Source organism: Panthera tigris, chromosome C1, assembly GCF_018350195.1.
Source record: "Panthera tigris isolate Pti1 chromosome C1, P.tigris_Pti1_mat1.1, whole genome shotgun sequence".
Classification (NCBI taxonomy): Eukaryota; Metazoa; Chordata; class Mammalia; order Carnivora; family Felidae; genus Panthera; species Panthera tigris.
This window is the reverse complement of record NC_056667.1, coordinates 13,327,308-13,468,422: the sequence shown is the minus strand read 5'-3', so window position 1 is coordinate 13,468,422 and position 141,115 is coordinate 13,327,308. Positions and strand designations below refer to the sequence as shown.

At 55.7% G+C, this 141,115-nt stretch overlaps 1 protein-coding gene across 4 annotated transcripts; it reads right to left on the bottom strand.

Moving 5' to 3' along the window:
* Positions 1 to 22,380: 22,380 nt before the first annotated feature.
* PAX7 (paired box 7) lies at positions 22,381 to 123,056 on the bottom strand. 4 transcript variants are annotated; one of them, XM_042996646.1, is made up of 11 exons: positions 122,972 to 123,056; positions 120,119 to 120,354; positions 119,401 to 119,530; positions 118,331 to 118,459; positions 71,158 to 71,357; positions 65,154 to 65,319; positions 63,572 to 63,784; positions 54,035 to 54,050; positions 44,109 to 44,123; positions 35,417 to 35,682; positions 22,381 to 26,343 (listed from the first exon to the last, which is right to left on the bottom strand). In XM_042996646.1, the coding sequence occupies exons 1-11, from the start codon at positions 123,054 to 123,056 to the stop codon at positions 26,228 to 26,230; spliced, it is 1,572 nt and encodes a 523-aa protein (XP_042852580.1). In that variant the 3' UTR covers positions 22,381 to 26,227. The 4 variants fall into 4 exon arrangements, with proteins under 4 accessions (XP_042852580.1, XP_042852583.1, XP_042852581.1 ...); XM_042996649.1 differs by lacking the exons at positions 44,109 to 44,123; positions 54,035 to 54,050 and adding an exon at positions 116,751 to 116,756 and having other exon boundaries at positions 35,417 to 35,663; positions 63,588 to 63,784; positions 119,401 to 119,527; XM_042996647.1 differs by lacking the exons at positions 44,109 to 44,123; positions 54,035 to 54,050 and having other exon boundaries at positions 35,417 to 35,663; positions 63,588 to 63,784; positions 118,331 to 118,465.
* Between the last annotated feature and the right edge of the window lie 18,059 nt (positions 123,057 to 141,115).

Here is a 141,115-nt window from a genome sequence, read left to right as displayed (position 1 = left end):
CCACGAACCACGAGATCATGACCTGAGCCCGAGTTGGATGCTTAACCGACTGAGCCCCCCAGGCGCCCCACATTACATACGACTTCTAAGAGGATCATTTTGCCCCCACTACCAGGATGACCAAATGCGCTCATTGCATTAAATTGCAACGGCTATGAAGGTAGGGGACAGGCTGATCTGCGTGCCTGCAGGAAGTTTCACGGGGCCCACTTGCGCTCCCAGGGGCAAGGAGGCCACCGGGGTCTGAGCACCTTTCTGCCCATGACTCAGAACCAGACAGCGGGAACGGATGAACCGAACACTCGTGGTCCTCGAATGTTGGAGCGAGGCAGTGCCCAAGCGTTAGGATAATGTCGTAATCAAGAGTGACGATGTCATACCGTTACGATGTTAAAATGATTCGGTGCTGGAATGTGTGGCTATTATAATAATAGAATGTGATACCAGAAGAACTTTGGCTTTGGGAGGGCAATTAAAGAGGATGTGGTCTTGTGCTGAATTGGCAGGCGTGCAAGGCCACAGGAACAAAAACGTAGTAGAACATTCCTGGGGGTTGGGGATGGTGGTTTTCGATAGGATTCTAAGAGGGAAGATTCAGAGCCGAGCTGGCACCATTTTTATAAATCTATAAATATGTTACAGATATGTAAATAGGTATATATTATGTAATTATGGTTTTTATAGGATAGCATGCACTTGGGAGCAGAATGTAAATTTAGGACGCATTTTGGAGAGAAGACGACAAAAGTCTGACAGTTTCAACGAATGTTGGTTTGGGGTGGGCCATTTGGGGTCATTTGCCCACCCCGAGAGCCCCTGGGCATCGGCTCTCACAGGCCCCTTTGTCCTTCCTTGGGAGCCTCGTGGAAACATGTGCAGACTTCTGATTTCAGATAAGTCCCTTCATTCGATAGGTGAAGATGCTCAGGCCGGGGACAGCAAGTGATCTAACCAAGCCACGTGGGGGGCGTTGCGGAACCATGAGTGGGATCAGACCTCCTGACTATGCCTTCCCCATCCCCTCTCCCACTAGAATCCATCAGTGAGTTCTGTTTGGGAGTAAAGCTAATTGTGTGCACATCATACTCAACCCATTAGCCATTGACACGCCTTTGGTTCCAAGGTTCTAGCTTATTTATGTCTTTTCACTGAGAAAATAAATAGTTGGGGGCAACCGAGTGGCTCAGTCGGTTGAGCATCTGACTTCAGCTCAGGCCATGATCTCACGGTTCCTGAGTTCAAGCCCCGACTCAGGCTCCCTGCTGTTAGCACGGAGCCCACTTTGGATCCTCTGTCGCCTCCTTCTCTCTGTTCCTCCCCTGCCCACTCTCTCCCCAAAATAAATAAACATTAAAAAAGAAAAGAAAAGAAATACTTAGGAAAAGGTGGTCCTCTGGTCTGCCTTGGACACTTAGCACAGTTTTTAAGGGCCAAGAAGCTTGGGTTCAAATCCCAGCTGTGTGATCTTGGGCCAATGACATAACTTCTCTGTGACTGGGTTCTTCCATTTGTTAAGGGGGGTTAATAGTAACCTCGTTATATTGTTGTGGAGATTACATGAGATAAAGACCCTTAGCACAATGCCTGTAACTGAGTAGGTGCTCAGCAACATGTTTACAAGAGTACTTACTCTGTAGCAATAAACTCTCCTTCCTGCCTCCACTCCACTCTCTCCCTGGTTCCTCACGCACGAATCTTTCAATACCCTGGGGTCTATGCCAGGCACAAAACTTGACTCACCCCCAAGTACCAACAATTTTCTTTTTTCCTTCTTTTTTTTTTTTTTAACGTTTATTCATTTATTTTTGAAAAAGAGAGAGAGAGAGGGGGAAAAAAGAAACCCAAGCAGGCTCCATACTGTCAGCACAGAGCCTGATGTGGGCTCAAACTCACAAACTTTGAGATCAGGACCTGAGCCAAAATCACAAGCCAGGCATTGGGGCACCTGGGTGGCTCAGTCAGTTAAGCGTCCGACTTTGGCTCAGGTCCTGATCTCACGGTTTGTGGGTTCGAGACCCACGTCAGGGTCTGTGCTGATGGCTCAGAGCCTGGAGCCTGCTTTGGATTCTGTGTCTCCTTCTCTCTCTGCCCCTCCGCCAACTTGTGCTCTGTCTCTCTCTGTCTCTCAAAAATAAACGTAGAAAAAAAATTTTTTTAATTAAAAAAAAAAAAGAGTCAGACGCTTAACCAACTGAGCCACCCAGGCCCCCCGCAACGATTTCCTAAGTGGTAGACATTTTGGAGCTTGGATTTTCTTGATGAACTAGAAAGATTTTTTTTTTTTAATATCTCAAAATCCCTTAGTAAGTTGGAGCCACAGCACAAGAGGGGGAAGTTCATAGCTGCTGAAGGCCTGCCCTGTGCTCTCAAAGTTAACTCTCACGGCTTCCATGAAGAAGCATCCGTATTTCCATCTTCCAGATGAGAAATGAAGGCAGAGTCCAATCAGATTGGCCAAGGTCAGAGAACAAAAAGGGCGGAGATGAGATTCTGCAACACCAAATGGTTGATCTTAAAACCCATTCTCTTTCCACCAATGCATCCTGTTTTGCTTTCTGAGCTGAAGAATGACCCAGTCTTCACCTGGCCCTGCGGTCAGGAAGGGGGTGGGAGGGTAGCGCATAGGGTAGGAGTGGTTCAAGTCCACAAAGGCCTGTGAAGCACCTTCCGCTGGGTCTGGAATTGCTATGATGATGCCTTGCGTTGGTCTGGAATATCTGGTCACTTCCTCTGTAGAATGTTGAGATTCTCCCTGGTGAGGGAGGTCCTCCGCTCAAGGCAGCAGCAAGATGGGACTGAGCCAAAGCAGGTGGGAATGCTTCAACCCAAAAGCCCACGGGCAAAGTATAAAGCAAGGGGCTCTGCACTCTGCTTCTTATCATATATTTTCTCCTTAGGCTTGGGAACATCTCAGAAAGAGAGTTGGGAGGGTGATCCTGCCGAACGGAACAGGGACCTCTCAGCTAACCCAGGCCGGGCTGAGGGAGAGAAGTGGGACCACACAACAGAGTGGAACCAAGTCCCAAGGGTGGCAGTTGGGGACGGCGTGGGGTAGGGGCCGGGAGAGGTGACTTCTCTCCCGCCCAGGAAGCTCAGAATCAAGACCAAGAACCAAGAGGGAGGTCAAAGCTGCTTTTAGGTGGTCTGGATGTAGATTTAATGGCTCAAGAGGTCCACCCAAAGCTCAGAGCAAAGGGACGGGTCATTCATGGTGGCGGGCTTACAGACCCAGGGAAGAGACGGATTAGTCTAGAAATGACCTTCATCAAAGTCACCCAGCTCGGGCAGTGGGCAGAGAGCCCCGCCCCGGGAGCTGAGACCCGCTGGCCGCCTCCCCAGTCCACTCCTGCCGAACCTCAAAGTTTCTTATCCAGCCCACGGGGCCGGAGCGGGCCCCAGGCAACGCCTGCTCATCCTTCCATCTCCAGCCATAAAGAGACAACAGAATGGAAAAATAATTAAAAAATAAGAGTGGAGGTGGGGGGGGGCGCGTGTTGGTAGGGGGAGAGCTGGGGGCTGGGGAAGCGATTTCCAGAGAAGAGACGGGTGGAGGGTTGGAGTGGCTGCCGTTGAGATAACCAACAGATGTGATTCTTCAGATAAGCGTAGCAATTTAGATAAATCTCGGGCTTTGGAGCTGGTCGCCTGCGTCCCTCTCCTCCGTCTGCCTTTTTTCAATTTTATCTCTGAGCCAAGGGAGGGGGTGGGGGAGGGCAGGGAGCTCCTAGGGGTGAGGAGATGGGAGGAGGGGAGGGCAGGGAGGGGGGCCAACTTCATCTTCGGAGACTTTGGCTTTTCTTTTTAATGTGTTTTTCCCAGAAGGTGGGAAATGCCAACACACACTCGGAGACCTAGAAGGCGGCCTATGTTTTTTAAAAAGCGGCGGACAAAAATCAAAATATTTGAAAATGTATTTCATGGTAATTATGTCATATTTCATGGGCTGGTGCCACTACTGAAAGAGAGGCTGAATGCCTTAATTTGTATAGAAATTGTAATCATTTGTTCATTTCAAGGTGAAAATTGCATTTTTTAATTTAAATTGTATCCTGCATGATAGTCTATTATCTAGTAAAATTGTCTCCATGTCTGAATGCCTTATATGCAGCTGCAATGCTTGTTACAAATCCACTTATATTCATAAAAGCAGGTGGACATCTCAGGAAATGGAAGCCGTTGTGTGTGCGTGCGTGTGCGTGCGTGTGGATGCGGTGACCCCCTCTTACTCCCGCCTGCCGCCCCCCGCCTCTGACTCTCATGTCAGCGTTCCAGACGTACTTAACAAATGATAATTAGTTGGAAGAAATGAGGAAGCTGTACAGTGTGGAAGAGGAAGCCCCGGACTGGGTCCGGGGTCCGGGGTCCTGGGTCCGGGGTTCTGGGTCTGGGGTCCGGGGTCCTGGGTCCGGGGTCCGGGGTCCTGGGTCCTGGGTCCGGGGTTCTGGGTCCAGGGTCCGAGGTCCGGGGTCCGGGGTCCTGGGTCCTGGGTCCGGGGTCCGGGGTCCAGGGTCCTGGGTCCGGGGTTCTGGGTCTGGGGTCCGGGGTCCTGGGTCCGGGGTCCGGGGTCCTGGGTCCTGGGTCCAGGGTTCTGGGTCCAGGGTCCGGGGTCCGGGGTCCGGGGTCCTGGGTCCTGGGTCCGGGGTCCGGGGTCCAGGGTCCTGGGTCCTGGGTCTGGGGTTCTGGGTCTGGGGTCTGGGGTCCGGGGTCCTGGGTCCTGGGTCCTGGGTCCGGGGTCTGGGGTCCGGGCAGGGCCGTGCCTCCCCCTTGCTGGGTGTCCTTTCGTGGACAGCTCGCCGCCTCCATCGCTACTGCTCGACTCTGAATCCTGGTTCTGCCCCTGCCTAGCTGTGGGACCTTACACAGATCCCTAAACTGCTCTGGGACTTGATTTCTTCATCTTTAAAATGGGGTAGCGACACAATCCACTTCTGGTTATCGTCAGCAAGCCACGGCCGGCGGGCCAAATCCACCTGCCACTATCTAAACAGTCTGCCGGCTGAGAGTGCCTTTTACGTTTTTTAATGGTTGAAATATAAATCAAAAGAAATTGTATGAGGGGCGCCTGGGAGGCTCCGTCGGTTGAGCGGCCGACTTTGGCTCAGGTCGTGACCTCGCGGTTTGTGGGTTCGAGCCCCGCGTCGGGCTCTGTGCTGACAGCTCGGAGCCTGGATCCTGTTTCGGATTCTGTGTCTCCCTCTCTCTGACCGTCCCGCGTTCATGCTCTGTCTCTCTCTGTCTCTCAAAAAATGAATAAACGTTAAAGAAAAAAGAAATTATATGAAATCACATGAAATTCAAATTTCAGTGTTTACAAATAAAGTTTTAGTGGAAGAGACAAGCTCATGTCTGTATACGTGTCTGCTCTCACACCACATCAGAGCTGAGTAGTTGTGGCAGAGACCCTATGGCCCGCAAAGCAAAAAATGTGTCTTTATAGACAAAGTTTGCCCATTCTCGAAACAACGTAAGCGCTTAGCCCAGTGTCTGGCGTGCCATAGACCTTCATCCTCTTTAGCAGTCGCTGCAGGCGGGGGCACTTCGGGACATTGGAGCATCCAGAAGAAAAGCATCCAAGGAGGGTTTGTGCGGCAACAGCTACCACCTGCCCAGCTTATACCTGTTATGTGCTGGTCACACATACAGAGTTTCTCCTTACGGCAAAAACTAGAAATGGCGACCTTGCTTTCGCAGAGGAATTTCATCCAGAGTTTTCTCAAAACCTCGATGACTTTTTAAAATTTTTATTTTTTTAACGTTTATTAATTTTTGAGAGAGACAGAGCGTGAGCAGGGGAGGGGCAGAGAGAGGGGGAGACCCAGAATCCGAAGCGGGCTCCAGGTTCTGAGCTGTCAGCACAGAGCCCGACGCGGGGCTCGAACTCACGGACCGCGAGATCGTGACCTGAGCCGAGTCAGACACTTAACCGACTGAGCCACCCAGGTGCCCCTCTATGGCTTTTCTTAAACCCTGGGGTGTCAGAAGGGGTTCTGGACCAACAGTTAGATACTCTATCCATCCACCTACTCTCGGGCTTAGTTTCTTCCCTGTAAAATGGGTCCCTTCCAGCGAAAGGGCCAGCTCTAAGCGACTCACGCCAGATGTAAAGGCCTAGCGTGTTCTTGGCTTATGGTAGCTGCCTGGATGATTCGTTTCTTCCTCTCCTTTCACTGGGGTAGATTCCATAGTCCCTGCAGGACCCTGTTCAGGAGCACTGACTACACATGTTTTAGTCCGTCCATCCATCCATCCATCCATCTCTCTCGCTCTCAATTGCAGGCTCCCTAGGGCAAAGGAAAAAGGAAATCTGCCTTTAAACACAAGCTGGGTGTCATTTGGTGAGTGACTTCATCTCTGAGCCTCGTTTCCCCAGTCAGAAAGTAGTTGCCCTCTCCGTCACAGGGTTATGGGGGAGTGTTCAGAGAGGGTGTCAGTCAAAATGCCTCGGAAGCCATAGAGAGCCATGCAGTTGTTAATGATTTACCTTCCCCAGGAATCAGGTCGGGGATGACTTGCCCAAGGCCACACTGGAGAAGAAGGAACCCAGTTGAGTTGAAGGCCAGTGCTTGGTGTTACAGATCGTTTATGTCCTGCCCAGCACCCCCCCCCCCAGTTCTTATGTTGAAGCCCTAACCCCACTGTGATGGTATTTGGAGATGGAGACTTTGGGAGGTAATCGGGGTTAGATGGGGTTGTTAAGGGTGGGTCCCTCGTGATGGGATTAGTGCCCTTATAAGAAGTGAAAAGACACGCCAAGTCCTCTGGCTCTCTCCATGCACACACTCCAGGGAAAGGCCACGTGAGCACAGAGCAGGAAATAGCCATCATCTGCAAGCCAGGCCAAGGTGTTTGCACCAGAACCCCAGCGGGCTGGCACCCCGATCTCGGCCTTCCAGCCTCCAGGACTGGGAGACAGAATCATTTATGCTTTAAGGTAAAATCTGTTACAGAGCCCAAGCCGACTAAGATGCCCAGGTTCTTAGCCACCCGTCTATTCCCTCCCTGGATGTATTTTATGAAGGGAAGAGAATGCCAGCCTCGTGGTACCCCGGAGGAATCTGGGGTAGGAGACAGTCAGGAATGAGGCTCTGGGGCCTCAGTTTCCCCACTGGTTGTCAATACTAGTTGTGCGACAGAATCAACCGGGGAGCTAAAATAATGTGACAATAAACATGCCTGATGCCCTTCTCAGATGTTCTCCTCTACGGTTCTGGGAGGGGTCTGGACCTCAGTGTGTTTAGTCCCGTGAGCCTGAGGCCATCCCAGCCCTGCCTGTGAGCCCAAGGGTAGCGGACGGGAAGGGTTCACATGGCGTGTCCGCCCCTGCCTCATCCCCAGCCAGAATTCCTGCAGGGCTCCCAAAGTTCTACGTCAGCTCCGGAGAGAGTCTGAGAACATGGGGCTCATTCAGCCGGAATGGATCCTGGGGCTGGGGAGCTGGAACCCCCGGGGCCCCGAGTTTACAGGTCTTCCCTAGGAGCATTTGCACTGTTCCAGAACAGTCTGCAGGTGGGGAACTTTCCTGGCAACCTTCCAGGCACGGTTCAGCCTTCATAGTGACATTTACCACTTTCCGTGGACCTACTATGTTCTAGACGCTTGCTTCTGTCCCCTCACTGTCCCACCAGCCCCCACACCACCACCCCCAGTCGCTCCCTCTTCCTGGCTTCCAGTGCTTGCCCAAGGCCACACTGGAGAAGAAGGAACCCAGTTGAGTTGAAGGCTGGTGCTTGTTCCCTCCTGACTTCCGGTGCCATGTTCCCTGCTTTCCTCTCGTCCCCTCCACTCCTTTGCATGTTCCTTCACTGGGTTCCCTTTAAACTCTGAAGCCCGGAGTGCCCGCGTGGCCCAGTCCTGGCTTGCTTTTTTTCTTCTGTCTCTACCTCACTTGCTCCCTAAGTGGTCCTCTCCTCCATGCTCCTCGGTCTCCAGGCGGTGCAGTCTCCACACGGGGCCCCGAGGCAGTTCTCAGCTCCCACATGGCTGAACACACCTGCAGAACCCCTGCCCTGCCCTTGACTGGCTCCCCCCCCAGCCTCCCCATCTCCTACCCCAAATGAATGACTGATTGGCTGCCTGAATGAGCAAACGGATGAATGAATATCCTGAGAAGAACCTGGGCCGAGCACTGAGAGGCATGAACACAAGCCACGGGTTCCTTCTGGAACTTTGGACAGTTCCCCCTGTCCTCTCTGGGCCTCGCTCTCAATATTTGTTGCAATAAATTCTGCGAAGTGGGGTCTGTTACACCCATTTCATAGATGGAAAAGAGGGGTCTTGGAGGGGTTCAGTCCCACGCCACGGTCACCCGCTGGTAACTAAGAGGGGTAGGATTGGAACATGGGTCCCTGTGGTTCCAAAGCCCACACGCCTCCCGCTGTGCCTCTGCTGATTGTGTCCATCATCGCCCCCCCGCCCCCGGCAGACTCCTCCCCTTGTCTCCAGGTTGGGGCCAGAGCCACGTCCTGCTGCTGCTGGCCCTGCATTCTGCCTGGGCAGGGGAGCCCCTCACTGGGCACAACCGTGCATCCCCCAGGACCTGGCCACTCCCAGGCCTGCTGCACAGGCGTGGAGAGGACACTTCATAAACCACATCCAGCTGTCTTCTGGAAAGACCAGCTCAACTGCGACTCTGGTGAAGGTGAGGAAAGTTCTGCTAACTTGGCGAGTCTGGAAGCAGCGGAGGCTGGCCGAGGCCTCTGTGCAACGGAGCTGAGCCCTCCTGATTATTTTCCAACCCAGAGTCTCTCGACCTCGGCACTGTTGACATTTCGGGTCAGATACCTCTTCGTCGGGGGCGGCCCTGTGCACTGTAGGAGTTTAGCAGCATCCCTGGCCCCTACTCACTAGGTGCCCGGAGCCAGCCACTCATCCAGTTGTGACAACCACAGCGATCGCCAGCCTGCCAAACCTCCTGGGGCACCAAACCTCCCCTGGTAGGGAAACACCACTCTAATCTTAGACGTAGCCTGGCCCGTCTCTGTGCCGGCTTGCAGGATAGTACCCGTTATCCTGGCTGGTACTTTGCCACGCGGCAGGCATCTCACGCTGAGTGACTCATATCGAGCCCCTGCTCAGTGCCAGGCGTGAAACACCAACACAGACGAACTCACTTACCCCTCACGGCAGCCCTCTGGGGTAAATGCTAATATGATCCCATTTTACAGATGAAGAGCCGTAGGCACAGAGACACTGGCCGAGTCACCGACCGAGCTCTGATCCTGCAGACGGCGGGGGCCCACAACCACGTTCTCGCTCCATCCTGGCGTCCTGGCGACTCACGGTGTTTCTGTCGCTCAAATTCCAGAGGAGAAAACCACAGGTCGTGTGGCTGCGCCCCACGAGCTCACCTGGCGCCCCACAGCCATGGCATTTGGCTGAGTCGGAGCTTGGCCCCCAACCTTATGGTAAAGCCCACTGTCTTCCCACGGCTCCTGGCTGCCTTCTAGACTCCTAAACATGTTTCCAGCTTGACAGGCGCTGGGAGATCGTTCATTTATTCAACAGATACTTATTTGTTCCTTTTTAAAAAAGCTTATTTATTTATTTCGAGAGAGGGAGAAAGAGCGCGAGCATGACGGAGGGAGGGGGAGAGAGAGAGTGGGAGAGAGAGAATCCCAAGAAGGCTCTCTGCTGTCCGCACAGAGTCCAACGCGGGGCTTGAACCCACGAACCGTGAGATCGTGACCTGAGCTGAAATCAAGAGTCGGACACTCACTGGACTGAGCCAGCCAGACGCCCCTCAACGTGTATTGACATTGACTCCACACCAGGCCCGGTGGCTAAGAATGTGGGTTCTTCCTTATCCTTTAGAGACACGTGCTGAAATTGCTAAGGATGAAATGATGTGGATCTGGAATTTTCTCCAAAGTAGCCCAGGATGTGCTGGGGAGGTTGCCGAGGGTATGGATGAAATGAGCTGGGCGGGGAGCTGATGATTACTGCAGTGGGGGATGGCCGTGTCTTGTGATCTGCTCTCATGGAATTTTCCATCATATAATGCCTTTGGCAGTGTGGACGCTGATTCCTTCTTTGGGTTCAAATCCCAGTCTCACTACCTATGGGATAATCTTGGGTAATTCTTTTTGCCTCTCAAGACCTCGGTTTCCTCACCTGTGAAGCGAGGGGACAATAATTTGGGGCTTGCAGGGTCTTGGTGAGGATTTTAAATGAGGTAACACAGGGGTGCCCGGGTGGCTCAGTTGGTTAAGCATCTGACTCTTGATTTCGGCTCAGGTCATGATCTCACAGTTCATGGGATCGAGCCCTGAGTTGGGCTCCATGCTGACAGCATGGAACCTGCTTGGGGTTCTCTCTCTCCCTCTCTCTCTCTTCCCCTCCCCAGATCACGCTCTAAATAAATAAACATTAAAAAAAACCCAAACCCACGAGGTAACACAGAGCCTGCCTGCCAGCTTCTGCCTTGAGCAGGGACCTAGTCAATAGCAGGGATCCCTGGGAGCCCCCCACTCACTGTCTTCAAGGGGACAGTGGAGAGCCAGTCCCATCACAGAGCTCATCCTAGTGGTGTCCTTGTCCCCCCGCCAGCCTGGGTCACCAGGGAAGCCCCAAGCTCTGTGATGGCCCTGGAAGGACCGTACCCCTAGAGTTACCCAGAGAGTGAGGCAAAGACAAAGCTCCTAATCCCCTTGAAGAACGCTGACTCTGTGTAAGTCCGTCTCCTTTGGTCCCAGCACGAGGAAGCCTCATCTGGAATTCTTGGTGGGCCCAGGTGTCACCCTCGCATCCATCCAGGCCTCTGCCTTGCTTCCTCTGTCCTCCCTGGGGGCTGGCCTCCTTCCCTTGACAGCTCTCTGGGCTGCCTGGATTATCCCTGTGTTCCCAGACTCTCTGGAGTTGGCATGGAGCACCGGGGGCTGGGGCACGGGCAGGCACACCACGTGAATTGCTCCCCTCGGGGCCCGCCTGCCTCCCCTGCGGCCGGCCCATGCTTGTGGCGCTGCTGCTTGGGAAACGAGGCCCTCACCCAGCAAGTATTCCATGAATTGCCTTACGTTTCCCAGAAGGCCTTGCACTAGTAAGTTGGAGCCCTGTGGCCAATTCCGTGCGAGAAAATGACAGTGCAACCTCTGGTTTTTTTAAGTGTCTTTTTTTTTAAGTGTTTATTTATTTATTTTGAGAGATGTGGGGAGAGGCAGAGAGAGAGGAGCGAGAGAATCCAGAGCAGCCTCTTGCTGTCAGCGTGGAGTCGATGTGGGGCTCAAACCCACCAACTGTGAGATCGTGACCTGAGCCGAAATCAAGAGTTGGACGCTTAACCGACTGAACCACTCAGGCGCCCCTATTTTTTAATTTTAGAAAACTTTTTATTTATTTAAAAAAGCTTATTTATTTATTTGTGAGAGAGAGGGAGCAAGGGAGGGGATAAGAGAGAGGAGAGAGAGAATCCCAAGCAGGCTCTGCACTGTCAGCGCAGAGCCTGATGCGGGGCTCGATCTCGTGAAATCCAAGATTATGACCTGAGCCGAAATCAAGAGTGGGATGCTTAACCAATGGAGTCACCCAGGTGCCCCGGAAATGACCTTGTGACTTCTGAGCCCAGGCAGCTAAGACCAGTGTGCCCCAGCCACCTTTCTCTTCCCCAGCCATGCATTCCAAATCGTGTAGGAGCACAAAGGAGAAACCAAACCTTTACTGTGCCAGCCCACCGAGATTCGGGGTTTGTCTGTCTCTGCAGTGGAGCCAAACCTCACCTGACTAACACAACAGGGCCTTTAAAAGGGTCAGCGTCAGGGGCACCTGGGTGGGTCAGTCTGTTGAGCGTCCAACTTCAGCTCAGGTCACGATCTCACAGTTCGTGGTTTCAAGCCCAACATCGGGCCCTGTGCTGACAGCTCAGAGACTGGAGCCTGATTCCGATTCTGTGTCTTCCTCTCTCTCTCTGCCCTTCCCCCTGCTTGCAGCCTGCCTCTCTCTCTCTCTCTCTCTCTCTCTCTCTTTCAAAAATAAATAAATATTAAAAAAAATTTAAAGGGGTCAGCCCCACCTCCAGAGACTAAAAGTGAGCCACGTGGACAACTGGACATGTCTCCCCAATAAAATCTGTGCACACCGAGGTTCAGATGAGCTTCTCTGGCTAGTGATATTCTGTGTGCATTGGCACACCTCGTTGCCAACAGGAGTTATCGCTGGCTTTGACGCCACAGGGCCAGGAGCTCTGTGTTTGGAGCCTCCCAAGATTCTGCCATACATGTCTTCCCGGGGTGGATTTCCTTCTGCCTCTTTGTGCTGCCCTAAACCATTGCCCTGGGTATGACAGCTTTCAGTGAGCTCTGTGAGTCCTTCTAGCAAAGCAACAGACCTGAGGGTAGTCTTGGGGACTGCCCCTCCCCCCACCCCGACGTCACACTGCCTTTGCCTTCTTCTGTCATCAAAGAACTATACCCAAATGTGGCACCAGGCAAATGGACCTGTGTACCCCGGAGATGTGATTCACGGGCCAGTCTGTCTTCTGGGGACACAATCACAGATGAGGAAAGTGGTGATGGAGGTCACCCCTCGGGAGCACGGTGTCATCCACCAGGGCCTGATGCCCTCACCGATGTCCCGCCCGTTATGGGAGTGGAGACAGAGGCGACATCTGATGGAATGGTACAGAGCGCACAGAGGTGATGCTCAAATATAGTCACATGGAGGAAGTTCGGCGCCACCTGAACACGAGAAGGAGCAGAAGCAAATCTACAGCACCAAGATTTTTATGGAAATTCATCACGCGCACAGAGGTATTTTTCAGGAATCTGAGGATGTACATTCAACATAGAGGATGCTAATAGATAAAGATGATACACAAAGTAAGACCATGACAATTGCATTTTATTAGAGGTTACAGAGCTGCGGGAGGGCATCAGAGATTATAAAATTACTCCAGAACTGGGGCCCCCTTGTCTTGTCTCTTTTGGGAGGCCTTTGCCTCGTGCTGTCCCCTTTTCTGGCCTTCACTTGGAGACAGTTTACCTGCCAGCATTGATTTTGATGAACTTCCTTTTGTTTCTTGTGCCTCATGTCTCCCACCTGCCTTCAGTACCCCACAAGCCCAGGCGGATGGGCAGATAGATCTTGACGCCTCCTTCCAGAGAGCCCAGGAGTCTCAGCCCTCATTGCAGCTTACAATCACTTGGGATGCTTAAAAGATTACCCACACCCTCTGCGCCATGATGCTGGTTCAGTCAGCCGGGGTGGGGTCTGGCGTTGGCCTTTTAAGTGGCCCCGGATTGTGCCCATGGATGGGAACCACTGGGGCGGATGTCCCTCGTGCAAGCTTCCCTCTGTCCGAGCCTGCTCACGTGCCACTGACATCATCCGCCTGACTCTCCCCGACTCAGTTCTTTCTAAAATACCTCGAACAGGACTTGGCACATACTGGCCTCTCAAGAGAATGTTTCTTTGAGATGAAGTGGCTTCAAACTGTTCAAACAGATGAGTCACTCACGTCTTATTCTGTTGAGCCTGGTGCTGCAATCATAGGATGTTTTTTAGCTGCTCCTCGGTTCAGCCCCTAATTCCTACCTAGATCCTAGAACTCTCACAGAGGAAAACATGGTCTTTTTTTTAATTTTTAAAGTTTTAAACAGCTGGGATCACCCCTTCCCAGTGGGCTCACTGCTTTGGAGCCCATGGGTTTGAGGCAGGAAGCTCAGCAACTAAGGACAGGCTCTGGGGTCATTTGGGCCTGGGCTTGGTGCTAATCTACTATTCCCCTGGCATGAGATCCAGAGCAGGATACCAACTGCTTGTCATAAAATGGGCTGACTTGAGAGTGGAGAGAGATTGTATATGCAGAATGCTTAGTGCACTGCCTGGCACCCATAAGATGTATCATTAATAGAAAACTATTCTTAGCATTTGCTTTGGGTGATGTTAGACACCTCTAAGCATTAAGGCCACCTGCAGAACCAGGGGCCCAAGAAGTCACAGAAGCTTGGGGCCAGTAGGCAGAGAGTTTATGGGTAACTCCAAGAGCCAGTGGTCATATGGAGCCCATTTACCTGCCGGTGGGACAGATCCAAAACCTTGTCTTTCTGGCCACAGGATCAGGGGGAAAGGTTCCTGTGAGCCAGAGAGTGTTGGAAATCTCTGGGATTTTAAAAATTGCTTTTTTAACCTCTGCCCTGCCCCCCGAGACCAACCACTACGGTGGAGCTGCACTGAGATGATGGCACTGGTGGTCACCGGGCATCTAGGAACCAGAGAAAAAACCTGTCCATCTGGATAGAAGAAGGGACCCCATGCTTTGAAGAGTGTGGAAGAAGTTCCACAGTTGTTTTTTTTTTTTTTTAAATATTTATTTCCTATGTCTTCTCCCTGAAGGCGGGTCCAGTCACATGCATCTGTGACAGTCTGAGAACCTAAACACTAATACAACCTTGTCTTTCTGGCCAGAAGGACCAGAAGCAGGGGCTCCTGGGAGCTAGGGAATATAGGGGAAATCTCCAAGAGGAAAGAGAGGGAGAAGAGGAATCCCTAATTCTTTCTTTGAATGGACACAAGTACTTATCTTCAGCCTGCGAGGCACAGAACACACATTAAAACACAGAATAAGACGTAGCAAAGGTTTTGAGGGCTGAAAGATACTCTAAACCACTGCCCGAGTCCCAGACCAACACTTAAGTGGCAGATGAGTGCCACAGACCCAAACACCAGAGCAAAGTCTTTGAAAACTGAACTAAAGTTGAAATTCTTGTTCCCGAAGGCAAGACAGACCTTGAGATCTGAACTCAAATGGGTTGATTGTCTGCTAAATTTAAACAACAGCAGAATAAACAAAACCCCCATTCTCCAAAGGATTTTAACAGGATCCAGAGTCTAACAACATGATGTTTTAAAAGCCCCAAGTTACTTGGTGTATCGAGAACCAGCAAACTCAACCAATTCTCAAGGGAAAAAGCGATCAATAGATGCTAACCCTGAAATGACCCCTGTATTGGAATTACTAAAGATTTTAATGTGGCTTTTAGAACTAGACTCCATGAGGTAGGTTGAACAGCCTTGAAATAAATGGAATTATAGACATTCACGACAGTGAAATAGAAACTACAAAAAAGAACTAAATGAACATTTTATAAGTGAAGCATACAGTATCGGAAAAATTATAAACATCATGGGTGTGTTTAATAGCAAGATGGGGATAACAGAGAAAATAGTCATTGAATTTGAGAACAGAGCAATAAAAATTATTCAATTTGAAGAACAGAGGAAAAAAAAGATTGAAAACACATGAACAGAGCTTCAGAGACTGTGGGACAATAATAAAAGATCTAACATTTCTATCATTGAAATCCCTGAATAAGGGGAGTAAGAGATAGATACAAGAAAAAAACATTAAATAAAAAATGATGGCTGAAGATGTCCCACATGTAAGTGAAGAAAACCATAAATGAACAGATTCAAGAGGTCAGTGAGTCCCAAAGAGGATAAGCTCAAAGAAAACTATGCCTAAACGTAATCTAATCAAACTTCTGCAAATAAAAGATAAAGAAAAGGCTTTAAAGCAGTCAGATCGAAACTACATGTACACAAAAGAGAGCAACAGTTCAAGTAACTGTGGACGTTTCATCAGCAACCTTTGGGGCCAGAAGACACCGAAAACGTCTCTTGTGGAAGAAAATAAACCATAGACTCAGAATTCCATACCTAGCAAAAAAAAAAAAAAAATCCTTTGGAAGGCTAAGAGAATTCTTAACCAGCAGACATCTCTAAAAGAAAGGGTAAACGAAGTTCTGGCTGAAGGTATCAGCTCTGAACTGATACCAGAGGCAACTTGGGAACTTCAGGAATAGACAAAAGGCAACAGAAGTGAGAGATATCTGGGAAAATATAATAGACGATTTTTCTCCCCTTAAGATCTTTAAAATATATGATTGTTCAAAGGAAAAAATATAATATTATTTGGGAGTGTTCAATGTATGTACATGTATACATATGTCAGCTATAATATCAAGGTTTTTAAGCCTTCTATATTTTATTTGAAAGTGTAAAATATTAACTTAAGTAGAAAGGTAGGTATATAATAATCTCTAGACCAATCACAGAAAAATAATATAAAAATATATGCCAAAAGGCCAACAGATAAACTAAAATGAAATAGATTAAAACAATCCAAAAGAAGGCAACAAGAAAGAAAAGAGAAATTTAAAAAGGAGGTTACAAAGAAATAATGATACAGTAGACCTAAATCCAATTACATCAATCATTATATTAAATGTAAAAGGTCTAAACATAGATCTTAAGGACAGAGATTGTCAGACTCTCACAATGCCATCTATAAGAAACATGATTCAGCATCTATATAATCATACTCTGAAAATTCTCCAGGATGTTTATTGCCCAGTTATTTTCCATTTAATATTTATCAAAAGTTCCATTGGGAAAAAAGTCATGTGAAGTGTGATTTTTTTTTTGATAGGCTTACTCTTCCTCTTTAGATATTCCAAAAATGATCCTTGGATCAAGTGCAGTCATCAGGGAACCTAGTATCTAGATCATATCCTGTTCTTATCTCTCCCCACCTCCCACCAGGGTTATTTTTACTGAATTACTAACAACCTGTATTGAAGAACTTTATAAGAATTATCTCTTGCAGCACATCTTTATATATTTCAGGAGTTTATTCTTGAGTTTGTATATATTACATCATATGGTCCTATTCAGGAAGACACCAGGGAGAACCATCCTTTAGCAAGTTTCTTATTTTCTCATTGACATAAGTACTCGGTAACTCATTGGTTTTCTTATTTTCCATTGGCTGCTAGGAAACTCCAGGCATCTCTCTATAATGTTAATAAGGATTCTTACAACAAAAGACCTAGGGCACCTAGGTGGCTATGTCAGTTAAGTGTCCAACTCTTGATTTAGGCTTTGGTCATGATCTCATGATTCATGGGATTGAGCCCTGCATAGGGCTTTGTGCTGATAGCATGGAGCCTGCTTGAGATTCTCTCTCTCCCTCTCTCTCTCTCAAAACAAATAAACTTAAAAAAATTAAAAAAAAAATAGCTCCCACTCCCCCAAATTATTCCCTGCTTAAAAAAATCCAATAGTCACATAAGTTTGTGAAACAGGGCTAAAGAAAGTGACATTGGTTTCTTTATTATGTGATCTCATGCAATCTTCACAATTGCCTTGGAGGTTGGTACTATCATTATGCCAGTTTTATAGATGATGAGAAAACTGGGTCCTCAGAGACTACTTGCCCAAGGTTAGCTAGTAGTGGTGTTAGGATTGGAACATAGGCTGTTTGACTTCAATATGCTCTCTTAAGACCATAGACAAGTCATAAAATACTTGGCACCAAGGACGTGTGCATCCCTATGACATGGGCAGCTAATGGGCTGGCCTTAATGGCTAGCTTCACAAGCAGATGGAGTTCTGTAGGGTCAGGTGGGTGTGATCCAGCTCAAAGAATCAAGGAATCCTGCTACCCATACCACAATGCTTACCTAAGCCCATCTGCCTGGGAGTGGTCCTGTTCATGTCAGTTTTACTGAAAGCTCCTCCTGTAACCCACAAACCTCACAGTGGTACCTGCTCTTCACCCTGACTTCTGGTTCCCACTTTCCTCTCTTAGAAGCCTACTCTCTATGGATCAATTTGACAGGGCTAGGGAAGGGGGTTTCATGGACTTCAAATATACCATGGAGGTAAATGCTTATTGGTCAGCTGTGTACTGATGGGCATGGAGGGAGGTAGAACCAGATGGAGGTTTGTTTGTTTTTTGCTAAATTTCCTGAGTAATGTATCCTAATTCTTAAACTCCCCTGTAACAGACATCCAAAATTTTTCCATGCTTCAAGGTGGGTGGAATGGACTTCCTTATACCTTGATCTTGGGCTTGACCATGAGACTTGCCTTGGCCAATGGGATGTTAGTGGATCTGACAAGACAAGAAACTTGAAATGGGGCTTGAAATGGAAAATGCCCTTTGAACACTGGTGATCTGTACTCATGGTCCTGTAGCTGCCTTCTTCATAGACCCCCCCCCACCCCCCGGAATAAATATCATCAGACCTAGAGACTGAAGTCTTCCTGCCCATCTGTATTAGTTTTCTATTGCTGCATAACCATTTACTACAAACTTGGTGGCTTAACACAACCCCCCTCCCTTTATTATCTCACAGTTTCTGTAGGTCAAGAGTCTGGACACAGCATAACTGAGCCTTCTGCTCAGGATTTCATCAGGCTGAAATCAAGGTGTCAGCAAGGGCTGTGATCTCATCAGAAGGCTCAACTGTGGAAGAATCTATTCCCAAACCCATTTAGAGTGTTGGTAGAATTCAGTTCCTTGGGTAGGACTGAAGTCTCCACTTTTTTGCTGGCTGTTGCATAGATTATTCTCAGCTCCCGAAGGGTGCCCTAATCTCCTAGCAATAGCCTTCTCATGACATAGCAGCTGACTTCTTAAAAACCACAGGAGAACCTCACTCCAGTCTGCTGTGATGGAGCCTTGTGTAATGTAATGTAATCACAAGAGTGACTGTATTCCCACCTTTGCCAGACAGTGTAACCATGTTGAGGTTGTGACCATCCCACCATATTCACAGACCCCTCCCACACTCAAGAACATGTATACCAGGTGGCCTGGTATACCAGGTATACATCTTGGGGCCATCCTACAGGTGGTCTGCCTACCATACTTTAACCCAAGCCTAGATTAGCCAAACCAGAGAAACCATGGGTGACCTACAAACCTGGTTAAGTGAGAATTCATATTTGTTGTAAGCCAGAGCTTTCATGTGGCTTATTATGCAGCATTACTCTGGCAACAACTGACTGATACACTCCAAAACGCATTGTCCTCCTAGTTCACGCAATGTCCTATCTGCACTTAGGGAGCAGCCTGCTATGATGGACAGGACACTGGGACGAGTCATGGGTTTGAATCTCTACTCCTCCACCTTGTGGTTGGGGGCCTGGAACCAGCTGCCTCACTTCTCTGGGTCCATTTCCTCATCTGTATACGAGGGCCTGCAATGCTTGCCATATGCAGATGTTGGGAGCGTTAACTAAAACAATGGATGGGGATCACCTGGCACATAGTAGGAAGCATACATGCTAGGGTCTATTCTGTCTAAAGCTCATATTTCTATCCAACATGCTCTTGTCTTCCAAGAATGAATGTGGTACGAATTCTGGGAGAGGTCACTGCAGTACTGATATCTGTGGACTATCTGATGGTATCTCCTCATCAGATGATGGCAGTGACCTATAGGGCTCTCTGCCCCTGAGCCAGACTGTGGAAGACAGCCATGCTTGGTCTCTATGGGGTAGAGACCATCGGCATCCACCCTCAGACAAGGCCCCTCCTCCACGTCTCTGGCGCTCCAATATTGGAACGTGACACTGAAGTCTTCTTTTTTAAAAAAAAAATTTTTTTTAACGTTTATTTATTTTTGAGACAGAGACAGACAGAGCATGAACAGGGGAGGGGCAGAGAGAGAGGGAGACACAGAATCGGAAGCAGGCTCCAGGCTCCGAGCCGTCAGCCCAGAGCCCGACGCGGGGCTCGAACTCGCGGACCGCGAGATCGCGACCTGAGCTGAAGTCGGATGCTTAACCGACTGAGCCACCCAGGCGCCCCAAGGAAGTCTTCTTTTGAAGATCTCAGTCCCTATCAGTAACTAGCCGTGTGAGAGCGGGCAAGTGACTCTAACTTTCTGACTCTTGGCTTCCTTTCCTATATATTGATGGTGAAATTACCACCTCACAATGTTGTTATGCGCATAAGACAAAAAGTGCACGCATGGGCACATTGCAGGAGCCTCGTAGTGTTGCCTTTCCCTCAGAGAAGAGACCATCTTTGTGGTTCTTTTAGTGTCACTCCCTGCCCAGCCTCACCTCCCACGGCAGGGCCCACCATGGCAGGGAGCATAGAGCAGGTCCTTAAAGAGATGCTTGCTTTCACATCAGTTTTTCTCACTTGGTCCTCATGAAATTCCCTTGCATAGGTGGGTGTGGCAGCCCCAAGTGCTGTTCCCGATAGCCCAGCCTCCCATCTCCCAGGCACAAGATGGATTATGTTTCCTTTGAAGGTCAGTGTGGCCATATGAATTGCTTTGGCCAATGGAACCTGAGCAGAAATGTCCCACACCAGCCACTTCAGGTGGATGCTTTAAGAACCAGTGTACAATTTACATCTCTCTTTCCTTCTGGTACCAGCGGCCAGCAGTGCTCAAGATGATGCCCATTCTCTATCAAGATGACCATGGTGGGCCGCAGTCACAAATATGAGCAAGAAAAACATTAAACCTTTCGTGTTTTAAGCCAGGAGATTTGAAGTTGTTGGTTATTGTTTTCCAGCCTGATATAATGGGACAGACTTTATTCTCATTTGAAGGATTGGGGGAAGTGGCTTTTCTACAGTCACACAGAGGGTACCTGGGACCAAATACAAGGCTTGACATGAGGGAGCATTTTGATTCTTTCCAGGGGAGAGAGCAGAGGTGCCTGGAGCCCTGAACGTACCCTCCCTGGTGCCTCTGAGAAGTGAGTCCCTGATCCTTGCAACAGGTATTTACATCATTAGAGCCAGGAGAATGAATTCTCTGCTCAGAGAAAGTCAGTGGCAATCTGGGGAAGGGAAGGAGTGGGGTTCTAGAAACTGTGCTCTCAGGAGGACCAGGTATTCATAGACTCAACTCCACAACAGATGAAATTATACAGAAGCCTCATCTCTCTGTCCTGTGTGTCCCTCCCCATCTCGGGGCTCTTGTGTCTTCTTTCCTTCACTAGTAAATTTTACTCCAGGAAAGATTGTGAAACTTATTCATATGAGATGTGCATGAGCAATGAAACCAGAAAAAGAGGCTACTATGTTACAAAGCATTATGGTGGCAAAAGCTGACTGATACACTCTTCCATCCAATAGCCATTCTTCCTTTTTCCTTTAGACAGAAACCTGGTTTCATTCTGGGCAGTAGTGTGCCTGGGCAGAAGATTAAATTTCTCAGCTTTCCTTGGTCTGTAAACAAAGATTGTTGGATGGGACTCTTAGGAAAGCTCCCTTAGAGGGGGTCAGAGAGCTCTCTGAGGGCCCCCAAGGGCAGATCTGTGTCTGGGAGCAGCTTGGCCTCACTCAGCACCCAGCACTGAGTGTTGCTTTCTCGGCACTGGTAGCGGACAGCTCTGAGCCATCGGGGCACTCTCTGGGCCACCTTCCAGAAGAGCTACTGGCTCAGTTTATTGTCAGAGTAACCTAGAAGATTCTTAGGGACTATCTAGGCTGCTTTTTAAAGAATATATAGAAATAGGGTCTGAGAAGGGAAGAAAATTATCTCAGGACCCACATAGAGTCACATGCGAAGCTAAGAGCAGAACTTGACCAGTTCTTCATTCTCCCCCATGTCTTCCTGACTTACTGAACACTAAGCGGGGGAGGGAAGATCCAATCTCCTGTAGTCCTAACCTGGAACACTTGGCTGGGTTAGATGGGCTCAGGTCCATAAAACACCTTACCGATCCTCCATATACAATATCTCCCAGCAACCCCTTCATTTCGCCCCCCTCCTGTGCAGATCATCCCAGTAAACCCATACACTGGAATGACACAGGTAACCCAATTTAGAGCCAGGGGAACATATGTGGAGTAGAAGCTGCTGTTCCTTGCCCAGATCCCTTTCACTGAGCCAGTGCCCCTGTACCCTAACGGACGTGTTGTCGCTGCTATGGGTGCATCCTTGCACCTTTCTCTGGAGAACTGCCCCCAGCCCACAGGACGCACTTGGGCCAGAGTTGTTTGGGTACATTAGCCTTTACCCACATATCCACATACCCACATTCCCCAAGAACAGCCAGCAGCCAATGAATGACAGTTTAGCACAAGAGGCCAGTCTTCTAGTCTCAAGATGAGACTAGCTCTGTGCTACTCGTGCTCGAGAGTCCCTGGCACTGTCAGGTTGAAACTAGACTCCGGTTAAAAGCTCCATCTGCTTAGCTCCCTCCCTGTCCTGTGTTGCTTCCTTCACTCGTTTATGCATTTCTCTTGAGGGCTCCCCCTCCATAAATCCACCTGCCCATGAATCCCTATATCAGGTTCTGCTCCTTAAGGAAACATGGAAGCTTCTGAGCTCTCTCCTACCTTCCAAATTCTATGTCCTAGGAAAGGGACACTGAGGGCTCTAAGCTTAGCAGCAGGAAGTCTGTCCTGGTGAAGAGAACTGAAATTTCATCAGAGAGATGCTGAAACAACAGCATTCCATTGGTCAAATACTGATTAAGCATCCACTACCTGTCTAACAGCTGCTTGGCATTGAGGGGCCCGGTGGCCCTATTCTGACCCTCTAAATTAGGTCAAAGAGCTTCTCAGTCACCCCTCGGTCCCTTTTAGGGCAGCTGCCTAATGACAGTCAATTAAGGACACAGAACCTTGGAAATGCTTTAATTTCTTTTAATGTATAACAGTTACGCCTGAGTTACAGAGGAAGCGCTCACAAGCAGGTAGTTAAAGCAAATGCCAGTTTCTCTTTCTAATCTACTACTCCATATAGCTGAATAAATTATGGTGCGATTATATTTAAACACACACCCTTGCACCCACAAGCCCACTCACACGCCCCACTCACACTCTCATGCACACATACTCACTTCCACATGGAGGCATATGGCTGTGAGTCAAACACGAAAGCAACCGAGTTGCAATTACTAGGAAGAAGGAATGATCTAGAGTGCTATGTGGATACGTCCCAGGTGGGGGATTGGCCGTGTTAGAGCTGACAGAAAGAGTCCCCAGTACACAGCTGCCTCTGAGCATTTCAAGATGGCGGCCGGAGTACCCCCATTTTGGTCTCGGTTCGGTGCCTTTGCAGGAGAGAGCGGACAACCTCAAGAAGCATCTAGTAGTGAAGGGAACATCGGGAGCTGGGCGAGAACATCAACCTGAGAGAGGCCCCAGAGAATGTCTTTTTCGGGCAATCATGGAATTTCACCAAGTTCCAGGATCCAAATCTCAGCATGCTTCACCAGCCCCATCTGAAACAACGTTGGATCTCCGTGGAGTCGGGGCCAAGTCTCGGACCTGCTCTGCTCTCAAGCCATAGTCAGATTGGAAATCTGACCTTCTCATTTGTCTTCTGGGCAAACCCCCCTCTTCATCCTTCTTTCCTTCTGTCTCATTCCTCTATCTCTCTTCTTCATGTTCTTCTGGCAAAAGAATGGCAAAGGTAAATCAAGTAAAAAACAAGAGTATGAAGCATAGCTTGGTTCTTACACATCACTTCTTTCTTTTTTCATAGCAAGAGAGAAACAGCAAATGAAAAAAACAAAGCAATAAAAATGAAAGAACCCAACAGAGCCTGGAATGTGTAATTTGAAACACACAATATGCAAATATATCCCTACAGATGGTCTCTGCCCACTAGCACAACACACACTGTGGGGGTTTTCTTTCCTTTTTTAGTATATATATATATATATTTATATAAAAGTCGACTTCCTATAAACGAACAGCACATCACCACATTTCCAACTAATGTACAATGCGCTCAGAAGAGGGACCTCCCCCCCCATAGGTAGGACCAACAGCTACTTGTGGTAAGTTGGAGGAAACATCTCTTATTTGGCTATGGATTCTATTTACAGGAATGGATGGGGATTGCTTCTGGGCTGACCTGGCCACGGGGATTCAGGCCTTCTTTCTTAGGCTGTGGTCAACCCTCAAGAGTTTGAAGCCTTGTACCTCTTGTCCCACATCATCTCTCCGGTGAGGTTGTAAGCTGCCAGCCCAAGATGGAGTTTTATGGACTGAGTTGGCTAGACACATTAATACACAGGATTTTAGGGAAATTTTGCCAGGTGGTGGTGGGGCTCCAGGGAGAATAAGTCCCATTTTCTACCAAGATGGTGGCTTGGGAGAACTCCAGAGAAATTGGACATAAAGAGAAATCACTTGGTTTATTCCCATTTCATCACGGTGGGGGGGGGGGGAGATTTGAGATTGGTCCTAGCATGGGAATGTCACCTCCTGGGAGTGAGGCTGGGTGGTTTTGATGTCACCTGCCTGAGAGCTCTGCTTCTGGGTATGTAAGGGGACTCAAGATGATTTCTGAGCCAGGCCTCCAAGGGGGAGGACTGACCATTCAAGGAATGTGGATGAAGACTGTGGTTGACCTTAAGAGCTGCTTCCTGGCTGTGATGGTTACAAACACGGGGACTGGGTCACCAAGGGACAACACAGTCTTCCTTTCTGTCCAGAGCTTGAAGAACCAAAAGTCTCCCGCAGTAGATGCCCCAGTTGAAAACTGGGCTGATCTCCATGGGCCACACATGTCCAGGTATCTGCTGCTACCAAAGAGTCTGTTTGTCTCCGTGTATCCATAGGTTCCTCTAAACCAGAGATACGAGCCACCCTGGCCGTGGTCCAGGACAGGCTTGATGTTACCAAGTCTAAAGACGAGAAAACAGGTGAGCATTTGTCACAGAAGCGGCATCCACGCAGGAAAGTGTCCTAGCATCTTGCCAGCCCAGTTCCCCAGGAGGGAGGTACTCGGGTTCAGTGAATCCCAAAGCAGCAGCCCTTCCCTCCGGGAATGTCTTGTTGGCTGAGAGCAAGCGGCATGGGTTGAGCAAAGAGGTGGCCTCATGTGCCCAGCTGTCACAAGTGCCTCTAACCTAGCAGCACTTGATAAAGGTGATCCAAGTATAGATGATAACAATGGTGACGGTGGAGACGAATATAATTTTGATAAATAGGTGAAGGTAGTAAAAAGTTCCAAGGGAGGCAAAGTGAGGGGCTTGAACCATTCTCCAAAGATTTCAACTTTTAAAGAGAAGGGATATGAAGAAGCCACTGGCGTGGCCAAGGAAGGCGCCTTTCCCCTAGTCTCTGGAACCTTGGGCATCCCCCACCTGTCTAGGAGCGGTGGCCTGAACACTGGCCACATCTGCCCCCACCTAGTTGTGCTGGATGAGTAGACAGGGCCCTCTCGACCTAGAGTGGATCAACACTGAAAGGTGCCACTGTCAGTGGGCCAATGACATGCCCCCTCCACTGTCCCCCCCCCCGCCCCCCGCCACCAAATGTTAAGGGGAGTCTGTGGTTTTTCCTGTGGACAAGCAGTCCCTGCTGGTCCCATAACCCTCCTCCAGAGCTCCAAGGGAAGCCCTCTGCTCCCCAGCAGCTTAAAGGGCAGATGAAGGTGCCCTTACCAGAGGGTCAGGCATGGAGGGGACAGGCTCAGGTCTCCAAGGGAGGCTCTGTGAGAAATTGCAGCTCCAGGGGTCGTGGGCTTGAAGGCACAGCACTAAAGCCTCTGGCAACAAAGGGCTGCTGTCCACAAGCATAGGAACCCCAGCTAAGCAACGCCCTTCTGAGCCTGCCCTCTGCCCTCTGCCTCTCGACACACGACTTGCTCCCTTCCCCCTCCCGCCTGATTCAGAGAATGGGAAACTGAAGAGCCCGTGGGCTCCCTAGGCCCTGCACGGGGTGAGAAAGGCTGGAACCCGGACTTCCGTCTAGGAGCCTGCTGCCTTGGGGTGCCTGGGTTGGGTCTTTGGCTGCTGGCCGCCCACTGCTGATGAGCCCCTCTCCCTGGGTAAGCCTCTGCCTGGTCCTTCTGGAGCCCCTACCTGGGCTAGATTCCCACCCCCTACACCCAGCAGAGGTGTGTGGGGAGGGTCCTGAAGTCCTCAGAATTCCTGGGTGATTCCCCTGGGAAGACCCCAGGACTAGGGTCCCCTCTCTGCTGGCGTCCCAGCATCCAGAGGAGGAATGGGCTGTGGCTCGGGCCCTGGGCCAGAGATCCACCTGGGAGGAGAGGGCTGGCTCCCAGCACTTCCAGCTGGGAGGGACCCTGTGAGCTCCACCCCCACCTCTGGCCGGGGTACTCACTGGAGTCGGGTCCAAAGGGCTCCAGCACCTCATCCCAGATACCATCCTCCTTTGGGTGCCCAGGTTGCTCTATTCAGGGTGAGCTTCCACCTCTGTGCCTGAGATAGCACAGAGGCCACGACAGGATTTGACTGGGGGAATGGTTGCAGGCTGACAGAAACCCTCCTGGAGAGAGAGTGGAGGGGCAGACTCCAAGGGGGTTGCTCTGGGTTCCTAAACATAGGTGAATGGTAGACTGGCTGCACATCTCCAGAGGGCTGGCTATGAGAAGGGAATGGGCTCCTTTCCTGGCCTCCTGAGACCCCAGGGTAATGAAAGGGCTGAGGCTGGGAGGCTCAGGGATCAGTAAGGATTGGGCTGGGACTTGGTCTGGGGCAAGTCGCCCCAGGGTCCCTAGTAGGCCTGGCCAGTTTCCACAGGCAGGAGTCCCAGCACAGCAGAATGTTCCCCAAGCTTCATGCGACGCTGTGTGGAGAGGCTCACGTTTTTGGCCAGGTAATCAACAGCAGCTGGAAAAAAAAAGAGAAGCTCCTAGAAATTAAGGTCCTTTTGCCTATTCTTCCATCTGCCCCATATCCATCATCCATCCATCCATCCATCCACACTTCTGTCCATCTATCCACCTGTTCTTCCAACCAACCATCCATCCATCCATCCATCCATCCAACCACACTTCTGTCCATCTATCCACCTGTTCTTCCATCCATCCATCCATCCATCCATCCATCCATCATCCATCCTTCCATCCATCCACCCATCCACCCTTCTGTCCATCTATCCACCTGTTCTTCCATCCATCCATCCATCTATCCATCCATCCATCCATCCATCCATCCATCCACCCTTCTGTCCATCTATCCACCTGTTCTTCCATCCATCCATCCATCCATCCATCCATCCATCCTTCTATCATCCACCCATCTACCCTTCTGTCCATCTATCCACCTGTTTTTCCATCCATCCTTCCATCCATCCATCCACCCACCCTTCTGTCCATCTATCCACCTGTTCTTCCATCCATCCATCCATCCATCCATCCATCCATCCACCCATCCATCCATCTGTCCACCCTTCTGTCCATCTATACACCTGCTCATCCATCCATCCATCCATCCATCCATCCATCCATCCATCCATCCTTCTGTCCATCTATCCACCTGTTCTTCCATCCATCCATCTATCCATCCATCCATCCATCCATCCATCCTTCTATCATCCACCCATCTACCCTTCTGTCCATCTATCCACCTGTTTTTCCATCCATCCTTCCATCCATCCATCCATCCATCCATCCATCCATCCATTCATCCATTCACCCATCCATCCATCTGTCCACCCTTCTGTCCATCTATCCACCTGTTCTTCCATCCATCCATCATCCATCCATCCATCCAACCATCCATCCATCTGTCCACCTTTCTGTCCATTTATCCACCTTTTCATCCATCCATCCATCCATCCATCCATCCATCCATCCATCCATCCTTCTGTCCATCTATCCACCTGTTCTTCCATCCATCCATCCATCCATCCATCCATCCATCCATCCATTCAGCCTTCTGTCCATCTATCCACCTGTCCATCCATCCATCCATCCATCCATCCATCCATCCATCCATCTGTTCAGCCTTCTGTCCATCTATCCATCTATCCACCTGTCCATCCATCCATCCATCCATCCATCCATCCATCCATCCATTCTTCCATCTATCCTTCCATCCATCCACCCATCCACCCTTCTGTCCATCTATCCACCTGTTTTTCCATCCATCCATCCATCCATCCATCCATCCATCCATCCATTCTTCCATCAATCCTTCCATCATCCACCCATCCACCCTTCTGTCCATCTATCCACCTGTTTTTCCATCCATCCATCCATCCTTCCATCCATCCATCCATCCATCCACCCACCCTTCTGTCCATCTATCCACCTGTTCTTCCATCCATCCATCCATCCATCCATCCATCCACCCATCCATCCATCTGTCCACCCTTCTGTCCATCTATACACCTGCTCATCCATCCATCCATCCATCCATCCATCCATCCATCCATCCTTCTGTCCATCTATCCACCTGTTCTTCCATCCATCCATCCATCCATCCATCCATCCATCCATCCATCCTTCTACCCATCCATCCATCTCTTCATGAAGCTCATTCTCTTACCTCCTCTCTAACCATTAAGCAAATATTTACTTAACACTTTTATTTGCCCAGTTCTCTCACAGGTTCTGTAGGAAAGTACAAAAGATTCCACATTGTTGAGAGAAGAATTAGTTCCCTTTCCAATACACCTGTACATATGCCTGCTATGGGGGATGTCCGGTGAATCCCACGGAGCCTGGGTAGTAATGAGGAAAAGATCCTTCTTTTTTCTCTGGAGCCTGAGCCCAGCTCATGGGTGAGACACAGCAACATCCCTTACATCCCTTACTCAAAGTTGAGCCAAGAGATCCATGCAGAACAAGAAGCCAGAACCTTGATATGCTGGCATCTGAGACCTTTAGCCTTGAAGTTCTAGCCACCCAGAGGGATGAGTGTCAGAGGGGGTGTGCTTGTGTGTGTGTGTGAACAGCGGAAACAACGATCTCTGCATATTAACAGGCACTAACATGAATGTTCACCCATGAACAATGCTCACGCATGTACATGTGGACAGATGTGGATGAGCTGTATGTACCTGTGTGAGTAGAGCAGGGGGAATGCCCACGCATGCCCAGGTAACCGTGTCCAGGTGAGTTGCACCTAAGCCAGGTACACGTGTCAGTGTACGTGTGTGCACAGGCGTGACTGCTAGGTCTGTGTGTGCACGCGTTCTGTCTCGACGCTGCTGTGTCCGCCTGAGGCTACAGCAGAGATCAGCTCTGACCAAATGATGTGACTGGCATGGGACCGAGGCCTCTTGAGGCACAGAGATGCTACCTCCCAACCTGGAATCCATGGCCGAGGCCAAGGCGAGAGGAAATGTAACGACTACTGCCCTGGACTCACGAGGCCTGACCCGATACTCTCCTTGTCACCTGCCCGCTGAGGGGCCCTATAGTGCTCCACATGCCTCCCCAAAGTCGAGGGTCCCTGCCTACGGCAGGTGGGTAGAGCCAGGTGTGGGCACAGCCAGAGACAAGGCCCAGGGAGGTGAGTTGGAAAGTATCAATAACTGAGACCATATTCTTTAGGGGTTCAAATCCTGCACCTGCCAACTTTTAGTGTGTGATCTGGGGCGTACCAACCATCTCACCTATACAAGCCTCAGTTTCCTTGTCTGTAAAGATGGGGATAACGACAGCGCCTTGGTGGAAGAATTGTGGGGAGAAAGTGAGAAAATGCATACAAAGAGGTTAGCACTGTGCCTGGTACATGGTGAGCTCAGAGGCCTTGGGCTCTCACAGGACTGGGATTTAGGGAGCAGGTGTGACCTTTGATAGAGGCAAGAAGGAAAGGAACAGTGAATGGGGCAATCTGGAGTCCCAACTATCTCCGGTGCATGTGGCTTTGGGCAAATCATGTTGCCTCTCCAGGCCTGTCTCGCGGTCTGTAAAATGGGGGGAGCAGATCCCAGCCTCCTCAAGGGCTGTTATGAAGATCAATTGAGATGATGTGCTTTGAGATGCTGGGCACAGAAGGCTCAGGGACTGTACCGATTCCTAAAGGATATGCAAATGTCCTGGGGTTTCTGGAGTGTCTGGGCTCTGTGTTCCTTAGCTTCCAGGCTCTAGGGCCTGAACTGAGGCCCTGGGTGCTGTCCCTGACATCACTCAGCCTCCAGGCTCCCAGCTGGTAACACAGAAGGGGTGGTAGCCTGTCTTACCCCTCACTCCACGGTGGGGGCGAGGGGCAGGTGGAAGAAACTTCAATCTCTGGATCTCTGGCCTCAGGGGCAGCCTGCAACTCAGGCATCTCGTCTCTGCTCCTTGGAGCAAGTCTTATCTGGGCCCCAGGGCCTGACTGACCTTGAGGAAGCTCGTCTGTAGAGCCACAGCAGGAAGAGGGGGAGGAGCTACAGGAAGAGAGGGAGGAGCTACCCACCGACCGAGCTCATTCTCTGCCCACCGTGCTCTATGCCCCTCACGCATGCGCGATCTCGCTTAATGCTCACCACTGCCAGGCTGCTAGTTCCGCTGTCCCATTTTACAGGCGGTGGAGCCAAGGCCCTGCCCTAAGAGACTGTGTAACTGAGAAGGTCACATGGCCCTCAGGCTGTGGACCCAGGTGGTCTGTTGCCAGCTCTGAGCCACCCCCACGCGCTTCGCCCGCAGCGTCCTGGGTGTGTGCGCTTTAGAGGGTACGGAGCACTCGACACCCCAAATCCTGCGTGGGCCCCAGTTTCGACTCCAGGAAGTGTGGGTGGCTTCCCAGGGCACACGGCCGAGTCAGGCGACCTCTCCTGACTCACCGAACGCCTCTGCCTGTTCCCCCTTATTCCACCTGATGTCACACTCTGTGCCAGCCGGTGCGGCTGTCCCCGGGGGGTGGGGTGGGAAGGCCCGGCTCTGGAGAACAGTCAGAACAACAATGCTCGATCCCTCACATACGGAACGCTTACCACGGGGCGAGGCGGACACGGTGTCCTTTAATTTCTCACCAGCCCCATGGTTTAGGCACAGCTGTTCCCATTTTACAAAGGTGGAGACTGAGGCACAGAAAGATTGCTGACTCACGGTCAGGCACGGCATGTGAGACGGAGGAACCCGAATTTGTCCTGCTTGTGCCTCTGGTCACTCTGTGTCCTCCTTTTTCGCCTCTCCTGGCTGCCAGCCAGGGTTCAGCCCACAGGACTTTCCCCAGGCCCTGCCAAGGTGGGCGATTTGACCCCAAGAAGCCCAACTTTACTCATGACCAGCCAACTTCAAGGGCACCCTCCGTGCGCAGAGCCCGCCTCTCCCTGGGGTCGAGCGAGGGGCCGGCGAGGGCAGGGCTGTGACATTTCTCATTACAGCCTCTGTCAGCGGCCCTCCCTGTCCCTCTGTCTCTCCGCGTCCCCTCTCCTCTGCCTTGTGCCCGCGCCTGGGCTCTAAACGTCTCAAATTAGATTAATCGGGAGTTGGCAGGAGATGCCAACCAGTAAACAAATCTCAGCCGTCAGCGCCTCGTCAGCCCGCGGCCCCAGAGGAGGACCCTTCTAGACACAAATTCTTATTAGACTTGTCAGATCTATTAAAATTCTTTTCACACTTCTGCGTCCTATCAGCCCCATCATTAGTACGGCCCTGGCCTCTGGGAACACCAGGGCCATATTAATCTGCCGTGTGCCCCGTCCCTGCCCCCTGCCCCCACCCCCTCCAGGGACAGGAGAGACAGACAGATGGACAGATAATGGCTGGGAACGAGAAAAAGTGTGGAGGTGTCCCTGGGAAGACAAGAGGCCCAGGGAGAGGAGTGGACTCTCTGGCTGAAGAGTTTAGCCACGTGCACCCTCCACGCACACCTACACCTGCAAGGGAGGCTCTCTGAGGTCAGGGCCGTAGGTGTGGCGGTGTTCGCATCGATGCCGGATCTCAGGCAAATACCCTCTCTGGGATCCATTTCCTCGCCTGTCTGCACGCCATACAAAGCAGCCGTGAGTGCCAGACCCCATAGTAGATGCTCACTAAAGGGTTATCTATCCTTCCTTTACACGCGTCTATTTTGCGTAATTATACCTCGAAGCCAGGCACATATAAAGTCACGAACGTGAATCTACACAAAGGCGGGTCGAGGGGTGGTGTCACTACTGATAACACAAGTTTGCAGTCTGGCCAAAAGAGAACCGGGTTGGAAGTTCAGGGGACCTGGAGTTCGCCATTCACCTACTGTGTGACCTTGGGAAAGTCCTTGGCTCTTGCGTCTATAGCCTGAGGACACATAACACCTACTCTGGGTAGGGTTTTGAACACGGCAGGAAATGAATACGCGATCTGCCCAGTGCCTGGTGGGCTAAACTCCTGCATGGGACAGATGTGAGCAGGTGACAGGTGGACCTGGGCATACACAGGGGCTGTTTGGGACGTGCACACTCTTGCACGTGGACTGGGAGCCCCGCCATAGGCGTATTCAGTCACCCGTAAACACGGGGCAGGCGGTCAGTGGGAACACGACGGGTCCCTGTCCCTGACTGTCCCAGAATGTCAAAGGTGAGGAAGACGGCACAATGGAAAAACGTTGGGGGTCTAATCCCTGGACTCCCATTTCCCGGATGGCAAAACTGAGTCTCAGAGAGGCAGGGTGACTTGGTGGCAGACTTAGTGATGGTGGGGCCAACACTCCCTCAGGCCCCTCCCAGCCCAGACCTGGAATCTTGGTGGGGTGGGGTGGGGTCTGCCCTGGGATTCCCTCTGGGTAGGGTTGGAAAATACGGCTCGGGAGGATCTGGGGTTGGGAGGGGAGGGGGGCAGGGGCTGGAGCTAGATGGGGCGAGTGGGGAGAGTGGAGGGGAGGGGAAATCGCTCTGGCCGGCCTCTTCCCTTCTCGCCTCCTGGGCCCTTTCCCTTTTGATCCCCCCTCCCCGGTGGCCCCCATGCTGACTCTGGGGTTAATTTTATTTCCGACTTGGGCAGGCCCCCTGCAGCAGGGCACGGGGCTCCGGGGGTGACTAACGCCTGCCCCAGGCCGGGGCTGCTGCCTCCGCGGAGCGGCTCTAAACTCTTTATCAAGAGCATGTGTGTCCGCTCTGCCTGGGAACGCGGGCCGGGGCCGGGGCTCGCCTCGGGCCCCTCTGGAAACACTCGCACGCATGTGCGCGCCCCGCTCTTCGCCGTCCCTGCGCACGGGTTCCACCCCCTCTCGCACTCCCTCCTCGTGCACACAAACCCACACGGGCGCAGCTGCACACGCAGGCCACACGCGTACCCGCCCGGATGCACAGGGACACACAGCCACACCTTAGCGTGCACGCACCCGTGTTTACACACTGCACACACAGCGTACATGTCCGTGCTCCAAATATATACACACCCATGGACACATTCAAGCCTCCGTGCACGTCTGGATGCACACGCGTTGCACGCACGGATAACCACACACCCCTGCACACTCTCGCACATGTCTATACACGTGCACACCTGTTTGGTGCACATGCCATGAGGTGACACAGCATCACATGTGCAAATACACAGACAGACATGTGGACGCTCGGTCACATGGACACACCTGAATGTGCACTGAAACCCATGTGTGCGTCTTACGGACACACATACCTACGTGACCAAATGTGTGCACCTGTGCACTCACACGCAAAGTCACATGCACACCGAGCGGACACAATATGCTCACTGAAAGTCAGATATGCGAGGGGCGCCTGGTGGCTCGGTTGGTTGGGCGTCCGACTTCAGCTCAGGTCACGATCTCACGGTCCGTGAGTTCGAGCCCCGCGTCGGGCTCTGTGCTGACAGCTCAGAGCCTGGAGCCTGCTTCAGATTCTGTGTCTCCTTCTCTCTCTGCCCCTCCCCTGCTCATGCTCTGTCTCTCTCACTCTCAAAAATGAATAAATGTTAAAAAAAATTTTTTTTAAAGAAAAATAAACATTAAACAATTTTTATTTAAAAAGCAGGGGGGGGCGCCTGGGTGGCGCAGTCGGTTAAGCGTCCGACTTCAGCCAGGTCACGATCTCACGGTCCGTGAGTTCGAGCCCCGCGTCAGGCTCTGGGCTGATGGCTCGGAGCCTGGAGCCTGTTTCCGATTCTGTGTCTCCCTCTCTCTCTGCCCCTCCCCCGTTCATGCTCTGTCTCTCTCTGTCTCAAAAATAAATAAAAAACGTTGAAAAAAAAAAAAGCAGGGGGGCGCCTGGGTGCTTAGTCGGTTAAGCACCTGGCTTCTGCTCAGGTCATGATCTCACAGCTCGTGAGTTCGAGCCCCACATCGGGCTCTGTGCTGACAGCTTGGAGCCTGGAGCCTGCTTTGGATTCTGTGTCTCCTTCTCTATCTGCCCTGCCCCGACTTGCTCTCTTTCTCTCTCTCTCTATCTCAAAAAATAAACATTAAAAGTTGAGCCATCGGGGCGCCTCAGTGGCTCAGTGGGCTGAGAGTCCAACTTCAACTTAGGTCATGATCTCACAGTTCGTGGGTTCGAGCCCCGCGTCGGGCTCCGTGCTGACCGCTCAGAGCCTGGAGCCTGTTTCGGATTCTGTGTCTCCCTCTCTCTCTGACCCTCCCCCGTTCATGCTCTGTCTCTCTCTGTCTCAAAAATAAACATTAAAAAAAATTTAAAAAAAATTCAGATATGCGAATAGTCACGTATACATACACTCACACATTCACACACACAAACGCACATCTACACACAAAAAGATGCCTGCACGAACACACGTATGCTGAAATACATGATACACACACGCACACATCACACGTATCTATGAGGCGTGTTTTCACGCTCACACGCATACATACATGCACATACACATATCGAACACACACGTACGTGGGGCAGGGGCCCTGAACACAGCCAGGAGGTGGAGACGGGCACAGCTGGCCCTCATTTAGCTGTGGAGGCCAAGGCCGTGTGGGGAGGAAGCAGAGGTCAGTGAGGCCGGGCGGGGGTGCCCTCGGGCTGGGACCTCAGCCTCTCACCACACGCCCTTCTGATTAGTTTGACACCAGCAGGTGAGGCCTTGGCCGGGAGGGGGGCAGGAGGGGAGCCCGGTGACCTCGGCTCTCTGTCCTCTCCGCTTGCCCTGCCACTGCCCCATCTGGCAGCTGGGGGCGGCGACCGGGCCTGCCTTCTGCAGCCTTCGGTCCGAAGGTCTGGTGCCCACCGCCTCCGGGCAAGATGCCGGCGGGGGGGACGGTGGCTGGGGCGGGCATGTGAGACCAGCTCCGAGTAGGGGGGCAGTCGGGGCTGAGGACGGGGTGGGGGGTACAGGAGACAGATCAAAATACAGCTGTCCCCCCTACCCAGGGGGCAGAAAGGGGCAGGGTCTCTAGCATCACACCAGCTTCGTGTGGCCATCGAGCCCCTGAAATGTGGCCACAGGCAACTGAGGGACCGAATTTTCCACCGTAATTTAATTTGATCTAACGTAAACGTTAAAACTGCAATGTGATTTAGCCTCGTGGTTGGGAAACTTTATAGCATACTTGGAACAATCTGCTTCTCCGTTGTGATTTTATGAAATTTAAAGACAGACCAAACAGTTTTCCAATGAAAACTTGGTGTCTGAATTCACACGGGCTGGATTTCAAAGACGCAGCGTGAAGAAAAAGAACGTGAAACATCCCATTCATAACTCTGTACGGCTTATGTGGCAAAATGGTCATCACTTCAGATGTGCTGGGTCAGACAAAATATGCCGAGAGGAACAGCCGCGCTCGTTTCTTCTGACGTTTTAATCTGCGGCTACTGGGAAATTTTAAACGCCACGTGTGGCTCCTATTAACGTTTCTACGGGGGGACACTGCTCGAAGGCCACGAAAGTCGCGTGAGTGCAGGGGCCTGGCTCAGCGTCACCTGAGGACAACGGTCCATCCCGTCCGGACCTCAATTTCCTCGCCCGTGGAATGGGCGCCCCCACCCCAACACCACCTTGCAGCTCTCTGCAAATAAACAGAACGGCCTCGGAGCGGGGCAGGGAGGGGGAAGAGGAGGTCTAGGGCGCCGGGCACTCACTCTGGCCGTACTGGCCGTACTGGTAGCCAGCCACGGGGTCCACGCTGTAGCCGGTGGTGCTGTAGGTGGGCGGGCAGTAGGACTGGGAGGTGGGCAGGCTGTCTCCCGGCTTGATAGAGTCGGCCCGCTGGCTGCAGCTGGCCGAGATGGAGGTGGCCGAGTCCAGACCGCCGTGCAGCGGGGAGATGGAGAAGTCGGCCTGCGGCTGCGGTGGCACGGCGCTGGGGTTGCTCAGAATGCTCATCACCTGCAGGGAGAGACCATCAGTGCGGCCCGAGCAGCAGGCGTGGCGGGTGGGGGGGTTGCTCGGAGGACGGACCCCGCAGACGCGTGTGTCTGTGTGGGGGGGGGGGGCGGGGGGGGGGGACGATGCCAGGCGGGCCCCAGACAGGCCTTTGCTCCCTTAAGATCCCCGCAAGGCACCAAGATCTTCAGTTTACTCGGTCTGCTTGCCCTTGTGGGTAAGACGGTTGGTGATTTCTCCTGGTTAGGTTCTGACCTACGGGATCTCCCCTGGCTGAGAGCTCCAGGCAGCTGGGCAGGGCTTCGTTTGCCTCTGGGATATCCCCATGGCCTGGCTCTAAGGGACACCTTGTGCCTGTCCGATGAATGAATGAATGAATGAACGAACGAACGAATGAACGAACGAATGAATGAACGAACTAGCTATGTCTCTCCCATCCGACGGGGGCTTCCCTCGGACGGGAAAGTGCGCATCCCATCAGATGGGGATGCCCCCATCTTCTGACACAAAGGTTAGAGAAGGACTCTGGGTCTGTCCGGCTTCCCCATGGCAGGCCTGCTATGCTCCTGACTTGGAGACCCTTGGAGATCCTACGACACCAACACCCATGGCCAATGCTTCCAGATAGCGTCGCAGGCAACCTTCTTTGATTCTGGTAGCTCTCAGCTGTCTGTGACCATCCCCCCTTCCCTGCTTGGCCCATACAGCAAACGGGAAGTCACCATCGGTGCTGGCAACCCAGACAGGCAGGGGTGAGGCTCATCTCTGTAAACTCAGCTTAAAGAACTTGGTGCTGGCTCCCTGGTGTGTCCACTTACTCATTCAACAAACATGCATGGATGGTGACTGCGGCCCCAGGATTTCAGAGGAGGAAGAGCCATGGTCCCTGTCCTCGGCAGGAGAGTGTCTGGGGCTGGTGGGGGGAGGCAGCTGAGAGCACAGCATCTCTGCTATGACGTGGTGAGGGGCATGACAGAGGCAGCTCTCAGGGGGCTCTGGGAGCCCAGGGGAGGGGACTCAGCCAGTGTGGTAGTCCAGGAAAGCTTCTGGGGGAGGTGACAGTGGCTGTCCGGCTCTCCAGGAGAGAAGAGTGGGGAAAGGCAGGGCAGACAGCTGGGTGGGGGCATGGGGGCACGGGTGTCCCGCTCAGTCCAGGGAGACGATGGCAAGGCAGGTCCTTGTGAGCTGACCTGCAGGGCCCAGGCCCCTGGTGGTGACACCCCTTATAGGAATGAGGCCGCCGGGCCAGGAGGGGAGCCTTGCTGGTGGAGGGTGGCAGGGGGGATAAGGTGGGGTCTGTGTGCAGAGGGCTTTGCACCCGCCCAGCACTCCAGAATCAGGACCCCGGCTCCCCTAAGCCTCGTCTTCCCTTTCTCCTTCTTTTCCTTCCTCCTGGCATGAACTCAGGTGACCCTCCCAATCCAGAGCCCTGCAGAGATGTGTAAGGCGAGCTATGAGGCCCCTTCCCCAGACGAAGTAACCGAGGCCTTCAAAAGCCTGTGGCTTCTTCAGACCTCATGGCAACTCTTTGGAGAGCAGCTCGGAGTCCAGAGGCCAGAACCCACCCGCCCGACAGGGTCAGGACTGTCAAGGATGAGAGTGGGCGTCTGACCTCTTCAGAGATAGGTCCTCACCCCAGGGGCTGGCAGCCTCTGGTGGGGGCGAGTGGGGCTGGGGTCCCAGGGGCTAGGGCATGAGCACAGCCTCTCCGTGACCCTTCCCTCCATGCTCCCAACACAATCCCCTCACCCTGGGCTCACTCTCCTCAGTCTTTTCGCTGCCCACCCCCTGAGCCCGAGTCAAGGGCACTGGGCCTCGGGGGCGGGTCTTGGCCTTCTCCGCAGCCGGCAGGGCTCAGATGGGACTTAATGGTTCATCAGCCCCATCGACCTGGCGAACACACGGGGACGGGAGCGGGAGAAGGGGGGAGTCTAGGCGGGTGCCCGTGGACTCTCCCAAACTCACCCTCTTTCAGGGGAGGGTCCACATAGGGTACAGGGGTGATGGCAAGAGGGACCCCGTGAAGGGGGTGGTGTGTGAGGACAGCTGACACCATTGGACCGTGTTTGTTGCTTTCTGACTGTGGAGACAGGTTCTCCAGGGTCAAGGAGGTTGTGGATCGCAGGGCATCTGGGACCCGCCAGGGAATTAGGAGACCCGATTCTCTTCAGGTTGCCTATCAGGTTCCCACTCGAGACCTTACCTTCCATCTAAGAAAATTAGGAAACTCGCCACCCATCCCATCGCCCCCATATAAACATTAGCCTCGCTATCCCTTCCAAGGAGGCCTGGACTCCGAGAATAGACTCAGGGGCTCAGGGAAAACACACAGGCCTCGTTTCCCTTCCTTCAGGAGGATAATTGTAGGGGGCGGGGAGACTCTCGGGAGGGTTTGTCAGCTCTGGTGAGACCCCGGTTTAATCCTCCCCTCCCGCACACCACCAAGATGCCAAGCTCACAAGAGACAATGGACTGGGGGAGGGGAGGGCTGGGCGAGGGGAGGAATGGGGGAGGGGAGGGAAAGGGGGAGGGGTTAGGAAGAGGACAGGCATGTTTTGGGATGGGCCGGGAGCCACGCACACAGACAGTACTCATCCTGCAAGACAGAGACCGGCAGAGAACTACCACGAGTCTGACCACAGCACTCAAGAATTATCAGTGGCTCCCCATTACCTCCCAGATAAACAGGACAAAGTCTTCTTGTGATCAGACCGCTGCCTGCCTGTCCCAGCTTCTCCCCCTCTTCCTGCCTGACACGTCATATCCCCGATACACCAAATAATCCGGTGTCTCCCAAAGACATCCGCCGTTCATTCATTTATTCATTCAGCAAACATCACAGAGTGCTACCAGGTGCCAGGCCGCAAAGAGGGCTGGGCTGTGAGCTCTTTGAGGACAGGATAGAACCATGGCTCATCTACCTTTGCAGCCCCAGCACCTACATTGTGCCTGCTACATACTAGAAAAACCCTGTTGAATTCATGGATATCACTTAACAAATACTTAGTGAGCCAGACACTGAGCTGGGACCCGAGCATCAGCGACTCAATGCCCTCCTGGGGCCACCAGTCTAATGAAGGAGACAGACAACAAATTATATAAACTCCTGATACCGAGAAGTGCTATAGAGGAAAAATAAAGGGGGGATGTGGAATAGGCAGGCAAGACCTCCCCAAAGAGGTGATATCCAGCAAGACCTAAAAGGGCCAGCCATGGGAGGGTATAGCAGAAGAGCCTTCCGGGCAGACCAGTCAGCAAGTGCAAAGGCCCTGAGGTGGGAACACACCCAGCAGGTTTAAGAAAGAGCAAGGAGGTCAATGCTGAGTGAAATCCCGAGAGTTGCAAGGCCTCCTGGGGCCTCTGTCAGAAAGGGCTTGCGTGGTGCCCAGTGGCTTGGGAGGCCTTGGACCCTGGGCCATTAACAGACAGCTCAGAATCAGCTCAGGCCCAGGGAGATTTTCCCGTAATGGGATTTGTTCAATGGGATTTGCCCTGGAACATCAAATCAAATCCACATCTGGGATAGGTGTGAATAGGGATGTGCTTACTCTCTCCCAGAGTCCTTGGCGGCCCCTCTCCATTTCCTCTAACCCCCTGACTCTAGGCATGGCAGTTTCCAAGCTATTATCTCCCCTATTTTGCGGATGGGGAAACTGAGGCACAGAGAGGCGAAATCACAGAGATCACACAGCCAGTAAGTGGCAGCGCTGTGATTTGAACCCGGGTCTCCCTGCCCTCTAGCTGTGTTCCTTCCCAACAGGCTGTGCTGGAGACCGTGGGGGAGGAGAGGCCCCTGGCGACCCTGACGAGCGGGTCCTGTGGACCCAAGTGGCCCTCCATGCCCCCCAGTTGGCCCGGGGACCCCTGGGAGCAGAAGCAGGGCCCGCAGAAGCAGGAAGCGTTTGCCCAGGGTTAGGGGCCCAGCTGAGAGGTCTGGGGCCTGCAAACTTTTGAACTTGAGGAAGTCCCAGTCTGATGCGGTAATCCACCCCCCTCAAGAATGCTAAGGCCTCTCCCCCGGTGGGTTTTACTTTTTTCCCGGTGACCTTGCTTTCGCTAATGTATTACTTCTTGGTACGTTACCGTTACTAACTCAAAATCAATACCGACCTCCACATCTGTAAGGTTTTATCTGAAGGCAAAGCTCCGGGCTGTCCGTCAGGCTGAGTGACAGCCATCCCTTCCTCTGCCCCCACCCGCCGTGGCCCCCGCCCGCCCCCAGCCCCTTCCTCTCCCTCAGCTCTAAATCAGTCCCAGCCTCCACCAGACTAAATCAATAAGGGGCAGCCTCAGCCCCCTTCCGCCCGCTGGGGAGAGGCTGGCTCGCCGGTTTGGGGGTGGGGGCTGCGGGAGCCCCGCGCCAGCCCTCCTTCCACATCCTCCGCTCGCCACCCCCCCCACCCCCCCACCCCCCGGGATGCGGTGGCGCGCTCCGGTCCTTTAAAAGAAGGGGATGGGAAAAATGTAATTAATTCCCTCCGCTCCTGAGCTGGCCCCAGGGCCTGGGACCGAGGAGGCAGAGCGGTGGGATCTGCACCCTCTGTGATAACCGAGCGCGCTTCGGGAGCGAGGCTGCAATTAGAAAGGGATCGCCATCACTCGGGCTCCGTGGCAGGGTGCGGGGTGGGCGGAGGGGGCCGCGGAGGGACACACGGGGGGGGGGGCGGGATCAAGCCTGGAGAGGTCAAGGCAGTGGGACCCGGAGATGGGACCGGGGCTGGAAGGAGGCCAAGGACCACCTGGACCCGTGGGCGGGTCAGGGAGCCCCACCCTGGCACTGACAGAGGGGACCCCGAGCCCCCGGAGGGACAGCCGTTTCACACACACACACACACACACACACACACACACACACACCCCACTCGGCCATCCAGGGCTCCCAGGAGCTTCCCTGCAGCACCGGGGACCAGAATATCTGCACTAACATTCATGCTCAGCCCGGGGTGAGCTGTGACCCTGGGCAGTTTCTTTAGCCTTCTATGTCTCAGTTTTCTCATCTGTATAATGGGAACGGCAATAACTGTAGCTACCGATAGGGTCCCTTTAAGAATTAAACGGTCCATGCACGCTGAATGCTTAAGACAGTGCCAGGCACACGGTCTGTTCTCCGCGCGCACGCTAGCTGCCCCACCCCTTCCACCTGGATCAGAAGGGACTGAGCTTGAAAGCCACCCTTAAGGAAGGACTCAGGGAGCTCCTCCCTGTGTCTTTTTCACCCCCTCCTCCCCATGGGGCCTGGCACACAGTGGGCGCTTTCTGAGTGGAGAATCTCTGCTCCCCCCCCGCCCCCACCCCACAGAAGCTGGGGCCTGCACCCTGACAAGGGAGCCGGGTGTGAGTCAGCGGGCCAAGGCACACCTTCACGAGGACATCCCACCTGAGTCCAGGGAGGCGAGGCGGCCCCCAAAGCCTCTGTCTGGATCACCCAATAGCTTCCGGGACACTTGCCCCCACGCCCGCTTACAGGGAAGCCCACGTAAATACATACAAACCCGGGAGACTGCCACGTGTTCACAGGTGGGGAAACTGAGGCCCAAAGGGGACAGTGACTTCCACTCCAGGAGAGTGGCACCACAAACTGATGGGAGTATAGCCCATCCCTGGGCTTACGGCCGCTCCCGCCTACCCTCAGCCTTGGGTTTGGCTCCAAAAGGACCGGCTGGTGGGGCCCACTGAACCCTTTTATCTCCCACGACAGCCCTGGTCCCCCGTCTCACTAATTCATTCTCCCGACTCCCAGAAGAGGTGAGGGGGGCACGTTTTGGGGGGAGGGCTGCCGACTGCCCACTGTCAGGAGAGAAGGCAAGGGTATGGAACACAATGCTTGAACTTTGTGACATCTGTCTCTGGGGACTGAGGGACTACCGGGGGCAGCCCCGCTCATGACTTGCCCTGGTCCCTAAGGGTCTGGGGCCTGGAGTCCCTCACCGGGTCCAGATGGAGCTCCTGGGGGCATGCCCGGCTGAGGGTCAAGGCTGCTCCACTGGGGTCTGTCTGCTCAGCTCTGTGTCTCCGCCTTGGTCGCCCACTGGAATCAGCGGGGGAGTCTCGTGAAATGCTGGTCCCAGGATCTCACACCCCCGCAGGCTCCCAGGAGTCGGTCTGAGGCTCTGGGCATCAGGAGGGTTTAAAGCCCGCTCCCCCGGTGACTCTAACGTGCGGCCAAGTTGGCAAACCGCGGCGCCCAAGTCACTGCCGTTGTTCTACCCGCGCGTAATAACCGGCGCCAATCCGCACCCACGCGGATGGACACGTGGGCACGCACGCAAAACACGCCGACGCGCGTGCTGACTGCACGCGGCGTTATGCAGACAGGCCAACGCGAACACGCACAGAATGATACGCACGGAAAAGTGCACATACGCACGCGGCCAGGCCGCGCGCCGTCACACGCTTCGCGGATGCACACGCAGGCAGACACGCGTACACAGTCACGGACACCGCAGTCTCACAACCCCACGGTCGCCGGCTCCCGACGGATACGCAGACACACTTCACGCAAACACCCCCCCCCCCGCCCCCCGCCCCCCGCCCCCCGCCCGTCCCACTGCCTGTCCCCCAGCTGCACACTGGGATTACCGCAAGCGAGAAATCACCCACCCAGGCAGCCGAGCACCCCCCGCTCCCCCTCTCTCCTGCTCGCGTCTTGCTAAGAGGATCGGGGCCCCCTCCCCTCTCCCTGCCCCCTGTGGACAGCGGTAATGGGCTTCGGGTGCTGACTTTGAGGTTCCAAACAAGATTTCCTGCACGTCTCCCTGTCCCTGCCCCCCCCACCCCCTCCTTCGCCATCCATCTCTCTGCTCACGGGCCTCACCCTCCACATCTCAACCAGGAGAGCCGGTGCTCAGCCTGGCCGGCAAGGTCCCCTCCCTCCTCCGCCCCCCCCCCCCCCCCCAGCCCCCAGCCCCTCTCCGATCCTTTTCTAAGCCCGGCTGCTTGCCCAGCACAACCCCAGACGGTTTCCACAGCATTTCCCTTCAAGCCTCACACCTCTTCTACAAAGCAGTCACCCCACTTTCCAGATGAGGCACAGGCTTAGGGGCTCACCCAGAGTCACCTGGCGAATGAGTGGCAATCCTCTACCCCCGACTCCTAGTCCAATACGCTTGTCCTGCCCCTGACTGTGGTCTTCGTGTACCATATACGGCCCTGGGTCATTCTCAGGTTGATGTGTGCGGGCGTGCGTAATGTGTGGGTGCAGGTGGGAGGACCACACGTGGGAATACTGCATGTGTGTGCACGTTCGTGAGTCTGCATGCACGTGCCAGTGTGGCTTATGTGTGGGTCCGTGTCCCGTCTGCCCCTCTAGCTGACCTCCCCAAGGGCACACCCTGGGGCCGGGGGGCCATCTGGTCACTGACTGCTCTCTCTGACCGGAGGGGGATTCGCCATCCCCAGACTCCTTCGGATTTTCTCTCCCTTCCACGTCCAACACAGCAGACCTCAAAAGACTCAGGGGGGCAGGCTCTGTCCGGTTGGGGAGGAAGGCAGGCAGGATAATTTCTGCAGAGAACGGCTTCAGCCTAGATGGGGAAGAAGACTCGGGAAGGCTAAGCCGCAATGAGGCCTTGGGCTCGGGCCTCACCCAGAGGACGCTTTCAGCCTTTCTGTGGCCCTGCCTTCTGCCCTGGGCACAGCCTGACCCTGACCCTGGATTTGGCCAGGAGCTGCTGGGGGCAGGCTTGCTGTCCTATTCCCAGTGCCTGGCACATAGCAGGTGTCCAACAAATATTAGTTGAGTGAATGAATGAATGAATGAATGAATGAATGAATTTATCTGTTATCCCCAGCACAGGGCCTGGCATAGGGGAGGGTGAATGAAAAGAATAAACGGAGGGGTCTGTGGCATACTCACACCAGCCCCTCAACTCAACAGAGCCCCCTCCCCACCCCGGGGGTCCTTGGAGGCCTAGCTAAAGACGGCCCGGGGGAGTGGGGGAGCTGGACAGAATGACTCCCCACTGGTTGTCTAAGAAGTCAAAGATATTCTCTCTCTCTCACAAACACACACACACACACACACACACACACACACGCGCGCACACACCCATTTCCAATGTTTGCTCCGTGAGATGCCAGGCTCCAAAATCCAGAAACATCTAGAAATATCTGGAAGCACCGGAGGGGGGCTGGCCTTGGCGTCCCCTCCCTGGGTGGTTCCCGGGTTCGATGGTGTCCAGGCCAGGACAAGCCCCAGGACTCCCGGCCCCCGTGAGGGGCTGGAGCTAGCGGGGTGCGGTGGGATTCAGGGACCATCTCTGATGGCGCGATAATGGCAGAGGGGGATTAGAGCGAGCGATCTGAGCGGCGGCTGGGTTGGAGAAGGAAGGGGCCGATCGCCGGGAAAGATATGACTATTTAAAGATAATGATTGCATAAATTTAATTAGCACACTTTCACGCGGCAAATGGCCGTTTTGTAATTAATGTATCTGGCCTTACTAAGCATGAAAGATCCCATCTCCTCCCCCTCCCCTCCCGCTCCCCCTCCTCTGCGGCCCTAATGAAAGACAGAGAGCAAGTGACAGAAACAGTTTGTCAGTGGCTCCAGGTGTCAGGGGCCTAATTGGCTGAGCTGAGGGGAGGGAAGGGGTGGGAGGGCTGAGAGGGGGGCGGAGGGGGGCCTCCTGGACTTTGGGCCCAGGTTGGGAGAACAGGAGGGTGGGGAGGCCTAGGCTCTCAGCCTCCCTGGCGTGGGGGGTGCTCCCCCTCGGTAATTGCCGGAGACGAGGACGCAGAATGGCAGTGACAGGGAGTGAGTGGGGGCAGGGAGGCCTCGTTAGTACCTGGGCAGACAAGCTGGCTCATATCACAATGCGTTAAGGGCTCACAGCCATGATAGCTCAGGCCCGCTTCCCCTCTCTAAGCAGCCGAGTCCCTCAAGCAGGCAGAATGCGTGAAGGAATGACTGGGCCTCAGTTTCCTTTCCTAGAAAATGGCCCTCGGTTATGGAGAGTCTCAAAAGGAAAAGTGATCAAAGGTGTCATTATTAAGCACCTACTGTGCATGCCAAGGACCTACTATGGGCAGGCAGCACTGCCCTTCACGCCTTAGAACGGCGGTCCGAAGGGTGGGTGCTTTAGTCTCCCCGAGATCGGAACGCATTTTACCGTCATCCATGACGCCTGGCTGCGGCTGCGGCTGCGGCCAGATAGCATCAAAGTCGGGCAGCAGTGGTGACAGAGCCGTGTGTGGTGCTTTTGTTGACCTCTTCCGGTAAGGTCAAGGGTGGGCCAGCATCAAACCGTCTTAGATTCGAGGAAATATGGGTATTGGCTGTTCCACGTTACAGGTCGGGAAACTGAGGCTCGGGGAAGCTAAGTGATTTGCCCCAGTCTACACAGTAAGCGGGGGCTGGGATCTGAACTCAGAAGGTCTAATCCCAGAGACGATTCTCCCTCCAGCATTTACCTAAGGGACCCACTGCAGGGCCAGCTCAGCACCTTTCCTGCCCCCAGGGTGCCATGCCCTGCCATCCCGGGTAAGACGCTTGACTGACTCCAGAGAGGAAAGCCTCTTTGTTAGGTGGGGACAGCTGTCCCGCAAAGGACAGCGATGTCCTGTGAAGTCAGAGCGGCCTGGTTTTCCCGTAGGATAATCAGGTAGCAGAAGCGAGAGGGTGGGCAACAGCGATGCCCAACCTTTGCGCCCTGGCCGCCTTGGGGCGTGTGCACACCCGCCTCTCCGACAGTGCCCGTCCATCGTCTTCACCAGCTGCCCTCTGCCGGCCCCTGCCCCGGCCCCTGCCCGGTTTTCTCCGAGGGAGGCGGGGCAGGGAGGCCTGGAGCCAGCCTAGGCCCGGTGGAGCAGGGCCCAGCCAGCCCTCTCCTGGACCAAATTCAATTTCAAAGCTTAATGAGTTTGCACAGGAGCCGGGTGAGCTCGCTGACGCTACTCCTTGCCGGCTGGGTGGTTCCCGGCCGGGCCACCGAGCGCTCAGCGGCCCGAGCAGGGAGAGCCCTGGGCTCCATCGAGAGCGGCGGGGGCACCGAGCGAGTGAAAAATGTCAGAGCAAATTGCTCTTGACAGCGTTAATATCTGCACCTCATAGCAATAATTACATGTAAATAAATAGCAAAATCACACTCAGCTGGAGGCAGCTTGGGGAGGACGGACGCTGCTAAGGACCAGCTGGGGACCCAAATGCTTCGCTCCATCCTTTTCTTTCCTTCTTAGAGTCTCTGCTCCCCCCTCGCCCTCAACCAGATTCTTCTTGCTGCACAGGACAGGGACCTCGAGCTTCCGGCCGCTCATGGTAAACGTGGGAGGGAAGACGAAAACATTTGGGTACCCCCCCCCCCCCCGCTCTCATCCAGCTGTGGGGCAACAGCTGGAACGAGCATCCGCCCGCCTCTGTCTCCTCCCTCCCTGAGCGTAATATTCCACCTGCGGGTCTTAGAAACCCACATCTCGGCCCTGCCCTCCATCCTGGGCACCCTCCCGGCTGCCTCCTGGCCTTGACCTCCGTCCGCACGGCCACCCCCTGATCCAGGTGGCCGGGCCAGCATCCTCTCAGTCACCCAGGCTCCGGGCAGCCCGGTCATCTTCACCTCTCCCCCCCCGATTGGGTCCCAACACCCACAGTGCCGTGCAACATCACGTGCTGGGGCAGAGTCGCCGGCCGAACGTGGCGCAACTTCCCGGGGAGCCAACCTGACACAAGGCTCCTCGATTGTGTTACCGTGAGCGACAAATACGGCTGCACCGTGCCCAAGAATACAAAATGTGCGTGCGTGTTTGTGGGGAAAAGTTTGAGAGGCCCAGTGTGCAACCAGAGTCCCCTCTTGCTACATGTTCGGGGGGCCCATGGGTTTGCTTTTGTTTTCTGTCTGCAAGAGGGAGGACCATGTCCTGCCCACGTCTGGATTCACAGGACTTAGGCAAAAGGCCTCTGGGGGTGTTTGAGGGAGGAAGAGAGGAAAAGGCAGCGGAAGGTTAGAAGGAGAGAGGAGGAAGGAAGGGGAAGGTGTAGGGAAGGAGGAGGCGGGGAGAAGGCAGCTGCTGTCCAGGCAGGCGAGAGTCTTCAAATGGGCCCAGGTGTCCTGAAGTGGCTGGATTGAATCCAAGGCTCCGTTCATTCCCCTCTGCCCAGAGGGACCCAGGGGCCCTGTCTTCCGGGGACCCAGCCTCCCTCCCACTTCCTGTCTGCACGGTGCAGAGTTCCCACGAGTCGGGGCTCCGCTGCCCCAGGAGGAGTGTGGAGGGCCCTCTAGCTACTTCGCTGCCCGGCCTGCCTTGCCTGCACAGGGCAGGGAACGCAGACTCCATTCTTCGCGAAACAAATATCTTCTCCAGAGCAGCCCCCGCGTCCCACACCGTCTTATTTAGTTCACCGACTAATCCACTTATCGAGGATAAAGCGCCTGTGAATCCCCATTTGATAAAGGCAGTCACAAAATTAGCAAAAATGTGCCCACGGCTCCCGCGTACCAAACAAACAAGAGGCTGGGGACGGCTGCGGAGAGATGTTGTCTCTCTCTAGTCCCCGGGGCCCCCGAGAGATTCGGGAAGAGATACAGCAGCTCTCTCACTGGCGCTGAGGGCCGGGAAGGCGATGCCGGGGGTTATTCGGGGAAGGGGGTTGGGCAAGGTGGGGAAAGGAGCCGGAAAGGAGTCCCTGCCTCATCCCACACGGCACGCACCCCAACGCCAGCCCGGGTCCCTGGCTCCCGTCACGACCCAGCTCCACAGCCCTGTGCCTGTGACACCTCCACGCGTTCATCCACGACATTCAGCATCCTTCAGTGCTTGCTCCGTGCCAGGCAGCGTTCCAAGCAAACTCGTCTGCTGCTCATGACAACCCTGTGAACTAGCCACCGCTGTCATCCACGGGTTATAGGAACAGAGAGGTCGAGTCACTTGCTGAAGATCTCACAGCCGGTAGTCACTGCCCCCAACTGGAGGGTTATTATCGACAACTCTCCCGTTCAACCCTGGCCGATTCAAACTCCACCTGCGTCTCCAACCACGGTCCCCAGCCCTGACAGCAGTCCCCCAGCCCCCTGCTCTACCCCCCACTACTCGCGGCCCCTCCTCTGCCACCGCACAGAGCCTTCAGGTTGCCGAAGCCTGTACGCCCCCTCCACAATCTCACGACTGTCAAGTTCACACCTTCCGGTGCTCCTGTCAGAGCCAAAGTTATTCTCCTGTGCCCCACCTCCACCATTAGGGGCTGTGGTATCAGGGCTGGGGGGCGTCCTCCTTGCAGAGCCCAGAGGTCTCCCTATTTTACCCCAAAGGGCTCCGGGCACCTGGCCGACACCTTGTCCTGATCATGGCGGCAGGGCTATTAATGCCATCACACAGATGGGAAGACACAGACTGGAATAAAAACTCAGCCAGAGTCAACCGGCTCATCCGGAGGGTGGTTCTGAGGAAGAGGGAGGGACCAGGAGGGGATTCTGGAAGGCTCGGTCCCTGTGCTGCCCACACGGCCACCAGCTTGGCTTGGGAAGGAGGGGCTGGTCTCAGGCCTCGGGGGTGGGGACATTAATCACAGGGAGCACCTGTCAGGGTGGCATCTGGAACTAAAGGGAAACACTCGTCAGAAGGGCAGCACTTCTCACCCCGGGCTCCCGGGTCTCTGAGACTAACCACTGCCCCTCCAGGAGGCCATGGCTGGGAGCAGGGCATCTGGGGTTCAGGCCCGGGCAGCCCCCTTGGCTTGGGAAAAGGCCCTCCACGGACACCTGGACCGTAGGTGGGAGGAAGGAGCAGGGAGTAGCAGAGGGAAGGAACCAAGGGCAGGAGCCGGGGGAGGGGTGGGACTGGGATTCACGGCTGGCCGCAGAGCCCCTGCCCTCTCCAGCTTTGGGGCCGCCCTCCTGTCTCAGCCCCCTGTCCCCGCCTCATTTCTATAAGTTCACGTCCCTGAGTCCCCAGCACGCCTTGATCCCTGCTGGCCTCCTGTGTTTGCCCTTTGTCTTCCCCTTCCTGTCCCCGTCCCTGCCTGTGCACCCCTCTCTGTCTCACTGTCTCTCGTTCCTTCCTTCTCTCTCTTCCTGTTTCTATCCCTCCGAGTGCTTTGCCCCCCAGACTCTCCTTCTCTCCCCCTGTCTCTCTCCCTCTCTCCCCCTGCCCCTGCTGCTTCCTCTCCCTGACCTTCTCTCCGCCGGCATCTTAACACCCTGTTTCTCTCTACGGTCTGTCCGTCTGTCCGGGCACTTCCCCGCCTTTCTGCCCATCACTCCTGCATACCTCCAGCAGGAGGCGCCTCTGGAATCACTCTGGACCTTCTCGCACCAGAGCTGAGCCCGCCAGGCCGGGTGCCAGGCTCACGCCCTGGTCCAGCTGGGGGCCACCATAGCATGGGACCGCAGGACCGGGGTAACCCTCAGCCTACCTCCCCTGCTCCCCCTCTGGGCCTTCCCTCCAAGGCCCCTTCCGTTCTCCGCCCTCTGCCTTCAAGGGTGGTCCACCGAGTCACTGCAGGGAGCTTCGGGGGCATCTGAAAACTGGGAGGTCAGAAAGGACCCCTCACCCAGTGCTTCTCAGACTCTCCCGAACACGTGAATCCCCTGGGAACTTCAAGTGCAGACCAGACCCGGAGCCGCCAAGGTCCAGGCCAGCCTCTGTCTGATCTGGCAGCCCAGCACGGAGGAGAGTTGAATCTCTGCCAGCGGGCAGACCTGGGTTTTGGATTCCGACACTGTCCCTTGCCGCTGACCTTGAGCTTTGCCTCTGAGTCTGCAAAAGGGGCATGACGATCCTAGGCCCTCAGGACGTGGCGACGATCAGATCGTGAACAGGGCAAAAGTGCCTCATGGACCCCCACGTTCTAAACAAATCAAGGAGGTCACTGCCATTATTATGGACAGTATCGGTGCTCAAGGAACAACTCTGCTCCTTTTCCTTTACTCCTGTTCCTTCGGGGGCTGAAGCAGGGCAGGACCCCAGCTGGGACAGCTGCTTCCTCCTCACGGGGGCAACATGGAATCAGCTGCGGTTGAGGTCAGCACCCAGGGGGCTCGGGGAAGAACATGGGGAGCTGGGGGGTGGGGGGGGTGCATTCTCTGTGGTGGGGAAAGGAAGGCAGGCCCCGTGGGAGGCTCAGGAACTTCTACCCTGGGCATCACCTCCCAGGTTCAGGCTGGGTGTGCCCTTTGTGTAAGACACCTGACAGGGCCCCCACAGGACCTTAATCCTGCAGGGGGGGAGAGGGGAGGCAAGAGACCAGCAGGGTGCCAGGGACAGGGGCAGGGGTGGGGCTTCCTCATACATTCCATCCGGGGCCCCCTCTTCTGCTGGATGCTTGACAAGATTCCCAGGGGCTTTGCTGGCAAAGCGGGGACTGCCCACACCACTGCGGGCAGAGGCAGAGATGAAGGTAAAGGCCGCTGCCATACCCACTCGTGCCCTCGGCAAAGCCCTGCTAATCCCGGAGTCCTTCTCGGCGGTGGAAAGCATGCAGGGCCATTGTGGGTGTCTTTCTTAGCAAAAGGAGGCAATGGGTTAAATGAACTATTCCTAGGATGAACTATTTCTGGCTTGGACATTGCTGGAAAAGGGATCTCAGTTCAATTCAAACAGACCCTCCTCTGAGGCCTCCCCTGAGGTCACTTCCTAAAGAAAGCGGAGGTCAAGGTGCTCATGTGAGGCTGACAAGGTGAAAGCTTGCTAATCCAGCGCTTTGATAATCCCAGGTCGCCTCACACGGGCGTCTTCTTTAAAATATGGATTCTCCTGGTCCCGATGCAGACCTAGGGGACCGGCCAGTCAGGGTGGAGCCTGGGATTTAGATCTTTAATAGGCATTCCAGATCATTCTGATGCATAGGTTTGGGAGCCACAGTCTCTCCTGAAGCCTCCACACTGCAAAGAACCCACTCTCCAACAGTCCTGACAAAACCAGATTCTGCTTGCATGCCCCACCCCCCCCCCCCCCCCCCCCCGCCGAAACAAGATGCTTAGTGCTTTACAAGGCCACCCCTTCCCTGTACAGACGGCCTGGACGTGGACAGCCCTTCCCCTTCACGTCCTGAGCTGAATTCTGCCGCCTCCCCGTGACTGCCACACCCTGCCTCCAATGGGACCACCCTGGCGGTCTCTGTGCCCCCGACAGACAGCTCTGAGGTTTCTGGGGGGATTGCGAAGGTGTCCTTTTGACCTTACTTTATAATATCTGACCTCCCGAACCCCCAAATCGCAGTATTGCTTGCCAAGGGAGATGGTTACCACGTACAGTGGGACTTCCCAGTGGTCAGTCCAGCCCAGCCAGGCCAGCCCCAGGGAAGGTGTTTCCTTCCTCATAGGAGGATTCTGGGGGTCACGGGTACCCCCCTGCCCCCATCCCTCCCCTTGTCTGGGATATCGCCTCTTCTCTGGAGGCTTTTGGCTCCTGGTTTGCTTGCTTGTCTCTGACGGAACTAACTGGAAGGAAGGTCCTCGAAGGCAGGTGCACGGGGCTGGGCAGAGAATGAATGTTCACGGTGTCCAGCTGTGCCCACGGCAGTTTACTGGCTCCCTACTGTGTGCTAGGCTTTGCAGCGGAGTCATGGGCCACTAGGGCAACCTAGCCCTTGCTTTAGGGGGAGACAGCGGTATCCAGAAAGTTAGAATTCAGAGCCCCAACTGCTACCCTGGGAGGCAGTGTGCCCACCCAGACTGGACGGTTGGTCTGGGAAGGCTTCTCGGAGGAAGTGGCCTCTGAGCTGACACCAGGGAGATGAATGGGGCTTGGCTAAGTGAAGAGAGGGAGGACGCCAATGTTTCAGGCTCAGGGATGGGCATGTGCATTGGTGGAGGGGGAGGGGATGAAGGGGAGTGGGGGTGGAGCCCTGACACTGCCCCGGAAGTGAGTTCCCGCCGGCTTCCCAGCCTGGCCGGATGGCTCGCCCTGGTCCCATCCGCCCCGCCACCAGGCCACCACCTTGCGTGCACCGGCTGGGCTGGCAGGGCGGGCAGGGCGGGCAGCGTGTTCCGGGGGCCGCCGGGCTCGCGCTGCTCCCCGATCCCGGGCCCGGGCAGCAGGAATTAAGCAGGCCGCCGAGCCCGAGCGCGTCCTTATCTCGGGGAGACAGTTGTTGGGAATCACTTTGACTGAGTGGTTTTGTCTCCCCGCATTTTCCACTGTCAGGCGGCCTCGGGCCATGGATCAAAGGCGCGCGGAGGAGCGCAGGGAGGGGCGGGAGTGGGGATCCGGTCCCCTCCCCCCCACGCCACCCCCGCCCCCGCCCCGACCCAGCTCTCCCACCCCCCACCCAGAACCGCGCCCAGCCCCCGCCCTGAGAGTGGGCAGATTGCGAGGGGGGGGGGACGGAGGGGGGCGGGGGGCTGGAGAAATCGGTAAATGAGAGAAGGAGTGGAGAAGAATGAGAGATTAGGGGAAAGAGAGTGGGGAGGAGGGCTGGGTTTGTGGAGAGAAGGAGGGAGGAGAGAAGGAGGGAGGGCGGAAAGGGGTCTGAGAGCAGATTGGGTGCAAATGGGGTGAGGGACAAGGGGCGGGGAGAACTGGGGCACTTGGAGGGGAGGGCGTGGGTTAAGGAGAGAAGCGGGAAGCAGAGGAGGGTGCGGGGAAGAAATCACAGCTGGGACCCAGAGAAAGTTCTGGGCTGAGGGACAGGACATGGAGGCAAGGCAGGCCGGAGGAGAAGGAAGGTGGGGGGCATGCCTGGCTGGGCTGGGGGGTGCCAGAGAGTCTGTCCTCCCTCTGAAGAAAGTGCTGGCCTTCATCACTCTGGAGGAAACAGGTGCCGGGTGGAAGTGACTGGCCAAGGCCACACGGGAGCGGGGGAGGCCCTCAGGCCTGACCTTCCAGAACAACGGCCCTGGAGACACGGGGAGGAAGGTCCTCTGCCTGTTTCCTCCCCATCAGCTGTTATCCTGCAGCGGCACTCCCTGGGGTGGCTCAGAACACCTGTCCCCACTCCCAAAGGTGTTGCAGAAACGTTCACAGCTGGGGAGAGGGCCAGGAGAGAGGAGGGGCTGGAGAGAGGACAGCCCCGGGGCTGAGGCGGGGGCAGGGCAGACACCTAGACCAGGAGGCGGGAAGGAGCAGGGGAACTCAGGGACCCTGGGGAAAATTAATTCTGCAACAGGAGGTCTGGGGCCTGGCCCTGCCCCCAACTCACGTGTGGCCTTGGAGCCCCTGTCTGCAAACAGCTCCCCTGAAGTGTGCCGGAGGCCAACATGCCTCGCGTATCTCAACACGCTTGTTCCTCAGCTTACTCTAGGAGACGGAACCTATTGCTAGCCCCACTTTACGGAGGGGTAAACTGAGGCAGAGAAGAACCTCTCTGGAATCGCACAGGCAGGACGTGACAGTACTGGTGATTGGAACCAGGCGCAGGGACCCCGGAGCCCACATCTTGGTACCCCTTGCTCTGTTGCCCCTGAGGGCACTGGGAGTAGCCGAGATCAGAGTCACGTGTGGGGCCCCCCACATCCTACCAGCAAGTGGGCCACAGACCATTCTCGCGACAGATGCTGGGTGAGAGCATGGGCTCTGGGAGCAGGCAGGCTGCTCAAGTCCAGGGCCGGCCACTTGTTAGCGATTTATCTCAGGCCAATTATGTACACTGCTCGGTTCCTCTGTCCCCCCATTTGCGAGACAGAAATAATTGAGGTCCTCCCCTTCCAAAGGGGATCGTGTGAAGATTAAATGAGATCATCCATGTGATGGGCTTAGCACAGCATCTGGCCTGTGATAAGTGCTCAAAAAAAGAGAACGTTATTCTTAGGTAATATCTGCCTAGTAATACAAGTACTTTTAACACACTGATACGATGTGATAAACGCACAGGGAAAGCACAACTAACCCACCAGGAGGGGGTGAGCGAAGGCTTCCCGGAAGGCGGCCAAGTCCTAAGGAGTAAGCAGGAGTGGTTTTGAGATGGGGACAGGGTGGCGGAGAAGGAGTCCCAGCAGAGAGAGTAGCAGGCACAACACCTTGGAGGCAGGGAAGAGCGTGACTCTTTGGGGTCCCTCAAAGTCACCCTCCCTCTCCTACCCGGGGTGCCACCGGCCTCCCAGGTCCTGTGGCTGGCCATCCCGGCGGCCTCCCTCCCGCGGGGGACCCCAGGGACCAGCCTGTGCCGCTCCGAGTCTGCCCGCCGTATTAATTGCTAATCTCCCTCATTTTCTTCCCCTCTATCTGCCGGGACGGTCTCATTCCAAGCCCCCGTACTAATCAGAAAGAAGGACAAATCCGCTATTTGCATTCTTTCCCACCAAACCAGGCAGCTCTGGAAGGCTAAACCCCTGGCCTGCTGGGAAGCCCAGAAGGCCCAGGCTGGGGCCCACGAGCCTGAGGAGGGGGGTGGGGGGGGCAGGCTGGAGAGGAGGGCCAGTCCCTGCCCACAGATCTAGAGGCTGTGACTCATGTGCTTGTACAAAGAACCCACAGAAATCTCAGACTCTGAGCAGGAAGGTGCCTTACGAACAGACTGATTCATCTCTTTCATTGCACAGATAGGGAAACTGAGGCCCAGGGGGAGGCATCTACCAAGGTCACACAGAGGGTGAGAAGCGGAGCGGAGAGGGAGCTCAGATGTCCTGCCTTTCCAGTCGGTGACCAGGCATGGCCTGGGCTAAGCCAGACCTCCAGTCCCAAAAAGGAAATGGCCAGAGAAAGGACATCACTCATTCAATTTCTAATCAGGGCAAGGAGAAGCAGAGACCGGAAGACTGTCACTTATTAAGCGCTTGCTATATGCCCAGCCTGGTACTACGTGTTTCACATGAACAAAGTCTCATTATTTGTCATAATTCTGCACGACGAGTAGTATCGGTCCCGTCTTCCAGCTGAGGAAACTGAGGCTCAGAGAGCTCATGTGACTGGCCTGTGACCACACAGCAAGTAAGTAGAGAACCCAGTATCCGAACTCCCGTCCGTATGATCATTCCACTTGTCCCTGATGTATCTGCATTAGACACCGTTTTAGTATTCGCTTGATGATTTGCTGCTGTCCTGTGTGCACCAACCTCCTAGCCCTTCCCTGATTGTCCCCTGAGCAAACCCCACCTCCCCGCTGAGACTCCTCCAGGGAGCCTTCCGTGACCATCCCCTTCCTTCCCCAGACCCCTCTGCCCTTCCTATCCTCGCCGGCCGGAAATCCCACTAAATTGTCCACGACACTTTTGGTGGGGAGGCGGCCCCTGAAATATGGGAGGTTAGAGAGGGACAGCCAAGTACATTTCTTTTTCGAGTCTCCCTAGACGCTGTGTGAATAACAGAAGTTAGGTAAATGGAGGGCATTGTAGGTAATGACATTCAAATACAGACTGAACGATCGGCTGCCTCCAACACCTGTTGGGAACAGAGCGTCGCTGCAAACGCAGGGGGCTCACCACCCGTGGCTGATGGCCTACTGCGTGCCAGACGCCGGGTTCCGTGTGGTACCAACACGAGTCATCAGGCCCTGGGTACTGCCTGTGGTCCCACTGAGGAGCGCGGGGGTGCATGGAGCATCCGGGCCCCCCTCCCCACCTTACTCTGCCCCATGGGAAGCTCCCGCCCACACCTCTTCAAGGTGTGCCGTCCAGATTCCTGCACACGATTTGGTGGTGGGCAAAAAAAGTCCCAGAGCGGCCCACGTCTCTTGTCCAGACTCAGGGATGTGGACTTAAGATGCTATCTTCCCAGAATCCTACCTAGTCCTCTAAGAAAGGAGAACGGGTCAGCGTCACCCTCCTACTTCTCTCTCTCGAAGATAAAAAAAAGAGCCTAAAGTCACCCAGAAGCAATAAACCGCACCCCCCCCCCACCCTAGTTCCTGTACACAGGCATGACCTGCCTCTCTCAACAGCAATCTGGAAAGTTCCTGATGCCAGTCTTGCCTTCCCACATGCCCGGCCCAGCCCTGGCCCCTCCACCCAGGAAAAGGGGGTGAGAAAGGCAGAGAAATAAACAAGGGTCTGTGTTCACAGGAGGCGGGGCTCTGTCCAGGCCTCTCCCTGTGGGCTGGAGCTGAGCCCTTGACTGACGGGAGCAGGTGGTTTTGTTTGGCCCTTCCAGGGGGGAAATAGCTCAGCTTTTCCCACTGAGGTAGGTTCACTGTGGACAAAGGCAAAGCTGGATGTGAGGCGGGATCTTGGCAGCGTGCGTCCCTCCAGGGGATGGCGGGGCTCGCAGATGCCCGGGGCCCCGTGGCCGATTCTCTGAGCCTGGTAGCTCGTCCCTGCCCCAGGGCTGGGCTGGCCAGGAGTCAGGGGGAGAGGGCACTTGGGGCGTGGGGTTGCCTGATGAACTGAGAAGACAGTACCCGCGGCCCCCCGCCTGGTACGCCTGACGGAGGCGGGCAGACGTGGCTTGTGGCAGAGGGTCTCTGGGAGCTGGGCTGTCCTGGGTATGGAGGAAGCCAGCCGGGGAGGCCAGATGCTGCCACATGGCCTTTGGCTTCGGGGCCGAGAAAATCTGGCCACAGACTGTGGCCCTTCCCACCAGCTGACCCCTGACCCCCCCCATCATCGTTGGTCACGGTGAGAAATGGGTACGTGGGTGGGTGGGGTGACTCAGCTCTTCCCTAACCCTGGGGAAAACCACTCAGGATCAGAGCCGTGTCCTTCCAACCTGAGCCGGTCACTTGTTCTGTCCTTGCTCATCCTTTTCCAAGGCCCGAGCGGAGCGGGGAGAGCATCCTGTGTGTTCAGCAGAAAAGGGTGCTTCCCGCACCCGGCATTCTTTCCCCCCCAGGACTGGGCTCAGGGGAACACACACACCATGTGGTCCTGGACTGGAGCCCAACTCGGGCATTTTCCAACCAATGGAAGGGAGGGTAGGCGAGAGGGGAGGGAGGGGAAGGGGGTAAGGCAGAGCAGGAGGCCAGGGCGTGGATGCAGGGCAGAGGGAGGCAGAGAAGTAAAGAATGGATTAGAATTTATTAAGCACCTATTATGTGCCAGGCACTTTCCTCGAATTCTCGCTTTATCCTCACAGCGCCCCCGGAGAGGCAGAGATTATCACTTCCCGTTTTCAGATGAGAAAAAATGAAGCCCAGAGAGGTTAAGCAAGCTGCCCCAGGGCCACACAGCAGCTCAGTAAATGGCAGAACCAGAACTCCAGCCCCGAGCTGTTTCTCTAGCCCCTGAGCTTCCTCCTACTCGGGGGTGGGGTGGGGTGCGGGGGCTTGTGGCAGAGACCCCTGGGAGAGCGAAAGCCTGGAGGAGATCCTGAGAAGGCAAAGGGAAGGAAGCCGGAGGCAGAAGAGGCGCCCAGAAAGGAGAAGAAGGAAGGGCTGGGCGGGGCACAGAGGAGCGCGCTCACTCGGCTGGGGGCTGGGGTTAAAGCCCCCGTGTTCCTACAACCCACTAAGCCGGAGAAATGAATTCTGATCCCTCCAAAACCCAACCTTGGAAAATGTGCGAGAGAAGGGTCTCCTTTCAGGGGAGCAAGAAATCCTCCGCACTCCTCCCGATGCCCCGGTAATGCCAGGATGTCCCCAATCTGCTTTGAGGAATGGAGAGATTAAGAATAATAAAAAAATTGCAATAAAATACGTGTGAAGGAGGGGGTAATTGTGGACAAACGCAGCATTCAAATTCATTTTTCAGCTCTTTTACACACCATTTCAATCTTATTTTCTGCTTGTTAATGAGATCTTGTTGCCTGGGCTAGGCAAAACCTTCCAATATCAGGACGTAATTGCACATAATTTTCTCTCCTACCAGTGATTTGCATCAGTTTTTAAAAAATTCTGGGCTATTTAACACCCCGCCATCCCCCTCCCCGTCTTCCTGCCTACAAATCTCCCACTCCCTCCTCCTTCCTCGTCCCTGGTCCAGCAAGACTCATTTTAAATGCTTATTATAAACGCAGTGTCGCCAATAAAGAGAAAAAAAAAAACACAAGGAGGAAGTGAGAGGAGAAAGCAGCACACGGAGTTTCCAGGGCTCGTCGCACGAGGGGCACAGCGGACTGATCCTGCTGAGGGGCACCGCGAGGCACGGCTCGTGGGTCAGGCAGATCGGTGTCAGTGTCCCATCTCGGCCGCTCAGCTGCTCTGTGGCCTTCAGCAAGTCACTTAACCTCTCTGAGCGTGTTTCCCCAAGTAGAGCGTTTCTGCGACGCTTGAATGACTTCACAGAGCCCACACGCTTCCGTGGGATCTGGCCCTCGGCAGGTATTCAGCGGATGGAGTGCCTTTCCTTGCTGGGTTGGGTCCCCTGAGGCCCTCAAGTGATGCCAGGAGCGAAGTCTGCTGTGGCAAATCACTCAGGAGACCCCTTTTCATCAAGAAATTAAATAAAAGCCTTGAGATTTATTCCTGCCGATTTTAGGAGGAAGGGGACGCTTCGCATTGGATGATTTGGACCCTGAGCCTGACTATGCCCCGTGGCTGCAAACTTCAGCTTCACCAGATGGACCACAGGACGGACCTTGGGGGTGGGGCTGGGGTGGGGGCGGGGGGCAGCCAGAGACCACAGAATAGCACAGAGGGCTCTGGAGGCAGACCGTTCCAATCCCAGCTCTGCCACTTTCCAGAACCTATCGCAGAGCCTGGCACATGGCAGGCACACGGATGGATGGAGAGGTAGTTGACCCTGGACAAGTCAGTTTCCTCATCTGTGAAACGAAGGTCACAAGATAATGGCCAGGGTTCGGTGAGTGAAAGCAGCCGAAGCATTTGGCCCCGTCCGTGCCGGCCCTCCGGAAGCATCCACCCCACCTTGGCCGTCACAGGTGATTCTTAACGGGCCAAAGAGGGAAAGGAAAAGAGAACATCAAGGAGCCCAAAAGGACAAAAAGGCTTGTTTTACTGTGACTGCGGCCGTGTGATGAACCGCACACTCAGAGAATATTTTTCATTAGCTCAGTTGGGGGAAATCGTAAATATGTAAATCCCTTTTACAGGTTCCTTCCTGTTAAGCTCCAGCGAGGAGCAAAGGACACAATGAATGTGGGACATTACGAAGGAGCAAAACGAGCCACGGTGGCAAAAAAGAAACACCCCCTTCCTGTGAAGCTGTGGCAGGAGCCCTCCGCTGGGGGTCTGGGGCTCTGGGGGCTGGCCCTGCTGCTAAGCTAACTACGGTTTGGGGCAATTTTCTCCCCTGTCTGGGCTTTCCAGAAGTTTCCACTTCCAGCTCTGCTAGAATCTGCACTGAAAAAGTTTGGGGGAGAAGGAAGCTCAGGCCCAGGGCGCCCCACCCCCACCCCAGGGACACGCCCACAAGGGCCCTAAAGAAGCTGCCAGCACCAGATGCCCTGCCCGGAGCCTTTGGCCAGACGGGACTGTGTTCCTGATTCTTGGCTCAGGACTTCAGACTGCTCAGTGGCCATGAGCGACTTTCTGAGCCTGTCTCCCCTCACACCGGGAGCTCCCGGGGACAGCGCTGGCTTCTGCCATCACACCAGGGCATCTAAGGACGGGGGTTTTCCTCTTCTGTCTGACTGTGGGCTCCTCAGGATGGGCGAAGTTCTTCCTCGGCCAGACCAGGAGCCTCTCAAGGCAGTGGCTGCGTCTCCCCCATCAGACTGGGGAATTCTTAAGGGCAAGCATCCTATAAGGGCAGGCATCCTAAGGGACCTACATATAGGTGTCCCCTTTATCTCCCTGCCCACTACCCCTGCCTCCCAGCGTGCCCTGTGTGCGACTCCTAGCCACGGCGGGCATCAGATTACTCACTGTAATTCATAACCACGAAAGGTTCCTCTTGTCCTAAGCTGTCCTGAGTTGTTTTCTAAGAGCTGTGTCCAAGGACCTCAGCCTGGGCTAAAGGGGCGAGAGCGGGCTGGGAGGGAGGGTCTGCAACAAGTCCCCAACAAGCCATCAGGGACGAGATCGCACGGGCAGTACACTGACCCTTGAAGAGCACAGGTTTGAACGGCGTGGGTCCAGTTATACATGGAGGTTTTCAATAAATATAGCACAGCACTGCAAATGTATTTTCTCTTCCATAGGCTTTTCTTCATAACGTTTCCTTTCCTCTAGCTTGCTTTATTGTAAGGACACAGCGTCAAAGAAACAGAACGTATAAAATAAGCAGTTAATGGACTGCGTATGTTCTCAGTAAGGCTTTGGATCAACAGGAAGTAGGCTGTTAGTAACATTTTAGGGGGAGTCAAAAGTTATATGTGAGTTTTCAATCGTGGGGTGGGGGGGGCTCAGCACCCCTAATCCTCACATGGTCGAAGGGTCAAACTGTATTTGTTCTCCTGGTACCTCTTCACGGGGACCCCGTGCACAAAGCTGGGGGTATCTTACCGAGTGCTGAGCCCCCGATCTTGCAAAGCTGAGCTTTGCACATGGCTGAGGCGCTGGGCTCATAATTGTCTAAACCTCTCAGGAGGCCTCTGCCCGTGTGACTCAACTCTGCCCACTGGCCCCTAACCTGAGGTCCTGGCCTCAGTTTTCTCATCCATGACATGGGCTAAATGAGCTTTCCCCTCTGCGGAGCTAAAGGGGACAGGATTTTTTTTTTTTACTGCCAGCCAATCTCCAAAAAAATAAAAGAGAGAGAGAGAGAGAGAGAGAGAGAGAGAGAGAGAGGGCATCTCTGAGGCAGAGGGCAGTGTTAGTTATGTTCTCAGGCTCTAGAGATGAGGGCTGAAGCCTGGCTTTGCTACCAAGTATTTACCATATAAAAAACTCTCAGGACAGAGTCTGAGTCACAGGGGCTGGCAAGTTAAGCTGCCCTTGTCAACAGCGTATCAGATACACCGCATGGCCTGCCGTTCTATTATGTATTGTCTGTCTGTCCTGTTACACTGTCACCTCCGCACGGTGACATCCTTGACGCTCACTGATTCATCCGCAGTGCCTAGAACGGTGCCTGGCACGTAGTAGGCCCTCTGTAAGTATCTGTTAGCCTGAGAGCCAGCTGCATAGATGGATTTCCCAGGGGATTTCGGCTAGGCAGTCTCTCCGTGGAGTCTCTGAGCCTTGACAAGCCCCCCTTCCCGGGATGGCTCGGAGACAAGGACCCGGCTCAGGCCCCGGGAGGGGGCACTTCTCCAGCCAGCAGCAAACTGACCAGTGCAAGGAGCAGGTGCTCCGCAGAGCCCCAACTTCACCCCCACCCCCACAACACAATAATCGCCTTGGGCTTTTGTGAGAACAAAGGCCAAGGCTACTGGGGGGGGCGTGGTAAGGACCTGCAGTCTCGGGTGAGGGGTGACGTCCCCAGCCCAGACAGACCCCATCCCATCCCTCTCACCCAGGGGAGCTCCGGAGAACCTCCCTGCCGGTGGGGAGGCAGGGCCTGGGAAGCGGGTCTGTCCTGGTGGGGCGTGTACCCCCCCCACCCCTCCCAAGACCACGGAGGTGTGTGGTTGGCCTGCCCAGAGGGCGGAGGGAGCTTACGGGGAGTCACAAATACCAGCAGCTTTGGTACAGACCCAGACACCCGCCCTGGCTGTCCCCTTCCGCAGGACGTGTTCGAAGCTTAACCCCGGCAGCTCACACGGACAGAAGCGCACCCAGACTGCCCTCCCACCCACCCTGCGCACGGCCCCCTCTCCCCTGCCAGCAGCTGTTCACCTCCTGGTCCCCTCTGCCCCTGTCAGACCCTCCATCTGTCTTCACACCTTTGGTGGGAACCTCTGGGCAAGTCTCTGGAGTCAGCCCAATCCATCACATCCTGACAGCCTCTCCGCCTGAGGAGTGGAGGAAAGCCTCCCGAGGGTCTCTGGGAGGAGAGGTGAGCGTCCAGCTCGGGCAGGGAGAAGGGTGGGCTACTGGCTGCTTACAGTAATGGCTGGGTTTTTTTTCTCATCTTCGCTCCCTCCCCGAGGCTGGTCTCTGGGCCCAAACGGTGCATGAAACATCCTTGCTCTGTATCCCTCTCATCGCTGAATCGTGCTCCAGAAGCCAAGCGCCCCCTATTTGCTTGTCTCTCGTCTGCCCTGTGACAAAACTGCCACTTTGGGGAGAAACTTCAGCCCCGTGGGCCGCAAGGAGCAGTGGTCAGCCCCGGACTCCGGGCCCTGGCCCGGCCAACGCCTCCCGGGCCCTGTTGAGATGAATCGAGAAGACTGGCCTGCATAATCTCAACATCCCTCTTCAGATTTCCAAGCCAGGCTCCTCCAGACTGTTTCATACCGCGAGGCCAGGCCTGGACCACATCCTCAGACCTCGGGTCTCTGCAGCCACGGCCGCCCAGCCAGCTCTGGGATCCTGTCTGCCTCTTGACTCTGGAAGGTCAGCTCAGCCGCTTCGTCCTCCGCACTAATGGCATGGAAGTCATGGCCTTGAGCGCCAAAGAGGCCCACGAGCTTCCACCGGGAAAGCATTCTGGTCTGCGGGCTGCATCGCCCCGGCCCCTAATGTGGGCCCCAAGAGGGCCTCGGGCATCACTGTTAGGAGCTCTGCATTCAGCGGCTCGCTCAACTCTGCCCCGGACTGGGGAAGACTTGGTGCACGTCAGCTCATCCCATCCTCAACAACCCTACCAGACAGAGGCTTAGTACCATCCCCATTTCACGGATGGGGAAAATCGAGGCACAGAGAGGGGAAGGGATCTTACCCATAAGTAAATGAGGAGACTAAAATGCACTTAGCTCTCCACCACACTCACTTAATGAAGGCACACGGCGACGGACCCAAAACCATGCAGAAAATTAAAACCTCGGGAAGGTTTTAGACCAGGGGTTGGCAATTTTTTTTTTTTCCCTATAAGGGCCACGTAGCAAATATTTTTCACTTTGTGGGCCACGTGATCTGTTTTGAAACTTCTCAGCTCTGGCGTTACAGCCCCAAAGCAGCCAGACATCTGTAAAGAAGCGGGCGTGGCTATGTTCCAATAAAGCTTTATTGACAACAGCAGGAAGCTAGATGGATGTGGCCTGGGGGCTGTAGTGGACCTTCCCTTTGGCCCCCTTTTTTCTTCAAGTAACAGGGTTCTCATACTGATTGTATCGTCCTGGCAATTGTGGGGGGCGGGGGGTTGACACGAGGACTAACGTTTATTCGGCCCCTATGTTGCGCCAGCCTCTGCGCTAAGGTTTCGGCCAGTTAGCAAGCTGAGCACAAACACCCTTCTTAGGAGGTTAGCAGCACCCGGTTTAATCACTTTTTAGTTCAACGCGGGCTAAAGCGGGGCTCAGAGATGCTAACTTCCCCGACGCCCTGAGCCGCGGAGCTGGGGTGTAACCCTCTTCCTGCCTTCACCCTCCCTACCGAACCAGAGCCGTTCAGGAAAGCTTGCGTCACACTCAGAAGGTGGGAGGCAGGGCAAAACCAGCCTTGGATTTCCGCCTTTCCTCCGTGGATATTTGAGAACCCGCTGTGGCTACAGAAGGGAGCCCATCAGCTCCTCAAAGCCACCAGGACTGCCAGCATCCCCGCGTCCTGCTCCCCAAACCACCAGCCAGCACCATCAGCCTCAGCGATGCCTTGTGCACTGGATGGCAGGGTGGCCCCAACGACTTCCAACAGCCCCGGCAACGAGTGACGCAGCCAGCAACCGATCACACACGAGGGAACGAGCTCCAAGACCCAATGGGAGCAGAGCCCCCAGTCTAGAACCCCAGCCGCGTTTCTCTCTACCAACAGGAGGCGGTCCTGCCTCTCATTCGGTGGTCACGCCTGGGGAAAGGCAAGAGATGGGTGGAGCACAGGATGGAATCCAGGAAGGACTCCTGGTTCGAGAACCAAGCCCCAAAACCACAGTCAGCATCCCACAGGAAACGGTACAAGGCTTCTGCCAACACGCTGCCTGAAAATGCCTGACTTCCGTGAACCGAACAGCCATGAGGTGGGCGGGGGGCCGGACTCACAAGCTCTGGGGGGCCAGGAACAGCTTTTTGTTTCTGGTGGCCAGGAGCAGGGAAACCCATTCTCCGTACCTGCCCGCAGGGTCACCCGGGCCTGCGGCTCGGAGATAAAGCCCAGGCAAAGGATCCCAGGGTCCTGACCAGCAAGGGTGGCGGGGGCATCCCGGCTTCCCACTTTAACTCTCTCTCTCTCTCTCTCTCTCTCTCTCTCTCTCTCTCTCTCTCGGTGCCCCGGAGCCCGCGGCTTCCCAGGGACCAGACTGGTGAGGCCACCTACCTGGGGAGACAGGCCGTTGCTGACGGGGTTCATGTGGTTGGAGGACGCCGCCGGGTTCATGAAGCTGTCTGAGTAGCTGGAGAAGCTGTGGCGGGCTCCGTAGGCAGAACCGGTGTCGGCGGCCGCGGCGGCCAGCCCCCCCTGGTGCATGGTGGACGGCGGGAGGGGCTGGGGCCGGTGCACGGTGCTGCCCCCGTCTGCAGAGAGACCCAGGAGAGGGCCTGAGCCAGTGGCCCCGGCCCAGATGGCGGGCATCCCAGGGCAGGGAAAGAACCGTCCGCGTGGAAGGCGAGCCACGAGCCTCTTCCTCCTCGTCGCCATCCAGCGGACGGAGGGGACCTCCCCTCGCTACTCAGGATGGGACCAGCTGGCTTCTGGACAGGACGCCGGGGACTAGCCAAGGCTCGACTGACAGCTAACCGACGTTCCAGACAACCTCCAGGCATCTGCACCGGCCACACCGCACAGCGTTTGGCACACGGTGCTCAAAGTCTTCTAGACTGAAAGTCAGACCTCACTGGGGACTCTCTTAATCTACCCAGGCCTGCCCCGACAGCATTTGGGGGGCACCGACCACCGGCCAGGTGCTTCTGCAAATACTGTCTAAGGGTGTGAAGCGGGCACAGGATTCCCATTTTACAGATGAGGAAACCGAGGCTCGGAGGGGCCGGGCACTTGTGCAAGGCGAAAAGGCCACTGAGTGATGGGGCCAGGGTCCGAGCTGCCATTTCTCTTCCTGGCTGCTGGGCTGCTGTTCTGCTCTGTCAGGGCCCCTCCACGCAGCCTTCCGGGGGATGAGACCATCATCGTCAATTTCTCATCAAGAATTATAGGGAGGGGAGAAAAAGAATCATAGGGAGGATCCCCTGCCTCTCTCCTCAGTTTCCAGAACTCCAGCCTGCCGGCCCTTTAAGAGGGAGCCCCAGGGGCATCATGAGTCAGATGTCAGGTAGTGGGGCTTCCAATGTGTGCCCCGGGGCGGGGGGGGGGGGGGGGGGAGAGAGGAGGGGGAAGACAGGATGGAGGGAGGGGTCCAGGGAGGGATAGTAGCCTTGTCTGTCACTTCTGCGTTTTAATAAGACCGCAGCAGATGCATGTGACTTCACAGTTTGAGAAGCTCCGTTCTAAATGTGTGCGGGAAGGCTACCTGTTAACCCTCACCTGGATGCTCTGTGGCCTGTTGGCAAAACCAAGAAGTTCAAAGGCAGGAACTCACTGTTCCCGTGGTAATCGTCTGTCCACGTGCAAACAAATGGCCATTAAAAAGAAAATGGCCCTTGGGGGCGGCTGGGTGGCTCGGTCGGCTGAGCATCCGACTTCGGCTCAGGTCATGATCTCACGGTCCGTGAGTTCGAGCCCCGCGTCGGGCTCTGTGCTGACAGCTCGGGGAGCCCGCTTCAGATCCTGCGTCCCCCTCCCTCCCTGTCCCTCCCCTGCTTGTGCTTGTTCTCGACGATAAATAAACGTTAGAGAAATAAATAGCCCTTATTGTTCCTTCTAAGTTAAGGAAGGGAGGAATGGGGGGCAGGGCGCGGCTGAGGTGCCAGGACAATCTCGTGCGCTCACCTTGGGAGATGGTGGTGGTGGGGTAGGTGGAGTCCGGCAGCTGGTAGGGGGGCAGCGTGGGCATGCCGGTGGGCGGGAAGCCCCCTGGCAGAAGGTGGTTGAACGCTGCCAGCTGGTTGGCTCCTGCCTGCTTCCGCCAACGGGCGCGGCGATTACTGAACCAGACCTGGGCGGGTGGAGAGCAGAGAGCGGGGATCCCTCAGCCTGGCTCCTGGCGGAGAGCTGAGGCACGGCTACCACTGGTCCCCGAGCCGTCACCCTGTGTCCAGCCCGTGTCCAATCCCCGCCTTCCCGCGGCCGGGGACGGAGTGCAGCGCACTTGCGTGGGTGTGAGCCCATCGTGGCCTCACCACCACCCAGCGAAGGGATTATTATGGGATTATTATTGTTCTCCCCATTTTACGGATGAGCAAACTGAGGGGCAGAGGTAGTGAGTGACCTGTCCACGTAACGGGGCGGGTCGGAGACACAGCCACGTCTGGGCGACTCCGTGCAACGTTCTCTCCACCGCAGCTGCTCGGGGGGCGACCATCCTTGTCTTAACACACGCTCCCTCCCACCCTCTGCGCCAGGCCCCCCCCCACCCCATGCTGGTGCCTCACGTCAGCCCAGTAGACCCAGGAGACGTGTACTCCTATTCCCATTTCACAGAAGGGGAAACTGAGGCTCACAGAGGTCAAAGAACTTGCCCGAGGCCACACAGCTATAGCTGAAACGAATCTGAGGTTCAAACTTCAATCAGTCTGACTTTCTAGAAGTCACTTGTCTGGATTTTGCAACGAACTCTGGTCCAGAAAAGGAGGAAAAGGCTTATGGGAAAGCATATGGGCTTTGCATATGCCGTTCCCTCTAAGCCAGACCTCTTCCCGCAGCCAACTCCTGCATCTACACGGAATACTTGTTGAATGAATGAAGGAAGGAAGGAAGGAATGAACGGATGAACGAGAGAACAAGGAAATACAGAGCTTGCTCTGGTGTATCTTTGCCAGGGCCGATGCGACAAAGCTCAGATGGGAGCCCCTCCTGGTGGGGTCCCCTCCAACCTTCAGCAGCACAGGATCACTTAAGACCCTCCCCCCACCTGTCCAGCCTCCGCTGAGTGGAGGGGTGCTTCTGTGCCCCTGGTGTCTTTTGTCTTCCAGATCCTTCTGGAGGAGAGAAGCCGCATTTAGCTTTCTGAGCTGGACGAACAGCGCAGCCGGCTCTGACTCGTTTAGGGTGCACAGAGCAAGGAGACGAGGCAGTCCGGTCAGGAGCGACAACTGGCTCTGGAATGAAATTGTGGCCCCCGCTTCTCCCCACTCCCCAGGGCACAGAGGGCTTCCCCAGGGGCGTCCTGACTGAGGGGCTTCTGAACTGGCGGGGAATGGGCAGTGTTTCCTCGCTCCCCGCTTCTGGGAGAGGGCGTGGGGCACATTTTTGTTCCCATTCAACGTTTCCTCCTTCTACAAGGGAGGGACATCCCAGATGGCAGTGACACAGACATTCAGTAACCCTGAGCCCCTCCACTCCTCCTCCGGGCCTTCTGGGCGTGTGGAAGACAAGGTCCGGGCTTGGTGCTAACTTATCCTTGGTGCCTCACTGACACCCGTGCTGAGCTTCCTCTTGAACACACAGAAAAGCGCTTCCGCAGCTGATGTTTTCCAGCAAGTCCCCCATCAATGTTGTTTAGTCTTCCCTGATGTGTGTTTCCAGCTGCCTGCCTTATGTGACAGTGAGAGACACTTTTATTTTCAAATATATTGATTTGGGGGCGCCGGGGTGGCTCAGTCAGTTAAGCGTCCGACTTCCGCTCAGGTCATGATCTCGTAGTTCGTGGGTTCGAGCCCCGCGTCGGGCTCTGTGCTGACAGCTCAGAGCCTGGAGCCTGCTTCCGATTCTGTGTCTCCCTCTCTCTGACCCTCCCCCGTTCATGCTCTGTCTCTCTCCGTCTCAAAAATAAAGAAACGTTAAAAATTAAAAAAAAAAAAAGAATACCAAAGAGAGTTGGAAAAGTTCTTCCCCTTCCGTCCTTCCCTATCCTTTCCTTCTCTTTCCCTCCTTCCTTACTTCCCTCCTTCTCATCACGAACCTTTACTGGGACTGTGCTCTACGCCAAGCGAGATGTGAAGGATAGAGAGATGGACGGGACTGTCCTAGCCCTCAAGCTGCCCTGTGCCCCGGGCACACAACAGACAAGGCAGAGAACCACTGCCTCCCGGGACCTCAAGTGACTTAACACAGGCCAAGCGCTTAGAACAACATCTACAACCATCGTTCTGGTGGGGACTCTCTGATGGCCGAGCTCTTAGCTGGCATCCACTGTAAGCTGCCCATTCACAGAGGGGGGCCTGGAGGCTCCAGGAGGGACAGGGGTAAGCCCCATCACCCCCTCCGCCCTCCCCCCCCCCACACACAGACATACCCCTGCACCAGAACCCCTGATCAGGGCTGAGTTCTTTGAAAGCAGACGCTGAGTTTTATTATCCACTTTTGATCCTTCCCACAACACCCAGCACTGGGAACACGATGCCATAGGAAGCAGCTGTTTATGGGGCTGAACATTCCATCTGGTCCTTCTCTCCACGGAGCACAGAAGAAAAGAACATGACGGGCAGACTTGGGTTCAAGTCCCGGCACTGCTGATTAACTGTCTTTAGGAAATTTCTTCCCTCAGGTTTTCTCAGCTGGAAATGGAGAGACTGATCATACCTGCCTCCTAAGGTCATGGGGAGGATGACGGTGACCGTGTATGTGGAACACTGAGCATCGTGCCCCGCAAATGAGAAGTGTCCCGTAAGCGTTATCTACTGTGAGGGAAAGGTCCAGTCCGAGTTGTTAATTAGTGATGAGTCCCTCCACTGCTTCTCAAATGGGATTCCTCTCAGGGAGGCTTCTGCTTCTGGGGGAAACACACAGGCTCGGAGATCTCGCTACTTGGGACACAGCGGATCTGTCCACCTCCAAGGAAGACGGATACAAGGTCGGGCTTGGCCCCTCGCTATTCAGGAGTGAAGGCTCCTCCAGAGAAAGGTTACTGGTCCCCAGGCACGCGTCCTCCTGCCTGATGCCCCCTCTCCCACCCTTCCTGGTGGCTTTCCGCCAGCTGAGACACGGTGTCTCCCCCGGACACTAGGGATGCCAAGTATCACCCTGCAGGCTTCAAAAGCAGGGCTGGAGCAGAGCCAGAGGGAGGCAACGCATTTGAGTTACTGGAACCCCGCCTGACACGTTTACCTGTGTCCTTGTTCATGCGCGTGTCAGCTCCGTGACAGCGGTTTCTGTCTGCTGACTCCCCGGGGCCCGCAACAGCGTCGGCACACAGTAGGTGCTCAATAAATGAGTGCCAGCTGAACGAACTGGGGGTTTCCAGGGTGGCCAGGATTGGAAAAAGCAGGTGGAGTTTTACTAAGAATGTACCCTACTTCTGGAGGTCCTGTGTGCCAGGCACCTCCTAATGCGGAGCGTGTGGTTTTTTACAGGTAAGCATTTGTCCTCAGAACAAGGTAGACTCTTCCTGTCCCCTCCACTTTGCAGATAAGGAAACTGAGGCTGCAGGTGTAAGTGCTGGGGCTGGGATTCACACCTCAGCGTCTGGCTCTGAGCCCACTCGGGACCCCTTCACCATCTCCCCGGGCCACTGACACGAGACGTCTCAGGACTGCGGAATCCCAGAATCACAGACTTTTAGAATCCGACACCCGAGACCTCAGATCCATAGAGTCTCAGCGGTGCTCGGGAGGCTTGGAGGTCTCTGCCCTACCGTCCACAGCAGGAACCCTAGCAGAAACTAGGGTTTCTGGTTGATGGCACACTGTATTTTGCCTTACACACTTCCAGGAATGGGGATCTCATCACCTCACAAGGCAGCTCTGATTGTCAATAAACAAAATTCCTAGGGGCGCCTGGGTGGCTCAGTCGGTCAAGGGTCCGACTTCGGCTGAAGTCACGACCTCACGGTTCGTGAGTTCAAGCCCCGTGTGCTGACAGCTCGGAGCCTGGAGCCTGCTTCGGAATCTGTGTCTCCCTCTGTCTCTGCTCCTCCCGCCTGCACCCTGTCTCTCTCGCTCTCTCTCAAAAATTAACAAAACATCAAAAGAAAATGAAAAAAAAAATAAGCGCGATCCTAGAACTTTAAGGAGCCGCAGTGACCATTTAGTTCCATTCCTTTACTTATAGATGAGAAACTAAGTCTCAAGAAAGGAAACAGATCTATTGAAGGTGATACAGAGACCAAGGGAAACCTAGGCCTGCGGTTCCCAGTCCCTGCAGACCTTTATGTAGGCCTGGGGACGTTCCCCGACTGGCCCTGGTCCCATCCTCCGGGGCCTCTTAGAGCAGCCCCGTCCTCCAAATCGCTTCTCCGGGCCAAATGTTCTATCATCCTGGTCTTGATGTCTTTGGTCAGCTTTGGTCATTTGTTAAAAACCCAACGTATAATCGATCCCTCCTCTGCTGGGATCACGCTAAGTTCTCAGGCCAAGGTTGGGCACCCTCACCGCCCTGGAGGAGCCCACAGGATGTTACGGGAGTCAGCACGTGCAGGAGGCTGCCTGGGCCCCCACACTGTGGGTCTGCCCGGCCTCTGGCTGCTCCCCCTGTTCCCAGCCCCCCTCCCTCCTTGGACCTTGAGTGACACCTGTTTCTGGGTCCCCTGGGCCAATAAAAGCACTGCCCTGACAGCCAGGAAATTTTACAAGGAGCGGTCAGGCTTCAAGGTGATGGGAAGCAGCCGCGGCCGCCAGACGTGGGAATGAGAAAGCACCCAGGAATGTGCCCAGGAGAACAGCTGCAGGACGATCAGAGCGGCGGGGAGGGAGGCCCGGAGCCCAGGCCAGGCTCAGATATCACCCTGGAGAGGAGGGGAGAGAATGAGACAAGCTGGCTGCTGCCGCCTGCCCCCTTCCCCTCGGGGTCTCCCTCAAAGGCAGCCAAGGACCCCCCGCTCCAGCAGTGGGGGTGGGGAGGGCGGAGGGAGGTACACCGGTTCCTGGAGCGTTTAAGTGCCAGTTGCCACGGCTTTCAGGTCCCCGGCTCTGAGGCAGCTTCTTCCTTCCGCATGGAAAGACCTTGGCTTTGGTACCTGCCAGGCCCGAGTTCCGGCCCAGCTCAGCCCCAGCCGAGCTCTGCCGCTTCTCTAGGCCTGTTGCTTCTGCACCTGCGGCCTGCCTGGAGGTGACCTGCCTGACAAGGTGGCCTGACGTTCCACCGGGCCACGCGTGAGGAGGGCTGGGGCAAGGTGGGCGCCTAGCAAAGCCGGGTTCCCCGCTGGAAGTGCCCAGTGAGCAGTCTGGGGGGGCCCCTCCCGCAGACCCGCCTCCCCCGTTTATGAGGAAGACAGGCCGGGAACGCATTCATTCCGCCAGGAGCTAGCCATCATGACCCTCTCTCACTTCCTCCCCGACCTGGGGAGAGGAGGCCGTTCCCTCCCCCGCTGGGGCCAGGTGGCAGGTGAGGGCCTGCGAGCCCAGGCAGGTCCTGCTTTCGCCGCCCTCCCTTCCCCCAGCCCCGCCGATGAGGACCCACTCCCTTGAGGGTGTGGATGGGGGCATCCGAGGTCTGCCCATCCTTCCTCTGATGCTTCCAACCCATCAGGAACAAGCCTGCCCAGTGTGCTCACATGCTTCCTGTGATGGGAAACTCATTACCTGTCCTAAGAAGCCGGGCCCTTCAGAAAATTTCCTCCTAATCACTTCCTCCCCTCATCGGAGATTTGGAGACTTTTGTGCTTCCTGAGCCCTGTCCTCTGGCTCATCTCGGAAGGGATGACTGCTCTCCAGCAGGACCTCCCTGCAGCTCCTGGCCGCCCAGGGCTGCCCACCGCTGGCCCAGCCGGTCAACCGACGCTTGCTGCCTGCTTAGTCTGCATCAAGCGCCAGGGGCATTCCTCATCTACAAGGTCCCCGGACCACCTGCTGCAGAACCCCCTGGGGGCCCCCTAAACCCTGGGACCCCGGCCACACCTCCAACCCCCTCCATTCCCGCCTCTTCGATATGCCCGCCAACACCCGAGGCGCCGCCTCACCTGGACACGCGCCTCCGTCAGCTTGGTCCTCTGCGCCAGCTCCTCGCGGGTGTAGATGTCCGGGTAGTGAGTCCTCTCGAAGGCCTTCTCCAGCTCTTCGAGCTGCTCGGCCGTGAATGTGGTCCGACTTCGACGCTGCTTGCGCTTCAGAGGGAGGTCGGGTTCCGACTCCACGTCCGAGCCCTCGTCCAGCCGGTTCCCTGCAGGCAGGCGAGAGGGAGGGAGAGGGTGAGGGCCTAGGGAGACGGAGTAGCGCCACATGCCCGCCTTCCGACCCCTGCCGCGCGGACAGCCAGACCCCTCCTGAGTACGAGGGCAAGTATGTTCCCCACAGCTCTGCTCATCACGGTGAAGCGGGGGAAGCAACCTCCGTGCCCAACCCGAGGGGATTGGTTAAACACTTCCTGGCACAACTAAATTTTTTTTTTTTTTTTTAATCCCCTACCGTTGGGTTTTTAGGTTAGTTCCACTGACAGAGAAGGATGTCTATGACCAAAGACTCAGGGTAGTTTCGTGACGAAATACCTTTGCTGAAATTCCTAGAACGATATTCTCCAAAATGGGAGAAGTTGGCTGCGCATTAGCGATACCTCCATACACCTGACTCTAAGAAAAAGGCGAGGCACCAACCGGCGCGCAAAGACGGATCCCGCTTTCGGAAAAAGCACGCACGACACATTCCGGAACACCGTGCTCAAAAGATTAACAAACGTTAACCTTCAGGGTGACAGAGCTTTTGTTTGTTTGTCTGTTTTTTTTCTTTACACTTGTTTATAGTTAGTATTTTTAACATGATGACCATTTAGGGGCGCCCGAGTGGCTCCGTCGGTGGAGCGTCCGACTTCGGCTCAGGTCACTATCTCACAGCTCGTGAGTTCGAGCCCCTCGTCGGGCTCTGGGCTGACGGCTCGGAGCCTGGAGCCTGCTTCGGATTCTGTGGCTCCCTCTCTCTGCCCCTAACCCATTCGCATTCTGTCTCTGTCTCTCTCAAAAATAAATAAAATCTAAATAAATAAATAAATAAATAAATAAATAAATAAATAAATAAATAAAATAAAATAATGACCATTTAAGCAGCAATGCTATTGTTTTCAAGGAAAATACAGCAAAAACGAAAGGAGGAGGGCCAGGAGAAAGGGAGGGAGGGAGACAGAGCAAATGCACGTGCTTAGGGCTGGCAGTCAGGAAGCTTAGATTTAATACCTGGTTCTGCCCCTAAACGCCCAGAACCGTGACCCTAAGAAGGCTACCTTCCCTCCTTGGGCTTCAGTTTCCCCCATTTATAACATGAAGCGTTTGGACTATGTGACTTCTGTACACAGGCCCTTCCTGGGTTGCTTCAGGATCTCTGAGTAACCCTTCAGGCTGGAAGAGACCTTACCTGATGACCTTGGTTGTGACCATGGCCTCTACCTGAGAGTCCCCACTGATTTCCACCCAGGAGCCTGGGGATGGAGAAAAGCCTTTGCTTCCTGTGCAGAGAGAGCCCAGGAGTCTGCGGCCAGCTTACTTCTCATCCCTGGACGGGGCTATCAGGCCAGCAATCTGCCTACCCCAGGTCCAGGCTAGAGAGGTTGCAGGAAGGGCTTGGTCGAGCTCCTTGGCCTCTGAGCTGAAGACACCCTGGCGACTGAATTGGCTTCCCGACTCCATCAGTCCTGTGCCTCTTACCCATCTTGGTCCAGCAGAGGGAATGCCAGCAAGGAGTGGCCTGGCCGGGGCTCTGGAGCTGCACCCTCCGTGGACCCTGGGGGACTATGGGGAGCACAGAGGAGGGCCGGGAGAAGAGGAGACCAAGGAAGGGAGAGGGAAAGAGGAAGTAGGCGGTCAGTGGTGACCTTCCTCCCACTCCTGCTTTCTCTCTCTTTCCTCTTTTGCCTTCAGTTCTCCCTCCCCCTCGCCTAGCATCCCATTTTGGGAATTTCTGGAAGCACTTCATGGTTCGTCGTCCACGCGGTCACCAGAGCGACAGTGCTGAGCCCGGGCTGCGGACACTGTGCTCATGGCGTTCGGCCGCAGTCAGGCAGGAAGAGCCTCAGAGATCATGTGAGCCCACTGCAGATGGGGGAAACTGAGTCACCGAGAAGCAGCGTGACCTGCCCAGAGTCTCTCAGGAAAGGGGCACACCGGCCTCCTGCTCTCCTGTTGCCTGCCCCCACGCTGTCCTTGCTCAACTGCTTTAAACGTCTGTTATCTGAATGGGGTAGGCCTCGCCCACAAGGGACACCCTCCTTCCCCCAAACACCGCATATGGCCTCTTAGATGTTAGGTGAGGGGACAGGCATCCCAGGCTGCGGGAAGAGCACGTACAAAAGCCTGGCACGGCAAAGTGCACGATGGGCAACGTTGTCATGGGGCTCCATCCACAGCTGGGACGGCATCCGGTCTTGAGCAACGCTCCTCTGCCCCAGGTCCCCTCCCCTCCATCCTGCTCTCTTGGCCATTGGGCAGTCGTCTGTGCTTTTGATTGGTCACTGCCAGGTTGCCTTTGATCGTGATGCCACAGGACAAGGGAACCAGTGGCAGGGAAGGCCTCCCTTCATTACTCATCCCTAAAGGCAGAGACCTGGGGTCAGATCTAACCCCTTCCTCTCTCCTTTCCCGGCTGCCCAGCCTCCTGTCACTGAGAGGAGGCTGTGGGGGCACAGTAGGCATCCTGGGGCACCTTCCCCAGCACAGCTGGGGCTCAGAGCCAAATACACCCAGTCCCAGGGATTCAATCCCGAAATGCACTGCATAACCCAGAGGGGCACGGGGAAGGGGGCCACGTGGGCAGAGTGGACGTGAAGCATGTTCATTAGACACAGGCTGGATTTGGGGTGGGGGTGGGGGGGCAGCCTCCTGGCCAGCAGCAGCTCCTGCCCTCCCCCCACACAGCTGTGAGATGGAAAGGTCCCGAAGGGGGTGGGACAGAGCCGGTACAGGTGTGGGGATAGCCCCAAGACAGAGGGATATGGCGACGGACCTTCTCTCTGGGTTCCTGGTTTCTGCTCAGGGACGTGGGGAGTCCAATCCTGAGCAGGGAAGAAACAGCCCCACCTCCCAATCTTCTGGGGGAAAAACAGCCTCTGTCTTAGGAAGCTCCCAATCTGATGGAGGAGGTACCATCCCCATTCTGGGAATTTCCCAGTCTACTGAAGGAAACCCTGCTTCCTTAGGAACTGGGGCCAGGACAGGCACAGAACATAAGACAGCGACAGAACTTGAAAGAGTCTCAGAGCCCCCTGAGAACAGAATGAATGAGGGACAGGAAGGGTGACAGGAGCCATCTGGTTTGCCAAAGCTTAAGGGTGGGCAGGACTGAGGTCCGCTCAGGACAGAGGCCAGCCTAGGCGAGGTGGATGGACGTGGGTAGAGAGTCACCGGGGAGCATCTTCCACGGCTTCTCCTTCAGCCTCTGCCTCTCCTTCCAAGCTTGCCATCTCCCACAGCGGATGACTCCGGAAGCCTCAGCAAGGCCAGTGAGGCCCCCCCCCCAATCCCCCCACTGTCAGCCCTGCCCACGTGCTCAGGCCCACCCTGTCACTCCACGAGGTTCCCTGGCCAGCTCTTGGCACCCTTAAACGGCCAAGCCGGGGCTGTCTCAGACCTCCATGCCTTTGACTTTGACCGTGAGCTTCCGCTACCTGGAACACCACACCCCCTTCCACTGGGCTCGCTCCTGCTTACCCAGCACAACGCAATTCATGGGTAGCCTCTCCCCGCTCCCTGAGCATGTCCAGGCCGGTCTGCACGCCCACTCTTGGGCTCTCAAAGCTCATCGGGGGACACCCAACCTGCCTGTCTATGGGTCTCTCGGTCCGACTGGACTGGGAGATCCCTGCACGGAGCAGAGCCTACGCCTGGGACACAGCAGGTGCTCAATAAGGGCGTCTTAGACGAACAGGGCCTGGCAGTACAATTACAAAGTTCCTTTGGCCCCCGACACACGGCAGCGGTCACCACCCTACGCGTGTGTGCCACACCCTACGGTTTCCAAGCTCTGTCACTGTCCCCACTCCAGACTCTCCCAATAACCGTGGAGGGCCCAGCAGGCAGCATCAGCCCCACTTTCAGATGGTCAGCGGAGCCCAGGGGCAGGGAGGCTGCGAAGAAAACCCAGGACTCGGGACTCACAGCCTAGCGAGAGCCAGCTTTGCAACAGAGAACTCCCAGGCGATGGAGAATTCCATTTCTGGGCGTGAAAGCCAACGCGGCTTGCTCTCTGCCCTCACCCCCAAACATTCCCTGCTGTCCCTTCTGCCAGAGGAAAAGACGGGAAATGAGATGGTCACAACTGCTACACTACCGACTTTCTCAGGAGGCAGGAGGGGAGCTGACCGTCTGCAGGTCCCTGTCATCTAGATTCGAGGAAGCCAGCAGTGGCCTTGAGGTCGGGGGTCCTTCTCTCAGCTCCCCCCGACCCCCTCCCCCGACCCAGAGACGCCCTCCCACCCCTGCTCCTTCGCCCCCCCCCCCGCTGCCTCCAAACTCAGCCTTTATTACAGTTTTAACATAGGCCCGGCTCGAGCTGCGGCAGAGAAACGAATCACATAATAGTTGATATGCGTTTTAATCAAGTAATTCGGGCAGAGCCGAGAGCTGGCGAGTGTGGGCCCGGCGTCCCTGAATACCAAACAGGCCTGGGCGCAGGTCTCGGAAAATGGAAAAGTCATTTACAGCTCAGCTGGGGGCCCGGCGAGCCAGGGCCATGGTGGGAGCCCTCCAGGCCCCTCCGCAGAACCGCTCAGCTGTAACCGGCGTGCCGTGCGGTGCGTGAGGCTGGGAACGTCTGCGGGAGCCCGGCCGCACACAAGGGCCGGGCAACCCGGCTGGGCCGAGGGGCAGGGCTCGCTCGGACCCCGCGTGAAAGCTCCCCGGAAGTGAGCCCCTCCTGTCCACCACGAGTGCCCCAACTTGTCTTAGGTGCCCATCCAGCACTGCCACCCAGGTGTCCGGATCGAAGGCCTGGCCCTCTTCCTCCACACCCTCTTCCTCTGTCGGCAACGCCTCCCATGCAACCAGCCCAGCGCCAGGGCCAGGGCCATCAGAATCCCTGTTGGCTCCGAACCCACCCTGCCCCGCCCCTGTATGCCCTCTTCCTCATTCCCTGGACTCCAGCAACCACAGGCCTTTGCATAGGCTGTGCCCTCTGCTTGCAGCACCCTCCCCATGCCCCCCCTGCAGTGAGCAGGTGACCAGGCCAATGTAGAGCGGGCTATTTAAGAGCACAGGCTCCTGATGCAGTTTGCCCGGATTCTGTGGATTCTGCACATGTAAAATAAGGATGATGTTAGGGACGCCCTCCCCCCTTCCTTGCTTTGTATTTTTCCACCACACCTATCACAATTAGATAGGCTAACTCTTCTATTTTATGGCCCTCCCCGCATTGTCCTGGCCGTAATTAGAGCTCCATGAGGCTGGGTGGTTTCATCTTTTTTTGTTCAGTGATAAATACCCAGTGCTTGGCACAAAGTGGCCACCCAAATATCTGTTGCATGAACGAACGAACGAGTAAATAAATGAGCATACGAAGGCACAGGAAACCGTGTCAGGGACAGCAGCGCTCAGCCAATGCTAGCTTTCACTGCTCCTCGGCCTTTCTGATCAGCTTGGAAAGCCTTCCGAGCTCGCTCTCCGCCATCTGGCTCTGACACAGCCATCTCTGTGCGCTCATTGCTGGGGCTCAGCAAAACCGTCCACGCTTCAGTCCTGCTTTCTGGGAGGCCCCCTCGGTGGGGGGGGGGGGGCTGGGAGGCACTGGAGAGGTGGGGGGGTTTCCGTCTGACTCCACGTCCTACGCTATTTCTCACCAACGAGTCAACGGGCCCAACTTCACTCTCCCAACTCTCACTGTATTAGTGAGAGTTTAGATTCACCACCTAAACCTGACAAAACCTTTCTTTCTCCAGGAGCGTCCCTATCCGACCCCATCAGGCTGCTTTTTTTTTTTTAACTTGAAACTGCAGGTATATAATTTGCATTACAAAATGTGGGGCCCCCGTGGGGTGTTCTCTGATCACCGCTTCTCTGCTAACGGCCTGGTACTGTTCTCAGGCACTAGAGGGCACTCTTTATACATCCCTGCTAAGAAGGGGCCTATCAAGGAAAAAGGAAATAGTAACTGTTTGAAACGGTACTGTGTAGTTAAACTGCCAGAATTCAGAGCCACATTTTCTCATGATGCAACCACAACTCTTTCTGCATGGAACCGTGAACCAAGCACAAGTCACATGTGAGAGAGAAGGGTGGGTTTCTGGAGGGCTGCAACTATCTGGGTGCAGAGAATTCAAAACTAAGGTGTCCCTGTTAAGGCAGGAGGTTGAAACTAACGACGTCACAAGGGTCCTTCCAACTCGGTCTCTTTAACCTGTTGGCGTCATATGAAGCAAATGGGGAGTTCTGGAAGGGGACAGCAGCTGTGGAGTAGGGGAGGGGAGAAGGCAGGACATTTTAAGACACTTAGGAGGGGGGCGCCTGGGTGGCTCAGTCGGTTAAGCGGCCGACTTCGGCTCAGGTCATGATCTCGCGGTCCGTGAGTTCGAGCCCCGCGTCGGGCTCTGTGCTGACAGCTCAGAGCCTGGAGCCTGTTTCAGATTCTGTGTCTCCCTCTCTCTGACCCTCCCCTGTTCATGCTCTGCCTCTCCCTGTCTCAAAAGTAAATAAAGCGTCAAAAAAAAAAATTAAAAAAAAAAAAAAAGACACTTAGGAGGGTCTCAGCTCACCATCCCCTTTAACTCTCTTCCTGGGATTTGAAGACAATCTTGAAAATAATCACAGTTTTCCTGTATCTCTTTGCTGGGCTATTTCTGTCGTTTACTCACCAGCCTCCTGTAAGGCCAGGAAAAGCAATGTTTGGTGCTGAGCAGAGAACAGAGCTCACTAGGTCGGAACCTTAAAGGAAGCCTAACAACTGGGTCCCATCTTTTTTTTTTTTAAATGTTTATTCATTTTTGAGAGAGAGAGACACAGAGAGAGAGCATGAGTGGGAGAGGGGTAGAGAGAGGGAGACACAGAATCCGAAGCAGGCTCCAGGCTCCGAGCTGCTAGCACAGAGCCCGACGAGGGGCTCGCACTCACAAACCGAGAGATCATGACCTGGGCCAAAGTCGGACGCTCAACCGAATGAGCCACCCAGGAGCCCCAACTGGGTCCCATCTTACAGAGTGTGGCCAGGCAGCCACGGGCAGACACTGGCAGGCAGCCGGGACAGAAGCTGGGAGGTCGGATGGGCCTGAGCTTGCGTTCGGGGTCTGCCTCCAACAAGCTACAGGTGCTGGGCGCGTTGTTGAACATCGGAGCCTCACTTTCATCATTGCTAAAATGCGACAGTGGTGGGATGCAAGGGCACCCGTCTGAGCAGCTGTACCTCCAGGCCCGGTCTCTCCTCTCATTCGGAGAGCCGGGGGCCCGGGGACGGGGGGGTGGGGTGGGGGTGGGCCTGGCCCTCCAGACTCACGCCTTGACCTGCTGTGTGACCCTGAGCATGTCACGTGTCCCCTTGGAATCTCCATCTCCCCGTCCAGCCCCGGGAATAAGAACTCCGTGCGCCTCTGCTCCTCAGGGTGCTGGTGCGGCTGCCCGCGTGGGAGCCTCAAAACATACCACACGGTGCCTTTGTCCCAAGGATCAAGTCAGGAAGGCCACGCCCCCTCCTCTGGGCCAGTTTCCTCATCTGTAAAGCGAGGAAAGTAGGAACAGAGGCATCGGGCGTGAAGGTTACATGACTTGCCCCAAGACAAGGGTTTAAAACGGTGCCAGGTATACAGTAAGCGCTCAATGTACGTGAGCTATTATTGTCGCTATCGCGGCTGTCACCACGGGTGTCTGCAAACGACGAGAACTTCATCTACCTCCGTACCCTCCAGAGGCAAGCACGTTTGCGTGGCACGAAACACAAAGGCAAGGAAGGAATGCGTGTATGAACCAACGACTGCGTGAACGGCGGTCCCTCCCTTGTTCCCTTCCTTGTTCTCCTATGGCGAGCGCTCCGCACAAACCCCAGCACGCCCACAGACCGCCCGCACCCTCTTTCCCCAGGGGAGGCCGTCCCAGATGCCAGTGGTGCCCGCAGAGGAGAGGGGTGCAGCGGGCTCGGATACAAGGGCTGGCAGGCACGAAGGGCCAGCGAAGGAGACAGGCCCTCAGAAAGCTGGGCCCGGGGAGGCCCGGCTCGAGGGCTCAAGGTCAGCGAAGAGGAAACAGCAGCTGGGGCCACGGCGAGGAAAAGGCAGGCAGGCCACCCGTCGGCGCCCCACAAAGCCGCTGTGAAAGGGCCATATGCCTGAGAAGTCAAGCCTGCCCCACCAGCCTTCTCTCCCCGCCACCCCCTCACCCCTCCTCACTGCTGGAACTCTGGGAGGCACAGAGGGGTTGCAGACAGTTGCGAAGTCATCAAAGGAGGCAGAGATGGTAAATGGCTCAGGACCCCCGGCCCCTGCCCCCCTTCATCCATCGAACCACCCCCCGCCCGCCTCCAGATTCAGCCGTGAGGAAGGGCTTCAACCTGGAGCTCGCTGGACCCTAAGACGGGGCTCTGTGGTCACACAAAGTCTCCTGCCACAGGACTGGGGACGAAGGAGGCAGGAGAATTAACCTACACGTGGCTGATGTGTTTCGGACACACTATGTGCCTTTAGCGCCTCGAATCACAGGGTAAGGGCTGTCATCAGCCCCGTTTTATAGGCGAGGAAAATGAGGCTCAAACAGGGTAGACCAGCCCATGGCACAGCGACAGTGAAACCCAGGCAGCTGGCCCCGGAGGCCCATCGGAGCCTGGCATCCGAGGTCCTTGCCCTGACCTGGGCACGCCTTGCCCTGTGGGCTCCTTCCAGACCTTTGTACTTCGCTGCCGCCCGGGATGATGCTCTAAACCACTTCCTAGTCCCCCCATCCTGCAAAGCCGCACCCGAAGTCCCCCTAGACCACGAAGCTCTCCGTGACCGCTACACCCAGTCGGCTCTCCCTGAATGCCCGTGCTATCTACTGCCCACGCCACCCTCCCGGCACCTGGCATCGACTTCTGCCAGAGACCAACCATTAACTTGTAATGCACATGTTCTGTTTACCAGATACACCATATCAAAGGGCTTGTAAGAGGGTTATCTGAACTTCTTGAGTGTGACAGCTGGGCCTCCCCCCATCAAACTGGGGACACCCTCAGAGAGACTGGGCCTTCGTTAGGAGTATCTTGAGGGTAGGAACTCTGTTTCTCTGTTGTAACTGGGTGTTACCCTGCCCTGTGGTTCCTATCATTCTAGAATGTTCTTTTTTTTTTTTTAAGTGTATTTATCTATTTTGAGAGGGGGGAGGGGCAGGGAGACAGAGAGAGACAGAGAATCCCAAGCTGATAGCAGAGACCCTGACGTGGGGCTCAATCCCACGAACCCGTGAGATCATGACCTGAGCTGAAGTCAAGAGTCGGATGCTTAACCGACTGAGCCACCCAGGCGCCCCATCATTCTAGAGTGTTCTTTTTTAATTTTCTAGAATGTTCTTAATGACAGTCTTTGGTAGGAACTGCAGCCAAGAAACCATGCGCCTTGTCATCCCAGGCACAATCGGAAGCTGTGATTCAAGCTTCCCCAGAGTCACAGATTCTCTCTCAGGACCCTGTGCTGAGTCATTTCTATCCACCCAACTCCCGACTCTTCCCACCTCCACCTTTCTTTAAATAGGCCTCCCAGAAAATTCTATAAAACCCAATGTTCTGTTGTACGTCAAGGAGCACAGAGGAGCGTGGGCCCAGCAGGTATTTATCAGTCCCCTCCTGGGTGCCCCACAGACCCACACTGATAAAAGCGACAGCAGTGAATGTTCACCACAACGGAAACCAGCAGACATGTCGGAACCCTGCTTTTAGAGAGAGAACCACTCTCTTAAAGGTGGGCAGTGGCGTGGGCTGAGCCTAGAACACAAATATGAAGGAAGAACGGGGTCACTGGAAATGCAAGCCAGGACTGCGGGGTCACTGGGGCGAGTCACTCTAAGGGAGGCCAGCCTCACTCCTTAGAAAGGAAAAGCTTCACCTGGGAGGCTCCCCTAATAGAACAGACTTCCCCTCTGTGGCCCAACAGGAAAGCCATCAGCCTGAGTTACTTCTCCACCAGAAATGCCAGGTTCGGATGCAAAATGTTCACGCAAAAGTGCCCTCCACCCCAGCCACAGGCACCCAGTGCCCCGGCCAGATGAGGCAACGATCACCTGGCCCAGAGACGGCTCCCCAGGGAGGCCATGGGCTGGCTGGAGAGACTGGGGGCTCTGGATTGCAGCCCTGAAGTTTGTTCCTGGCTTTGCCTTCAACTTCCTGTGTGGCCTCTGGCAAGTCTAAACCCCTCTCTGAGCACCATTTGCCCTATCCCTAAAAACCAGAGGTCCTCCTGGATCTTTAAGAACAGCCTTGAGAAGGGGACGTGGGGTCTATCTGATTTATTCACCACTTTCTACTCCCAGAGCTTAATACAGTTGCTGGTGCACAGTAGGGCTTTCAGTAAATGCCTGTCGCTGGATAAAGAATGATCAATCGATGGCGGTAGGGGCGAGGTCCAGAGGGACTGGGGTTCTAAGTTGGGGGTGCAGAGTGGGGTACAGGACACCCTGAGATCCTCTGATTCTTGTGGGGGCAGGGAAGGACAGATTTCATGACCCTTATATTCTGTTTCTCAATAGTCCTCAGGCCCTTCTTCTTCTCTTAGGGGAAGGGGTTAGGGAAGGTTTATCCCTCCCCTCCCCTCCCCTCCCCTCCCCAGGCCAGTCCTGGGCCCCTTGTGTCTCAGGCTGGGCTGGTCGCTGGGCAGCCAGAGGCCTTTCATGGCGCATTCTCGCATTCCCGGCTGCCCCTCCCCACCCTCTCTCCCCAGCAACCCCACCCTGTCATGCTCCCATCAATCTGCGGCAGCCCAGCCTCTCCAGCTGGCCTGGCTGGGCTGTTCCCAGGCGGAGCAGGTCCACAGTGGAAGGTGGTGGAAAAATGTGGACAAATTTCTGATTTGCAACACTCTGGGAAAGAGTTTATTGCCATTGTTTGAGGACGAATGTATAAATAAAGCAAGGCGAAGATTGCAGGGGGAGGCTGATGAAAGGCAGAAAACGAGAAATTTTATGGCCATAAGGAGCGTACTCTAATGGTGATTTTTGAGGCACTGGACCATGGTAGTTACTTAGCCAAATGATCGCTGTGAGGCTGGGCAAGGCGGCTTATTTCTTAATTACTGTTACGTATTATGTCAGGCAGATACCCCAACCCTGGAAAACTTGGTCCCGGAGCGGACACCAGCTCAGAGTCAGGTCCCAGTGCTGGACTGATGGCAGGCTGATGGGAGGCACCCACCGAGAGCAGGGGGCCCCCTGGGCCTGCTGCCCTCTCTCCCTGCCCAGGTTCCCGCCTCCAGATGTTAATCGGTCCACTTCAACCTAGGTGCTGGGCACGTGCAGGTTGCGGCTGATAATGGCACAGAGTCTGGCTTCCAAAGATAGTTGCAAAAAGCAGCCAGGGGCTCATCTGGGACTCTTCGCTGTGAGTCTGCGCAAGATAACTCGGGACGGGACAGAAGGTGGAAGGAGACGGGCCGGGTGGTCAGAAGGGGGCCGGGGTGGGGAGGAGGGCGGCTGTGACACGTGCCCTCTGTTTCTTCACCTGTAAACAAAGGGGTGGAACCAAATCACCCCCTTTTGGGTCGTGATGCCAAGATGCTATGATTCTCTTGATCTCAGAGTTGCTGAGGCTGAATTTTCAAAGGCAACCAGCACCTGCCCCACGGAATGTTTTTCTCTTACTGGTTCACCCCTGTCCAGTAACGCACACAAGGATCAAGGGGGTTACGGTTTACCGAGGGGGTCCTGTGTGCCAGGAGCTCAGCGTGCGTTACGTCCTCTCATGGAATCCTCTCGGCCATCTCAGGGGCCAGCGCTCCTGGGTAAACCCTTCCGGAAGGGGTGGAGACTTTCTCAGATGCGAAGTGGTAAAGCCTCCTTTCGACCCAGATGGGTGCCCAGAGTCACCAAATACATTTTCAAGGAAATCAAGCCGCCTCCCTAGCATCTTCTAAACCAACCATTCCCAAGCTCGGGGCATCAGGACCCCCTGGAGGGCTCGTTGGAACCCAGACTCTGCTGGGCCCTTGGTGGGAGTTTCTGATTCAGCAGATGAAGCCGAAGATAGATTTCCACCGACTTTTTCCGTGGCGCTCATGCTGCTGGTGGGGGCCGTGCTCTGAGAAGCACCGTTCTCCAGAAATTCAGAGAAAAATAGCAAACAAACCCAAACCATGCTGCTCTGGGCAAAGGGAGAACCATGTGACTTCTTACCTATCTATTATCGGAATGGAAATGGAGGCACCGAAACAGCCTGCCTCTCCCCCGGCCCCCGAAGCCCGCACGTTCTTCACGCATGGCGTTGGTGGGGAGGAGACACTCGGCGCAAGGTGAGCCCAGCCCAGGGGGCACACTTGGCAGGTGGACTTTCTTCTCTGTGGTCCCTGCTTCTGCCACTTGCCATGGCGTCTGGGTTATCAGATTCTTGACAGGCCACAGCCCGGGGTGCCTGAAGCCCTAACCAGGGCCGAGCCTGTCCCAGCCCACCTCAGCCTCCGGATGCACCTGTTTCCACCCCTTCTCTCCGCCCTGGTTCCATACTTAGGTCCTCTTTTCCCTTCCCCCACCATGTCTACCAATCAGATTCCGTCACTTGTATTAACAAGGGGAAAGAGTTGTCACAGCATCAGGGGACCGAGCTTTACAAGGCTCACCTCAGGGACTACACCTGACCCCTGCTTCCTCTGTGACCCACCTTCCAGCCTTCTAGTTTGAACGGTTGGCAGGGGCAATATTTCTGCTCTGGAAGGATGATGCTTTTTCTCTTTTAATCTGTTTTGTTCATTGCTTTATTCCCAGCGCCCAGGAGAGGGCCTGGCCCACGGAGAGGGCTCAACACACGTTTGTCGAACGGATGAACGAATGAGTGAGAGGGGGAATGAATGCATGGCCTCCTCCTATATGCCCAGATCCATGCAATAACTTGCAATGTTCCCACAGACGCCTGTGACAGTTTGCTCTTCAAGCTAACGTGATTACCGGTGAGTATGTTGGGGTCACCCTGCACAACCGTCTCATTAGAGATGTATTTATGCAACATCAGACACCTGGCCCCACGCTGAGAGCCCCAGCTAGCCAGCTGAACCGTTCCAAGAGGTCTGGGGGATTGACGCTCTGTAAACCAACACACGGGTACCCCGCTGGATTCCCCGCCCCCCCATCCACACCCAGATGTTTGGTCCACTCAGAGGTGGCCCAGATGCAAATGTGGCACCTTAACGAAGGCTGCAAAACAGCCCCCACTGCCGTGGGAATGATCCCCCAGCCACTCTGGACCTCAAGCATCTCGCTGCAGAGTCAGACGGCTCTGGAAGCAGGTGAGCCAGTTTTTAGAGGAGTTAAAATCCAATTTGATCCCGCTGCTTACGCCTTTTCTAGCTTGATGTGTTTTTGATAAAAAAAACATTTTTTTTCTTTTGATCAATAAAAATAAAATCTGTTACTCGCACCCTGGGGCAATTATCGCCTCGGGCCCCGTTTGCTGAATCTTGATAGAATAAATGATGTTATTTTTTTTCCAAAATGGGGCCGGCCATAGGTTAGTTACGTTAACCTGCAACGATCTGGTTAATCTGCAAACGATCTGGTTCTCAGCGGGGGCAAGAGGGGTGAGGGATGGGGCTCCCCGGTTCTGAAGAATGAGAGAGGTCCACCCCACAGGGCTAAAACAGGGATAAAGGGCGTCCATGATGCTCTCACCCGGTGCCAGGTACTGCGCTTGGCACACATAAGTGGCATCACCCCACAACACTCAGCCCCGGGCACTGATTATCAGAGCAGTTCCACGGAGAAGCCTCAGAGAAGGGCGATGATTCACCCAAGGCCACACGGCTGTATGCGGCCACGTCAGGACTGGAATTCAGGTCCATCAGGAGGCTGAGGTCATGCGCAGACCCCCTGCCTTTCATTTCTCTGAGTGAGGGCAGTGAAGAGGCCTTGGGAACCGGAGAACATCCCCACTCCAACGCTTCTCTCCGACCGTCCCTTGCGTCCCTCCCTTCTCGCCGAGTGCCATCCCGCCCCCCGATCGGGACAGCTGGAAAGACCGGCACCCTCCCGCCCGGGGCTGCATGTGCTGGGAGACGACGCAGCATTTGAGATACGGACGTGGTCATCACGGGAGGGTGCGGGGTCCGGCGCTTTCGCGAATGCACGCGGAAGGACACAGGTCTACGGTCAGCCGTGGTCCTGTTGTGTGCACGCGCGTGTGCACACGTGCTTCCGATTCCCGGCACTTCTGCCTTCTGTTATAGATTTCGGAACGACGGCGACGACGACAAAATAGTATCGCTCATTGGAAGAATCCTCTGGATCCCGCAAGAGGCCGGGTGGGGTGGGGTGCGGTGGGGGGGGGGGGTGGATGATCTCACAGGCTGCACCAGATGTGCGATACGAGGCTAGGGGACCCGGTGACTAGATTCGGAGGGTCGGGGCTGAAAGAGGGGGAGATTCTGAGCCAGGGGAATGCTGAAGGGGGCCTGGGGATGAGGGAGGGGTTCATGTTGGAAGCGTGGAGGGTGGTAACCATTGTGGCGGCCGCAGGACAGGAACAAGCAAATGCCGAGCGCCCAGTGTGTGTCGGGCCCTATTTATACACTCCCTCGTTCCCGCCCCCCCCCCCCCCGACGACGGCAGCGTGAAGGAGTCACATTCTTCCCGTTCTAAAATTCAGAAGCAGAGCCTCCCGTTAGGCCACCAACTCGAAGGCACACAGCAGAGCGGAGACGCAGGATTCGAACCCAAGCCAGCGGAACCTCCCGTGAGGCGGGGAGGGGACATGCCCCCCCCAAGCCCAGGGTTTGCCCTCCCAGCCCCCTCCCACGCAGCCACGGGGGCCCCCCGGCCCAACCTCCAGCTTCTAGCGCTCTCAGGCTCGGCTGCCTGCCCGCTAATTAGATTCCCCTGGAAATAAGAGTGCATTGTACAGTTCCGCTAAAGGCAAACTGATTTCACAATTTCTTTTCTTTCCTTCTCTTAATAACTCGCAATGTCTCAAGGAGGTTTTACTTACAGCCTGCACACTGGAAAATTATTCTGTCTCTCATGCACTCATTTTTCTCTTAAGGAAAATTGAAAACTGGATTTCTCCGGCATCACCGCCGCCCCCCCCCCCCCCCCCCCCCCGCCCAGACTGTTCTAGTCCTTGGCCCCTCTCTACCTCGAAAGCAAGGCCCCCTGCCTTCCTGCCCCACAGCCTGGAAAGGCTGGCAGGCCCAACTGATCTTGGGAACAGCAAAGACTCTTTCAAAAGTTGAGAGAGGGGCCGGGGGTGGGGGGGAGGGAGGCCTGCGGTGGGGGGGGGGGGTGCAGAGGGGTCGGCTCCACTGCGGGATGCATTTGCCTTCAGAGAACTGAACTGGCTCCAGCACTTTTCAGGGAGGAGCTGGGTGATGAGGGGCCTTCATTGGTCCCATCGGGTTCCCGTTAAGTGTCAGGGAGTAAATTATAAACAAATGGGTCCCATTTCCATTTCTGAGGGCATCTCCAGCCCTGCCTTCGCCCTCCACATTTAAGGGTACATCCCCTTAAGTGGTGCCTGATGGGGCAAGGAGCCAGGTGGAGGGTGGCACGCAGGCGGGGCTTGTCCCCACACCCTGCAGCCCCTGCCGGCCGCCTGGCACCCACTCCCCGGGCCCTGGGGCCAGACCAGTGAGTGACGTGAGACGGGCAGCCGGATGGACAGAGGGACGGACATGCCGGGGCGGGGACTGTGGATCTGGGACGTAAGTTAGTTAGGGTTCACGAAACGGATCTGAGAGCCCCCGAGGGGAAGCAAGAGGGTGACGAGGGTGCTTGCTGGAGAACGAGGCCGGGGCCAGAGCGGCCACAGCCACGGGCTGGAGCCTGGGAGGGACGCCAAACATGTCCCACCCAAAGCCACCCACCCTGCCGCCACTTCTGCCCGCTTCCCGGCTTCTGCTGCCTCTGGTCCCAGGATGACAGCTGGAAGTAGGAGAAAGATCCAGCCACACCCATGCAAACAACAAGGCAACAGTAACGGGGATCATCTGCCAGGCACCAAGGCCCTGGGGCACTTAGGAGCTCATTGAATCCTGGCAACAGCGTCCCCACAAGGGCTCTGGAGTGCAGACCTCATCACCAGGGCTCACCATAGCTCACAGGAAGCACGTCCTATGTGCTCTTGTTCCATTTACAGATCAGGAATCCGAGGCTCAGAGAGGGAGAGGGCGAGGTTGATCTCAGGTCGGGTGCGGAGGCACCCGCCTCCCTGTTCAGGATGCCTTCTCCGGACGGACTTGGTCTCTAGTGTTCGAGACCTCCTTTCTATGTCAGCAGAGTCCAGAGGCTCAAACTAGAAGCAACCTGAAAGGTACTTCAGCCCCAACTCATTGTCCTACAGATGAGAAAACTGAGTCCAGAGAGGGCATGCGACTTGCCAGAGGTCACACAGCAGGTCAGTGAAAGAGCTCATACTGCTGTCAGGTGTGAGGCCACCTCTCTCGTCCCAGAGACCCACAGACACTCTCAGGGTATGTCAGCAAAGGGCGGAGGGGTGGCCGGCAGCAGGCTGCCCCATCTAGGGGTGCCGATAACTCCGTTTTGCCAAGTCCTGGGGCCACTGACTCAGGACAGGCTCTGGAGCTCTAAACAGGTTCTGGATTCCTCCTGGCCTCCCCTGCCAGGCCGGAAGCAATGCCATGAACTGCCAGCCCCAGTCTGGGGTGGCTCCAGACCTGAGAGGAGAACCAAGGAGAAGGCAGAGTGAGGCCAAGTGCTAGGAACTGAGTCACGTCCGGCCAGGCTGGGGATCCAGAAACATCATTCCTTTGCTCCCGAAGGGGAACTCTCGGCTGCCAGCGGCACAGTGGGGCTTTGGAGGCCAAGCACTGGGTGGGGGGAGTCTGAATCCTGGGTGACCTCAAGCTGGACACTTAGCCTCTCTGAACCCTAAGCATCTAGGAGGCGGGAGGGTGCTCGGGTAAATCAAGTATCTGAAGAAGGGAAGGCAAAAGAGAGGCCCCTATCCTGTGGCCCCTGATCCCTCCCAAGGGCCCCAAAGAAAACCGGCACGGTTACTTGCTGTATCCTCGTGGGCCCTGACCTGCTGCAGGAAGAAACCTGAAGACGGGCCTGGCCTGGGAAGGGACTTGGCTGAGGCTGAGTCACTGTTTGCCGAAGGTTACCCAAGATGTGTCCACACACGAACCAGCCAGGGTCCTCCTCCAGGGCCTCCAGACACACCAGCCTGCCCAAAACCAGGGCAGAAGCAACCCTCCTTCTGGGGAAAGACTTGCCAAGCCAGGAATCAACAGGGAGGCAAGCTGATGTAAATGAATGCAACATACCCGGCGTGGAGCAGGTGCCCCCAGAATGGCAACCGTTATTTACTCTAACAAGCATTTAATGAGCACCTACTAGGTACCAGGTGCTTTCTCACACACGGTGGCCCTTCTATCCGCCTCACTGCTCTCTGAGAGGGTTCTGTGGTTCTTGGTGTTTGTAGGTGAGGACATCGAAGCTGGGAGGGTGTGCCTCAGGGATCCCCGTGGCTGCAACACCCACAGCTCTGACTCTGGGCGAGGGGTTCTCAACCAGGGCTGCTCATTGGAATCACGGAATAATGGTCTGGGGTGCAGCTTGGGCACTGGAATATTTTTAAAAAAACTTTTTTTTAATGTTTATTCATTTTTGAGAGACAGAGCACGAGCGGAGGAGGGGCAGAGAGAGAGGGAGACAGAGAATCCAAAGCAGGCTCCGAGCTGTCGGCACAGAGCCGGACACGGGGCTCGATCCCACGAACCGAGAGATCACGACCTGAGCCGAAATCAAGAGACAGACGTTCAACCGACTGAGCCACCCAGGCGCCCCGGCTTCTACCATATTCTTAGAGCAAATTCCACCCCTGCCCCCCGCCACTGCCGATCTCCCCCCTCACTCCGTGACTCATGACTCGCGGAGACTATAGGTACGTATTTCCTTAAATCTACCCTCAGACGACTGCACATCTTCCAGAACACATCTGCTGGGGTTCGTCTGCCTTGTGCGGCCTCGTCGTGGGAGGATGTGGCTTCTTGGGACAAGGTCTCCCTTTACGGGGCTGTTGCAAAGCCAGGGCTGTGTGCGGACTGAAGCATCCCTCCTCCCCCTGCGGCTCTCTGAAGGATGTAGGCAAAGCCCAGCCACAGGACAAACTACCCCCCCCCCCGACGCTTTCCCTCTCTGTAGGATTTCACACTTGACCAAGAACCTCAGAATGTTATTAACCTCCCCATTTTACAGATGGGGAACAGGCATACGGCGGTAAAGCGGCTGGCCCGACGGCACGCACACCTAGCCGTGGGAGGGTCAGGCCTCGAACCCGGCGCCTCCTCGAACCCGGCCAGGGGCAAGCCGCTGAGGTCACACCATCTTCCGACCAGCAGCAGGAGGGAAGGAAGTCAGATTAAAGGAAGGACTGCTCGCCCTCAGGTGTCTGAGCCCTAGAGCCAGCTGCTTGGGGGAAGCCACAGGATGTCTCAGGGGCCTCTCCCGATGACCCCAGAGGACCCCTGCCCCCTTAAGTGGCTGCTAGAGTCAAGCTCCCAGATGCCCCCACCACCAAGCAGTCTGAATTTTTCCCCAGGTGAGTGGGAAGGGAAATTCAATCCTGTTTCCTTTTCTTCAAACGTGCCAAAAGCTTGTTTGCTCTGAGAGGCCCGTGAGGCCTTGGCTTCCCTGGTTTCAAATAATTGACTTTCAAAGCCTGTCTTCAGGTGGAACGCAGCCACACAGCACCTGGGCGAAGGGCTGAACCCCCGAGGACCTGGCCGGGGAGTGAATGGGGAGGTGTCTGGGCTCCAGGAGTGGCCAGGCACCTTCAGTCACCTCTGCTCCCACCGACCCCTTCCCCCATCCCACAGCCTGTCCCACAGTCACCGGCTGGCGCTGGGGGCTCTTACTGGGCGGCTATTAGAGAGAATGCGGTACGGGCAGGTACGTTCACCTGGGCCACTTCTGGGGCTTGAGGCACAGAGCAAGCCCCCCCCCCTTCTTCTGCCCCCCAACAGCTTCTTCCCTGGAGAGCCCATGAGGTCCCCACAGGCCAGAGCACTCAGGGTCTCCCCTAGATCCCAACTGGGCCACTGTGCACAGAAGGGGGGTGGGGAGAGGCTTGAGGTTTGGGGTGCAGAGCTGGGTGCTTCCCCCCCCCCCCCCCCCACACACACCGAGTTATTTTGAAATAGGATGAGTTGACTTGGCATCGTCTCGTTCCTCGGCCGGAGACAATGAAGGACGCAGGGTACAGGGTGTTGTCAAGGCCACCGGGGTCGAGAGCCGGGTCAGTCTCAACCCCTCTCAGTCTGCCCTGACCGCAAACACGATAAGCCTCCACGTTTATCGAGCACCCATGGTAACGAGGCTGTCGTTCTGTCGTCTCACAGCCACTCTGTATGGAGCCCCATTTGCACCTGAGGAAGCCGAGGCCCAGAGAGGGGAGGTGGTTTTCCCGGGGACACACAGCAGAGTCAGGATGGGGGTCCGGGTCTAGCTGACTCGGGCACCTGGGAGCTTAGCTGCCTTCCTGCCCTGCTGTGTTTAGACACTAGAACCAGAGGGTGGTGTCTCTGGCCAGGCCTCATCAAATGCTCCCTGGGAAAGGGACTGCATTATCCTGCTTCTCCACAGGAGCAGGGGTTCACCAGACATGTGTCTACGGGGACAGCATGTGTCGGGGGAACAGATCCCAGAATAGGGAGTCCTTGGCTCCCCCCTCCTCTGGGCCTCGCCTTCCTCATCTGTACAATGGGGGCGTCGAACTAGACAGTCCAGAGCTCTCCCCTCCTCCAGGTCTGACACTCTGTGTGCCTCTGAGCTACTGGTGTCACCCTTTGGGCCTCAGTTTCCCCATGACTCAAACGGGAGTGACAAGGCTACTTTGCAGAGACACTGTGGGGATCACAGTCTTGGGAGGGCTTCGTAAGCTGTAGGGTGCTGGCCAAGCGGGACGGCTGTGATAACTTTGTGAACGGACTTCCAGCCCGGCTGCCTCAACCTCACCCCCGGGGCAGCCCCTCTCCCCTGCCCAGAGCCGCCCCCCTCACCCCATCCCAGGCTTTGTCTTCCTTCTACCAGGTCACCAGCTCCCCATTTGTTATGCCTCCTGGCCTCCTCCGGGTTCAGAAGATTCTCAACAGTTGGGAAGGAAAAACCCAGATGTGGCTATAGGCAGCGTGGGGGCCAGAAGAGAGGTCACCGCTGCCTCAGAGGAATAAGATCATCTTTCCAGCAGGATGGAATCTGTCTAGGCCCTGCCACTGATTAGCTGTGTGACCTTGGGCAAGTCACTTAACCTTTCTGGGGCCCCTGCCCCTCCCTCTGTGAAAGCGAGAGGAGAGCTGACACTAGAGGAGGCTCTGATGAAGGAGGAGTTTTTTTTCTGCTCCAAATCCCAGCCCTCGTACAGCGACTGGGGGGAGCTATGAGTTTCCAGACCCCCAGATCAGGAGAGAGAATTACACCCCGTGTTCTTGCTGCCCGTGGGTGAGGCGCAGGCTTTCCAAGTCTCCCTGTCTCTCTGTTCTCTCTCGGGAGTCGGGGTGGGGGGAGGGTCCCGTCCCGGATGGGCTGGTAACCGCTGGCCTGCGCTTCAAGTTCACGTGAAAGCCACCTGCTTAATGGCTCCTGGCCTGTCAGGAGAATGTCAGTGCTGCTAATTTCTCACCTCAAGGCCAGGCTGCCGATCTTACCCGAAGTCCGTCCTCTGTGGTTGTATCTTAGGATAGAGCCAACTCCTCCACACTCCCCAGAATATTCCAGAGTTAGAATCAGAATTCTAACTCAGATTCAACTTCCAGCTCAGCTATGTTCTAGCAGGAGGCCTGAGGTGACCATTCCAATCCCCTGAGCCTCAGTCTCATCCTCTATAAAACAGGGACAACGGGGCGCCTGGGTGACTTATGGGTTAAGCACCCGACTCTTGGTGTCGGCTCAGGTCACGATCTCATGGTTCGAGAGATTGAGTCCCGCGTCGGGCTCTGTGCTGACAGCTCGGGGCCAGCTTTGAATTGTCTCTCTTCCTCCCTTTCTCTCTGCCCCTCCCCTGCTCGCCCTGTCTCTATCTGTCTCAAAATAAATAAATAAACATTTTTTAAAAATAGCATTAAAAAAAACAGGACAGCAACGGCTCCTTGAATTAACAGGTGAACCTGACAGGCACAAGTCAGCCACACCTGTCCTCACGTGTCAGACTGACAGCGACTAAAACAACTGATAAAACCCATTGCCAGTGAGGCATCAGGAAGAGGCCGCCTCTTGCCCCAGCCTCCGGAAAACAACGTCCCTGACGTGTCGTCAACCATGTGGGTCCAGAAGAGTGTGTGTTGCAAAGCCCGTTTTGCCAAAATAAACAATGCGCGTGCGCGCGTGCATTTCCCCGCGGAGAAATACCTAGACGATCAGATTCCTAAATGATTCACAATATTTAACACTGGGGGCAGGGTGGGGGGCGGTGGGGGGCTTGACAAACTTTTTGCTCTCTATACCCTTCCAGCATTTGACTTTTTTTCCCCACGATAAGCACGCCCTTCTTGTATAGTAAAGAACGAATGTTAGAAACCAGCTTTCTTTTTTTCGAATTCCGAGCAGAAGCCTGACCCGAAGCTGCGGTCTCTCTCACAGGGCAAGAGCCTAAGCGATCGCGTGAATGAATGAATGAATGAACGAACGAACGAACTAAAGAAGGAACAAAGGAGCAAATGCCACGGCTTCCCAGAGGTTACCCAGTGTTACCACAGCACTGGACGTCACTTAGCACATCCCTCGAGGTTGTGGGGCAGAGGTCATCATCCTCGGGCCCCTCTGGAAGACAAGATCACCGACGCTCAGAGAGAGGAGGCGAGCCGTGACTTGGCCGGGGCCCGGTCACAGGCTTCGTGCCTTGGGAAGCCAGAGTCCCCTCCCCCCCGCCCCAATTCAGAGTCCTCCCCACCCGCCTGCCAGAAGCTCATGGAAGGCCAGTCCTCCCCCCCACCCCCACCCCCACCCCGGCCCCTGAACGCCGGCCCTGTCCCTGGCAAAGCGCCAACCCCTGTTGTCCAGCCCCGGAGCAGACCTGTGAGGACCAGTCTGTGCTCAACCAGGGACCAAAAAATAAATAACACCTCTGCTCTCTGGGCTCCAGGAGGCTGGCTTCCACCCCCTCCTTGGAAACGTTCTTTGATTTCAAAACAGGCTGGAGTGTAAAACCAATAAAGCTTCCTGGGCCCATAAACAAACAGGCAGCCGCTTAACCTCCCTCCTCCCGGTGCCCTCCGCCCACCCCGGCCCACCCCCTGCCACTCGAAGGCGAGGACAGAGGGCAGGGCTGAGCACCATTGTCCCGGGGTAATTAATTGCGGTAATAAGGAGCTGTACTAAGCTTCAAAGGCCAGGCCCGGCAGCAGGAGCTGGAGCCCTGGTTCCCGTGTTGCAGCCAGAAGCCAGCCTGGGCTCCAGGCCCACCTCTGGCACCCGCACCCATGCTCTGAGGACCTACTGTGTGCGGACCCGGCATCAGGCGCTTGGTTTTTTCCAGCACTGAGCTGAGTGTCATTCGCCCTGTTTTCCGGACGAGGAGAGCGAGGCTCAGAGGGGTCGTCTCTTTTGCCCGAATTACAGAGCAAGGGCAGGAGCTCAGTGGACATGGAACCCAGGCCCACGTGGGAGAGCCGGGACCGACCATGACCCTTCCCCAGCCCCTGCCTTCCCATCAGGAAGACTGGGCGAGAACGACAGGCTCGCCAGGAGATGTGCACACATCACTCCAGGTTTGGGGTGGGCAAGAGCGGTAGGTGGGAGCAGAGGTCAGAAAGTTTCTGGAAAGATGCACAGGAAACGTGAGCTTGAAGAAATAAAGACAGATGCATTTTCATCCCATGAACCCCAAAGCCCGAATCTCCCACGGCCTCTGGGCCCCACCCTAAGCTCCCCTCACAATGAATATGGGGGGGGCTATATATTTCCTGTCTGCTTCCCCCACCAAACGGGGGGCCCCCAAGGGCAAGGACGTTCCCAGGCCGCTGCCCACCTCGGCCAGCGCTTGGCATGTAGTTAGTGCTCAAAAAAGACGGACTAATCTCAACCTACCGAAATCCTCAAGTGCCCCCCTAGGGTGTGGCCCCCGCTGATCACATTTTTCCTGTCACCTTTCCCCCCCGGCACTGCTGAGCCCCTGGCACGCTCCGGGCTTTAGGGGAGTGGCGGTCACCCACATCAATTCACCAAATCCTTGCAAAAACCCTATGGGGACAGTCTCTCTGGTTCCATTTTACAGGTGAGAAAACAGGGTCAGAGAGAGGAAACCCACCCCTATCTGGGGGGTAGGCTGCCCCTTCTCCCCCAACCCCTTCCACCTCCCTGATCGTCCTCCCGCCCGCGCCCACCCCCTCCTCGGCCATGTGCACAGGCCAGGCCAGGCCCCATCTCTGGCTCCCTTCTGGTTTTTCGCTCAGGATTCCTGAGCCCAAGGAGCCCCACTTGTTTATAGCCCTGCCTGCCTGGTTGCCTTGGTCCCAGCTCAGGTCAGCTCTCTGGGGCTAGTAGGGGCTTTTGAACGTGCTAAATACAGGTTACAGGGGTCAGGGGTCATAGCCCTTCCTTGGGGGAAGTTCGACTTGAATCATCCATGAAACAGCAACTCTTATCTGGGGGAGGGGAGGAGAGGCAGATTTCTTAAATTATGGTGATTCTTAAGCAGCCTCCCCCCACCCATGCCTCACTCACACCCCCCCCCCCGCCCCGCTTTGGTCTCTCTGGATAGATTCGGCATCTGGATTTCCCGTTTCCTTCCCTCTAATTCTGTCCACAAGCCAGAAAAAAATAAGGGGTCTGGGGGATGAGCAGAGTAGGAGCGAAGGGAGGGGTGTAGTATCTGCTAGAGACCCACTTGGTCCCGAGCAGAGCCAGATCTGGGTGGCATCACTTTCCTGTCCCAGGCCAGGGAACAACTGTGCCTAAACTGCCTGGCCAGCAAGTGGCAGATGCAAACCTGGAGCTCGGTTAGCCAAGCTCCCTCTGCCCTTCCCCTGCCAGGCTCCCCTGGGCTCCAGCCACACAGGACCCCCCACCCCCACCCCGCAGCCACCCCGGCTGCCCAGTACAAGGCTTCCCTCCTCGAGAGAAACCCTCCAAGCACCCGGCACCCCCCCTGCTTCTCAAAGTCCCTCTGCCGGCCCTTCTCCCTGCCCACCCAGCCTTTTAACAAAGCTGGGACGAGGCTGGGATGCCCCCAACTCGGAGGTGACAGACCTGAGCCTCGAGGTCAAAGGGCCTGTCTTCGCACACCAGAGCAGAGAATGATCAACCACCCAGTTTGCCCAGGACCGAGGGGATCCCAGGACACGGCACTCTCAGTGCTAAAACCGGGACAGTCCCAGGTAGGCGGGGACACTGGGCCACCCCGCTGGAGCGGCCAAGGCCAGGCTCCCACCTCTGGGGCAGAAGCGGATTTTCCTTCTACCTGCTACTTGCCTGAGCCCCCTCCGTTTTCTCTCCATCCCTTTCCCCAGGGAGAAGCCACCGGGAGGACGGCTGCAAAAACACCCTCTGGGCATTGCTGTGAGGCAAGCTGTTCAGAAGGTAAAGGTAAATGAAGGCAAGTAGGGCATCCAGTTCTCCAACAGAGGTCATTAGGGACACTCCCTTTTCAGGCCTCCTCCAAGCGCAAATTCAGACAGGTGTGGGGGTGGGGGGGGGGAGGGGAAGGGGAGGCGAGGGAGGGGCTAGGCCTCACGCCTCACAGAGGCCTGGTTGTCCCTGTCCCCTCCGCTGCTCATGTGTCTCAGGAAAGTTCTGGATTTACGGAGTGCTCACGGAGCACCTTCTCTGCTTACGGTATCATGCCGGGCAGAACGCCCCCAAAGAACATTCCAGTCTGCCACTCGAGATGCAAGCACCGAGCTAACCTCGCTGGGACAGGGCACCTGCCGTGCACGCGCACACACACACGCGCACCTACTCTATGCACACATTCACACGTGCTTGCAAACACAGGTGCACACACTCACGGGCACACACTCACGGGCACACACTCACGGGCACACATGTGCATGCACACACATACATTGCTCATCTACTCTACACACACTTTCACACGTGCTTGCAAACACAGGTGCACACACTCACGGGCGTGCACACACACGCACACTAGACACCTATACACACACTCACACGTGCTTGCACACACGTGCACACGCACGTGCACACACTACACACCTACTCTCTACGTGCATTCACAAATGCCCACACGTGCACGCACACTCACGTGCACGCACACATACGTGCACACACATCACAACCTACTCTCTACGCGCATTCACAAATGCTCGCACACATATGTATGTGCTCGCATGCAGGCACACATACATGCACACACATTTACACACGCTTGCACACATTTGCACGCACACACTCACACACAGGGGCACGCACACTCTCCATCTCAGTTAGAAGGCAGGCACGGGGGCTTACTGGAGTCACAGCGCGTGCCTTCTCCTTCAGCTGTGATCGACAAGAAAGGACCGTCCCAGGGACACTTCAGATCTCTCTTGACCTCACGCGCTCAGCATGCTGGGGGCCAGGCCCCTCCCGGACAACCTCCCTCTCGGAACGGAACGCGTGGATCCTCCCTGAGCCCACTGAGCCACAGCCAGCCCGTCCGGAAGCCTCCATACAACCAGGGCTGACACATATGTCCTGCCTCAACCTGTTCTGAACGGAGCCGCTGACGCACAGGGGGAGGCCTCAAGAGTGAGTTGAGCCCATCGTCACTCCCCAACTCAGGCACGCTCGCCCCACCTTGCTGTCCCATCATAACTTGCTGGGAAATCACACCCACCTTGCTGGAAAAGCCCACATGGGCGATGACACACATATGGCCCTCCTCCAGCCCCGGGACACAGTGAGTGCTCAGTAAGCGTGCTTCTTACTAAGAGGACAGACGGGAAGGGCCAGAGGCTCGAGAACCCCATTCTCTGCTCTTCTCCAGAAACACCCACCCTGGGGTCCCTCAAAGACACAGCAGGCTGCGCTCACAACATATGGCTGCAGGGCCTCTGGGTGAGGGGGCGGGGCGGGAAGGGGGGGAGGGAGGGGCAGGTGGGGGCAGGGAAGAGGAGGAGGAAGGGTGTATTTAGGAAAAAAGAAAAACCCACACAAAACCGACAGAATTCCAGCCGATTATTCCTCCCGCTGCTGCAGATGTACATTAATGCAGGAGGAGTGGGGGACGGAGCTCTGGGCTGGGGAGAGAGAAACAGCTCGAAGTTCCTTTTAACAAGCCCTTGTCTGGCTTGATCTTGTCACTCTAAAGAGGGCCATTGAGAGGTATTCATGCGTCGGCCCTGGGGGGACAAAAGGGCCCAGTATATATACTGACTGTTCAGTTGCCGGCAGGCCTTGGGGCTTTTGTCTAACCTTCCCTTAATAAACTTTTGGGAAGAGTTCATCAATCCGCTTCAATAGCTGATGTTCTCATTTTCAGAGAGAGAAGGAAAATAGCAGAAGGCCGGCGTGGGTTTTTTTTTTTTTCTTTTTTTCTTTTTCTTTTTCTTTTCTCTTTTTTTAAGGAGGCATTCTCAATAAGAAGGTGAATGGGAGAGAGAAAGGGAGAAAGCCTGTGGACACCCCACTTTAAAGGCAAAAAGAACACATCACAAGTACAGCCACAAATCCTAAATGGGGGCCCAGACAAAACCGCTATTCATCGGGGCCCTGGAGCAGGCCTCCGGCCGGCCGAGCAACAATCTCTGGGCCCTCTGGAGCCCCGTCCCCTCGGCAGAGGTGGGGAAGACTCAGTCCCAGCTGTAGGGAGCGGGAGACAGAAGGAATTTCTTAGAAGGAAAGTGTGTATTAGAACCAGCAGCAGGCAGGAGCCTGCCCTCCAGCTTCTGCTTTAGATCTGGGGTCACCTGGTTGCCTTCCCATCAGGTTTTTTTGTTTGTTTGTTTTAACCGGTGGTGTTTTTCTTTATTGAGGGCAAGGTGGGTGTGGTTTTTGCTTCTGCTTCTAAGGCCACGGGGACCTCTACCCTCAGGTGGGGTGGGCTTACATCCCTGGCCTCTCCTGGAAGCCTGTATCTCCTCCCGCCACGCCCCCCCCCCCCGGCCCCACACACACCCCGGCTTTGCTTTGGGTGATAGGAAAGTGCTCCCATGGTCCTCACCAAAGGAGGGAGCTCTGGAATGCCCCCCACATTCTTCGCTGCATGGGAGGGGGCGGGGCATGTGGGGTGAACGGGGGGGGGGGGGGAGTCCCTACCCCAGGGAAGGAAGGGCGTCCCTCACATCCCTACAATGCCAGGCACCGCACTAGCTCTGACTCTGGATGTCACTTGTCACCATAAGCGCATGTTCTAACACACCTTTTCCTCAGCGATCCCTTACATTTGAAGGGATTCTTAGTAACAATAGCTAAAAAGACTGCTGCGACTACTACCAATAATAACAGCCACCAACGGGAGTGCTCCTAGCAGGTGCCAGACATTGCTACGAGCCCCGTGAGGTGGGGCCTAATTAAAACGCCCATTTTCCAGAAGGGGGACACTGAGGCACAGAGGATAAGGGACTGGCCCACGTCGGACAGGCAGGAGGGGCCAAGGCAGATCCCAACCGACTCCAGGCTGAGTCTGGAACCGTGCCTTGACCCCCACACCGTTCCGTCTTGGATGAAAGGAACCCGCGGGAGGAAGGAAGTGGATGAACAAATGAATGACTTCTGCCCCTGCCAAGCCTCGGAGGTGGGTCTCCCAGGGCCCAGTTCGGCTTTGCAGTGCGTGCTCTCAGGCGCTCACACACTCACTCACACACACACACACACACACACACCCTCTGCAAGTCTCCCCAGCGGCTCTAGTTCAATGTTTTACAGGCTTAATGAGTGTTGACAAGTTTAATGAGTTTGTTTTAAAGAGGGGAGGGGGAACCTGGTCAATTTGAGATTTCCGAGTCAAATGAATTAGTGGAGACCGCCAGACTTCAGCTGACAGGTCTGGAAACCCTCCCGCCGATAGCAGCCTTGGGCCACGGACCCTGGCTCCCCTCGCTGGGAGCCGGGCCCCACGCCAGATACCGGGGGCTCCGGGGGCCTCTGAGCGGCCCTCGGGTGCCCAGGTCCCAGCCGAAGCCCAGCTCCTCATCCTGCAGCCCCCTCCCCTGCCAGCCCACCCCTGATGGGCCCCCCCCATCTGCTGGACTCTCCTCCCCCCCTGGGTCCCCAATGAGAAATTTGATTCAAACCCAGTTTGGCACTTGTTTGCATATTGATTGCGTGGTAATTAAGTGGCTTCATCTGCGGAGGGGATGCGCCACCTGCATTTCTAAGCTTCCCAGGCTTGGGCTGGGACCGGCCGCAGCCCTTGCCTCTAACCGTGGAAACCGGAATCCAGGGAGACCAGCTTCTGGCCGCAGGAAGGGAGTACGTCGTCTTTGTTTAACACAGTATTTGGTTTTTGCAGAGAGATGAACTACGGGGGCGTTTGCACACACCCGACCAGCTCCCGACGAAATAGCGGAGTGAAAATTAAATCACACAAGTTATGCCAAAGCTAAAGGGATACCTATGCGCTTCTGGCCTAGGAGCTGATGGCGCTTTGGCACGGTAGGCACCTGCAAAGCTAGATGAGTTCTCACCTTGACTGGCCCCTCCTGAGCCCCCCGGGGGCTGCTGTGAGTCCTGGACCCAAAGCAGGAGGGGCCCGGTTCAAACTCCTTCTGCCTCTTTCTCCAGTCCCGACCTTGGGAACCCTGAGCCTCAGTTCCCTCATCTGTAAAATGGGATTAGCAAGATCTGTGACTGTGGGGCTTACAGGGGACGTGCTCCTCCCACGGTAAGTCCTCCACAATCCCGAGGTGGCTTTCCAGAGCTGCCTCCCAGCTGAAAGTGAGCGCGATCTCTTCATCTCTAATGATCACAGCCTTGCAAATGAGCCCCCCCCCCCGATGTTGGCTAGTGTTTTCCCCCCTCCGCTAGCCTGGAGAAGCCAGTGACGTTCTCAGGCGCCTTGCCACTCACCAGGAGGAAGCAGGTGAGTGGAGACTCGGGAAGGAAAAAGGCACCGCGTCCCCGTGCCTTGGTTTTACTTATTTGGTCGTGTCGTGTCATCCGTTCAGGAGAACAGAGTCGGAGGCGACGCATCTCAGGCTGGGTCGCGGCGTCCGAGTAGGATTCCAGCTGCACCCCCTCCAGCTCTCTCGCTCTCTCTCACGCACACACACGTGTGACTGTTTATTGGCTATTTCCCCCTGGGATCGGGCACCCCTCTCCTTCTTTAAGTTTCCCCTAACCTCTGGTCCGAGGTGGTGGACCTGTAAGAAGTGATCTTTCCAGGACGAATTTCTTTACAGACTCTGTCTTCCCTTTGCAGCTGGGCGCACGGGGCTGGGGTGGGGCGAGGGGTCACTCCAAGTCAAGTGGGCAGACCCTGTGAGCCGCCCCTCTGGACAGGGCTGTCGTGCCTCTCCGGCTATTTCTCCACTTCCTGGCTCTCGCCATTGTTCAAGGCTGCAGCCAGCTGCAGTGTTAATCTTTGACGTATTTGCAATCCCAGGAAAGAAAGGCCCGCGTGCGACAGGGCTGGGCTGGGGGCCCGGGGAACAGGCAGAGGCTGAGAGACACCAGAAGGAGGAGGGGGACGTGCGTGTGACTACCCATGCGTCCGCCCGGCTCACCCTGGCATTTAAACCTTTTTGTCTGCCACTTAAACCTCTCCTGGGGAGCAGCGGAAAAAGGCTGGACTGAGAAGGCAGTCTTGGTGTCCCTTCCTGGCTCAGACACTTACTGGCTGGCGACTTCTGCCTTCCCCAAGCCTCAGTTTCCCATCCGCAAAATGGGGGCAGATGCATTGAAAACACACTGACCTGCACCTGTTCCTGGTGGAACCGACACAGCCCCACGAGAACACCGATTCTTTAGTTTCCAGTGACAGCCCCGGGGACATTCCACCGCACAGCACCGACAGAGGCACACCCGTATCGACGCAAACCACACACCCCTGAACACGGTCACCCCCCAGCCATCACACTTCAAGTCACAAGGACCTACCCACACGCGCCATCAAATGAAGACAAAGCCCCCCCCCGCCCCGACCCCATCTATCCAAGACCCACTCTCTTCCTTCCCGACTCCTAAAATAGTGCCCACCAGCAGCCATGCATATACAGTAAACAACAAAATACACACACAGGCAAGAACACTCCCTCAACAGAGTCCCAGCGTTTACCTTCCGACACATCCACCCCCAAGGCCAACTGGGATTTCTCAGTTCAGAATCCCAAACACAAGTCATGTATGTGGGCAGGGCCCTCGCGAGCGAAAACGCGTCAGCAAGCCCTCCTGCTGAATCTTCTGTTAATGACAAGCCCTCTGCTCCAGAGATAGGGAAGCCACTTCCCAGGGACACAGGATGCTGTGAATTAGTGGAGGGCAGCCCAAGGTCAGATGCCTGCCAAGAAGCTGGGGTGTGACAGCAGGAAGCGTTTGTGGCACCCTAATTCAGGGCCTGGTTCTGCCACTTGCCGACCCTAGGGAACTGGGCAAACCTCTCTGAATTCTTACTTTCATCGGCAAAATTGGGATACTAGGTCCCTGTGGGGCAGGGCTGGGGTTGAGGCGGGCAGTGACAGGAGGGGAACAGAGGGCCTGGCCGGGCTCTTGACCTATAGTAGCAGGAGGTGAGCAGGTTGAGAGCGCAGGCTACCAGTGAGATGCACCCGCCCATCTGGGCTCACGGAGCCTAGGCACCTCCTTCTGTCTATAAATGGGCATCTTAATAAATAAGCCCTTCCTTAAGGTACTCTTGGCAGGATATCACGAATGCACAAAGGTGCCTAACCCAGGGCGTGGCACACAGTCAGCGGCCGGCCGGACTATTCTCCTAAGTAGTAGATGTTCAATAAACGGCTGTTGCTTTCCGGCCCACCAGGTCTCCCATCAAATATCACCTCCCTGGGGCGGGGCTCCGTGATCACCCATCACCTCCCCAGGCAGCCACTTCCTACTGCTCTGCTTTATATTCTCCAAGTCCCTGTCCACCTTCCCAAAGTCTTCCCCGATTCGTGGACCTGTTCATTGCCTCCCTGCCCCCAGGGCGAAAGCTCCAGGACCTTGTGCATCTCGAGGCTGTACTTCCAGCCCCTAGAACAGCGCCTGGTGCCTGGCACGTAGTGGGCACGTTGCTGCTGTGGGAATAAACGGTGTTGTATCTCCACCTTCCCGGGGCACTAGGGGTGGGGGGGGAAAGATGGTGGAGGGGGCCTCCCGTCTCCTCCCACTCCCTGCCCTCCCTGTGCGAGCGCACACACACACACACACACACACACACACACACACACACACTCTGTCTGTCGCCTCCCTTGGGAATGTGATTCCCAGCTGCTGGCCCAGCCTTTCCACTGCGGGCGGGATTCCCTTGCTGCCTCCTGCCAAGGGGCCCGGTGAGCCTTGATGGGTTTACCTGGGTGTTAATCTCCCCCAGCAATCCCCTCTGGCCTGACCAGACAGCCAGCCTCTATTCTTGTCCTGGGTCTAATTAAGTGCCTGAAATGCCACTTCCCCTTTCAGAGATGAGGCAGGTAAAGCCTAGCCTGCCTGGAGCTCTGCTTTGAAGCAGAGGAGGCCGGAAGCCAGGGCAGGTGCACAAGAGGAAGGAGGAGGCGAGAGGCACTGAGGGGGCCAAGGGGAGCGGTGTGGGGGGGGACTTCTGCTGCCCCTCCTTAAAGAGGACAGACACCTGCAAATCTCCTACCTCAAGACGCTTAACCTTTTGGGGACCCCGAGCCCTAGAGACCCAGGAAAACGAAGGATCCCTCACTGGGGAAACGTACACGTACCCACAACTGGGATTCAATTCTAGGGTCTCACGCTCACCTCCAAAGCCTCTAACAGTCCCCAGCTTAAGTTGCTACGATGCCATTTTAACTATATATATCTAGGTCTAGATGGACGGACGGAGGCATAGACACAGATACAGATGTAGAGACGTAAATCCCGACAGCTATACCCCCAAACTCAACAAGACCATCTCCAGAGGAGGAAAAGGATTCTCCGTTTTAATTGTATCTTCTTTTTCCATCATTTGAAATTGGGCAAGTACATACTACTTTTGTAATAAATCTTTATGAAAAAATACGCACATGTATTTTAGAGCCTTCCCCTCCCCATAAAACAACCCGCATTTGACTTGGGAAATTCTTATCCGAGAAATCTCCACGGGTCATCTGTCCTGCATGAATCGCTTTCAGGTTTTCCACCTCATTGGAACACACACTCCCTATGTGCTGGCCACGTTTTCTGTGTTTCAACCTGCGCTCCTGTTGTGGTTTCTAGCCCCACCGGACGGGTGAGAAGACCAAGGCTCAGAGATGTGAGCATCTCATCCAGGGGACCCGCGGGGTGGGGGGGGGGGCTGAGATGAAGGGGGGGCCACGCTCACGCTCGAGGTGTGGGCAGGAGGGCGGCACAGCAGGACAGGCAGGGGGCTTGTCCTGACAGTCCCCTTCTTCCTAGCCTGGTGCCCTTACCGATCAAGACCCTCAGCAGGGGCGGGTGACAGTAATAAAAAGTGAGGGACCCAGCGGCTTTGGATGAATGTTCCATTCATGGTGCCTGGTTTGAAAGCCTGGAGATCGGGGTCCCTGTTCTGATTCTGTTCCTGATTTGCTGTGCAACAAGGAACAGGTGTCTTCCCCTCCCTGGGCCTCAGTTTCTCCATCTATAAAACACAGTGCGGCAGCAGACCAGTGACTCTCAACTGGGGTGGCCAGCAGACCGACCAGAGCCCCTTATCCAAAAAGCCACGCCCCTCGGATGTCCTAAACCAAGGAAGTGCCCCTGTGTGCACACTTTGCAAAAGCCCCGGGGTGGCTCTGCCACACAGCCCTCCGCCTTCCTGCCTCATCGGATCTTTCTGTCTCCCACACTCTGCACTGAATCCTCCCTCCAGGGCCACGCCAGGACAGCACTGCAGTCTGGCCCCGCCACGGGTACCCCTCCCCAGTGAAGCACAGAGAGGGCAACTGCCCCCCCTGGTCACACAGCAAGCTGGGCAAGCACTCAAAAGGTAGACCCCCGTGTCTGGAGACCGGCCATGCCTGTTCTCCCAAAGAGACCTCCCGGCCAGGAGAGAAAGTTCCCTAATCAAGGGAATAGAAGAGGAGTGAAATCATTTGTCACCAGATAAGCAATATCAGCTTATCTCTGAAGACCAATAACCACAGCCCCAGGCTCTGATTCCAGGCGTAAACACAGCTTCTCTCGCCCTCCCCCTCCTCCAGAGTAGCCTCCATTGGAGGTGGGCCCCCGCTCCCCGCCCTGGGACAAAGCCCTGCCTCATCAGAGTTTCCTCCTTCAATGAGGAACACACTGGTTTTTTACTTCCTCCCCTCCAGTGCCTATGTGCTCAGAGTATCAGAGCTCAAAGAGTCACCCCTGAAGCTCTTGCTAAGAACCCCAAGTCTCCACGGAACTCACTTTGAAAACCACTAGGCTGATCCTGCCTTGCCATTGTTCAGACAAAGGGGGAAGGACCAGAGAAATTAAGTGGCTCCTTCAGGGTTACGTGGCAGTTAGTGCCAAAGCCCGGGCTTGTCCGTGGGGGCCATTCACATGGGATCTGAGTTCCAACCCTAGCCGCCATATTGCAGTTACTTTCTTTCTCCAAGTCATTTATTTGTCCTTGCTAATCAAGGGACTCTTCCCAAGGAAGATGGCCAAGTCTGTGACATCTGTCAAGTCTCAAGATCCCAGTAGGTGCTCATGGGTGCTGGGACTGTGAGGGGTGGTGGGGGGTACTGGCTGGAGCCATAGTCTCCCCTGGGCCAGCCTCCCCTGGGCCGGGCTCCTGAAGAATGGAAGGGAGGGGCTGGGGGGCTTGCAATTATCCCAATGGGACAAGAGTAGCCAGACTTGTGCCCTTCAGGCGTCTGGAGGTAACGGTCTCAAGGTCCTATAGACCGTACTAGGAGAACGGTCTTCCTTTCCCTCCTTCCTTGAGCTAATCTCTCGGAGCCTCAGTGTCTCCCTCTGTGAAATGGAGCTTAAAAAAAAAAACAGTATCACACATTAAACACATAGGGGCGCCTGGGTGGCTCAGTCGGTTAAGCGTTCGACTTCGGCTCAGGTCGCGATCTCGCAGTCCGTGAGTTCGAGCCCCGCGTCGGGCTCTGTGCTGACAGCTCAGCGCCTGGAGCCTGTTTCAGATTCTGTGTCTCCCTCTTTCTCTGACCCTCCCCCGTTCGTGCTCTGTCTCTCCCTGTCTCAAAAATAAAAAAAAAAATTAAAATAAATAAAAAATAAACACAAAGGGTGACGAACTGCAGGGATGGAAAAGGGCCAGATTCCCCAGGCCCTCACCCCTGGCCTTCCTGGAAGCAAGACTTCAACCCGCTTCTTTGGCTGTTCTGCGGGTGAAGCTGCCAGAAAACAAGCGTTCCCTTCCCCTCCTTTGGCCTCAACTCATGCCACACTCTCTGGACCTCAGCTTTTCCATCTAGAAAATGACCAGATGAGCTCTAAGGCCTGTTCAACTCCGGCTCACCCTTTGGGATCCCAGCCCGCTCCCTGTCATTGTCCTGGGAGCCAGCCACAGGCTCAGCACTCCCTGCTGAAGTCCCTTCCTTGGCTCCCCACTGCTCTTGGAACAAGTCCCAGCTTCTTAGCTCAGCCTGGAGAAGCCCCACCACCTGGGCTGGGCTGGGGGGGTATAACCCCCCAGGCCAGCCCACAGGAAGTAAGGCTTAACAGACCGTTGTGATGAATGGATGAAGAGTCTAGATGCCTTCGGGTCACTTCCAAGTCAGTGTACAGACCTCACGTATTTCAAGAGAACTGGGGGGGGGGCAGCTATTCTCGGGGAGAAGGTGTGATTGGGGGACTGAGTCATATACCCTCACCTGCTTCCTCTACGCCTGCCGCCTGCCGGGAGGATGTTTCTACTATCTCCTTCAGTCACCAAATAGGGCTCACCTTGACTCTCCCAACCCTGCCCACCAAAGCTGGGAGGTCCCGGTTTGTTTGTTTCTGCCTTCTTCAACCCCCACCCCCCCCGCCTTCTGTTGAATGAGCTGCCTCCAAGCCCCACTTATTTCTTCTAGATCAGGGAGGATGCCACTCATTTGCACATGGCTCAGCACCTGCCCCGACCCCAGCCCGGTCAAACGCGGTGATCACTTACAGATTTACAGTCCCTATTCTTTCTCGAGTCATAGGGGAGTGGCCTTGGAGCACAGGAGGAGGTGGAAGGGACTGGAGAGTACTGTTCATCTGGTCTCCTAATCTGCCCTGCAGTCTCTGTAATTATATCACCGACTCTTCTGCAGTTGACATCCATGGGACAGTTTTGCAGATGGGGACTCTGAGGCTCCAGGGGCACCTCACTCAAAGTTACCCAGATCTTTCGGTCAGGGGACCGGGCTTTTCTTTGTCCTTCATCCCCCTCCTCGCTGAGGCCCCAGCTCAGGCACCTTTCCTAGAGCATCTCAGGAGTGGCCTCTGCCCACCAGATGTCCCTGATCACAGAACCACAGGTGGCCACAGCAGGGGACGACTTTTGGAGACCTCTGGACCCAGCTCCCCAGGTTCGTGGAGCAACGGAAGGGCTGTGAGCCAGAGCCTGGAACCCAAGCCACCGCAGCCCTTAGCGACAGACACACCAGCCTCGCGGGGGGGAACTTTCTCCTCTCCGCCAGCATCCCCTCCCAAGAAAGCCACCGACTGCCTCGCAGCCGCAGCCGGGCCTTAACTCCTATGCCCCGCACCCCGCTCCGTGGGTCGCCCGCCCGGGGCAGCTGACCCAGCAGAAGCCCAGGGACCAAGCCCTCCACCGCCAGCTTCCCTCGCCCAAAGCTTAGTTTTTGTTGTGGGGTTTTGTGCGTCCTGTTTTGTTCCGTCTCCCCGCCCCTTCCCCTGCGCGGGGCCGATCCCCTCGCTCCCCTCCCCCCCTCCCCCTCCCCCTCCCCCCCAGGGCTCCCAGCGTGCCCGCTCTTGACTTCATCCACTAAGTCAATAGCCCGGGCGCGGGCAGCCCGCTCCCCCAGCTCCCCCCGCCCCGCGCCGCCCCCGGTTTTCTTCTCGGGATAATGGGGGCTCTTTGTGGCCTAATCAGCCTCCTGAGGGGCCGGGAGGCCCGGAGCGCTTCCCCCGCGGCCGTCGGTGAAAATGAAAGCGGGATTAGGCCGGGGCCTCGGCCCACACCATAGTAAAGCGCCACCAGGCATTCGCCCCTTCAAAGCCCCTTTCGGGGGTTTGGTTACTTTATTTCTAAAGTTGTTTGTATTTCTAAAGTGGCCATTGAGGCGCGAGCGGGGACTGCGCCGAGTGGGGGGGGGGGGCGGGCGGTCAGCCCGGGGAAGGAGAAACCCCTGGAGCCTGCCCCTCCCCCTCCTCGGACCCGCTGACCAGTTTCTGAGGCGCTTTTCCCGGCCCTTATTTCCTCCTGCCCCAGGAGGTGGAGACGGGCTGACAAGCCCACTAATCAGATGGGGAAACTGAGGCTGGCCACTGCAAGTCACTGAGGCAGGGCTCCGCAACAGAAGAGCTACCAGCATTCAAACCTACCACCAGCCAGGAGGGGAGAAGGGTGTGTGTGTGTGTGTGTGTGTGTGTGTGTGTGTGTTTGGCAGGGAGACGCAAGGGTGCAATTAGGGGGGTAATCGCCCCTGCGGCGCTCAGCCCTGAGGGCACCAGCTACACCTCCGTGGTGTCAGCTGTACCAGCTATGGAAGGGAAAGTCCCAATCCAGAAACCGTCCGACCCTCAAGGGAGGAAAGGAGGTTCCAGAGCCTCTTTGCTTAGGGTTCACTCCCAGCACCTCCAGTAAATCCTAAAAATGCCAACGCAATAATTCAGAACCTTCCCCATCACCCAAGATGGGAGGGGCGGCATTTGCAGGCGGCTGGAGGGACCATAATAGAAGAAGAGAACGGAGGGGGCAAAAAGCAGTAGAAGAAAGCAGACGGGCATCTCCTAGCTTTTTCTCGCGGGGGCATGCACGTGCACACACACATACACACACACACACACACTGGAATTTCTTTTTTTCTGTCGGACTTCTCATTCTCCCGAGAGTGAATCTAAGACCCAGAAGACCAGGTGTGGAGAAAAACTTGCAAAGAGGAGGAACGGGGGGTGGGGGTGGGGAGGGGATTAGTACAAAATCAGTCCCGAAAGTCCTGGGTTCCTCCTTCTGCCGCTGGACCAGCAGTTGGGTTGGTTCTGTGGTTACAAGAGACTGCAGGAGACAGGAGGTCTTCTGCAGGCTTCCGCTGGGAATGACAGAGTTCCAGAAGGTTCCTTAGAACTCCCCCTGACCCCTACCAACCCCAAAGTTGATGCTCTGGAGATGAACTCTGAACCTGATTTGTGTGCAGCCCAGTTAAATCTGATGCAGACCGTAGGACAAGTTTCCAGAGAACTGGAGCGCGTTTGATTCCAGACACACAATCTCTGCGCAAAAGTATACACAACACAGGACATCCCACGAAACCTCCCCAAATGTTACCTTCTCTCCACTTTCCCCAGGCACCTACAGACCCACAACTGTAATTTGAACCCGCGTCCAAGAGTGGACCCTCTCCACCTGTTACCCCACAGAGGCTGGGGACCGGGGGAGGATCCTGCAGAAAGGCAGCTGCCCATTCCACTGGGGCCCCGCTGGGTCTGGGTCCCGTGAAAAGACCCCAGAAAAGTTCAGGCTGGAGTTTTCCAAGCTGCTTCTCTGGAGGACGCCCCACGCCTTTTTCTGTCCCGTCCTAGGGGCTGTTTGATCTTTTTTTTCAGTGGCAAAGAGCACAGGGAAGGCGCTTGGGAGCCCAGGCCCCAGGCCGCCCCTCCCTCCTCCTCTTAGCTGGAACCCTGGGCGCTTCCCCATGCCCTGTCTTCCAGGCCTGTGACCCCCCCAAGTCAGGTTGGGGGCTGCCTGCCAAATCCAGCCCGGGCCCCAAACACATCCTGTTGTTGCGTGCAGTCATGCGCACACAGACATACAGACAACACCCACAAACACCAAAACACACAGGCAGCCTGGCAAGGGGGCGAGGCGCACTCAGAGATCCAGGTAAACACGCGCACAAGCACATGCGCTGGGGCACATCTCTTCATCGTAGGCTTGTTTATTTTCTGTCTCAACCACCCGGCTCAAAAGTCTCTGAAGGCAGAGACCTTCTTGGTGTCTCAGGTGCTCCTGGGCACTTATCACAATGCCTGGCACAATGCATAGTAGGTGCTCAACAAAATTTTACAGGTTGAAGAAATTCACTCTCTGAAACAAGTCTTTCTTTTCTTTCCTTCCTTCCTCCCTTTCTCTCTTCTCTTTCTTTCTTTTTTCTCTTCTTTTCCTTCCTTCTTTCCCTTCCCTTCCCCCCTTCGTTCCTCTCTCTCTCTCCCTCCCCCCGTCTTTCTTTCTTTGACCAAAAAGGGGAACGCCACATTTGTGCTTATTTCAACCTCAGAAAGGACCCTTCCAACAACCAAATGGGGGTGACTGGGTGGATACTGCTGCATGCATTGGAAAGGGGTGGAAGCAGCAAGGGCCAGATAGAGGGCAGGCTTCCAGCCTCAACATCGCTCCTCCAATTCCAGATCCTCATCCCGGGCTCTCTCATCCAGGAGTGTCTGAAGAGACACTCCCTCGAGAATATTGGAGTCACCAGGAAAACTGCCTGTATGAAGTTCCCAATGGGGCATGGCCTCCAGAGGCCCAGAGACCCCTTTATACGCTCCCCGAAATTCTGTCTGTACGAACTTGTGTGGTTGGCCAGTTTGTTGGGTTTTATCCAATTCCCAAAGGGGTCTAAGGTCCCCCCAAGGAGGACAAGAATTTTTGACTTAGTCCAGGGCTCTGGCTTTCATAGGAGGAGACCGAGAGCCAGAGACACTGAGCAAGTTGTCCAAGATTACACTCTAGTGAGTTGGGGGACAGGACCGACACTGGCACCCTTCCTTCCCAGGCCCACCACGATGCCCTCTGCCCCTCCTGATTCCTCCTGCCTGGCGCAGCTGGGATCGTTTGGGGACAGGGCAAGCCGCAGGAGGGGGGAATCTGACCCTCTGGCCGCTGGTAACCTGTGGGTGTGAACTGGGCCCAGAGCAGCATGAAGCCTTCAGCTCTCCAGCCTTGTAACATCACCCTTACTCACCCTCTCACCCTCCAGTCTGCGGCGTGGGAAGCCAGGGAGTGGGGATGCCGGCCTGCGCCATTTCTTCCCCAAAGCCGAGAACTTAGAAGGGGCGGCTGCGAACATCCCGAAGGCAGAGAGCCTCACTCTCGTGGCAGTGAAACCCCGACAGGCCCGTCTAAGGAGCAGCGCTCCGAATGAGAGCCCCACCCCCACCCCCCGCCCTTGTTCCCGGTCCCGGCTGGACCAGGCTCTCGGGCCGGCCCCTGCTCAGCGCCCCGGGTCGGAGCGCGGCGCCCAGGCCCCCGCCTCGGGCTCGGCCTCCCTCCCGCTCCGCCGGCCGCGACTCGCTCGCCTCTAATTAAGCGGCGGGATCGCAGCGAGCCGCCGGGCCGCGCTGTAATATGATGAACTGCCTTTGTGCCAGTGTCACCGAAAGCGCTTCTGATAAGGGGAAGCCGCGGAGGATCAAAAGGACGACAGCGGCTCGCCCGGCTCCGCGCGCTCGCCCTCTCCGCCCGCGCTCTCCCGCGGGCTGCCTCGGGGGCCTACGGCTTCTCCCGACCCGCCCGTCCCCGGCCAGCCTTTCGGGGACTCGGCGTCCCTTTGTCTTCCTTCCTGCCGCTCCGCGCCTCCCGCGGCCCCTCCGCATTTCTCGGCGCCCTCCAACGCTCCGGGCAGGTTCTCTACCCCCCGCGCTCGGTCTTTCTCGCTCCAGTTTTCCAGCACGCAGCGTTCTCCCTCTCTTCCCCTCCCCCTGTTGCTGTTCTCCTCCGTCTGCCTCTCTCTCGTACCCCCTCTGTGCCTCTGTGTCTCCCCGGTCTCTGCTCACCCCTCCCTTGGGCTCGACCTGGGCGCAGGCCCAGCGCACAGCCAGGGCCCGGGCGACCAAATCTTGGACGATTTAGCTGACCCGCAGTCTCGGAGAAGCCGTGCGGAGCTTGCGGGGCTCTGCGGCTCCTGGAGGTGCCCAACTGAGGGCCAGGCTGGAGCGCCCAGGCGCCTTGGGATGCCCTAGGGGCCTCATGGAAGCACGGCTTGGGGCGCACACAACCCCCCCCCATCCCTCCCCAGGCTGCAGCGCCGCGAAGCCTTGCCTCTCCCGGGGGGGGGCTGAAGTTCCAAGTGCAGCCGACCCCCCTCTGGCATATCATATCCCCTTTCCTACACCCCTTCCTTTGGCCCCCACCTCCCCTCTGCCCTCGACCCTTTCTCTTCCTCCTCCGGGCCCCTCCCCTTCGCAGGCTCCCGGTCCCCCCTGAGCTGCCTGCGGACCCCTTCCCCGCCTGGCCTCTGCCTACCCAGCTTCACCGTTCCCTTCCCCCCACCCCCACCCCACTTTGTTTGAAGTTTTGGAGAGATCTATCTACTAATGGCGACGTTTCCCCCTTAGGTCACCGTTCTGCCTTGATTCGATTTGGGAAGGCAAGTTCCCTCCCTCCCCCTGCCCGACCCCAGCCGGGGCCAATCGCTCCAGAGCGGGTCAGAAAGCGCTGACCCCATTTCCACCTTTTCCTCTTTCAGGCAGAGTTGGGGGGAGGGGGGGGAAGAGGGAAGGCCTAGGACAGTAAAAACTGAGGGGGGCATCCCCACCTTCCAATCTCCTCTTATCCCCATCCCCAACCGGGTTTCCTAATTACCTCATTAGTCTGGGATGGGAGAAGGAGACGAGCTATTTTTCCTGGAATTCCTGGAATGTGCCCCCCCCCCTTAGTCATGGCCTTCAAGGCCCCAAAGCCCCTGGAGAATCTCCCCTTTGGGGTTTCTCTTCTGTGCTCTTAACAGTTGGAAGGCTTCTCCTCACCAGGCACTTCTGTGCCCCTTCTGTGGTGTGAACTCTGTCTGGCTTTAGCTGATTGTACATTTCATGTTTCTTTAGGTTCCCATTAGGAACGAGGCCTCATCAACGTTGCTGATGATGACAAACAGAAAGTCCCAAGAGGCAACCTGGAAGGAGATCTCCTTTGCTCAACTCTCTCTCTCTATGTATAAAAAATATATATGTTTTTATATCGTATTATTTACATAAGATGTAATGTGTGACAACTATCATTTTCAGAAAGGCATTCTTTAAAAAAAAAAAAAAAAAGCCCAAATAATCACCTTACTGCTTTAAGGCTACTGTTATATGTGCTTTTAAATCCTTCCATGTAAATTCCAGTGAAAAATTTGGAAAGCTGTGAAAGGGGAGGGGGCGGCGGGGGGTGGGGGGAGGTTAATCCGGGTTTAACGCTGCGATGCCGTCTTAGGACCAGGGTTACGGCCTGATTGCGTTATCTCTTCCCAACATTTGAGACGCCCATATTTCACCCAGCCAAATAGCTCCAAGAGCCGCGCAGATGGCTGCCGTGGTCGCGCCTCAGGAAAATGTGTTATTAATATCTAAATAACTTCCCAATACTGTCTGGTAAATCTCCCCTCCACCATTCCAAGTGATGAATTCGTTTGAAGTCTTCCCCCAGCCAGCCTCGTCTTTTCAATGTCTCTCTCTCTCTCTTCTCTCTTCTTCTTAGCCAGGCTTATTTCAAACTGGTAAATATCTAATTCCTTTCACGGCTGCGCCGCGCACACGAGTCTTTTAGGTACAAACGCCTCGAAACAGCCGGTGTGTGTGGCGGTGCGTGCCCGGAGGTGAACATAAAACCCGCACGCCTCCGCGGCGGGGGACCCCCACCCCGTGTAGAAATGCGTCCGGGAGGCTGGAGCCGCGCGGGAACCTCAATCTGGGAGCCGAGCCCTTCCCCTGCGCGCCCTGGGGACCCTGGCCCGGTTCCCCGTGGAGTCCCAAAGGCCTTCCCCTGCGCGCCCTGGGGACCCTGGCCCGGTTCCCCGTGGAGTCCCGAAGGCCTTCCCCCTGCGCGCCCTGGGGACCCTGGCCCGGTTCCCCGTGGAGTCCCAAAGGCCTTCCCCCTGCGCGCCCTGGGGACCCTGGCCCGGTTCCCCGTGGAGTCCCGAAGGCCTCTCGCCTCCCGGTCTCCCCAACACGCCCCACCCCCGCGGCTCCGGGCCCCCCCCCCGCCCCACCCCCGCACCCCCGCACCCCCAGCCCTCCGAAGGCTTCCCTCGCTCTCTGGGGCGGATAATTACCCTCCGCTCCCCTGTTCTTGTTTCAAGTTTGTTTGCTGAATGTCTTCTATTAGATTATGCTCGTTCATTCCCCCTCCAACCTTATCTCCTTCTGTCTCGACTCTCCTTGCCCGTCACACTCGATTTAGGCACGAGTTTATCTGGCAAACAGTTTGCCGACTTTGTTTATTTACCGCGGGTTCCGGGGCTGCGAGCGCGCGCGCGAGCGCCAGTGTTTGCCTTTGTAATAGTTATATCTCATTGTTGTTCTCCGTTAGTCTCCGCTCCCTCCTTCCCCTCTCGCGGCTTCGGTTGGGGGGGGATGGAGGGAAGAAAGGGGGAGTCTTGTCAGCCCAGTGTGGGCTCGCCCCCTCGCCGGGAGCCCCCCTCCTGCGGGATGTTCCCCCACCCCCGCCCCGCACGCCCCCTCTCCGCTCACCCCATCCCCCCACCACCCGGGCGCGGCGGAGGCCTCGCCCCCCTCCCTCTCTCCCTCTGGTCTCACTGAATATCCACCACCGAGCTCAGCCTAAAGCCGGGGAATTGCCTGACACCCTCCCATCTTCCTCCGAGCCCCCATTATGCGAAGCTGATCCCCACTCTGAACAGCCTCAAATCCCGCCTGGACTCTGTTTGATTAGATTGCCAACCCGGGGTAATCCTTTGATTTGGTAGAGTGTCAATTACCTTTCTCTAAACACACATTTACAGAGGAGGGAACTTGTTGGTTTAAATCAATGCAGATTGTTTCTTGATAAATGGACTATCTCCGTCCCCTCCCCGGCTCCCGCTCCCAAGGCCCCGCTCCCTCCGCGCCGCCTCCCTTTGCCTCGGCCGCTCTCGCCTATCCGGTAAACAATGCCCCTTCCAGGTGTGAAGCCGGGGGAAGGGAAAAAAGAAAAAAAAGAAAAAAACAAAAAACGGTGTGGGCTGAGGGGAGCCGAGCCCCCCCCTTCCCCTATTCATGCGCTCCCCCGGAGCCTAATTAAATTTAGCAGGTCCTTGTACACACAATCAAAACAGCTTCCTCCAGTGTAGCGAACGACCGAAAACCGCATTAGCAGCTATCCGCGCTGCCAAATTAAATTGTTTCCCACCTCCTTTTACAAGTGTCTAAAGCCGACACTTCGGGGCTCTCCTCTCCCTTCCGATCCTCTTTCGTCATTTGCCACTCCACACCTGTACGTTCGCGGCTTTAAAAATGCATCAAGGAAAGAGGGAAAGAAACACAGATCTGCCTTACCCAGCACCCCCCTCGGCCCCCACCTCGGACGGTCTTTCCTACCCGGGGAAGTCAGCAAAGTCTCCGCCCGGCGGTGACCATGGCACTCTTCCCCACAGAGGCAAATGCACCCTCTTCGTTTTAGTTTGTGAGTCCCCCCTCTCCCTCCTTATTTCGTATTAATCGTGACCTCTCTGGGCGCCGGACCCCAAGGCCCAGATGGAGCCCCACGTCTGATCTGGTCAGTGTCAGCCTACGTTTGTGCAACGTCAGAGGCATGAGGTTTCGGGGTGCTGATTACTATTGATATTGCTGCCCCCCCCATTTCTTTACACTGGCCCCCTTAGTTCCCCCAGAGAGATGGCTTGACTTTTTGCAAACCCCTATCAAATTTCCCAGTGGAGTCTCTCTGGGCTCAGGCTAGGCAAATCTTTTTCTTCTCCGTCCCTCCTCCAATCCTTTCCCACTTGGGTCTCCGGCCTGTGTCTCCCCTGATCCTCGGAGCAGGGCTGAGGGGAAGAGGGTCCAAGTGGATGAGGGCAAGAACTGTCCATTTCCCTCTCCAGGTGAGCAGAGCATGGCCGGAGCCCCTCTCCGCAGCGGTCTGAAATTCTCACCACCAACAATCCTAATAACTCAGTCTTAACAAGGATAAGAGAAAAAAAAAATATGAACAGCCTCATGAATATCAGCCCAAGGGGAGCAGGAGTGAGCTGTTCAGAGATGAAAGTGCACAGAAATAAAAGCTCAATTTAATCTGCTTTAAAACCCTTCAACTTAACGTTTGTGCTTCAAACTCTGAGAGTGAGGACTGATTGCGGATAAATAGTTTCTTACCATGCCTGGAAGCTATTACACCCCTCTCCAACACAGTTTCCTATTCAGGAGTCCCAGTTTTCATTACCAGCTCTAATAAGTCTTAACATTATTAAATGCCAAGCGGACGATAGGGGAAAACGGACTCAGGGAGGGATCTCTCTTTAGCGCTTAAAGAGGAGAGCTCTTAAACCCCTTCTTCCAAGGCTCCCCGCCACGAGAGGGGCAACCCCCGGAGAAAGCGTTTGTCGAGAGCAAGAAACCAAAACAAAGTTTGTGGGCGCGCACCCCTCCCTTTGCTCTGCGCTTTGAGGGGTCTCTGCCTCTCCCCACCTGGCCGGCTTGGGTGGAGGTTAAGGGGTCTTTTCACCTCTAACTTGGCCGTGAAGCTGATGGCCGGGGCCTAGGAGGGAGAGGAGAGGTTCCCACTTGGAGGGGGGGGGGGGTCGCCTGGGATGCCTGCCCAGGTACTCAGGGGGCTGATGTGACTTGTCACCAGATGGACAGGCAACCCTCACTCATCCCCACGGTCGCTCTGCCCGTTCACACCCACGTACAACCACCCTGCAGAGCCACACAGAACCGCGGTTGCACAGAATACAGCCCCACGGCACCACGATCCAGAGGGCCACGGGCCAAGAGCCACACGGAGAGTCACATGCGCTGACACAGCCACCCAGCCCACAGTCCCGGCGCCCGACATGCCCACTGTCACTCAGAAAACTGCTGGGGTTTCTGGATACCAGACCCACGGGTGCCATTTCATTTCTGCAACTCCTCTCCAGACTCAGCTCCTGTGCTCTCTGCCTCCTCCCCGCAAACCTCTGGAGAATTGGAGCTTCCTGGTTGTGCTGCACAGAAATCCTCTCTGCAGCGAAGTTGCCTGTTAGCTGGTTTCGTAAGCCCTGACCAACACCAGAAGCGCAGGACCTCCCTGGAGGCGGAGGGCTCCCCAAAGCCCACCCTTTCTATCCCCTTCCCTTCCTTCTTTCTCAGGACAGATTTCTCTATGCTGCGTCCTCACAGATGGAACTGGACAAACCCCAGCCACACACACGCACACCTAAAGTCTCTCCAAATAAAACCAAACCTCCTTCCGCCTCTCCCCCGGTTACCTCCCAGAAACGGCGTCTGCCGTGTGGTAAGGCACCAGAAAAGAGCCCTTCAAGTTCAATGTGCCCCACCCCACAAAAAAAGGAAGTGCCCCTAAGCCCCTTTCTGCTACAAACTGAAGTAAGGACTGGGTCCCCCCATAGGGGGTCGCAGGGCTCAGGGCCGCCTGGGCCAAGCCAGAGGCGCTCCTTAGCGGCACAGGACCCCTTCCCACTGCAGACCTGAGGCTGTGCGACAGGCCCGGCGCAGCGGGGTGCCAGGCGCGGCTCCCTCCCTTTCTTCCCTCGCCCTTTTGTCCCTGGCGGGACTGGGCTCCACTTGGGGCCCTGAATGTCAATAGCCCGCCCCTTCCCCAGCTCTAGGCTGCTCTCAAAGGGGCTGCCCCTGCCCCTCCTCCCACCTTCCCCCTCCACCAGGCCAGTGGGGGCTGGGCCTCCCTGGGTGTTGTCTTTGGAAGCGGGCTTTGTCTCTGAAGTTCATCTTCAAGGTTGGGAGAGCCTGCTGAAAACTGGGGAGAGACCCGGGCTGGGAGTTCGCAGGAAGCAAGGAGGGAGGTACCTCGAGAAACCTCTGCAAAGAAATTCCAGCCAAATGTGCTCCTTCCAAGTTCCCAGGTTCGGGGCGCTTCCCCACTTTCCACAAAGCTACTGTTTTGCTGGTTCACAGGAGCACTGTCTTTGCTGTCTGCCTGCCTGCAGCCCCCCACCCCTGCCCCGGCCCGCATGCCTGCTGGGGGGCTTGCTTCTTCTCCCCAGCCAGCCTCCCCGGCTCTGGCTCTTGTCTGTCTGTCTCTCCTCCATGCCCCCACGGAAGACCCAGTCTCAGAGAGAACTCCGAGGGGAGGGGGTAATGAGAAAGACTTCCCCTTCTCCTGAAACTTCCCCCCCCCACCCCCCGTCAATAAACAAAAGCACTCCCCCCCCTTTCCCGGGGCGTGCAGGCGCTTGAAAGATAAATGCCTTCCCTAGCAGATCCGGGGAAAAAGCCGGGCGCCAGGCTCAGACTCCCGGCAGCGGCCCAGCCGCGCTGAAAAGTGGGGAGAGTGCGAGGAGCGTCCCAATCTTTCTCCTCGCCCGAGACCTCCCCACCCCGGGCCTCTGGGAACTTGGCCTCGACTCCTGGCCCCACGGGGGCAAGCCCCTGCCTCGTGCGCCCGTCTGCACCCACTCGGCGCTGCCTCGGTCCGCGCGCCCTGACAACGCGAGGCTGAGGGTTCGGCGGCGGCCCACGCGGCCCTCGCTAATTTTTATTGATTGCAGCGGTCAGTCAACTGTCAGGCAGGGTTTCAAGGGACCGTTTAGAGAGCGTGTGCGGGTCTGGTTAACAAATTCATTTAGGGAGCCGCGGGCCGGCTCCTCCTTCCTCGCCCCCCCCCCCCCCGCCCTTGCCCAAGTTTCCTATAAATAATAGATCCACGCCGGGACCAGCCGCCAAAACGCCAGCGCCGGAGGACACACGCGCCGGAGGGCTCGGCGAGGCCCTGCGCGCGGGGCTCGCGCACTCGGCGGCGCGCAGTGCACCAACCTGCCGCCGGCTCCCCGGGGAGGCGGGGTCCGTCTGCGCCCCGGCTCCGCGCCCTGCCCTGGCCCCGGGCGCGCCGAGGGGGCGCTCTCGGCAAAGCCTCGAGGGGGCTCCCGGCTGCCCCCCCTCCCGCCCCCACCCCCGGAGGCTGTGAGTCCTCCCGCTGAAGTCGCTCCCGCTGAAGTCGCCAGCCTTGGGCGGCGGAAGCGCAGCACCGGCCCGCACGCGGGCGGGTGGGGACGCGCGGCTCCGCCGTGGCGTCCCCGGGGAGGCTCCCTACCTTTGTCTCCCAGGATGCCGTCGATGCTGTGCTTGGCTTTCTTCTCGCCGTCCTCCTCCTTCTTGTCCGCTTCATCCTCCTCCTCTTTCTTCCCGAACTTGATTCTGAGCACGCGGCTAATCGAACTCACTAAACCTCAGAAATTCAAAGGCAAAAGACCAAGTATAAGTCGTTGGGGCAGCGGAGCCCGGCGCGACCTGGGCCCCTGGGAGAAAGCCGCGCAGCACCCCCCCCCCCCCGCCCCCAACACGCCGCAATGAGATTCACACCCGCTGCCCCCCTCCCCGGTTAAGCGTCTCTACCTAAGGACAGTCACTCGCTAGGGAAGCTGACCCACCTGGGGCATCTCACGGTGGCTTTCCTATACGCATCCCTGCACACACTTGGGCCTTACACCCGCGCATCCCCTAGATACACTCACACCCATACCCACTCCCCCAGGGCCTTCCCAGCGGCCCTCCAGCCCCTGTGCTGCGGTCTCCACACTCAGGTGTGCGGCCCAGCCCTGCGTGCCTGGCCGCCCCCCCACACACGTGCGCCTGCACAGGGACATCCCAGGCCGCTTTCTGTCTCACAAGGCAGGATGCTGGAAGGCCCCCACATTTGGGACCCATTGCTGGCTGGTGGCACTAACGAAACAGAAATTGTGACTTGGGGAAAGGGGTCCAGGGAGCCCACCGGAGGTCAACCCTCCTAGGATGGACCCATCTCTCTAGGCCACTTCCCGGAGAAAGTGCCCAGGGAGCTCCTGTTATCACCCAGCCTTATAGGATTAACTTTTTGCCCCTTTCGTCCCTCCTTCCGTTCTGTCCATCCATCCCTCCTTCTCTCCTTCCTCCTCCTCTTCTCTCTTTCTGAACTTGCTTCTCCTTCCTTCTTCCCTGGCTTCATCTTCCTTTCGGTTTTGAGTCCCTCCTGTGCCCCAACTCTCTCCACGCTCCTGTCCCCCTTGCTCCCCCCAACTTTCCTTCAAGCTCCGCGTCATTCAGCACCTCCTGTCCTCTTTCTTCCACCCCCAGCCCCGAACCCCAAGCCTGAACCAGACTCCGCCGGCTCAGCTGCCTTCTCACCTGAGGGCACCGTGCTGCGGTCACAGTGCCCATCCTTTAGCAGCCGGTCTCGGATCTCCCAGCTGAACATGCCTGGGTTTTCCCTCTTGTACTCCTCGATCTTTTTCTCCACATCCGGAGTCGCCACCTGCTTCAGAGGTGGAGGTGGGAGAGCAGGAGTGGAAAGATGGGGTGGGGGGAGGGAGATACTTTTAATATCAACCTCCCAAGAGCCCCAGGCCAGGCTGGTGTCTCTGGTTCCCATCCCCCCCCACCACCACCACCGCCCCCTTCTGAGATTGGCTTTATCCCTTCACAAAACCTGAGCCTGGTTCCCAGGAAGGCAGCTGACTGAGGGCCCAGGGAAGTGATAGGTAATAAAATAAAAAGCTAATTAGGACTCCTAGGATCTCCCTTTCACTATTTCAGGCAAGACAGAGGGGAGATTTTTCCCTGGTCTGGGATGATGATAGGGGATGGGGCAGACATAGGGACGGCCCAGGGATGACTCATGGGCCTCCAAGTCTTGGGCAACCTGGAACCTCAGTTATCTCCATCCACTAGAAATTCAAGTAAGGAGGGAGCTATCCGGGGGTGAGGACACTCTCCTCCTGTACTTTCACAGGAAGCTTACGGAACCCCCAGTGATACTGGATGATGGAGGGCATTGAGAGGGGCTACGGCCAGGATCCCCCAACCGTGGGAAGGACGACTGTCGGCTCGCAGCAAAGACACTCACTCTGGGCTTGCTGCCTCCGATGGCCCCAGGCCGGATGGACCCGGTCTCCTGGTAGCGGCAGAGAATCTTGGAGACACAGCCATGGGAGACACGCAGCTGGCGGGAGATGACACAGGGCCGGATGCCATGGTGGGCCATCTCCACTATCTTGTGGCGGATGTGGTTAGGCAGGGGTCGCCCGTTGATGAAGACCCCGCCAAGCTGATTGACCCGGCCTTGGCCAAGTGGTGTGGACACTGGAGAAGGGAGGGCAGATGGGGAAGGAGAGAGGCACAGGGTAAGGATGGGGAGGAGACACTGAGCACACCTCCCTGGCTGGTCTCATTTGAGCCCCAAGACCCCTGACAGAGGATCCCTGAACCCCCCCCCCCACACACACACACACATTTGGAGCCCAGGCAGTACAGAGGTCAGGCGAAAACCGTCATAAAGCTCAGAGAAGGTCCTGCAAGGATGGAGGGGGGAGTCACGGCTGGCTGCTACAGTCCCCCAGACGCCGAGTGCCCTTGCTCCTGTCACACCATGGGGAATGAGGACGCCGGATCTGATGCTTCTGAGGACGGGAGGGAGGGGACAGAGCCAAGAGGCTGATGGAGTCTTGGAGTCTCTGGGACCAATGTCCCCCAGGATGCAGTTTGGGCCACAGGTCTGCCTGCCTCTTAGAGAGGCCACTAGCGGGTGAGATGTGGCCCCTCTGGTCCGCTCCGTGCCCTAGGTGGTCAAGACTGATCCATTTTGGAGCGGGCCAGAAGGTGCTGGTTAATTACCAGTGTTTAGTGCTCTGGCCTGGGCTGGCAGAGCCGTCCAACTTCTAACTGAACAGTCGAGGGACTGGTGACATGACGCCGTTGGTCCCTGCCTCTGGGGTCACCTGGCTGTCCCTTGAGGGACTCTCCTTGCTTCCAACCCCTCTCAAAGCTCTAATTTCGTTTTGGGGAGATCTGGGGAGATGCTCCAAGCTTCCAAATCAAATACTAGTTGGCTTCAGAAATCCATGAACTGTCCCTGCGGGCTCTGAGAGGCTGGTACACAGATGGGCCAGAGTCCCCCCCGGGGTGTGGGTGACTTTGGGAACCTGGGAGACAGACATCCCCCGCGGTCAGCCCCTGCTGTATGCTGGGGAGGGGAGAGCTCCTCAGAAGCCTTAATGCAAAGTCTACACAATTTCCTCCCAGAAGGTTGGGGGACACCCGGTGCACTAATCCGGCCTCGATCCCCCCAATTTGGGGACTCGGCGGCTGCGGAGATCTGGCAGATTAGAACGATTTCACAGCCGCCCGAGTGGAGGGAGCTGCCGGTATAATTGGAAGGGAGGAGGCGAGAAGAGTCTCGGCTGTTCCTACCGCCTCCTTCCTCGCGCTCCCGGCCCCCCCCCCCCACCTCTCTTTGCAAAAGTAGGAGTCTGAAGCCACCCTCGGATTTAATCAGAAATCGTGCGTCGCCAAGTCAGAGTCACTCGGTCTCCGTGGCGGGATATGCCATTAGCACTGGAGAGCTCTCGAGCGCCCAACTTTATATTCAAGAGCCTCTTTAGCGACCGGCGCTCGGCTCTCCTCAGTATTCTCCGTCATGTTGGGCAAATATTGTTCTAATCCGCTGCGCGTCCTCGGCCGCCTGTTTCACTTGCATTCGCTACAGGAGAGTGTTACGGCAAATCCCCGGGCTTGTGCGCCCTCCCGCCTGCGTGGCTGCTCGCGCGCACTTGATCACGGAGCCACTCTCTTCGCCTCTGTCTAATGCAGGGACCCGCGCCCGGCCCGCTGCCGGAGGGACCCCTCCCTCCCCAGATCGCAGGCTGCCTGCCCGTCCATCCCCTCCCCGCCTCCTTTCCCCTTCCTCGCGCACAAGGGGGCTCATACAATTACCAGAAGAGTAATTACAAAATGAAAGCGGTGTCCCGTGTCACACCGTGGCTACCTGCCCCCAGGAGCCCAGTGATCCCTCGGTTGACAGGTTGAAGGCCTTCCATCCGTTTAGAAAGAAAGCAACACAACACAAAACGAAGCCAAAAAAAAAAAAAAAAAACAACAACCCGCAGGAAAGGGTCTCGGCAGCCCGCTCGCACCCTTTTCTGGAGCCGGGAACCGTCCACGGTGCGTCCTTCCCTGCTCGCCCCGGCGCTGCATATTTCTTTAGGGAGGACGCATTACAGAATCGCGCACTTTCCCCGTCCCGGGGTCCTCTCCCAGGAGAGTTCCCGAGTTCCGAAGCCCAAGTGAAAAGTTGTGGGGGTGGGGCCGGGGGAAATCGTTGCTATCGATTATTTCGCATTAGTTTGTTTCCAGACCCCAAGAGCAGGAGTTTCTGACTGTTGCTTTGGAAGAAGCGGAGAACCTTCCTGGTTTGGACACACGCTGTCCACATGCTGTCGGCATTTCGAAATAAAAGGGGTTTGGGAAGACCATCCCAGCAGTGGGGAAAACAAACACACAAAAAAGAACAATTCGGGACGAGGAGTAGGAAGCGTTTGCAGGGGCGAACGCAGGAGAGCTGCGAGAAACTATGGGGGGGGGGGGGGAGGGAAGTATCTGAAAATAGTGGAACGAGCTGAAATTCACGAAGAGCTGGCGTTTCCCAGGGGCCGAAATCTGCCCCGGGTTCCGCCCGGCGGAGCAAGGCCAGGGCCCGCGCGACCTGTGAGGCCGGGCCGCCGGCCACCGAAAGCCGCGCAGAAACGGACAAGTGTCGGCCCCGGAAACTTCCGGGGTCCAGCGCCCGGACTCCGTCCCAGACGAGACGGGGAGCGCGCCCCCCTCCTCCCGCCCTGCTGCCGCTGGCGCCGCCGCCACCCCTGGAGATGGCCGCGTCTCCGCGGACCCCGGGCTCCCGGCGGAGGCGCGGAGGCGCTCTTACCTTCCAGAGGAAAGCCGGTGCGCGGGTAGTTCTGCCCGGGCGCCGGCCGCATCATCCTGGGGACCGTGCCGGGAAGGGCCGCCATTCTTGCGCACGCCGGGGACGAGTCCAGAGTCGGCACAAATCGCTGCCCGTCCGCTCCCTTCACCCCCGCTGCGCTCTCTTTCTTTCCTTCTTCTGCTACTTCGCTTTTTTTAACCTCTTCCCCCTCCTCCCCTCTCCGCACGCGCTCCCTGCCCCCACCCCCACCCCCGGCTGCAGCCGTTCGCGTCCAGAAGCTGGGGAGGGGGGCGAGGTGGGGGGCGGAGGTTGGTGGAGGGGGGCGGTCGGGAGGGGGGGGGGGAAGGTGGCGACAGGGAAGTTCAAACAAACAAACACGCCAACCCCAAGTCCGCCTGTGCCCGCTCGGCTCGGCCAGAAGTTGTGCGGGCGGATGCGCCGGGCGGAACCGGGAGGCGAGGCCGACGGCGGAGCGGGGCTGGGGTAGGGAGGGGGGAGCCGCGGCCGGAGGCAGGGCCCGGCCTCAGACGGGCGGCCGTGCGCGCTCGCGCGCTCCGGGCCAAAGTTTCTGAGCCGAGAGGCTGCCGAGTGGGTTCTCGCCCGTATTTAGTTATATATTTACTCCCGCGCTCGCCCGCTCCCTCCCTGCGCGCCCCTCCACGCCTCGCTGCAGACCACACTCACGTCCCCCTCGCGCACCGGCTTTCGCCCCCCGCCCCCCACAAGGCTCGGGGAGGGGACGAGGTGGCTCTGTCGGAGTTTCGGGGCTGGAGGGGAGGCGACTGGGGGTGACGGGGTTGGGAAGGCAAGAGGGGAAGCGAGGGGGCGAGCGATCCGCCGGGTAAGTTGTGCAAAAGTGCTCAGCTGGAGTACGAGGAGGAGTGGGGGGGACGGGGGTGGCGGCGGCGGGGGGGGGGGAGGCAGCGAACGAGATCTGATAGGTTCGGACTTTTCTTTTATTCATGAGATGGAAAAGGGGGCCAGGGCGGAAGGGAGGCGAGGACCAATAACGAAAAGAAATCGCCAACGAATATTTTTTTTTTTTTCTCTTTTCTAATCCCCGGCTCGACCTGGTTTTTGGGGGAGAATTTGAACCGCCCGTTAACACAGAGGGAGCGAGGCCCCGGGGCTGGGGGAAGGGGGCAGAAGGGAAGGGGAGGGGGCCAACTTTGTGCAAGTGTCTACTTTTGACGAATGGGCCACAGCGGCCGAGCGCCCAGCCCCCTGGTCGCCCACGGCCCCTCTCGGCGTCCCGGCTGCTTGGGAATGTCTGCTGCAGGGTTGGCGGCTCCGCTGAATTCTCGCCTTTTCTCTGGCCTCCCAGGGCCAGAGTGGGCTGATTGCGGATCTCCTTCATGTCTCTCACACGTTCTGAAATCTCCGCCAGCGGGGCCACTTGGGCGAGCGGCCTAGGGTGACTTCAGGAGGAGGGTTGATGACTTTCTCTGTGAAATAACGTCCGCGCCCCAGTGGCGGGTCCTCACCCAGCCTTCCGCGGCTCCCAGCCGGCCAGAGTGCTTAGAAAACTGGGCGTGCCAAATATTAGGGACTGCGTCTTCTCCCCTCGTCTCCCCCTTCCCTTCCCCCAGCTGCAGCCGGGTTTAAACTTGCCTTCCTCTTCAGGCACCCTGGCCACAACCCAGAACCTCTTTTCCGAGGGCAGTCTGGTGCCCGGAGGCTGACAGCGAGCGTGGTGCCCCGGATCTGGGGGGGAGAGTCTCGGTGCCACGGGGAGCCCGTCAATTCTGAGCTCCCCCCACCCTCTGAATTTACAGGGGGGAAGTGCCCCAATTAAAGGGTCAGCAGTGGGGGTGGTGATTCCCCCCCCCATCCCCGGCCAGAGTGGCCAGACGCCCCTGCCCCGGGACACGAGTCCTGGGGGCGAACCGCCCTCCCAGCGGGGCAGGACGCCAGGACAGCAGGCCTTTTGTCTCCCTCGGGAAAGAGTGTCTCCGGCCCAGCGCTGGAGGCAAAATACAATAAAATAAACCCAGCCCTCCAACTCGGCCCCCGCCCCGCAGCCCGCCCCCTGCCCGCCCTCTCGGGGTCCCGGGGTCAGCCTCGTCTTGGCCTGGGGGGCTCTCCTCGGGCTGGCCCTAGTGTGCCCCCTTCCCCTCCCCTTTTCCTCACCTGTGACCTTTGCCCCTCTCAGCATGTGACAGACTCCCTCCTCTCCCGTCTGTCCCAGCCCTTGGGGGGGGGGCGGTGTGGGGAGGGCTCATCAGGCTCTTGGTGGGGAGGCACTCTGGGAATGGGGGCCTACAGAAAACCTGTTAAACCCACACCTTCCAGCGGCTCCAGAATTGAGGAGGGGGAGGCCAGGTAGCTTTAGAATTGGAAAGGGGGAATTCAGGTTGCACTTGCCCAGGCCCGGGTACCAGGCTGGCCTGAGTTTTAGGGGCCCGACAAGGTTTTCTGGGCTCTTTTCTTCGTTAGAGGTGCTACCCTGCTATATCCATTGCCCCTGAGGAGAGGGACTGAGAGATGAAGTTTGAGGCCACCGTGTATGTGTCTGGGGAAGTCCAGGTACACTTGGGGTCCCTTTACATCTTGTCTTGCTGGGGGGTCTGGCCCGGGACCTGCAGAAGTGGCTGTATATTTTATGTGTACGCACGTATGCATGTGTGTATGGATATACACATACAGATATGCACACAATATACACTCCTTCGTAGAGATAATATAATGTACGTTCATTCATTCATTCATCAGTAATTTCCATCCTGGCGAGGAAGGGTTTAAGGCACCGGTTCTCTCCGTCTGTGGGTGGACCGAGGGGTGTGTTTGTGTGTGAATTTAAGCCGCTGTGTGTCTCTAGGTGGAGGTCGGCTTGTGTGTAAGGCTCCTTGTAGGCTTGCGGGCCAGTCTGAGTACGCGAGTGCTTCTAAGTGAAGGTCTCTGTGTTTATGTTTTAGAGTCGCTTCCATGCTGTCTCAGCTGTCAGGAAGGTGTGAATGTGTGTTTGGGTCAGTTCCCTGGGCGAGGAGAGGCCTCTGGGGCGCGCTGGCGTGGAGGCTGGAAGAGTAGGTCCCTCCTTGCTGACTTTACCGCCGGGCCGCGCGCGCGTGCATCATCTCCTGGGGTCAGGGCCCACCAGCTGTGGCTGGGGACAGCGAACTCGGGGTGCTCCATGGGGGGGCCACCTAACCTTTGGCACGGTCCCCACCGTGCCATGCAGAGGACTGAGCTGCGGGCCCAGTCGCGAGGGAGGCCCCGAGCAGGCTCCCCGAAACCCCGTGCTAGCGGCACCAACCCTGAGTATTCGCAGCTTGGGGATTCCGTGGGCTCCCGCGGGGCAGGCGGAGGGGGAGGAAGGGGGGTGTCTGTCGGAATGAGCGTGGCCGTTCTCGCCTGTTGGAGACCAATTTCACAAATGATTTTTGCAACAATTAAGAAGTGTGGCGGGGTGAAATGGCAATTTCACATCCAGCAGGGGAAAGGGGGGTTCACCTGGGAACTGGGGCTGGCGGCTGCAGCTGGAGGTGGCGGGGGGGGGGGATCTTTCCCTCTCCTCTCAGTTCCCCTGGCTAACCCCCTTGCCCAAATTCACTCCCCACACAGACATTAATCAACTGCAAAGACCGCCAACCATTCTGCTGCTTCCAGCGCTGGGGGGCTCAGGTCTCCATTGTGTGTGTCAGGCTGGACTCTTGGCCTGGAAAGTTCCCGTCCAACCCCTCACCCTAATCTGTCTCTCTCCCTGCTCCTTTCTCCCTCCCTCTTCTTCTCTCTTGGTCTTGATCTGCCTGTCTCTCTCTGCCTCTCCCTGTCTCTTACACACACACACACACACACACACACACACACACACACAGACTTTTCTGTCTCATGGGCCCCCTCTATCTCTCTTTTGTCACCACCTCCTTTCCTCCTTGCCTTTCTGACTTCTCCCCAGTGGGTTTCCTCTCTCAATCTGTTCATCCCGTCCCTGCCTCCCCCATCTCCATGGTGTGCTCAAGTACGTAGGGGCCTCCACTGTGCACCAGGCTATAACTCAGACCTGAATCCCTGGGGGACCCCTTTGGTCCACGTGGGGTTGGGCAAAGACCTTCCAGAAGGGTCCCTCCTCTGCTCTGCATCTACCTCAGGCTGTCTCAAAAGGGGCATCTCCAGGCTCAGCCCAACATGATTCCGGCACCCCCTCCCTCTAGAAATTCCTTGGGTCCTGGTGCTCTATGGCTTGGGTAAGTAACTGTCCCCCACCCCCATCTTCTCCCTGTCCGGTCTGAGTTCCGACCTGCCCCCCACCCCCGCTTTGCCCCCAGCACCTCCCTTCTAAGAGCGACCACAAGGCACATGGAATTCCTCCTCCCAATTTCCCCAGATGAGCCCTCCAAGTGGGAAAGAGGCCTAAGGCTTTGGAGCAAGACCTCAATGTGTCATCGGCCTGGGGAAGCTGGCCTTTCTCTGGCTGCTTCAGCCCCAGACTGTGAATTGATGGGTCCGACGCATGCGAGACTTAGGGCCACAACTGAGGCTTCCTTTTCGCTGCCGGCAGTGGCCAGGGATCCCTCCCCCCACCAGCGCAAAGGAGAGGACACTCTTTTTATTTCAGATCCCTGTGTGATGAGCACTTTCTGAAAGCGATTACCCAAGGAATCTTCCTTTAAAGGGGGATAAATCCACCTTGAAAACCAGGGGTCCTGATTTCGGGGGGGCCTTTTGCATTTTCAGAAGCTCTGGCCAAAGACGTCAACAAATGGAATTATTCAGTCTTCAAATGTTTGATAATGAGAGAGGAGGGGGGTGGGCGTGGGGGTGGGGAGAGAAATAGAATATCCATGAACAAAGGACCTTCTGGAGGCTCGCTCCGGTTCCGGATGCCAGAATTCCTCAGTGCAGCTTGTGAAGGGGCACCCTTGAAAAAGAACACCTTTTCCCCCCACTCCCCCAACCTTCTGCTACTATTTTTCTCTCATAAGTAGTAGTAGCACTCTTAGAAGAGCGACCTTGAGATAGCTGCTCCAACCGGGATAGGAAGGAGAGGGAAACTAGGATATCTTCCTGCTTGGCGTTTTCTCTTTTCCGAGCGAAAGAAAAGAGTGTGGTTGGATTCCAGTTCCCGAGGTAAATAACAGCAGTAATGGTAACAGTCAGACTTCTCTCAGGCAGACCCCTACATAGGATCTCAGTGATCCTTTTTCCTGGCCTTCCTCCACCCTCTCCCCTCCCCTCTCCACCTCCTCTCTTTGCCTCCTTTTCCACTTCCTTTTCTTTTCTCCTCTGGGCCTCTGCCTCTTGCTAACTGCTTTCCACTGCCTTCCAGAAAGGCAACCAAGGCCATCTTTGCAGCGTGTTCCCCGACATGTGTAGAAGCCTCCCCTCTGCCCAGCAACCCCTCTCTCCTTTGCACTCCTGGTGTGGGGCAAAGGGGCCTCCGTGGGACGGAGAGAAGGTTTCTTTTTGGGGTGGCCTCCCGGGGACGGCGTGAGACGGAGGGGACCGTGCGCGTGAGTGCGCGTGCGGCCGTAGGTGAGGCTGAGAGCCTGTGTGTACCTGTGCGAGAGCCGAGGAGAGCAGGTGAGTGTGCGTGTCCGCAGGTGTGCCCGCGGGAGTGCACCGCGTACCTGCAGACAGGCGGGGCTGGAGGTGTGTGAGCAGCCGGGATTTCTGTTCCCTGCAACCGCTGCACAGCCCGAGGACGGAGGTCTCCTCCCAAGCTCCCAGCTGCCCGAACAAAAGACCAAGTGCCCGATGGCTCTGGGCTGCCTGCGCTGGCCCCTTTAGATCACTACTCCAAGTTCAATTTGCAGGAGTCCAGCGTTAATGGGTTGTAGACTGCGCCCTTGCACAATTAGCTTATCGCAACCGAGCATCTATGGAACCGGCACGGCATTTTCATTGAACAAATCAAAGGGGGGAGGTGCTGGCGCCCGGCTCCAGCTTGCCTGGAGCTCCTGGCTGGCCACGAGTTCCAGGGGAAGCCCACAAGCCCAGACTAACTTTCCCTGCAGGCCCCCGGGCTTTTGGGGGCGGGGTGGGATGAGACTGAGGAAGAAAAGATCAAACGCTGCCTGGTTCCCACCTCAGATGGCTCTTTGCTCAGGGGAGGCCGATGGGATGCTGCTCCTTTGGTCCCCAGGGCTCCTCCTGCCTTGTGTCCTTGGGAAGGCCCCTCCTCCATCATGGCCCACTCTGGGAGGGGTCTGTCCTTTCCTGGGTGCAGGATCATTCATTCTGTGCCTTCACTGTTGTAGCCTACGTTCCTTAGGAGGTGCTCAGAGGACTCGTTGGGTGAATGAATGAATGAATGAATGGTTCTAGTACAAGCAGGATATGTACACTTGGGGAAAGGTGGGGAGACCTGGGCTTGAATCTTGTGGGGATGGCGATCCACAGTGGTATTGGACCTTCGTGTGCCTTCTGCGTGCTGGGATTTCCTGGATCCCTCGGGGCATTGGGAGGGTGACCAGCCATAAGCACATGGTAGGAGATGCTCGCATGGAACTCGGGCACGGTCAGTCTGCACCGTCTTAGGGAGCAGTGATGAGAACTGGGTGAGCCTCTCAGGCTGCAGTGGGCACTCAGTACACACTGGCTTCCTCCCTTCCCGCTTCCTCTGTACTCCGTCGCTGGGACCTTTTCATATCCAGCTCTGCAATTCTAGGGTGAGCTCCGTGTGGAAAGGAGCACAGAGGGTGCTTGACAAAGAGCTAAGTTGAACGATCATATTACTTTTTGCTCTTGGGCACCGATATTAATAACCAGGGTTTTTGAATGCCTCGCCTGTGCCGGGTATGGATTGAACAGCAAGCGTGTTTAATCTCAAGGCCCCCGTAGGTGGCGGATCTCAGCCTCTCTGTTTTACAGAGGTGGGGGTGGGGGGGGGGAACTGAGACTTGGGGATGTCCAAGGTCCAACTGAGAGTGGTCCAAGGTCAAAGAGTTGCGGGTGGCAAGGAAGGGATTTTTAACTCAGGCTTCCTTGACTCCAAAGTCCGGTCTCTCTCTTGCTCCCGTTTAGTCTCTTGCTGCCTCAGTTTCCCCTTTTGCAAACCAGATGATCCCCAGCACTGAGCGCAAAGACTGGAGCACGGCAGGTGCTCAGAGGTGCCGTGGAATGAACGAATGAAGCTGACACATTCTGGTGACCGTAGGGTCCTGCCTCGGGAGTCCATGGAGGGGGGGATGGGAGACTGGAGGACCAGAAAATTGTAGCTCTATGAGGGAGACTTTGAGATGACCTTGTCCAAGGACTTTTCTGCTTCAGGAGCCCACCTCCCTCCTGCAAGCTCTGGGGAGGCCAGAGGGGCTTTTACCCCTGGCTAGAAAGTGCCTATAGCTCGAGGGAGGAGGTGGCCAGTCTGGGGGTGCCCCAGGTCCTCATTGAAATGTGTAGGTAGAAGGGAAGGGCCTGCACATTTGTCTAGGTGAATTAAAAGCACAATCCCCATCTCCCAGAGGGAGCAGTTGGTTCATATTTATACATTTAGTCTTACAGGTGTAAAATAGGTTTCCTTTATGCTCGTATAATAATTTTTCATTTGAATTTCAAGGCTTTATTCCCTTCTTTGGATTCAAGTCCTCCACCTGAACCCGATTCTCTCCATAACCATTAATTCCTTCATCATAAAAATGAATTCCATCTAATTCTCTATAGTGGCAGTTAGAGCAGATCAAAAAGTGCCTTTGCAAAGGGGCTCCCCCCCCCCCCCGCCCCTGCGTCTACCATGGTAGTTTTTAGCTCCCCTCTTCTCCCCACCCCCTGCCAAAGCTGAGTTTCAGAAACCAGGGCTGGAAGCAGAAAAAGTTATTTCTCTCGCTCAGGAGGGTGTGTGTGTGTGTGTGTGTGTGTGTGCACACATACATGTGTGTGTGCGTATGCATGGATGTACTGTAGAAAATGCTCCTGGGTTTCGGGAAGACGGCGACCATAGCAATGGCCACAATAATGGCAAGTCTGTACTTATGATGAGCCAGACACTCGCTAGGCACTTTGCATACGGTGTATTATTGAATTCTCGTACACACCCCTGAGATGGATGCCAGTAACTTCATAATATAGATGAGGAGACAAAAGTCCATAGATGTGAAATAAATTGCCCAGGGCCACACAGCAAGGAGCTGGCAGGGCTTAAGTTAAAAAAAAAAAAACTTATTAAATATTTCACTTATATTATAATAGAATGGGTTCTTCCAGAGTCCTAATCCCTGGAGCCTGTAAATGTTACCTCACGATGTAAAGGGGACCCAGTTAAGGACTCTGAGATGGAGAGATTATCTTGGATTATTCTGGGTGGCCCGAGATGCCCGACACGTGTCCTTATAAGAGAGAAGAAAAGAGAGACTGGACACAGAGGAGGAGAAGGTGCTGCGGCCGAGGAGGCAGAGATGGGAGGGATGTGGCCGTGAACCACGGAACGCTGGCATCCACCAGAGGCTGGGAGAAGGAACGGATCGTCCACAGAGCCTCCTGCAAGGGCGGGCCCTGTGACACCTTGATTCTGGCCAAGGGTTACAGTGATTTGGGACTCCAGAACCGGGAGAGATTACGTTTCTGCTGTTTTAAGTCACCAAGTTTGAGGTCGTTTGTTACGGCCGCCCCAGGAAATGAACACACGTGCTTTTAGGAGTTGATTCCATATTTACCTTAAAACCTATTGCCTTAACAGTTCATGTATTGATATGCCGTGAGCACCGTTCTGAAACGTCACACGATGTTTCTGAGATTTATCTGTGTTGATATCAGTAGTGTTGGGTTAGAGGCGGGGGGAAAAAAAAAGAATTAATTTGTGGGGAAGCTACAGCTGGATCTCGCCTGGCCTCCTTTAGCCTCGTAGAATGCTCTGCCCGATAGAGAGGCTGGGGTGCCTCTGGCTGCCGTGTCCTAAACGGGCAGGGCCACTAGCCTTCTCTGCATCCCCAGGTATGGGGACTCCGCGTACACAGCATTCCATGTGTCGGGGCTCATTGGAGCAGGAGGGAGGCGTGGGGCCCGGGGTTCCGGTGAACTCAGGATTCCGTGTTGTTGAACGAATGGAAGAGTGTGGTGGTCAGAGTGGGAAAGGGGCTGGTGATCTCCTGTAAGCTGTCTGGCTTTGCATGATTGCTACAAGTTGATACAAGTTGGCACAAAGGGTAAGCTTTGCCGAACGCTTTTACGGTTCACAAGGTTGTCCACGTTAAAAATTTGATTCTCGACTCCATACTGTGTGGCACAGGGGCGGGTCGTGAGCATCCCCAGGTGAAGGAAAATGGGACCGGGGTCTTCCTGGTGTCAAAGCCAGCCGGGGGCACAGCTGGGGTTAAAACCCAGGTGGGTCCAGTGAGTGGGGCTCCGAGATAGGGCGCAACCTTTGAAACCTGGTGAGATCCCTTTTGATCTTGGTTTCCATCCTCATGAGCTGGGTTTTCTGGGGGCAAGTGACCTAACCTCTCTGAACTTCCATTTCCTCATGTAGCAAACGGGCACAGGAACGCCCAGCTTGTGGAGGATCGCCGGAGAGGTCGTGTGTGTGCACAGCGGCTGGCGCTTCGCAGGGCTCAGGAAGGGGCCGGCTTTGTGGCTCGTCCTCAGTTGCGTATTTTTCCTCTTGTCGTTCTGGGCTATAACTTACATTCTCCCAAAAATTTTCAGGGAAATTCAGGGAAGCAAGCAGCCGAACCAGTTGGCTGGCACCAACTGTTAGCACCACCTGGGGGCTTGATTTATCCCTTTTCGGGGGTCATTGGGGCGTGATGACCTGTGACCTGGGCTGCCAGCAGGGGTAGGAGCCCAGCCGATTTGGGGTCGTCTAGGACTTCTGGAAAGACCTGATAGACCACTTTCCAATTGGGTTTTTCATTATGTAGGGGGCAGTAAATCAAAGGGACTGCCCCAGGCTACAAACTTAAAAGGGCCCCAGGCTGATGGAACCCGGCAAGGAAGATACTGATGGGGGGAGAGCAATGGTACCTCTGGCTGGTTAACAAGTGGCTCTTGGGCGGAGGGGGGGAACGAAGTAATACACAAGGAAAGAAACCCACCCAGAATGAAACTGAGAAGTGAATGACAAACCGGAGAAAGTCCTTTCGATACCTCTGCTGCAAAGGGTAAATGTCTTTGCTATATAAAGAGCTCTTGGAAGTCAATAAGGATGATGCACCATCTTGAGGCGAAAAGACACGGACAGGCAATTTATTGAAGACCTCTGTCGTTAATACATGAGGACTGGGAGCGTATGAAAAACTGTCCATCTCACCAGATTCCCAAGCAAAGCATATTATGACGGGATGCTACGCTTACTCATGAAAGGGGCAGTTGTGAGGGGGAAAAGTGATACTATCCAAGGTTGCTGAGGATGCTGGGAGCTGGGGCTCAACTACACTGTTTGTGGTGGAGTAAATTGGCACCAGCTCTCTGAAGGGCGACTTGGAAAGCATGCTTTGAAAGTTCCAGAAACGTTTAGAACTATCCTTGGGCTACCGCTTGGAGCTTCTGGGAACCTGTCACGCACATGTGCAAAGACATAAGTATGTTCATCACACTATTTTCTTTTTATAATAGGGAAAACTGGGGAGGCAATTTCAAACAATATAATACTGACAAATAGTTTATGAAACATCCATATAATGGAATACTCTGGAACGATCACAAGGACACATAGTAAGAGGTAACACTGATATAATGTTTCTTGGACACCGTTAGCTCATTTAATCCTTACAACAACTGTTTGGAGGCCTGTACTCACATCACCCCTATGGTACTGGCTGAGAAAGTGAGCCACCGAGAGGTCAAGTGGTGTGACCTTGGTCCCTGAGCGAAGAGATGGGGCACCTGGGTGGTTCAGTCATTTGAGCATCTGACTCTTGATTTTAGCTCAGGTCACGATCCGGGGGTTGATCGGGCTATGCACTGAGCATGTTGCCTGCTTGGGATTCTCTCTCCCTCCTTCTGTTCCTCCCTTGTGTGCTCCTGACCTCTATAAATAAATAAGTAAGAAAGTAAGTAAGTAAATTAATAGAGTGAATAGATGATTCTGGAAAGAGGTAGCTGGATCTCACATGGCCCTGTTTTTGTCTCTGCAGAATGTCGTGCTGGGTAGAAATTGGGGTGAACTGTACCACCTCTCAGAATTTTTAATGCCAAGTGTTCATGAAAATGGAGTGGAAAAAAACCCCGCTTCCAAAACAGCATGATCCTACTTTAAGCAAAAAATGATGCCGATGTGTAGAAAAAGAACCCAGAAGAATGTATACCCAAAAGATGAGCTTTACTACAGGGCGAGATCACAGGCGATACTGATGTTCTTCTTTTTGCTTCCAGGCATTTTCTAAATTTTTCATAATGGGGGTTGTACCTTTAAAAAATGAAGGCATCCAGGGGCGCCTGGGTGGCTCAGTCGATTGGGCGTCCGACTTCAGCTCAGGTCATGATCTCACAGCTTGTGAGTTCGAGCCCCGCATCGGGCTCTGTGCTGACAGCTCGGAGCCTGGAGTCTGCTTCGGATCCTGTGTCTCCCTCTCTCTCTGCCCCTCCCCCTGCTCATGCTCTGTCTCTCAATAATAAATAAAAGCTACAAATTTTTTAAAAAATGGAGGCATCCACATGGAAGTTATTATGACGAAAACAAATGGACTCTGGGGCCAGGTTCAGGCCTTGGCACCTACTCACCCCCAACCCGCTATCAAGGCAAAGAAATGCGACTAACGGGTCACTCTTTTTTTTTCTTTTTTGATAAGTTCATTTATTTAGTTAGTTTTTTTAATAAACTTGGTTTTAAATGTTTATCTTATTTTTGAGAGAGAAAGAGAGAGCAGGGGAGGGGCACAGAGAGAGGGAGACAGATGATCCGAAGCGGGCTCCGCCCTGTCAGCACAGAGCCCGATGCGGGGCTTATACCCATGAGCTACGAGATCACGACCTGAGCCGAAGGCAGACGCTGAACCGATTGAGCCACCCAGGTGCCCCGCTATTTCTTTTAATGTTTATTTTTGAGAGACAGAGAGACAGCAGATGCAGGGGAGGGGCAGAGAGAGAGGGGAACAGAGAATTCCCAGCAGGCTCTGTGCTGACAACAGCTCCCCCAACGCGGGGCTCGAACTTGCGAACGCCAAGATCGTGACCTGAGCCGAAGTCGGACGCGTAAGCTGCTGAGCCACCGAGGCGTCCCGCTATTGACGTTCCCCTGGACCCTGGGTCACCTCTCCCTTCCTTTCTGCTTGGGCAGTGGGCCGGCACCGGTGAGAACTGCCTCCCCTCAGCAACAGAAGCACACGTTTGTCTGGCGTCGTGATGTCCCAGCCCCGGGGCCGGGCACCGATGGGCAACAGCCAACAAGGCCCTGCCCCCGGGGCTGGTGCGGCAGAGCTGGGGGGTGCCAGTGCCTCTGCCTGACTTCGAGTCTTGGCCTGACCGCCACGTTATTCTGCCCCCGGATGAATAAAGTTGCTTTTTCACCCTTCAAATAGCTCCGATGGCCCAGGGCGCTGACTCTCAGGGTGGTCCCTGGACCAGCAGCCTGGGCATCCCCGGGAGGCTGGTTGGAAATGCGACTTCTGAGACCCCACCCCAGACCTGCTGCGTCTGAATGGGTGGGGGGGCAGCCATCCGTGCTTTTACCCAGCCTTCCAGACGATTCCGATCCGTGCGAAAGTGTAAGCCACTAAATCAGAGGGATCATCGTGCAGGGTTAGAGCGTTTGAGGGTGTGAGAGCCGTTTCTCATTTTCTCAGATGCCCCCAAAGTGACTGGCTCTGCTAAACTCGTTTTTGAAATCCTGGAGACAGGCTCTGGAAAATGAGTTCGTCTCCTCCGTTCCCCTTTCCCCTCCCCTCCCTCCAAATGCTGCTGACAGCTGATTAATGGGGAATAACTCTCCAAAGATTTCTTTACATATATTAGGTTAGGGAAGGCTTTGAAAACTTTTTGTGGCAATTGTGTCTGCAAAGACTCCCTCCATTGGCTCTCCTCAGGGATGGAGAGGTGGCATTTGTTTCCTTTTAATTTAGACAATGACCTCTATTCTCGTACCTCTCTGGGCAGTGCTGGGCCGGGAGCCAGGGGGCCTGGGTACCCAGTTGGGCTCAGCACAGATTCGCGGTATGACCTTGGGTGAGTCGTTCTTCCCCTCAGGGTCTCAGTGAGCTCCTCTGTTTAATTATGGGGCCAGATGGTTCCTGCACTCGCATCCATGTTTTGAAACCTGGACATTTTCTTCTGTCCTGAATTTCCAGAGCCGGGCATGGTGGAGAAGGTTCGTGGAAGTATGTCTCACGCATCGATTAATTTCTGGGAAGAGACCCATGGAGTTGTAGAGTGGGTGGACAGGTACGTGCACATGTGTACGTGTCTGTGCCCGAAACACTGACGTGGGCTGAAGTCCGTAGGAAGGAAGGTGCTTACCATGCAGATCGAAAGAGCAGACCTCGATTTCCTTCATTCCCCGAAAGACACCGTTAACAGACAAGTGTTGACTATCACTGGGTCGCCACGGATTGTAAAGTGCGGGCCATTCGAATGTGCCCGTTGTGAAGTCAAACATGCTTTCAGTTCCTCATGGACACCAATGGTTTTGCATGGAAGCTGAGCTTCCTTGGAAGGAGATGGGGGTCCTTCCAAAACCCCGTAGAAGCAAATGCTTTATTCTTCCTTCAGGCGAAACGTAAAGCCTAGAGGGTGACGATGGGAGAGGGCGGTGGGGGATCCTCCTGAACAAAGCCTCCCGCTTTGTGCGCCACAGCTGAGGTGGGAGTGCAGGGGTGTGTGTGTGTGGGGGGGAGGGGGGCACCCAGCTGTAAGCCGGAGCCAGGGATCAGGATTTCTAGCAACCCTACTGGCTCAGCCTACCCAGGGCGAGCAGTTCGTTTGGAATCCATTATGCCTGGTCCTGTAGCTTGTGATTCCCAAGCCACAGAGCCAATAATCTTCATCTTCAACCCGGGAGACACTCTTGGGGTTAGATCCCCTGGATGTGCCAGCTGTGTGTTTACCTCTCAGTGCCTTTATCTCCTCATCTGTAAAACGGGGCTACGAACAACACCTACGCCTTAGGTACTGCTGAAAGATTAAATGAGGTAATGCATGAAACGCACTTAGCGCGGCGGCTGACCGTTTGTGGTCGCACAATTAAGTAAGCGGACGTAGTCAGAGCCTTCACAAGCGTTTACCGAACCCGATGTGCTGCCAGTGCTCGCAGAGGGACACCATGGACACAAAAATGAGAAACCCATTCAAAAGAGCCTGGACCCTGGGGCCAGGGATCCGGGTTCGAATCCTGGCTCTCCGTTCTCCAGCCTTGTGACTTTGGGCAGCCCGTTTCCTCATCGGTAGAGTTGACACGGCTTTGGGGGTGGGGGGGGGGTGGGTTGTCCAAACAGGCGACTCATCAGACCAGAGGGGCCTGAACACAGGGTTAACATCGGAGGCAGGCTCAGAGCCCTGAGGACTTGCTGATTCGAACCTCATGGGAACAACCGCCTCTTTTTACCGGTGAGTGAGTCCAATGAATTGCCCAAGGACGCACAACCAGGTTAAATGGCAGGAGCGAGAGCGGAAGGAAGATTCAGGGAGCCCACGGTCTGCGCTCAGATCTAAGAGGATGTCCCAACTCCCTCTGAGAAAGAAGTCCGTCACGGGAGGAAGCGGGACGGAGAACATTCCTGGAGAGAGGTTTCGTGTCCCCCAACGCCCCATCGCCTCTCTCGGCCTGGGATTCTCTATCGCTCCGTGCCGAGGCTGCATCTTTGGGCGGTGGCCAGAGGCCGCGTGGAGCCCAGAGGCTTCTTCGCGTGTGATCTGAATTTCCCTCACTGCAGCTTCAGTGACAGCCGGAGAGCAAAGACGAGTTTAGACCATTTGCGAGCTGGAAGCCATTTCCAAGGGAACGCTGGTCCTTGATAGTCCCTGCAAATCCTTGAAGGGAAAAAAAAAAAAGTTTGGGGATTATAAAAGCAACACGCGCTCTTGGCCGAGTGTAGAGAACTAAGTCAAGACTGCCCATCACGAAATCGAGGATGCGAGCAGGGGAGGGACAGAGAGAGAGGGAGACCCAGAATCCCAAGCAGGCTCCAGGCTCCGAGCTGTCAGCACAGAGCCCCAGGTGGGGCTTGAACTCACAAGCTGTGACATCACGATCTGAGCCGAAGTCGGACGCCTGACTGAGCCACCCAGGCGCCCCCAGAGTGTAGTTTCTTTAAGACTCTCAGTTGAGACTCGGTGGGTTGCTGTCCCCTTCCCCAGGCCAAATAATGCTGGGATGAGCCCCAGCGCACCTGTAAGAGAAAAGCCCCAGGCAGGAGTGAGGTCGAGCAGATCTCCCGGAACCATCTTCCCACAGCTTGGTGTGGGCCCAAAACTCACTTGGGCTCCGAATGCCGGAGGCCAGACCCTTCAAAGAAAGGACCCTCCCCCTTCCATTAATTGGGCGATTTGGAAACCCAGGCTTGAGTTAAAATATTATTTTTCCCCAGTCATTCTCAAATTGCTTATTCGCCGGGTTAAAGCAGCCAGTCAAAGTGAGGGAAAAGAAAACAAAAAGCCCAAACTTCGAACCAGCTGTGCCGTGTTGTGTAGACAAAATAACCCTCTGACAGACCGATCGGATCACCGTTTTGACCTGTTGTTTCTCCACAACGTCGGAGAGACTCAGCTGTTCCAGGGGCCTGGGCTTTGTTTGTTTTCTTCTTGTTTTGTTTTGGGTTTTGTTTTGTTTTCTTTGGTTGCTTTATTGTGCAAACAATATTCCAGTATTAGAGATGAGAAGAAAAGGGAAAAAAGATGTTCACACACTCCAGCCCAGAGGAGTCAGACTCATTCTGCCCTTCCCTGTTCCTTCCCTCCCCTTCCCCCCTTCCCTCCTTCCTTCCTTCCTTCTTTCTTTCTTTCTTTCTCTTTCTTTCTTCTTTCCTTCCTTTCTTCTTTCCCTCCTCCTTCCTCCTCACTCCTTCCTTCCCTCCTCTTCCTTTCTCCTTCCTTCCTCCCTTCCTCCCTCCTTGTTTCCTTCCTTCCTTCCTTTCTTTCTTCTTTCCTTCCTTCCTTCCCTCCTCCTTCCTCCTCACTCCTTCCTTCCTTCCCTCCTCCTTCCTTCCTTCTCTCCTTCCTCCCTCCCTCCCTTCCTCCTCACTCCTTCTCTTCCTTCCTTCCCTTTCCCCCCTTTCTTCCTTTACTTCCTCCCTCTTTCCTTCCCCCTTCCTTCTTTCTTTCTTCTTTCCTTCCTTCCTTCCTTCTTTCTTTCCTTCCCTCCTTCCTCCTCACTCCTTCCTTCAATCCCTCCTCCTTCCTTCCTTCTCTCCTTCCTCCCTCCCTCCCTCCCTTCCTCCTCACTCTTTCTCTTCCTTCCTTCCCTTTCCCTCCTTTCTTCCTTCACTTCCTCCCTCTTTCCTTCCCTCCTTCTTTCCTTCCTTCCTTCCCTTCCTCCCTCTTTCCTTCCTTTCTCCTTCCTTCCTTCCTTCTTTCTTTCTTCTTTCCTTCCTTCCTTCCTTCCTTCCTTCCTTCTTTCTTTCCTTCCCTCCTTCTTCCTCCTCACTCCTTCCTTCCCTCCTCCTTCCTTTCTTCTCTCCTTCCTCCCCCCTCCCTTCCTCCTCACTCCTTCTCTTCCTTCCTTCCCTTTCCCTCCTTTCTTCCTTCACTTCTTCCTTCCTTCCTTCCTTCCTTCCTTCCTTCCTTCCTTCCTTCCTTCCCCTCTCCCTCCCTCCTTCCTTACATTCTTTCATTTATCTTTATACATTTTTTAAAAATTGTGGAAAAAGTCACATACACAAAATATACCACGTTTTCACCGTCTTACCGTGCACAACACAGTGACATCGAGTGCGTTCACAACGTTGTGCACTCGTCACCACTATCCACTTCAGCACGTTCTTGCCCTCCAGAAGGAGAGCAGCGCCCAGCAGCAACCACTCCCTACTCTCCCCCCTTGACCCCGCCCTAAGCAACCACTGATTTCCTTCCTGTCTCTGTAGACCCGCCTATTCTGAGTGTTTCCTGTAAATGGAATCCTAGGCTGTGTGTCCTTCGGTGCCTCCTGGGACTCAGGACTTGGCTCCTTTTTATGGCTGAATAACAGTCCACTCCACGGACGCACCCCTTTTTGCTGTTTTGAGTTTGATGCTCCATCAGGCAGGTGCGGCGGAAGGCGGCGGGCGCTGGGGTGAGGGGGCTGGCTGACAGTGAGCGGTCAGCCCCACGCGTGCCGACCGTCTGGGTAACTTAACCTGCGCGCAGGCCACGGAATGAACCAAAGTGGCTTTAGGATAAGGATGATAAGCGGGTCATCCACACTGGCGGGGAACGTCAGGTTTCTCGCCTTTAAAAAGGAAATCGTGTCATTTTTGAAAGAGTTGCCGGGGGGATTAAGTGGTTAATGCACTGAGAGTTCCTACCCTTCCCCATGGAAGCGCATCAGCAGGATTCATTCGGTCTCTGACGTTTCATTTAATTCCCACGTATGTCCCCACCGTCGTTTACACACAGAGCCACCTGTGGCTGAGCCCTTTTCCCTCCTGCTTGCCTTCTCTGGCCGTTGAGAGGACGGTCTAACTTACAAGTGAAACCACAAGCCATAAACCTCTTTATGAAAATCACTTAAAAAGAAACCGACAGGGATTAGCTTTGCTTTGGTTTATGGGCCCACTTCTCCCTAGAACAGTAAAACACGATTAAAAGGAGACAAAGATTCTATGGGCCTATTTCAGGGCGGGTGAAAGAAGATACAGAGTAGTTGAGGATGGGAGTAGGGGTGAAAGTTGAATCAGAAACCTTGGCTGAGAGAAGCTGTGGCAGTTGAAAATAAAACATTGCTCTGAGCTTCCTAGGGGCCAAGGCAAAAAGGGAAAGCAAGTAGGTTTGATCAGCCTGATGCAGGGTCTCTTGATCTAGGTGCCATTGACATGTTGGGCTGGGTAATTCTCTGTGGCGGGGGGCCGTCCTGTGCACTGTAGGAAACTTAGCCTGACCCGGGGTACCTGCCCTCTGCCCAGCTGTGATAATCAAAGATGTCTCCAGACATCACCAAATGTCCCCTGGGGTGAAAATTGTCCCATGGTTGAGCACTGACGATCTAATGAAAGGACACAAACCCTTTTTTTTTTTTAATTTTTAAAAAATGTTTATTTATTTTTGAGAGAAAGAGAGACAGAGTGCCAGTCGGGGAGGGGCAGAGAGGGAGACACAGAATCCAAAGTAGGCTCCGGGCTCTGAGCTGTCAGCACAGAGCCTGCTGCGGGG

Bases quoted from the DNA above. Each gene is read 5' to 3' on its own strand.
- PAX7 (XM_042996646.1), bottom strand. From the start codon at position 123,056: ATGGCGGCCCTTCCCGGCACGGTCCCCAGGATGATGCGGCCGGCGCCC. The intron at 119,531-120,118 runs GTGAGTGTCTTT...CCACCTCTGAAG, and splicing joins TCGGAGGCAGCAAGCCCAGA to CAGGTGGCGACTCCGGATGT. The intron at 71,358-118,330 runs GTAGGGAGCCTC...GCCTGCCTGCAG, and splicing joins CGGCATCCTGGGAGACAAAG to GGAACCGGCTGGACGAGGGC.